The 144,179-nt window shown below is 37.3% G+C and overlaps 11 protein-coding genes, 2 long non-coding RNA genes and 2 pseudogenes across 19 annotated transcripts in view; 6 read left to right on the top strand and 9 right to left on the bottom strand.

The window, feature by feature from the left end:
- Nucleotides 1-5,916: 5,916 nt before the first annotated feature.
- Nucleotides 5,917-6,306, bottom strand: LOC118265975 (piggyBac transposable element-derived protein 4). The gene has a single exon (XM_035579294.2). The coding sequence runs from the start codon at nucleotides 6,304-6,306 to the stop codon at nucleotides 5,917-5,919; it is 390 nt and encodes a 129-aa protein (XP_035435187.2).
- Nucleotides 6,307-10,904: 4,598 nt separating this feature from the next.
- Nucleotides 10,905-17,784, top strand: LOC126912448 (uncharacterized). The gene is made up of 2 exons (XR_007707168.1): nucleotides 10,905-13,733; nucleotides 14,982-17,784. It is a non-coding gene; the product is annotated as an uncharacterized LOC126912448 (long non-coding RNA).
- On the bottom strand, nucleotides 17,785-23,824 carry LOC126912439 (uncharacterized; annotated as a pseudogene).
- Nucleotides 23,825-23,958: 134 nt separating this feature from the next.
- Nucleotides 23,959-35,116, bottom strand: LOC118281402 (uncharacterized). The gene is made up of 2 exons (XM_035601975.2): nucleotides 30,177-35,116; nucleotides 23,959-29,506 (listed from the first exon to the last, which is right to left on the bottom strand). The coding sequence occupies exons 1-2, from the start codon at nucleotides 30,298-30,300 to the stop codon at nucleotides 27,222-27,224; spliced, it is 2,409 nt and encodes an 802-aa protein (XP_035457868.2). The 5' UTR covers nucleotides 30,301-35,116; the 3' UTR covers nucleotides 23,959-27,221.
- Nucleotides 35,117-36,209: 1,093 nt separating this feature from the next.
- LOC118265915 (uncharacterized) lies at nucleotides 36,210-40,853 on the top strand. The gene is made up of 9 exons (XM_050704549.1): nucleotides 36,210-38,764; nucleotides 39,126-39,195; nucleotides 39,310-39,422; nucleotides 39,606-39,667; nucleotides 39,781-39,852; nucleotides 39,940-40,034; nucleotides 40,129-40,319; nucleotides 40,406-40,470; nucleotides 40,695-40,853. Exons 1-8 carry the CDS (start codon nucleotides 38,570-38,572, stop codon nucleotides 40,448-40,450), a joined length of 843 nt encoding a protein of 280 aa, XP_050560506.1. The 5' UTR covers nucleotides 36,210-38,569; the 3' UTR covers nucleotides 40,451-40,470; nucleotides 40,695-40,853.
- LOC118281336 (putative nuclease HARBI1) lies at nucleotides 40,527-45,509 on the bottom strand. Its single transcript, XM_050703902.1, has 8 exons — nucleotides 45,315-45,509; nucleotides 44,983-45,061; nucleotides 43,144-43,249; nucleotides 42,048-42,174; nucleotides 41,808-42,015; nucleotides 41,209-41,581; nucleotides 40,664-40,793; nucleotides 40,527-40,582 (listed from the first exon to the last, which is right to left on the bottom strand). Exons 1-6 carry the CDS (start codon nucleotides 45,507-45,509, stop codon nucleotides 41,430-41,432), a joined length of 867 nt encoding a protein of 288 aa, XP_050559859.1. The 3' UTR covers nucleotides 40,527-40,582; nucleotides 40,664-40,793; nucleotides 41,209-41,429.
- An 11,020-nt stretch (nucleotides 45,510-56,529) lies between these two features.
- On the bottom strand, nucleotides 56,530-58,580 carry LOC118268494 (uncharacterized). The gene has a single exon (XM_035583019.2). The coding sequence runs from the start codon at nucleotides 57,973-57,975 to the stop codon at nucleotides 57,070-57,072; it is 906 nt and encodes a 301-aa protein (XP_035438912.2). The 5' UTR covers nucleotides 57,976-58,580; the 3' UTR covers nucleotides 56,530-57,069.
- Nucleotides 58,581-58,597: 17 nt separating this feature from the next.
- On the bottom strand, nucleotides 58,598-62,789 carry LOC118277812 (uncharacterized). The gene is made up of 2 exons (XM_050703903.1): nucleotides 60,007-62,789; nucleotides 58,598-59,769 (listed from the first exon to the last, which is right to left on the bottom strand). The coding sequence occupies exons 1-2, from the start codon at nucleotides 60,179-60,181 to the stop codon at nucleotides 59,030-59,032; spliced, it is 915 nt and encodes a 304-aa protein (XP_050559860.1). The 5' UTR covers nucleotides 60,182-62,789; the 3' UTR covers nucleotides 58,598-59,029.
- Nucleotides 62,790-67,332: 4,543 nt separating this feature from the next.
- LOC118281480 (myb-related transcription factor, partner of profilin) lies at nucleotides 67,333-71,960 on the top strand. Its single transcript, XM_035602056.2, has 5 exons — nucleotides 67,333-69,798; nucleotides 69,948-70,080; nucleotides 70,223-70,405; nucleotides 70,483-70,588; nucleotides 70,685-71,960. Exons 1-5 carry the CDS (start codon nucleotides 69,737-69,739, stop codon nucleotides 71,236-71,238), a joined length of 1,038 nt encoding a protein of 345 aa, XP_035457949.2. The 5' UTR covers nucleotides 67,333-69,736; the 3' UTR covers nucleotides 71,239-71,960.
- Nucleotides 71,961-72,100: 140 nt separating this feature from the next.
- On the bottom strand, nucleotides 72,101-76,744 carry LOC118281479 (putative nuclease HARBI1). Its single transcript, XM_035602055.2, has 5 exons — nucleotides 73,732-76,744; nucleotides 73,450-73,637; nucleotides 73,238-73,370; nucleotides 72,900-73,041; nucleotides 72,101-72,649 (listed from the first exon to the last, which is right to left on the bottom strand). The coding sequence occupies exons 1-5, from the start codon at nucleotides 73,954-73,956 to the stop codon at nucleotides 72,261-72,263; spliced, it is 1,077 nt and encodes a 358-aa protein (XP_035457948.2). The 5' UTR covers nucleotides 73,957-76,744; the 3' UTR covers nucleotides 72,101-72,260.
- Nucleotides 76,745-79,110: 2,366 nt separating this feature from the next.
- Nucleotides 79,111-82,668, bottom strand: LOC118265684 (uncharacterized). Its single transcript, XM_050703904.1, has 4 exons — nucleotides 82,389-82,668; nucleotides 80,806-81,581; nucleotides 80,121-80,735; nucleotides 79,111-79,167 (listed from the first exon to the last, which is right to left on the bottom strand). Exons 1-4 carry the CDS (start codon nucleotides 82,666-82,668, stop codon nucleotides 79,111-79,113), a joined length of 1,728 nt encoding a protein of 575 aa, XP_050559861.1.
- Nucleotides 82,669-91,874: 9,206 nt separating this feature from the next.
- On the bottom strand, nucleotides 91,875-96,445 carry LOC126912313 (putative nuclease HARBI1; annotated as a pseudogene).
- Nucleotides 96,446-111,510: 15,065 nt separating this feature from the next.
- Nucleotides 111,511-124,176, top strand: LOC126912437 (uncharacterized). 3 transcript variants are annotated; one of them, XM_050704559.1, is made up of 4 exons: nucleotides 111,511-111,688; nucleotides 112,859-112,935; nucleotides 122,609-122,709; nucleotides 122,838-124,176. In XM_050704559.1, the coding sequence occupies exons 2-4, from the start codon at nucleotides 112,915-112,917 to the stop codon at nucleotides 123,364-123,366; spliced, it is 651 nt and encodes a 216-aa protein (XP_050560516.1). In that variant the 5' UTR covers nucleotides 111,511-111,688; nucleotides 112,859-112,914; the 3' UTR covers nucleotides 123,367-124,176. The 3 variants fall into 3 exon arrangements, with proteins under 3 accessions (XP_050560516.1, XP_050560515.1, XP_050560513.1); XM_050704558.1 differs by having other exon boundaries at nucleotides 111,511-111,684; nucleotides 112,680-112,935; XM_050704556.1 differs by having other exon boundaries at nucleotides 111,511-111,684; nucleotides 122,838-124,175.
- LOC126912447 (uncharacterized) lies at nucleotides 113,965-121,928 on the top strand. Its single transcript, XR_007707167.1, has 2 exons — nucleotides 113,965-114,206; nucleotides 119,200-121,928. It is a non-coding gene; the product is annotated as an uncharacterized LOC126912447 (long non-coding RNA).
- Nucleotides 124,177-140,390: 16,214 nt separating the features above from the next.
- LOC118268968 (anion exchange protein 3) overlaps nucleotides 140,391-144,179 on the top strand; it is a 47,274-nt gene continuing 43,485 nt past the window's right edge. For all 5 annotated transcript variants that reach the window (XM_050704522.1, XM_050704523.1, XM_035583890.2 and 2 more), the window contains exon 1: nucleotides 140,391-140,549. In XM_050704522.1, coding sequence (XP_050560479.1) covers nucleotides 140,502-140,549 — 48 coding nt within the window. In that variant the 5' untranslated portion in view covers nucleotides 140,391-140,501. The remainder of the gene's footprint in view (nucleotides 140,550-144,179) is intronic.

Here is a 144,179-nt window from a genome sequence, read left to right on the forward strand (position 1 = left end):
CCGAACTTTTTTATGATATTTCGTAAACGCGGATTTAATAATGACCCATAATTTGGTAATGGCAGTCAAAAAGTATCAAAATATTTATCGTATATAATTTTTTTAAAAGCATTTGGTACAGGAATCGGCATTCTCCTTTAAATAAATGGTGTACATCCTCATCATCTTCCGATGAAGTGTTACTCTCTCTGTAACAATTATAGCACAAAAATAAATCATATTCATCCTTAGGAATATGCATTCTGTGGGATAATCGAATACAATTTTCATGAAAATGTTTTTACACATGCTGCACGAATTAACCCTTTTTGTGATTGCGTTGAGACAAAACTCGCAAAATACTAAACATTGTTTCTTTTCCAACAATTGCATACTCATCTTGAAAATTCTTCGTTTTCCTTTTATCAGTCTTATTGGTTGTCTTCTTTGGTTAATTATTTGGAAGATTTTATTCTTTTGGTTCTTTTTTTTCTTCACTTAATCTTTTCCTTTCCTGTTTTGCAACATCTTCTTCTTGCTTTTTTAATTGTTTCGCTTTTATTTGTTGAACATATTGGTCGGATGTCAACGCAAATGGAAGTTTTTCTATTTGACGTTTTCCCTGTCATTTGGGTACATCAGGCAATCTTTGTTTCAAATTTTCTGATAATGGTACACTTGAGATGACACTTTTTGATTTGCATCTATCTGTATTGAAGTGCTAGGTTGCGGTTCCTCGATTATAGAGTTTAATATTTGCGTATCTAGATTTGGTGTAGTAGATTGGGGATTGCTAGTGTTGCATTGAAGTGTTGAAATATGTAAAATTTTTTAGTTCTTCCTGGAGATTGCACTTTTATTTTCTATCATTTCGTTATCATGTATCTCATATTTATTATCTTCGTTGTTTACTGTCAATTCACCTATGCGTTCATTTAATATAATTCTACGTTCTTCGCTTTGTTCTTTCGAATCAATTGGACAGCTAATATCAGTAAACAAGTCACTTTCATCCATGAGTGGATTTAGATTCCAATCCTGTGTATTCATTAAGTCGTTATTAGTATGTACTTCCGAAACCCCTTTAAACTTCTTCCACAGTTTATAAATAATAGTAAAGTTGTCATCGAAATCTGGTAGCATTAATGGCGTTACTGTCTGACATTTCAGGATGATTGGTTCTCCTACTATCTCACAAAACTCAGAGTATGTCAGTACACATTCATTTCTGTTGTGTTTACTGCAGACTGCAGGTACACTATTTGTGCGTTATTGAGTTGATCAAAGTCTCTTTTTTTGCACATGAATCTACGATTTTTTTAGTAAATGGGCAAAATATTCTTTGGTTAGGCTTTCTTGGTAATTACACGCACTGTACCATGCCCGCAACATTTTTTTCAGATAATCCTTCATCGTCAATGTATTTTTTTATTTCTTTGAACCATTTTCTAATGTCTGAATCCGAAACACATGCACTTGCATTCGTGACCCCCTCTGATGTCCGAACCGAGATGTTAGTCCACACGGGTTGTGCCCAGGCCGCGGCGGCCAGTCCTGATGGGCCGACCGCCTCGACGGAGCAGCCTCCTGCTGCTGCAATGGCCGTAACCACTTCTTTTGTGGAGACGGAATCATCCAGATCCACTACCTCCATGTCGCGGACTTAATTGGTCTGGCGACCTTTGCCACGTCCGCGATGCCCTCTCGCAGATTATCCGCGAAGAGATCCGCGTTTTGCGAACCCGATGGCCGCGGGGAACTCGAATATTCGAGCGCCGGTTTGTGTTCGACGGCATTTAATGGTGCCGATCCTCAATTGGCTGAGGTCAGCGTAGCCACGAGCTCGTGTCAACACGGACTCGTAAGATTCGCCCCTTTCGGCGGCCTCTGGGGTGTTGGTCACCGCTGCCGTCCTGGGAGCCGCTAATTTCACCGCCTTCTTTGAGGGGGTGGCAGGAGCCCTATTGACTGCAGGAGCAACCGGGGTGATTTTAGGGACCTTTTTCCTGTTCCTCCCTCTCTTTACCACCTCTGTCCAAGACTCGGAGGGAAGGATGGTAGAAGATTCCTCTGCGTCATCCTGCTGACTCAGAGGAGCTGTTTCGGTGGTTTCCGGCTCAGCCTGTGCATCTGCACTTGTGCTGGGCGCAAGTGGAGCCGCCGCCTTAGACTTCTTGCTCTTTCGTTTGCCCTTAAAGAGGACTTTGGGGCTTGAGGTTGCCCGCTGGTGGTTGGGGCCGGGACCATTGCCGGTGCCAGCATCGCAGCTGGTGCTCTGTCCGCCGCGAGTGGAGGACGGATGCGCTTTTCGGGCAACAGCCGATCCTCAATGCCTGCAAAGCAGGCTAGTAGTAGAAGTGGCTTCAGCCAGCTTTTGCTTGCAGTCTATCCACCCGCGCCTGCAGCTGCCGCGAATCATCCGTCGCCGTACGCTGCATCAGCTCCGCAATAATGCTGTGCATGCTGGCCGCACGGCATTTAATGGCCTTTTGGAAAGCTCCCTTCAGGTTTGAGGACTTGGAGGCGACCTCCAAAATTTCCTCCTTGACCTCCAGCGTCATTTGCGCTAACTCGGCCACCGAGTGGTCCGCGTACAGAACGTTACGACGCCCCGTTTGGACCTTGCGCGCTCCTTGGCGGCGACCTTCTCCTCCAGGTCCTTTTGTACTTCCGCCCGTTTGGTTTGCGCCAGAGCCCTCAGTTGGCGTTGTGCTTCATCGAGTCCCACATCGTGGAAACTCGATTTGGCCTTTGCCTTCCTGGTCCTACCTATGACCATGAGGCATGACTCTGAAGAATCTTCAGACTCATGCCTCATGTAGGCCCGCTTTAAGTCATGTCGTGTACTGGCGACCGCCTCGGTCACGGACTCGCAGTCCGACGAGTCGTCCGCCCGACAAAACAAACTAGCCTAACTTAAGGTGGTCAGACACGACGTTGCCCGGGGATCACTACGAGGAAGTCAGCACTATGGGGGGATCTCCGAAATCATCAGCCCTGCTCTAACGCCTGTTAACGTAACTAACATAACATAACTTTATCATCGCTTATATTTTTTCTAGTTTTTTTCTTTAAGTTATCATATAAAGCTTGTAAACTGCTTTTCAGTTGTATGTCCTGTTTCAGACACGGCATTTTATTTGTTGGCCAGGGCCATCCAAGCTCGTTTCTTGGCCTCTATCGTAGTCCTATCAGTTTTTTTATTGTCTATTACAGACACGAACTCTGTAGCTACATCTATAAGAAGCATCTTTTATTTTTCTGTAAAGTTTTTGCTCCGTTTCCCGGAGTCAATTTCAAAGATAATTTACTTAAAACACATTGTAAGGAATATTAAAAAATCCCACACATAAAATCGTAAACGGAAACCATGAGTTAGACAGTTTATTTTTAAAAGAACTGTCAGTGATGGAGATCGTTCATGGAGCTGCTTTACTTATAATTATTGTAAATAATAAATAAAACTCTTTGTGACCACATATCTAATAATAATTAAATTATTACAAAATATTTAATAATAATTTACATCTAATTTAATTGATATAATTAATTTTAGTCGATCCTTTTTTATGAGACCCATTTAGTGGCGTAATAAGGAACTAGCTATCGGTTTCATAGTTATCAAACAGCTCTTCGCGCATTCAGAAACACAAGAATAGTTAACCGAGGTTTATCTTTTCCATAACTTTATTGAATCGATAGTTAGTGACAGTCTAATTGGTATCTTCAGAAACCGGGCATAAGCCAGATGTTAGCGCCAGTAACTGTCTTACGTGCCCTTGCAACAAAATCTGCTCTATTTAATAATTGTGTGCACGCTTGCTTGAGGCACTGCGATATTAAAATCATCGAACTACCTATAGTATATTTTTCTCCGCACTTAGAGGCGGTGATCTCCTGAAAGAGCTCTAAAATTTGACACAATTGTACAAATAGTAAATCTTCTACACTAACTATTGGAAGACTGCAATCCGCAAAAACGTTGCCCGAATGGCATTTTCCAATTACACAAATCTCCTAATCTTATTGTAACTTTCGTGAGACATACTAAATGTAATGTTTTGACAAGGAACTCGACTAGCAGCATTTCGCGACACACGACGCTCTGTCGCGAAATGCTGCTCATGAATATGAGCCTCTTGCATGGCTTGAAACTAGTCGAGTTCCTCGTCAAAACATTACGTGAGTAAGCCGATAACATAGTAAATTAATCTCCTAATCGTTAACTATGTGTAGTTCCACCGAATCTCTACTGACTGGCTCAGCTGTTTTGGTCCCTGACCTTGTTGCACCTGATATTTTTGTAGTCATTCCGAAGATAATGCGTTTTTTGACAAGCGCAACGATTCTTTTTACTTTTCTATTGGTAATGTAACTGATAGAAGGGCACGTTCTACAATAAAATTAGAGCTGTGAGCATAGCAGACAAATGCTTAAATTCAAGTTAATCTTTTACAGCTTTTGCAATGTTGGCTACATTACCGGTTATCATAAAATTTACTCAATCATAAATTCAATCAATAACTCTTCACATGGACAATTCATCATAAACTTGATTTTTTTATATAATACATTTGATTCTGGGCAATCACGTAGGCATGCTACAATCAAATTATGCCTGGGATGAAATAATGTCTTTTTATTGTATAATCAACTTCATAATTGAAAGATTTTTATTTTTTTTTATTTTTATTACACTCAAACTTCTGATCTACATAAATCACGCATGCAAGCCTTACACGTTTTGAAAACGTTAGTTTTAATTTTTTTATAATATGGGGTATATCCCTTAATAAGGCGCAAGTCTGTTTAAAAGCCAGAAAGTATGTTACAGTGAAAATAGAGTAAATTGATACTGCAGAATTCAATAAAAATAAAATGAAATGGTCTTTTCATTTCCCACACAAAAAAGGGGGGCAATAACACTTTATTGCCCCCCTTTTTTGTGTGGGAAATATATTCCCCTTGCCTGTTTATGTACGTGAACTATGTCTAAAAGTGGGAAAATAATTCCCGTTGCCTGTTTAGGTTACGAACTTTTGCCATAGTTTTGTTGTTATGTAGATACTAGTATTTCTCTTGGTTCCGCTTGTCATTTTTATAATTTTAATATAAAATTTTAAGTTGATTATGAACTTTTATTTTATTGACATAAATATTATGGCATGTCGTTTTATTGTATCGGTATCTTAATAAAAAACAGTATTACAACCACATTTTTATTATAAGTATAAAATTATTCTTGAGGAGCAGCCTCATGAAACGATTTGAAACATATTTTTGCACATAGTGCGACTTGACATGTGGAGCATAGTATTTTCGTTCTTTTTTCTTCTTTTTTCGTGCTGCAAAATCGGCACCTTTTGTAACTATTGCCTTCCTCTGTAAGATGGATCCCAACATTCAGCAAGCGGATCTCATCTGGCACACCAAAGTTAGAGCCCTTTTTCTTCTTGAAAACAACTTGACGATTTCTCTTGTTTGAGTAATTTAATATCAGCGCGCGAGCCAATCGCAATCTGAAATCTCTATGAGAATGCGTACCTACTACATGCACAGTATTATAGGTGATGTAGCTGTTTATTACTGACGCATCAAACATAAAGAAAAACAGTCTCATCCAGAATTTTCTGCATTTTCTGCTAATCGGATATGACGATCTGAAATGATCAAAATGATCGACGCCTCCCAAGGTGAGTGTATACTAAGCGATAGCTTTAGGGATGAGAACTTCTTTTTTGGTACCATCTTTCTGAGTTCTCTTTACAAATACTGTGTCAGTTGGATGGTGGGCTGTTGTAAAAATAGTAACATCCCTTGTATCAAGCCACTTGATTGCTGTAATTGGTTCAGCAGTTACAGCTGCAAATTGACCTTTTTCAAGTCTTAGATGTTATGGTTGAGACCTTTTCATAATTTCCGGGAGATCTTTTCTGTTTACTCTAACCGTGCCAACAGCAAATATTTTTTTTTGTACAAAGCGTCCATTAAGTTGCAGCTGGTGAAAAAGTTGTCAAACGCTAGCATAGTATTTTCAGGCAGGCCGGTTGATAGCTTTATAACATTGTATTCCAGTCCCTCGTCTTCCATACTGTCGTCCCCTTTGCCTGTATAAATTTCAAACTGGTACAGGTAGCCGGTTTTATAATCGCAACGTGCCCAGATCTTGAAACCACGTTTGATTGGCTTCTTCGGCATATACTGCTTTAAAGTCGATCTTCCTTTAAATTTCACCATGCACTCATCTATTGATTGTTTACTTGAATTATCCATTTCATGCTGAAACACTTTATTAAGCTCTTTTATCATCGGTCTTAATTTGTACATCTTATCATATTCCGGTGAGTCTCGTTTTAGTTAGTTATCATTATTCGTTACATGTAAATTTGCAGTAATTTTTTTAAATCTTTTTATAGGCATAATTTTTGATATTTCAGCATTATTGTAAAAAGGGTCATTAGACCAATATAGGTCCATGTCGGGCAATGGGTTTAACCCCATCATTATTAGTATTCCGAGGTAAGCTCTCATTTCCTCTGAGGAAACTGGTGTATAATTATTGCTCTTTTGTTGAATCGCATATCTATTTGTTTGTTCCACTAGATGTTGTACCAAATATTCTGGAAAAAACTTGTCAAAAACATCAATAGGCTGTGTTTTATGATTATATGTTGATTGTGGTTTAATTGTATTGGTAAATTCTGGAACATGGTGTATCTCTGTCTCAATTTTCCACTTCCTTGGTTGTCTTACTGCATTGACGGTTCTGCTTGGCCTTGAGCGACGATCCGCTACTGTCATAATTATATTATTGTTTGAAGGTCCTGCACTTAAGTCATCTGTAGGATTTGGAGTATAGTGAAAGGGTTCTTCATGGATCTCATCTAAACATGCTTCTATTTCGGCTTCTCGTTGTGTGGAATTCACAACTGGTCTGCTTTCTTCATAAGTCTCAATGTGTTCATTTATTTCCTTTGTTGGAAAAACATCATTTGTCCTGTTCTCTCACCCACACTACAAATGGAACTATGAGTTTCTAAAACATTTGTCAGATACTCTACTGAATATATTTCTTGGCTTTCAATAGTTGCCTCCAAGTTATCAGATATACTAAAAAGCTCTTCCAGACGCCTTTCAATAATAACATCTTGAGGCACATCCAGGTTTTCTGCCGGGCTGCTTACAGGGGCCGTCTGATAATAGGCATCATCGTCTGAGTCAAGATCGGATAAATCAGCCAGGTTGTTTACGACATCTTCTAACTCCCGTTGCCCTAACTTTGTTTTCTTATTTATCGCGTTTGAATTCTAGAAATAAATTATAACATGTTAGTATTACATCTAAAGCCCTTGAGAAGCCTACGGTCAAATTAGAGCGTTTTATCCCTAAGTGTATTTTATCAATGACTGGTATGTCCATTAAAACTTATATATAATGAGAAATAAGTTATAAGACTTAATCGGGCAAAGGGAATTATATTCCCACTTTTTAATTCGAAGATATTGAGGGTATGGATCAATATTATAGACCTAAAAAACAACGCTAAAATAGTTACTTCATATAAGATTTTTTGTAGAACAATCTAAAGGTTTTTCTCAGCAGCCACCGAAAATCGACCGTTATTTTATCACTTTGACATTGACATATCAGCACAAGGTTTAAAATCTTCTACAAAATAGAATATTAAGTGTTACGTTCATGCTATGGGCTATCCTGTCATGAAAAAAAGGTATTTCTGAAAGTAGTCTTGGTGGGAAATTATTTCCCTTGGCCTTATTAAGGGATATTATAAAAAAATTCAATAAAAAAAGTTACATTTCATTCTATATACAGGGTGACTTTGAATTCGACGTATTGCTCTCGGGAGGTGATAGTACAACTAATTTCCTACAAAATTAGCCCTGAGGTCCTTGGGCGGAAAGTGGCTAGTTTCTGAGATATTCAACATTTTTGGGTTTGGACAAAAAATACCGAACAAAAATACAAAAACATCAATAAATAAAAAAATACTGGTTGGATTTTAGTAGTTTTAGTTTTAAACAGTTGTAAATACATCAATTATCATTTATAAATACTAATAAGGGTAGAAATATCACTCGTTTTAAAATAGCAAGTAATTTCCTATCAAATTTTGTTTTGTGTCACTAATTTGGTCGATAGAAAACTGGATTTATTTAAAAAAATATATATGACACTAAGCGTACAAACTATTAGAAAAACTTCCTTGGTTTATTAGCTACCCAGAAACATAAAATTATTTACAACATTCTCAAAAATAAATGAATTAATTGATGATAAGTAGAGTGAAAAGAGAAAAGGGCAATTTCAAAAACATCTTTATTTGCAACAATTTGTTCAAAGTAACCTTCCCTACGACGAATACATGCCCGAACACGCTTTCTTATCTCTATGGCGGTCACTCTTGGACCGAATATGCGTCTAATTTCGTCATTATCTTCAAATATGTTTTGGAGAAGAATTTCGATACACGGCATATTCCGTCTGTATAAACAAGGGACTTCATGTAAAAATCAACCGGCGTTAGGTTCTGGTCATTGTGCATGCCATGTAGTCATGTAGTGGGACCGCCCTGTCAATCCAACGCCTGAAAACCGATGGTTCCAACCACTGCCGCACAGTAGTTCGATAGTACACTAAACTCATAATCTTGTTTCTAAATTCATATTTAAAACAATGATCCTAGCTCATTCCGTAAAAAATAATTTTAATTCTCACCATTTAAATTATTGGTAATAATTTAATTGGTAAAAATTAAAATTGTTAGTAATAATTTAAATGGTGAGAATTAAAATTAATAATAATCCAAACATTTGAATCAAAACCGTATGTGGACCTGTTGGTTTTGCTTTTTTAGATTTCGTTGACTTTTTTGGGGCTAATAATGGATATTGTAATAGTTTGATAAGAGCACTATCGATCTACTGTGCAGCAATGGTAGATGTAGGGCGGTCCCACTACATGACTACAGACTATACAGTGACCAGAACCTAACGCCGGTTGATTTTTACATAAAGTCCCTTGTTTATACAGACGGAATAGGCCGTGTATCGAAATTCTTCTCCAAAACGTATTTGAAGATAATGACGAAATTAACCGCATATTCGGTCCAAAAGTGACCGCCATAGAGATAAGAAAGCGTGTTCGGGCATGTATTCGTCGTAGGGAAGGTTACTTTGAACAAATTGTTGCAAATAAAGATGTTTTTGAAATTGCCCTTTTCTCTTTTCACTCGACTTATCATCAATTAATTCATTTATTTTTGAGAATGTTGTCAATAATTTTATGTTTCTGGGTAGCTTATAAACCAAGGAAGTTTTTCTAATAGTTTGTACGCTTAGTGTCATATATATTTTTTGAAATAAATCCAGTTTCCTATCGACCAAATTAGTGACACAAAACAAAGTTTGATAGGAAATTACTTGCTATTTTAAAACGATTGATATTTGTGCCATTATTAGTATTTATAAATGATAATTGATGTATTTGCAACTGATTAAAACTAAAACTACTAAAATCCAACCAGTATTTTTTTATTTATTGATGTTTTTGTAATCAATTCGGGATTTTTTTACCAAACCCAAAAATGTTGAATATCTCAGAAACTAGCCACTTTCCGCCCAAGGACCTCAGGGCTAATTTTGTAGGAAATTAGTTGTACTATCACCTCCCGAGAGCAATACGTCGAATTCAAAGTCACCCTATATATATCAATGAATCATTTATTTTAATTTCCTTCATAACCATTAATAGTGCATCAATATCACATGCAAAATCATCATTATCTGGCAAATCAGGTTTATTAGCAATCAAATTAAAAAATGAGTGAAATGATTTATTAAAATCGTCCTCACAGTTGGCTCTAACAGAATGAACAGAATTAAAATTATTAATCAGCAATGTTTTATAAGTATTCATAAATTGATTACAATTGAGATTAATATTACGTGCACTATTACTAATACCACTAAAAAGTTTTCCAACGGATTCTGATTAAAGTTTCTAGGGAGCAAATTTTTTATTTTATAATCAACATTCAAATACAACCATATTTCCTTTAAAGTTTTTATATGATGTATCCAATTTTTGATTGAAGGAATCGAGTCATGCTTAATCAATACAGAATCATTTCTTCCAACTACTGATTCAAATCCACTGTTGGAAATAAACATAACTCACCAGAGTTATGTTTTAAGCACTGCTTATATCTCTTAGACGATCCTTCATAAGAATTACTCTTTGAAGGATCAACTTCAGATTCTTCTGACTTCAATAGCGAAACAAATAATAGTCGTCGAGGACGCAAGAGATCACGAAAAATTGAGAAGTGGCAGCAAGTGCGATCGAAGCAACTCCGCAATAGAGGCAAATCGTATGTCTCGATGTCAAAAAGACGTAAAACTATTCCAGCTCGATTTATAAAAGACGCATGTAACGAAAACTGTAAATTAAAGTGTAAAGATAAGATCGATGATGAGGGGAGATACCATTTATTTAGCTCCTTTTGGGACCTAGGGAACTTAGTTGCACAGAGGGCCTATTTACGAACGTGTATGGAAGATATTACCCCTAAATATAAATACACTAATTCTCAAAATCCCACACGTCCAAACAAAGCTTTTTATTTTATTTTAAATGATAATAAAATAAGAGTATGTAAGACTTTTTTTTAAAATACACTGTCTATATCCGAAAGAATGATTTTCACGGTGCAATCTAGAATGAACGATGGTTTTATGCTTGATGACCTAAGAGGGAGACATAATAATCACAACAAACTTAATCCGCAGTTACTAGATGACATTCGAAAACATATAAATACGATTCCAAAGCTAGAATCACATTATGTTCGAGCTTCAACGTCAAAGCAGTACATTGGCGGTGATAAGACTATTAAGGATTTATAGTTTTATACAATGATTTTGCTGCACAGCAAAGTAATAGTAACAGGGAAGTAGGTAATTATATGGCATATTACAAAATTTTTAACACTGAATTCACTTTGACAGAGCTACTAAATGGAGATAAAAAAGCATATGACAATGTTCACTGTTTCTTTTGGACTGAAGTAGACGTTAAACGAGGTGCTAACGAAATTGGCTCTTGCATTTTTGGGAATATTTACAAAATCTGTGTGCAGAAGATGAAGAACCGAAACAAATTATATTTTACTCAGACAACTGCTGTGGGCAGAATAAAAATAAATATATCGCCACATTATATTTGTATGCCGTAACTAATATTAAATATTTTCAGTATAACACATAAATTTATGATAAGGGGACATACACAGAATGAAGCAGACAGTGTGCACAGCCTAATAGAAAGAGAGGTAAAGAAAAACTTAAAAGCAGGTCCAATTTACAGTCCAGACCAGTATGTTACCCTTATTAAAAATGCAAAAAAAGTAAACCTGCAATAAATGTTCATGAAATGACCTTTGAATCTTTTATCAACTTAAAGTCTCTTCAAGAGCAGTGGGGTTACAACTTTACGAGTACTGTAGACATAGATGGGAAAACCGTAAATTGGAATGATGTAAAGGTTTTGCAGATGGTGAAATCAGAACCATTTCATTTTTATTATAAGACTTCCTACAGTGATACTAATTTTAAACAAGTTGATATAAGAAACAAAAGAAAAAAAATGGACCCAATAACTGCAATTACTCTGGATAAAGCATATAGCCAAAGACAACAGTTAAGTAAAAATAAGAAAAAAGATCTAAAAGAACTACTAACAAAGAAATTGATTCCCTCCTTTTATGCAAGTTTTTATAATTCCATTGTTTAGTATTGATTCTACTTATTTTATTTAAGAATGATAAATACTGTTTTTTTAGAAAGTGTAATAATATTACACACAATTATGTGTATTGCCACAAATTAAGTTCCTTTCTGCCAAAGTATGCTTTTTTTTTAATAAGGTTAGATTGTGGGTGATACTTTTAACTAAGTAATTATTAGCATTTAACAAATCATTTAATTATTTTTGTTTTTTGTATAAAACTAGAAACAAATAATATTTGTAGTCGAAAGGTTAAACTGAAAGAAAGAATTATTATATGATAACTGTCAATTTTTTATGTAAAGTTTACTTTTTTTATTACATTATTATTATGTTAGTACTTAGTTAAAAACTAAGTTTTAAGTTTAAAACTTTTGGAAGTAAATTATTAGACTGATTGTTTTTTAAGCTAAGTTTACTTTGACATAATTACTTAATTAATGTGTTACATTTGAATCTCAGCTTGTGATAATGCATAATGCAAGACTGACTTGCTCATAATTTGATAATTATTTAATGATTATAAAGTATTTAACTGTGAGCTATTATTTTGTTGAAATATTGTGTAAAACTTAGGTAGTGATTATTTGTTTTTTTTTTAATTAGATATTTTTAACTATTTCAATTTAAAAATTGAAAATATTTGTACTAGATTGCCTATAATCTAGGTCCAAAAGGGAATCATCAACATTAAAATTTGTGTGGTAATTAATAATAAATATCTAACATTATTTAATAAAAATATAATAATTTTTTGTATTTCTTTTTTTACAAAATGATGCAATAATACATAAGCCAATATTATCATATTTTGATTAATAATAAAACGAAGTATTTTGGAATATATTTTAATATCTCTTGCTAATTTATACAAAAGAGAATTATTTAGAACTGTTGCATGTCTTTTTCGTCTACTAACTAGATTTTTTTTGCATAAACTGATTTAACTCAAAACCTTTTTTTTGCTTCAATTTTTTTAAGGTATAATAGATAATTAAGATAAACGTAATCATTTATATTAAAAGACCATAGTTTTGTCAATTAAAATCAGTAGTTAAATTATCGAAACACTAGTAAGTGGTTACTAGTACTTTTCAAAGACAAGTCGGAATAAGTTGAAAACTTTAATCGCTGATTCCCATAAGTTGTAGTTTTTGAGTTACATCTTTTTATTTTTAAGGGTGCGATATGTACGTGCTTGCTATCATGGCGCAGTGAGACACAGCTGTCAACACTTGACGCAAAAAAATCGAGAGCAGTCACCATTTGCCGTAAATGGCAGGTTTAAAAGAGATTTCAAATTATTTAGGCAATCTTATTTTGTACAGCCTCAGAAAGTTTAATGAAATATTTTAAGGTGACTGCTGCTCTCAAAAATAGATTTTATCCTCCCATAACGGACAGAATAGCCAGGGGCTCTACCATTAATCAAATTAATATAAATATGAATAGATATAGCATATTAGGTCATTTTTTGTTAACAATGTATATAAGGTTGATTTTGAATCAATAACTGTTCAAAATGATAATCTAAATGAATTTCCCCAGTTGTTATAATGATTTATTAATTCTTGTACTTAGGTATCAATTAAATCAGGCACGGTCTTATTTATGTGAACATTATGCGGGGAAATGAATGAAGATGAATAATTTAATAATTATTGAAGATAAATAATTTAATAATTATTCATCTTCAATAATTAGAAGAATGTCATCTAAGAATTGTGCAGGGGGTACGATATTTTCTTGGTATCTTGCCCAACTGAGATACCATATTATGCACATTGTATGCGCACAGCAACCTACGGTCCTTCTACCTACAATGCAATTACAATAATACCCTAATATTGAATCTCGTCCTATTCGACAGCTGTCAACTAAAATGTAAACAAAATAAGTTTTGCGACTTATATGGCGGGATTGTATACGACCCCGCAATAACCATGATAGTCCATTGAAATGTTACAATTTGAGGGCCGAATAATGCATTTTTTAGAGGACGCAATTTTATTTTTTGATCATGTAGGGGGGGTCAATAGAAGCTTAACTTGAAGTTTGTGGGGTCGCCACCCTTGTCCCCCGGCCGCCATCTTGGAAAAAGGGATGGAAACACTTTTTTTGCTATATCTCGGAAATTATGCATCGTAATAAAATTTTTTAAATCATAATTTGTAGAAAATTATTTTGCCTACAAATGTGTTTATATACCTTTTTGCCATAAATTAACAATTAAAGAAGTTTTAAATTCTTAAAAATTCTCTACAACTTTTGTCTAAATTTTTTTTTATATGGTGATCCGTGTGTCTATAAAGTGGACTGTAGTTGTGGCAAATCATATATCGGTCAGACTAAGCGTACTGTGGCTTGTAGAATTTCTGAGCATATCAGAGCGGTGAAAAACAACGACGCACAAAAATCCGCTATAGCTCAACACATCCTGGAGGCTGGATCAAACCACTGGATTGAGTTACATAACCCACAAGTTATCTCGACAGAACGCCACTATATACCTAGACTGGTAAGAGAAGCGATTGAGATAACCAAGTACAAAAACTTCAACCGGGAGGATGGGTTTCAACTGTCGAGGGCTTGGAATCCAGTGGTCCAAATGTGTAAAACCCGCAGAAGTGCCAAGAAAGAAAAAAGTTCGCGAGCGGACACAGTGAGTTTTGTGTGTCGAGAATTAAACCGAGATACAAGTGACAATGGTAGTGGTGTTAGTGACGTCAGCAAGAAACGAACGAGAAAGCGGGTAGACCGATTTGTCTGCTCGTGAACACCCACCCGCATTTACTCCAGTTAGTCCGTGATCATGGCGCTTGCAACAGTGCCGAAATATCGGAAACTCACCAAATTCAATAAACATGGTAAATATCCCGTCATAAGTTCTAATTATACTATTTTACTTATAACTTCTTTAATTGTTAATTTAGGGCAAAAGGGTATATAAACACATTTGTAGTTAAAATAATTTTCTACAAATTATGATTTTAAAATTTTTATTACGATGCATAGTTTCCGAGATATAGCAAAAAAAGTGTTTCCATCCCTTTTTCCAAGATGGCGGCCGGGGGACAAGGGTGGCGACCCCACAAACTTCAAGTTAAGCTTCTATTGACCCCCCTATATGACCAAAAAATAAAATTGCGTCCTCTAAAAAATGTAAAGCTCATGTAACATTTCAATGGACTATGAAGTATTTGAAGCCGACAGCTGTCGAAGAAGGCTGTTGTCTACCTCCCTGCACACTTCTATGATGAACCCATCATTTCCCCGCATATGTTCACCAAAATAGGACCGTGCCTGCTTTAATTGATAAGTACCCAAGAATACAAGAATTAATTCATCATATGACAACTGGGGAAATTCATTTAGATTGTCATTTTGTACAGTTATTGATTCAAAATCAGCCCTACGTCTATTATATTGATTGTTAACAATAAACTCACCTAATAACAAAATATATTATATCTATTCATATTTATATTAATTTGATTAAGGCGCGGTGAATAGACAACTTTTATGTATTTGAGGGGGTGAAGCAGGTGAAGTGGGTCTCGTGTACTGAGGGGTGCACCGTGCAAATGTCATTGATACGCGTATTCCATTTTATTTAGGAGCGTAATTTCGCTACTATAGTTTCATGGACGATTGGCCCAATGCGTTGCTGTCTAGATTCGCGTTCCGTGATCCTTAAGATCGAATCTCATTACTCGTATTAGTTTTTGTTTTTTTATTTTTTCAATATTATGTTGTATACATTTTTATTTTATTTTTATTTATTTTTTTTGGTTTTTTTTATGACTAAAACCGAAATCGAACAATAATTTACACAAACTTACTACTACTATAGTTTTTGCGCTAGTGACAGTTGCCTGTATGACGTTGACGTCTCTCAGTACCACATGATTAGGGATGGACATTAGAAAGGTCTTTTTTTATCGCTATCGATACTCGCAGCATACATTGAATTCTCTTTAATTTTGTTATTAAAGTGTGTTGTTTAGTTGTGCAGTGTATCTGCGTGTATATAATGTCAATATACAGATACAGATTCAGATGATCCTGAATCAGATAATAATATGAGTTTGGACGAATAATAAGTAAATAATTTTGGTTTTAAGCAAGGAGCGTGTGTGACGTGTCGAAGATCTGACACGTTTGGCTCTCCAGTGCCCCGAACAGTCGCTACAGTCGAAGACAAGTTTTTTACATTCAATATTCTGTACTTAGGGCCTATGCACACCACGTCTTATAAACGGCCGGCGACGCGCGTTTTGGAAACGCGCGTCGCCGGACGTTTTTCTCCTACAGTGCAGTTTGTTGTCGTTTGTATCGATACAAACGCGCGGCACCAGTGCGTGCGTATCGATAACACGCGCGTTTGCATCGCTTCCGCATCGCTACACACGCGTGTCTGTATCGCTACACACGCGTGTCTGTATCGCTACACACGCGCGTCAGGTGTGCAAAGGTCTACAGGCCGCGTCTAACTATCGCGTCTGTAGCGATACAGACGCGATACGCACGCAAGTATCGCGTCAGTATCGCTAAAAACGCGCGTCGACGGCGCGTTTAAAAAACGTGGTGCAAACATAGGCACTTAGAAGCAGTAGGCACTAATCTTTTAAAAACTAAAAAACGGACAGGAGGATATATAAATAAAACACCAATTATGTATAAAACATGTATTATTCATCTTCAATAATTAGGAGAATGTCATCTAAGAATTGTGTAGGGGCGGGGTACGTATATTTTCTTGGTATCTTTCCCAACTGAGATACCATATTATACAGGCTGAGATGCACGCCACTGACGAATAACTGATAAAATCGCCTCATCTTCCAAGACTCTTCTGCCAATAGAGTTACTGCGACCAGTCGCAATCGTACAATCTACACAGCGATCCATGTCGTCAATATCCGATTGATAGGCTTAAACAGTTGTCCAAAATAGAGAGTAAGGTAATTTAGAGATGCAAGATCCGTCAAAAGTCCTTTATAAAGCCGAGGTCGTGGGGTTTAACAATAAAACATGGAAAATACGTGCGCATTTAGAACGAAACACAACAAACAAGTGTCATCTGTCAATCGATGACTGACTGATATCAGACAGAAGTGTTGTAAGAAGTTTAAATCACAGAGTACTTATACGCATAAATGATTAAATAATCATTAATGTTTTATAACTTAATTTAAGTTTTCTCGCTTCCCAGATAGAAACAAGGTACCATATTTTGTGATTTCCTTTAGAAAAATATGACGGTTTTTTTAATATACATTTCAACTAGTTAACTGCTGGGCCCAAAAGTCCCCTTCTCCTTTCAAGAATGGTACGGAACGTTACTGAATGTGTCATCTGCACCATGCTACGCGGTAATAGTATATGAAAAAATTAATTGTATTTACATAACTTTAAATCGATTTCGTACAAAAAAATATACTGACAACCCAACTTAGAAAAAGCTAATTACAAAATAAAATATTACAAACAGCAAAAAGATATGTTAGTGAATGATTATTTTCTGAGCGGCGATTGACACAAACTGACATAGGTCCACCAAGCAGCGCGCCTCAGCGGTCACTGCCGGTCCGCGTAGGAATGAAAGAGAAACGAATAGATGTCATGATCGGACGACGTTTTGTTCGATTCGTTCTGAGATATTTATCATGAATTATATTAATTCTTACAAATATCTCATTTCAATCGACAAATAAATAAGGCAGATCCCTTTATTATTTTAAATTACGTCACTGTTATTAATTTTATTAAGATATGTTCATAAATAATATAGTTACAATGGCTAGAATTTCAATTTAAATGGTTAGTTTATGATTTTTTTTTATCGAGAAAATTTATAGAAATCGTGTTTTGAAGAAGGTGGTCCATTCATAAAAATGATCAAGATTAACATATATTTTTTTTGTTGCTCTAACATGTAAACATTGGGCAAAAAAATCTGTTGAATCAATCCTATTTTGACTATGCACAGCGCCTTAATGATAGCCCCACTGTCTATTCTGTCCGTTATCGGAGGATGAAATCTATTTATGAAAGCAGCAGCCACCTTAAAATCTTTCATTAAACTTTTTGAGACTGTATTAAAATAACATTGCCTAAATAATTTGAAATCTCTTTTAAACCTGCCATTTACAACCTCTACCACCCAACGGCAAATGGTGACTGCTCTTGATTTGTTTGCGTCAAATGTTGACAGCTGTGTTTCACCTTGCGCCATGGTAGCAGGCACGTATGTCCTATATCCACATTGATTTAATAATGGTAATGAATCTCGGAAACCCCTATCCAGTACAAATACATCACCATCTTGAAAAAAATCCCGGAGTGGATTTTCAGTTGAAAATTCATATCTCATGATATCCGAGTCTGACGTGGTTGCTGGATAGGGGCCCAAAACATCAATAATATGGCCATCTGTGCACACCATTAAAAAAGGTTTGGTTAGGTTTCGGTATTTATGCAAACTGTATGTTTTTTTTTTATATAAATAATTGGAACTTTTTTCTACATGGCAGTATGTTCCATCAAATATAACAATGGGCCTAGAATCTCCTTCAAATAAAGCACTAGGTATGGCTAAGTTTTTTTCTTTAATTAGTTCCCTAGTGATGTGTCCTAAACCTAAATGCTGTGGCACAAAATGTTCAATGAATATCTCACGGGCTTGACACAGCCACTTGCTTAGAGTTTTCTTTGATGTTTTAAATAATGTTGCTAATCTTTCATTAGAGTCCCCACTTCTTAATTTTATAAGATAAGCTGCTAGCACTGAAGAACTGTTGCGAATTTCTAACAATTGCGGCACCTCATCAAATATTTGACGGAACTGAGCTTTAGTCAACCCAACCCAAGTATGCACAATATGGTCTTCCATATCACCAATATTTCCAAAGTTCAATAAACTTTCTTTACGGGACTCTTTCAATGTCATCATATCTTGGATATGCCTCGCAGTAAATGTTTGTAAATAAATTATTCCTTAAACTATCAAGGAAATCCCATGCCTCAATGACTAAATGCGTATCACAAAGTCGATTATTTTGTGGCACATAATATTTATACTCATTAAGTAACATTTTTCTTGTTGCTAGAGGAACTCTGTAACGTTCAGGTCTCTGACAACCTTCTATGAAGCAATGTCGCTCTGATTCAACTGCCCGCATGTAATCTGGCAATACAATTGTTGGTTCAGGGTTCTGCCTTCCTGGTTCCACAATTGGGATCACTGGTGAATGTAGTTGCACGTCGTTACCGTGATTTTGTTCTGGTTGAATGGAAACATTTGCGAATTCCAACTGATTTTCATCCAATTGTCCAACAGAAACACAAACTGATGATTGGGCTGGTGGCGGGTTACTCTGTGAGGAAGTTGAGGGACCAGTTCTCATATTAACAGCAGCTTTGTCTGCTAATATCCAACAAGAGTGGCATATACGATCCGCCTCACCCACCTATAAAAAAAAAGTAAAATTATATTATAATACTAGCTGTTCCCTGCGGTTTCACCCCCGCTGCTCGTCCCCTATTGGTAACAGCATGATGTTACCAATAGGGTCTAATAATGTCTACAGCCTTCCTTCCTTCTAAAATAACTTACTGTTTGTGGCAGTATCTACTCTCTGATCACATTATATATCGTAGATTCACGAGCAGAATCATTGCGAAGAAGATGGCTGTACCGCTATGCTAACAGTGAACGACCGCAGCGAACACAAACACTGGAATAGCCAACTTGAGGTGCTGCAATCGCACGTCTCCCAAGAACCACATCTTCGGCCAATTTCCAACATGCTTGGCATACATAGTTCTCACTGGTTACCTGAAATAAGTTAACTATTTAAATCTTGTTCAACCATAAACAAGCTTCGTAACATGTCACTAATCCAAGTGCATGTTCAAACAAATCTCTATGTCCCACCTGAGACCAAAATGGTCCCATCGGGACTCGATGGTTACCCACACTTTTTTATTAGTGAAACGGTCAAACGGCACATTACATAGATTCGTATGTATATTTTGTATAAATATGATTATTAACTAGTGCTATCCAATGAAAAGACAGCAAGACGCCGACGTGGCTTGATAGGCTAAAAGCATGATTTGATTATGTTAAAAAATATTAAAATAGGTAAAAACTTACAGGCTGAGATGCACGCCACTGACGAATAATTGATAAAATCGCCTCATCTTCCAAGACTCTTCTGCCTATAGAATCGCAATCGTGCAATTTACACAGCGGTCCATGTCGTCAATATCCGATCGATTAGCGTAAACAGTTGTCCAAAATAGAGAGCCAGGTAATTAAGAAATGCAAGATCCGTCAAAAGTCCTTTATAAAGCCGAGGTCGTGGGGTTAAACAATAAAATATGGAAAATACGTACGCACTCAGAACGAAACACAACGAACGAGTGTCTTCTGTCAATCGGTGACTGACTGATGTCAGACAGAAGTGTTGACGGAAGGTTTAAACCAAAAAGTACGTAATACATAAATTATTATTTAGTTTTACAACTTAATTTAAGTTTTCTCGCTTCCCAGATAGAAACAAGGAACCATATTTTGTGATTTCCCTTAGAAAAAAATGACGGTTTTTTTTAATATACATTTCACTGTTAACTGTTGGGCCCAAAAGTCCCCTTTTCCTTTCTTAATCAATAATGAAATTGCTTCTCTTTTCTTAGAAGTCACTGACAATGTCATTTCCTTTGTGTTTACTATGAAACCTAAAAAAATAGCAATCTTGGTTGGGACAATGACACTCTTTTCCTTATTTATAATAAAACCTAGGCATTCCAGTAAACTTATGGTCATTTGACAATTTTCTAAACACTCTTGGTAAGAATTACCAATACATATAGTATCATCAAGGTAAATAACTGATTTATACCCTTTACTTCGAAGACAATTTATAACTGGTTTCAGTAACTTAGTGAACGTGAAAGGAGCAGTACTTAGACCAAAAGGCAAACAGTTGAACTCATACAATATATTTTGGAACCAAAATCTTAGGTATTATTTATCTGTACCCATTGGAATCAAGAAATAGGATTCTTTTAGATCAATGGTACACATAAAATTATTTTTTGAAATAAATTTACAAAGAGAAAGGACTCAATCCACAATAAGTTACTTTTGAGATAATTGAGTTTGAAGTTTCAGCTGTCATTTCACTAACAAAAAGTAACATTTTTTAATTGTTTTGCTAGTTATTATAAAGAATACTAGTTATATTTTATGTGCCTATAAATAAAATGGTGCAATTTGCAATAGATTTCGAAATAGTAAGCGAAATGTGGGTTGAGTCCTTACAATTAAACTTATGTTTGTATATATAGTGTTTTTTTTATTTCTCAGAATAGACTTTAAGGTACCCATTGATTAGAAAATAAGTTATTAAACAAAATAAAACAATAATTATTGTAAAAAAATATATTTTCTTTTTGCAGATTTTCATGATATTCATATATTCTTCTGCGGTGTAAACACGCTCGTGATGCTTAAGTTCGTATTCTATCTTACTGAAATCAGTATCATTAGGCAAAAAGGAATGGCCAGACTCTAAATACTTGAAAGATATTGTTTTAAGATTTGGGTGGCTGTTAAGTATGGCCCCCACAGCAATCGCTCCATAGGACTAATTCCTCTACGCCATCCCTCACATGGTTTTTAATGAACTTAATCAGCCACGAGCCAACTTCTAGGGCTCCTCGTCCGGCTTCCCCTTCGACCCAGATATTGCAATATCCTTGATCGTTAGAGCCAACGTGTATCCCTGCGTTATACACCCATAACTGACGTTTGTAAAATACTATGTTTGTAGGTATACGGGGCAATGGTAGAGTTTTTTCTAAATCGTAGGTAAGACATGCAAATTTGGGATCGGTTTTAGCACGCGCCATGTCACTAGACATTTGATTTCGAAGATCTTCCGCTCTCATTTGATGAATATCTCTTTGCTGGATCAACAGTTCCTTTTCTTCGGGTACAGAACACGTCTTAATCTTAAGAGCCAAATAATCACATTTCTTGCAGGTAAATCCTTCTTCAAGGATTTACAGCGGAGATCAAAATCTGTATAAAATATGCGCTTCAGAGTAGCAAAAGACACATATTTCTTCTCGCTGCCGTACACTTTTTTTAATTCTGTAAGATAGATATCGTAAATTTTTTGCACAGTCAAACTAGGTATAGTTTTAAATATTGCGTGCCATTGTTTCGTTCTCTTCTATAATGAGATTCGTATTTTGGGAAGGAATTGATGACATTTCTAATAAAAGCGATATCTTCTTCAGAGGTTTTATTCCAACCACCTTGTTTTTGACCCCTCTTATCATTATAAGTATCATCTATTTGCTTTTTGGTCAAACATACGTCAATTTTTTTAGATGATATTTGAAAATTTTTCAGGAACATTTGCTTACAAACGACATTCCCACAAATATAATAATTTCTTCTGTATTGTCTAGGTTTTGTAATTCCGGTTTTACTTTTAGTTAAGGTATATGTTCGAGCTTTTTCAGATTCCTGGACATTATTTAAAATGAATAAAAGCTTAGCTTCGTATGATCCCAATGTTACAAACTTAACAAACTCTTTTTTCGTATTTCCGTTGAAACCAGTAAGTGACAGCGATGTTGGCAAGTGCACGTATAATCGTAGAATTCTTTCGATCTTACTATTTTGTCTTTGATATGATATGGTAAATTCATGTATTTCCTATCCTTCTTCTCAGATAGACAATACTCTGTGTGTTTTCTTTTGCGTCCACGTTTCGAGCGACCCGTAGTTTGTGGTGCGTCATTGCTAGTAATAGGATGAGCAGCTCTAACTTCAGGTTGCACAGCTTCAACAGTAACAGCGCCTTGACACATTGAAATTATTTCATCAACCGTTTTGTCGGTACGAACAGCATTTTCAACAATGGGCGGGCTTTTACTTTGTGGCATTGGTAGGGTTTCACAAGTTCTAGTTTGATTATCTTGCACCGCAGCAACATGACTATTTTGAATTAGACCCTCTGTTATTGTTTCGTTCTCCAAACTGTCGCTCTCGGAAATCACAACATTCTTCCTTCTATTTTGCTTTACCGATGAATGCGAAGCATCAGTTTCTGCTCCACTATCAGGAACATAATCTGAATCTGTATCAGCGTCAAAATCTCCATCTTCTTTAAGGTCACTATAACTACCTCCATTACTTTGGCGTATTTTTGAGTCAGTATACTCTAGTGCAACTGGTGATAAATCATAGCTTAGGGTTTCAAACAGCTCTAATGTACTCGGCGACATTGGTGGTATTGGAGAATAATTGTTATTATCAGCTTCTTTCCGTGTAGCAAGAGGAGTTAGCGGAGAATATGCAGGAGCAGCTGGTGATTTAACACCTGATGACCTGATAACAACCATTATAAGAGAGTATTAGAGTTATAGCAGTCTAAGTATGTTTATTTTCTTACGTGTTTGATTAAAGAAGAATATAAAATAAGAGTCACTCTTTTTTAACTTACTTGTGGCTGTGGGTTTTTGTATAGTCACAAGTGGAGTTAGTGGAGAGTAGGCTGGAGCAGCTGGAGACTCAACATCTGATAGAAAAATAGATAAAGAGGTATAGAAAAGTAAAGGACATGGCCAATTTCTGTATGGGCGTTGGCATTGTTATCAAATACAATGTACATCAATGATTTTTGGTGATTAATATTCGTGAATATTGGCATATTAAATTGCAATAAATAAAACACTCGAGGAACTTGTCATTACAACAGACTAAGCGTAAACAGATTCACAAGACCTTTATTCAAATTGCTGGCAATAAGTGCATAGGATAGTATTTGCTATTGAAAACTATAAGGCGCATTAAAATAGTTACAGCTGTTGTGAATTAGGTACATATAACAGAGCGGCTAGGTGCTGAAGTGATACGTTACGTACAAATTATTAAGCATTCAAAACAAAGTAGGTACCTGATTACTTGAATTAAGATTGTTTTCCTACCTACTTGAAGAATTATTAACATCATATTAATTTCGAATTATGATTAAACTAAACTAGGTAATATTCTAATAAATGTGACAAAAATAACATTTGGGAGTTAATGAACTTAAAGTATATTTTTATAGATTTATTTTGTTCAATGACATAAAGCAAAACACAAAATAAAAAAAGAGTATATTTATTTATTTCAGAAAATAAATTAATACATTTTTATAGATTATTATACTTATATCTATCTAAAATGCTTACCTAGATAACTTAATATACATTACAGCAATGAGCGAGTGTTAATCAAGTTTCAGGTCAACCAGTCAGCTTTAATAAAACAGAACATTAATATTTCATACCTACACTAACCAGCATAAAGTATAAGATATTGTAGATTTGTTGTGCTTCATACATTGTGGAAATAACCACTTTAACATAATCAGACAACTTACAAAACAACAAGCATTTTAGGTTATGGGTTGTGCCGTTATACATGTAATTATATTATTTTAGTTTAATGTTCTTGAATTGTTAATAATATGTTATCTAAAAATCCTGCTGGAGCTTGAATATTGTTTTGGTGTCTTCCCCAACCAAGGTACCAAATTATTGTCATAACATGGCAACAACAACCAACGGTCCTGTTCCCTACCAGGCAATTACAATAATATCCTAAAATAGCATCTAAAACTGAATCACTATTGTGTTCAGTGTCATATAACACATAAGAAAAGTAAACTCTCTGGGAAACATGACGAGACTTAATACGACTTCTTAATAGACGAGGATTATTGCCACCAACCCGTATTATCATTTCATGAGAATGTTCCAGTTCGGAACACACTTCAACAACATATGTACCATTCTCCCTAACATGTTCACCGAAGTAAGAACGCGCTTGTTTCACTTGATATGGGCCAAGTGCAAACAATATCAAATCATTGTATGTAAAAACTGGTAAATTATTAAGTTGAGGTAAATTACCATCAATACGAGTAAACATAACTCGTCTCCTATTTAAATTAAATTCATTAATGAATTGGCCAAGATGATTAGGCTCTTCCATATAACGAAATGCTCTTTGAATAATGTGTTCAGCGTTAGAACTGTCCCTTATAACAGGGTGGAATTTATTTAATAGCGCCCCAGCAATTCTGAAATCAACCATTAAATGTGTTGAAGCATTGTTAAAATATCTTTGTCTGAACAGTTTAAAATCTCTCTTAAACCTTCCGTTCACGACTTCCACAACCCATCTGCATAGTGTCACTTTACGGCTTTTATTAGCTTGTGAAAATGTGAGTTGACTTGCTCCTTCATCTAACGATTCAGGTTTAAATACTCTGTAATTACAATTTTCCAGTAAAGGGATGGCATCTCTAAACCCCCTATCTAAAACAAAAATGTCATTTTCCTTAAAAAGTCTCCGGAACTGTCCATTTTCATTTGCAAACAAACTAGTCATTATGTCAGCATCGGTTTGGGTGGCAGCATAGGGCCCTACAGCATCAATGATGTGACCATCACAAGACACTATCATAAATGGTTTTATCAAATTGTCATATTTGTGCAAACTATATGTCTTTTTTTGAAACATATAGTTTGTACTTTTCTGCAAGTATATGTAAGTCCCATCAAAAATTGCAATTGCAGGCCTATCTCCAGTTATAGGCTCTTCAGTACCACCTAATAATGCTTGCGGAACTCTCAAGTTTCTGTTGGCTATTTCATTATGATTTATATGGTTTACACCAATATTATTGGGTACTAAATCCTCATTTAGACACAACCTAACTTTTTTCATAATTAGTTCCAATGTGGTATATTTCTTTTGAACATTTATTTTCGTTAGAATTTTTCTTTTTGAAATCATTAAATATAAAATTAAGAGTTAATGCTCGTGGTAAATATCGTGCTAATGGAGCGTTACGACGTCTATAATGACTAACAGCTGGATTAAAGCTTAAAATGTGATCCATAATAACGTTTCTATTTAAGCGCTTTTTCTTCCCTCCTCTATTCTCTTTCACATCTTCGTAAAAGGCTTTACGCTTTATGGCTCTACTCAATTCTGTAACTACTGCATCGGTTTTAAGTCCAAGGGTCTTTAAAAAGAAATTTCGACAAACATTGAGAGCTTCATTACCTTAATTGTTAAATAATAATATCGACTTTCTGTTTTAAAAAACTTAAGTACTAAAGTACTTCTTCTATTGTAAATAATTTGCATTTTCTTTTACAGCCACTTCCACACATCTCTTCTATAAATCGACTGCAGCAATTAACAAAGTCGGAATTGAAAAAGTACGTTTTTTCAGTACGGCCAGATTAAGTTTCTAAGATGAATTAAATCAACCTAAAACCGGGGATTATTACAATATTTGGTATGATGAAATAGTTTTAAGTACTCTATAAGATAATTAAGAAAAAAACTCCAATTATGTTCAGGAAACCTGAAAAAAGGCACATGTTACATTATTAACCGCTTGAACATCTTACTAAAATGTCGGAAATGGGACATCCTACATTATTAATTGGAGTTGTATTGATCGATTTTGTCGGATGTGGTATATCCTACAATATTTATTGGAATTTTAATTATCGACTATGTTGGAAGTGGGAAAACATACATTGTTAACCGCACATTCTATTCACTATCATGTAGATACTACATATATGACCAACTATTATCAATTAAAAATCTGCTATAATTTAGGTTTTAAAGCTTACAAAATTTTCAAAATATTTCTTATCTTGTTCGGCACAACTACGTCTGCTACCTACCACAGCAATGCTTTGTCCCGGTCACTTATACCATGTTGTTTTGTATCTGGCAGATATTGCTAACAAAGCTTGAGAGTACATATTTGTTAACATTCACTCCCAGGACATTATTTCATAAACACCTAGGATTATGGTCAAGCAATGAAAACAAATTTTTGTTTTTAATCAAATGGTTACTTTAATAATTGACAAGTAAGTACCACTAAATCTGTATCAGGTACTTAAATAACAATAAAGAATAGGAACTATCAAAACGCATATTAAGACGTGGTAAAAGTTTCATAAACTAAGGCACTTTCTTGGGCATTCTTAGTTATAAAAAAACCAAAACACAACAATAACGTAATTAACTTTTCTTAACTAATCAACACTTAACTTAAACAAAGAACTTCTAAAATTTCTAAAAACAAAAATGATCAAATAAATACTGCAATTCTAATAGGTATTCTGACATAGGTAGGTAATAATGACTAAAATATTGTTTTTTTGCATCTAATAACAATATTAAACTTAAACAGTCTTTTCTCTTAGGAATGAACATAACACAAATTATTCTTCTTAATTCTAACTACCAATCTACTTTCTCAGGAATCACAGTCGAATCATTATAATTATTATGGCACAATCAACTAACCCTATATCTACCTACTAAATTACTCCGAGTCATCATCATCATCTTGAGAATTAACCAAATTTGCAGCATCTGTGTTAGGTAAGTTGAAATAAAATCTATGAAAACGATCGGGTATAATTCCCGTTCTGCAGAGATCTGTCAAATCCTTGTATTTGTCTTTGCTGATAGGTAAATGTCCGTCATAAGCCCGTTTCAAATCAAATTCGTTTGCCAAACGTTGTTGGTTCCGTTTTCCCGCCCTTATTACGATAATTGTCTTTGGCTCATCATCAAAATCGTACTTGTACTCTATACGATCAAACTGTTCAGCATTAACTTTTATTTCTCTTATGGTAGTCCACATAACCTTTTGATTCGCCGTATTTTTAGTCCAGTTTTTATTAGCAAGCAGGGTTTTAAAATCGAAGATTTCCTCTTGTTTTATCTCCTTTACTATGTAAGGGGTGCCTTCGGATTTAGCCCATCGAGCTAAGCAATACCATTCTTCGGGCACCCAAATTGACTTATGGCGGCAAGCTCGCTCGATTGTAGAATGGACACTGTCTCCTTCGTTTTGTGTGTGGCCCTTTTCAAGGAAACGATGAGTGACAGTTACTCCGAATTTTTTAGCCACAAACAAATAGAGCGAAAAAACAATTCTATTGCGGTTCTGTCCAGCGCAGTTGTCAGACCAAAATCGGAATTCTTTAACACCTCTTTCAACGTGATGTTTGATAAAATCTAAAAGACAACTAGACACCTCTACAGATCCTCGCTTAGCAATACCATCATGCCACATGTAGCAAGTACCTACGTTGCTAATCAGATCATAAACGGTGAAATTTAAGGTAGCCAGTCTCCTTTTATAGTATAGTACACTCACTTCACTATAAGGAGTCACTAAAACTTTTTGAAAATCAAATGTAGCTGCAACGATGGTTCTATTGGTTTTCGCTTCTCCTTTGTCTGCTTTCTTCAAATCTCTGGCTTTCTTCTTCCGAACTTGATGTTTAGAAAATACGTGTTTTTCTTCATCAGTAGGTGAAGATTTGTTTTCAAACACATGACATATATCGCACCTATCTTTCTTTGGTCTATGTAATGCTAGATTAAAATTCAAACTAACGATCTCTCGGTATTGCCTTTTGGTTCTTGCTTGTGAAGAATATTTGCTGGAATCAAACCATTCACAATAAAGCTTGTACATACGGGAGATGCTTTCGATGCTTTCTAAGTAAAGCTTACTGGAATTTTTTCGAACATAGTGGGCCTCGACAATAGGTAAACATCTTACATGATCACAGACACTCTTAACCATGTCGTCATTATAAACACGTTTCACATGTTCATAGCGTCCTCGTTTATCTTCTTCTACCACAGACTGTCCGTCATATTTTTTCCATGCTGTGCTTACTACACGCTCACTTAGTGATATGGTGTTAAGAAACATTGTCTTGCAAACAACAACTGCATTTTTATCAGCATCCGGAAGAAAGTATTGAAATGTGTTTTGTCTATCATGCTTTGTAACCTCAGTTGTTTGACGGCGTTTTGGAATTTTATTGGTGTATTTTATGACAAACTCCCAATGTCGTTTCTTCTCACCTAAACGCCAAAAATATTTAAAGATTCGTAAACGTTGTTCATGAGATAGCTTTTGTTTACATTTTAATCTGCATTTATCCGTACACGGTACTTTCAACTGTTTCTCTTCAACCACCTTACCTTTTTTGTTCAAAAACTGTTCCCCGGTGTTTTTCTTCAATTTTCTTTGTACTGTAATCCAATTATTTTTATGAACTAGGCGTTTCTTTCCCCTATCAGTCTTAAGAGTTTTCCTTCTGGAACTGGCTGTAGAAGATGGTGTAGGTACATCTGTAGAAACTTCTGAATAACCCGATGGTGTTCCTATGTTTCCATAATCAACCTGGGGTATTATGCAATCGACACAACAAGTACAAAACGGATTTTCACAATTTTGATCGTGTGGTGGAATAGGTGATGGCATAGGTGTTGTGTTTAAAATCTCGTCTGGGCTATTGTCGTGAATGTCGAGTACCCCATCCTTGTTATAATTAGGATCTGTGATGTTTGATACCTTTAGTGGAGACGTACTGGAAACGATAGGTGTAGGAATGTTTGGAAGATCTAAGTTTTTATCTGACCTCAACATTTCTGGAGCGACTGATGCTGATATTTCTTGATCCATGGCAAGAAGAATGTGTTCTGTCAGGTTCACGGAGCTATCGGTAAACACATCTCCTAGTAGGTCTTGCAGCTGTATAAGATCCTCTTGAAATTCTTCTGGAAGTGGGGATTCTTCTCCTACAATTAATAAAAAATAATGATTAGACTGCTAAGATCGTAGAATGCACATCGTCTTACCTCTCCTACTAATATTAACAATGATCGAGAGAACAGAAGTTCATGAAAATTTGGCATGTTTGAATGTTTGTGTATTTTATTACGCTCAAACAGCTAGAACAGAATCCTGAATAGATTATAGGATAGGTAATTGTTAACCGACTACGACAAAAGAAAGAGTGAAACAGCTAGTAAATCACAACATAAAACAAGGAAAACCCAAAGAAAAAGTTGTAAAACAGGTACCTAGACGTAATAGTATGACAAAGACATATCCGACTCAATTATTACGATATATTATCCGAATAACAAAGTCGGTTTTACCACATCCAACTTAGGAATTATATGATTTACAATAAACAATGTCGGTCGTACCACATACGACAAACGCTATTGCTAACCCAACAAGTAATATTGTAGGATATGGTACATCCGACCCAAAAACTAAAATGAAAATCAGTTAAGATTGTACGATCTGGCACATACGACAGTATTAACCGCACATTTTTATTTTTTTACTTTTGTTAGAATAGTGTGATTAAAAATAATAAAAGTACAAATTTAACTTATTCCCTATTAAAAATAATATATAAATATTTAAAAAATATGGACAAAAATATGTAATACTTACTTTTTCTCTTCTGACCGGACTGTGTTTGAACCTCGGTGTCGTTTAAATTTGTTTTTAATGGATTATCTTGCTCCGGAACATGTTGCCGTACCAAATCTAACATTCGCCGAGACCGAGACATCATTAAAATAAACAATATTGCATTGTAACGGTCGAGTTGATCGGAGAGACAACGAGCGTGCGCTCTCCCCGCTAACTAAGTGGAAACTGCCAGATCCGCGCGGCGCACGAGTCTCCTCAACCCCCGCGCGCCCCGTGAAGAGCGTCGCAACATGACTACCTACATTGTTAATCGAGCGACACAAAAACATCCGACTATTTTCCAATTGAAAAACACAGAAAACGTCCTTTTTGAAATTTTATACTTTGTGAGGTGAAAGATTATAGGTATTCAAGGCTTCTAATGCAATAAAACAAAATTGGCCAAAATGTAGTACCGACCATGTTAATTGCTGCAGTCGAAATGAATGCTTTAGTTTATTTCTCTGTATTTTATTGTTTTCTGTTCGAGTTAAGATATGAGAAAGTTGAGAATTAGTTTCTTCAGAATTTTCACCATTAATTATAATAGGACCTGGATATTTTGCTATAAAATGTATCTTATTAGTCAATTCTTTTAATACTTGTTTGAGGCGAGTTGAAACTCACTGCCTGTTGTTGGTTCTTGAAGATAATAGAATTAGGATAGGTAGCAATAAAAATAGATTCATCAAGTTTTGATTCATTCGATTTTGGCAGTATTGATCGAATCGTAGGTTGTGGAGTTTCTATAAAATTAATGAGTTCTGTCAGATCGTCGTCGGATTCGATGGTAGTGACATATTTATTGTTAAATAAATCACTTACTGAAAAGTCTGAGTCTGCCACGGAATCATCGCTGTCGTACAAATCTGATATCTCAGAGATATTATCGTTGTCAATGTCAGCTGATATTCTTGAGGGACCTGGTATAGGATCATCTGATAAAGCTATGTGTTGTTTTTCAGAAGTGTTGTCGTTTTCAGGTTCGCTTGCGATGCATTTTTGGCTGAAAAGAAAAAATAACAATATTCATAAAGCAAACAGCTCACACTATGCAAAGAGGTTAATATGCAGCTTTGCTTTTGTTACATTATATTACCATTACAAACAAAACATACTTATGTACACACAATAGAGTAGGTAACATAGGTAGTTAGCAATTTTTATAGAACAGTATTTAAATGTTAGTAAGGTATAATATTCATTAAAATAAACAATCAAATCTTTCTACTTTGCCTTGTATATACATTTGATTGTAGAATTAGTTTAGATACATACATACAGCTTACGCTTTAATCCCACAAATTAATTAATTAGTATAGATTTGGCACGTTTTTTCCATAAGATAATACAATACTATCAAAATATTTTAAGTTTTGAGGTTAGAAAATATTTTACTTAAATTATCGCAAATTCCTAATGAAAAAAATACTAAAATCTTTGTACTTACCAATCCTCCTTAGCCGTTAAGGCTTTAAACATCAATGACGAACGATAAAACTGTCTTTGAGCCATTGTAAACAATAAACATTGCAAGAACAAACACGAACGATCCACTCACGTGCGCACTCTGCGACTTACTAAACATGGCGCGAAAGTTATCGCGCTTCGGCCGTTTTTCAAAACCTAGTATGGCACAAGAACAAGTTCAAAGCCTAGGAAGGGACTATTTCTTGCTAGGTTTTAATATTGTCATTGTGCCATAATATGTTTTGAATTTGTTTTGGTACCAAGTTTTTGTGACCTATGTGGACATGCTAGGTTTGTAATTCCATTATTACGCGTATTTTGGAAAAAATGACACTGCAAATTCATGCGTAACGACCTTTTAAGTAGCATGCAGTAAAAACACGTTTTTTTTTAAATATGTCCCTTGCTAGGTTTTGAAATGGGACAGCCGAGCGGGTTCCCATACTAACTGGTAAATTGGTTCGTAAAACTGCTATTGTTGCTCTCAGATGTTGTTCTAGTTCTACAAATCTTGCCGGCATAATATAATAGCTCAAATTCCAAAAAAAAAAAAACCAACAGATTTATGAAAGTTGTTTTCATTTAAATGTTTGTTTAGGTGTTATAAAACAATTACTCGATTGGAACCAAAGGACATTGCTCTGCGTCCATACATTGTTGGCCCTGGAGCCAAAAGCATCTGATAATTATGTTTTGTATTCTCTATCATTAGTTGATTCCTAGAAGATTTTTTTTATAGCGGACTAGCTGCAGAATAGATATATTTTAAAAAAAGTGTCAGATTTTGAGGTTATAATTTAACCGTAACAACGAATATTAAATGTAGGTACCTACCTATGATTTTTCATAACTCTGAGTGATTTTTAAGAAACTGAAAAGTAATATTATAATACCTACCTAGATAATTAGGTACCTATGCAGTTATTTTTCTAAAAAGTGGATGAAAGTGAAAAATTAAAATGCATTTAAACTAATTAACATAAGGTAACTGAATTCTTCAAAACGGTGAAGGAAAACATCGTGAGGAAACCGGCATGTCCAAGAACAAAAAATTCGAAGACATGTGACATCCACCAATCCGCATTGGGGCCCGCGTGGTGGGTTACGGCCCATCCCTCTCCTAGAGAGGAGGTCTGTGTCCCAGCAGTGGGAACATTAAAAGGCTGATGACGATTCTTAGCTTATTATGCTTAGATTTTTTTTAAACCTACAGTCCTACAATATTTATATTTGAATAAGAAATAAAACACGGATTTTAATTTCATATTTATTGTTCTTCGTCTAAATTACGAATTAAAATAGTGTCTAAAAACTGTGCAGGGGGGTTGACATTGTTTTGGTACCTCGCATAACTTAGGTACCAAATAATGGTCATAACATGGGTGCAGCAACCGATAGTTCTGCGCCCAACGATGCAATTTCAAAATTCGACAATTGCTTGTCGACCTACTTGTGATGAGTCAACTAAAATATATACAAAATACATTTTAGTACTAATATAACGCTGTGAATTTTCACTCGTAATAACAAGATGGTTTCAGAATTTAGCACTAATTCTGTAATCAATTGTTGATCAACCTCCCTGCACCAGAGATGGGTCAAACCGTAATTTTTTCAAATCGGTTAAACCGAATCATAATTTTGCTCAAACCGAATTACAAACCGATTCAACCAAACCGAATCATCCAGTACTGTATGACATCATTAATTCGTTCATGAACCCCGTTATAAGTTATAAACCGTATTACGATACGGTTTAATAAATAATAGGGATGGGAAAAAATACCGATGACTGAAAAACATTGTATTAGGCGTTTATTTATTATTAATCATATGAGTATTTTTAAGATATAAGAAAAAAATCAATACCTATTATATAGTAACAGAAATGTATCTAGAACAAAATCAGATGACTTTCCGTAAAACTAATCAAGTAGTTTATTCTGAAAATTATGTTTCAAGATATCACGTCATCAGAAAAATAATCAGCTACAGTAAATAAAAAATGTAATCATACAGGTATTGAGACTAAAAATGTGTTAAAAATTACAATATTTTTATTGCAATTGTAGTCAAGTAAACTTAGAAAATAAACTTCTCTTCAAAAAGTCAAAAATAAGCCTTATAACTTGAATTATCAAATACGTATATTATTATATTCAAGTAACTAGCCACATACAACTATGAAAAAATCAACAGTCTATATATATATATATACATATATACAATGTGATAGGGTTTGGACTTCTAACCCGTTAAGGTTGAGTACTACATCTAATTTTATGAACAAAAGTCGGGGGTCGAAGGGGTCGAATCCCCTCCCCCTTAAAATTATGGCTATTTTAATATTTTTCTTACTTTATGTAATATCAAAGGCTGTATGTGTCGTAGAAAAAAAAAAACGACAAACGGTAGCTAATAACCTTGGCTAACTAATTCATTACTTTTTTCATATGTTTGATAATGTTTTGGTGAGAAAAAAATATTTCTGAATAATCTTTGCCGAAAAAATCACTATTTTTCAATATTTTCAATTGGGGTTTCAAACCCCCATATTACTTTTTTGTCGATAAAATTAGATGTAGTACTCAGCCTTAACGGGTTAGAAGTCCCACACCTATCACATTGTATATATACAGGGTTAAAGGGTAAGTCGACCTAAATCCTTTAAGACGTGATAGTTTACATCATTCCTGACTGATTTGACCATGGGACCCCATATCCCAAACTTAACCGTTTTCAAATTATCGGCATTTTAACTTTTTTGATAAAATTTCCCATTCTTTTGGCTATTTCTCCCTTGTTTTGTCTTTGGTGGCTAAATTTTGTTTTGTTTTTGCTTTTTTGTGTAGTAGATTAGTTGCTTTATTATTTAGAAAACTAAAACTGTAAATAACTGTACCAACTGAGTCGTAGTAGACGATCCAATGTTAAAAAAAGTAAATAAATTTGTGATAAGTTGTTTTTCTTTGTAAGATATTTAAAAAAAAGTCTATGACAACTGTTCTGCAAATGTGCGTTAAAATATCTACAATTCTTCAGCTTTCTGATAAGGTATAACATGATAGGGAATAATTTGAATTCTTTGCCAAAACATCGATGAAGTACTACAAGGTAGTAATAAGAATATCGATATTTAAGCTTCAAATTTAACTTGAGTCAGATAACAAAATAAAACAAACTGGTTCACTTCACTTCAGAAGGAGTGTCAGGGAGTGGCTTTTTTTTGAGTGGAGAAAATCATCCAATTTCTTCTCCCACCTTGGGCGAGGCGAGAGGGAGTGTCAGACTCTTACTGACTAAAAACCACCCTGTTCCTTCTCCTGCTTTTCGAGCCGGAGCCCCGGTAAACCCGCTAGGTAGTCCGCAGCTCTGGATCAGGCATCAGCCCTACTGGGCCCCATCTGTGGTGGTCTGATGGCTCTTTGAGGCGCACACATAAAAATCCATAGGGGTCAGGTCTGAACTTCTAGCTGGCCACGGTACAGATCCACTTATTGGGATAATTAGTGTCCAGTGCGGGCCTGCGGACGGCGAGCAAGGGGAGCTCACCGCCCGAACAGAACCAGACCCGTGCGTGCGACGCGTAGCGTTCCGCGCGCGCCTCAAAGAGCCATCAGACCACCACAGATGGAGCCCAGTAGGGCTGATGCCTGATCCGGAGCTGCGGACTACCTAGCGGGTTTACCGGGGCTCCGGCTCGAAAAGCAGGAGAAGGAACAGGGTGGTTTTTAGTCAGTAAGAGTCTGACACTCCTCTCGCCTCGCCCAAGGCGAGAGAAGTCATTGGATGATTTTCTCCACTCAAAAAAAGCCACTCCCTGACACTCCTTCTGAAGTGAAGTGAACCAGTTTGTTTTATTTTGTTATCTGACTCAAGTTAAATTTGAAGCTTAAATATCGATATTCTTATTACTACCTTGTAGTACTTCATCGATGTTTTGGCAAAGAATTCAAATTATTCCCTATCATGTTATACCTTATCAGAAAGCTGAAGAATTGTAGATATTTTAACGCACATTTGCAGAACAGTTGTCATAGACTTTTTTTAAATATCTTACAAAGAAAAACAACATATCACAAATTTATTTATTTTTTTAACATTGGATCGTCTGCTACGACTCAGTTGGTACAGTTATTTACAGTTTTAGTTTTCTAAATAATAAAGCAACTAATCTACTACACAAAAAAGCAAAAACAAAACAAAATTTAGCCACCAAAGACAAAACAAGGGAGAAATAGCCAAAAAAATGGGAAATTTTATCAAAAAAGTTAAAATGCCTATAATTTGAAAACGGTTAAGTTTGGAATATGGGGTCCCATGGTCAAATCAGTCAGGAATGATGTAAACTATCACGTCTTACGGCGCGTTCCAATAAACTACCGATCGGTAAATTTGCTTACGAGCCGTAGAATTTTGACATAAGCTCCATACAAAATGTGTCAAAATTCTACGGCTCGTAAGCAAATTTACCGATCGGTAGTTTATTGGAACGCGCCGTTAAAGGATTTAGGTCGACTTACCCTTTAACCCTGTATATCAACAGTCTATATAACAGTCTTTCATTTTGTAGTTAGGATAACTAATCTATCCTAACTAATAACTAAACACGATAAATCGTGTAAACATAATTACTATTAAAATCAATAAAAAACAACTAAACAAACCTCTTAGTAAAACAAAATAAATATAAGTACAAACAAAAGCAAACTTCTGGCTAAAATTAAAAGTGTGAACAAAAACAAATTTCTTGGTATAACAAAATAAAATATAAGTTTAAACAAATATAAACGTTTTCTTCTTTTAAAAATAATCTAAAAAATAAACGTAATAATAAATAAATATTTATAACAATGGATTGGAACATTTTAATAGTTATAGCTATTAAGGAATAATATTTGGTCAATCTTCTTTGGCGCTAACCTGTTTCTCCGTTCATTACACAAAAGGCCTGCTTTTGAAAACAATCTTTCTGAAGGTACAGATGTGGCAGGTATGCACAAATATTTTAGTACCATTTTATGCAAGAACGGAAACAAAAGTTTTTTTGTTCGTCCCAATATTTAATTGGATCCCTTTTTCGGTCCAAATATGGTAAGTCGATAAACTGTTTTACCATACTTGCTGCAGAAGTAAATGGCGTCATTTGATGAGAGGCTTCTGTTATTTTTTTGTCTATGGGGCCTCAAATTTCGTCAGATTCGTCATCACTATGTCATTTCATTTATGGTAGTTGTCACTTGCGGCTGAAGAAATAACTGGTCCATCAGTTGTGCATATAGAAATAATTTCCTTCAATTCGTCTATCACCCACATTTGTGCACACATCTCACATCTTTTTCTTGAACCTTGGATCTAAGAGTGTTGCTTTGGCTACCGTCCTGTTGAGTTCGTACACACCGAAACGTTTTTCGACCACATCCATTAATTTTCTTTTCAAAAAGTTCCGGAATCCGTTTTTAAATTTTTTTTTTAGAGATCGCGGTGCGTAATCCTAACACTAAAGGTATTACTGATGATAAAGTCGGATACGCTTCTCCTGATAAAATAGAAGTAATATTTTCAAAGGGCTTTAGCAACAAAACAGCGTCTTCCACCAAAAGCCATTCATTAGAATTTAAATTGTTTGGAGGCGAGTCTAGAAGTCGTATAGTGGCGGATAGAGGAATTTTTAATTTTAAAAGCCGTTCCAGCATATAAAATGTACTGTTCCACCTTGTGCGAACGTCTTGTTTCAGCTTTAACATTTCTAGATTCATTTGTTTCTGCATATCTATTAGAGTGTAACTTGATTTGGTGCTGTGCTTGAAATGGGTAACTATAGTCCGGCATTTATTTAGTAAGTCGAAAAGAGGCTTGTTATGATCTTCTTCTACGTTCTCTATCTTTGGTCTCAATACAATCTTTTACTGAAAGGTTGATGGTATGAGCAACACAGTAATGATTTCTTTTGAATAAAAAATCATTAACCGCTTTTTTCATAGACGCGGCATTGTCCGTGACCACGGTAACAATTTTTGATTCTATTTGCCATTCATTGAAAATATGGCGTAGGGCGCTTGCTATATTCTCCGCAGTGTGCGTTTTATCAATTTCGGCAGTGGCAATAACAAGTGATCTTAAAATGTTTGAATCAATGAAATGTGCGGTTACACTTATAAAACTTTTATTGCTGTCAGAAGTCCAAATGTCGGAGGTAATAGCTATGTATTCGATATTAAGTAATTGTTTTTTGACTTCTCGAGAACAAATTAAATATTTTTCCTCTAACATTTGCACTAAATTCTTACGGCTAGGGATTACATAGTCCGGGTTTAAGGTATGAGTAAATTTCCGGAACCCTTTATTTTCTACTAATTGTAAAGGCTGGTAGTCCATTATTATCATATTTAGCAAAGCATCATCTCCCGATTTTTGCTTTAATTTGGCAGGGACAGCCAATATGGGCCTCAAGTCTATTTTCAAAAATTGTGTCATTCCCACACGATCCCATTGTCATTTTGCTATAAGTTCGTAATCTGTTAATTCACAATGGTCGATCATTGATCAGTCAATGGTCTCGTAATGGAATTGTAGTAGAATGACATTTTCGTATTGCCATTATATAAAACCAGTGTGGTAGAAATTATTTTCGAAAAACTACCACTATATTTGAAAATTTATTCATGCCAGATTTTACATATATTAATATAAGTAATCTGAAGTAGTAAAAAGTTTGAATATACCAAAAAACATTAAATATACATGTACATAAAAAGACTTAGTATTATTTTCTCTTTGTCAGCTTGGCTGACAAAGTCAAATGTGACATTTACCTATACCTACTTACTCTTTGATGTGACATTATTTACAAACATTGTTAAATTTGTTAATAACAAGTAGTAATAACAAAGACAAACTGAATGAAAATGGTGCTGATTGAACAAATTTCGGCCCTTATTGATTTTTTGGAAAACCACCAAGACCTGGCGCTTGGCCACTGCAGCCGCACCAATGAAGGGCGAAGTCTTATGAGACGGTACTGGATGGAGTGTGCCCAAATTTTAAATGCGGTGTCGGTGGACTGCCCTAATAAAACGCCGGCAGAGTGGCGCTCAGTGAGTACCTAACGGTATAATTAGTGATGCATTATAAAGGTCGATTTACATCAAACGAACATAGAGCTAGAGCTAGAACACTAAAACGCTTTGATGAGACCGCTCAGTGGCGCGAGCACGTCCGAACACGCTAGAACGCTCTAAGCAACTGTTCGCGCGCTCTTGCGCCGTTTACATCAAGCGAGCGAGCATTCTTAGAATATTCCATAGAATCTTTGCGAACGCACTAAGAACAACGAAGGAATGCTCTACGCCTGTTTACACTAGAAAAATTAGCTGTAGTGGGGATAGAATGAGCATTCGCTCGTTTGATGTAAATCGACCTTAAGATGATAATTGTACCATTATTATATTTTTTTAGTTCTACAACGAATATAAATACAAGCTTTTAAAAAAAATTAAATCACAGAAAAGTGAATTGAGTGCTACAGGTAAGCTATTCTTTATTTAAATTCATTATACCCCAAGCGGTTACCGGGGTTCGCTCTGCTATTGCAATATTCTAGTGTGAAGCATTAGTAATCATTTTATAACATTTATTTAAGGTGGTGGTCCTGCAAAAAAAATTATATTGACCCCGCTCCAAGAGCGCTTATATAATATCTTAGGGCGAGATGTAGGAGAGCCACTTCAAGGTGTCCGACATAACCCACTCAGTGTAAGCATTAACATTCATTTTTTTGCACATTTGAAAGTTATTCTAACTTGTGTAACTAATATGTGACAGTTGTTTATTATGTTACAATGTTTTTATTTGCTTGCTTGTCTGTATTATTTTTTCACTATCACATATTGTTGACTCACTTGCATATTAACTGCATGTTTTTTTTTTGTTAATTAGCCAATTATCACAATTCCTTTGGTGGAAGCTAGTCCTAGCAACCATTTGAACAACTCCTGCTCGTAAGTTTTGCTAGCTTGGTACTCTGTGCTTAATTTGCTTAGCTTTTATACTTGAATAAAATAACCTTGTTTCTTTTTTAACTATTATGATAATATTGCATTTATTTTAACAGCCTATTACAAAATTATGAACACGAGCTTGTGGAAACTGTGGAACTTGTGGAAACTGTACAACAAGAAATAAGGTATGCATACTACAACTTTTTACAGATGAGTTGAAATAATTAGGATAATTGAAAAACTAGTGTGATTGTAATTATTTTATTTTTCAGCTTGGATCAGGAAAGTGTTGCTGAGCCTTCCACCAGCAACCAGCCTCCGAAGCGACGCAAACGCCAAAAATCAACACGGCGTAACGCAGCAGAAGGTAAAGATCTTGCAATTATTTGTTATGAGCATTAACTCCCTACTCTAGGGTAAAGTATATAGCTTGATGTAACAAAATATTATTCTTTTTATAGATACAGCAGACCATGCAGCTCTTGAAGCTGCTCAATCGAGGCTGGAGGCTATAGAAGCGAGGAACGCCGAAGCCACTTTAAAAACTGCGGAGGCAATCAATAATTTAGCTGCGGCCATCAGCAGACAAAGCTCCACCACTGAAAAAGTGGTGGAACTTTTGGACCGCTTTGTGACGTCTGTGTCAAAAAAGGTTATTACTTACTGTTAATTTATAGGTAATTAAATTGTATGAAATGGTTTCACTCAAAATCTAAACTTTTACTTTTGTTTTCATAGAAACTCCGGAGGTTGTTAGCATCATCCGATTCTGAGTCAGACTAGTTTCCAGAACTATGCAAGAGGTAATTTGGTCAGATTATTAAGACTATTAAGATTGTAAAGATAAATGAAACAAGTGTTTATAAAAATAGTATTACTTAATTTATTTTTAACCTTTGTTTTGTTCCTGGGGATCTGTAACAAAGTTAAATCATTGTAATAATAATTAGAGCATTTTCATACTTCACTAGAATATTGAGGTGGTGCATTACTTACATGCTAATTTAATTTATGCATCTCTCCACAGTCTGTCAACAAGAGCTTGCTGTAGTGCCCGACCTTCAAGAAGGTCCCGGTTCACCCTTCGATGATCTTGGTCATTTGGTGCTGCATAATTATTTTCCTCCTTAAATTAAAAGACTGATTTGTTATTTTAATTATATTATTAAAAATGTTTGATTTGTTATATCTTTTTATACTCATTATTTTACATATATTTATTCAAAATCCCTACTAAGTACTGCCGTCTGCATCAGACCCTTGATCCATCCGCCCAACCCCAGCCTCCCAAGGTGGTTTTCGAGGCTGTTGGGTATTAATCCGTTGGCCGTGACGACTAACGGCACAAGGATAGCCGAATCCACATTCCACATATCGACAACCTCGTGAGCCAAGTCAATATCTTTTTATTACTATTATGAAGACTGATTATGTAACTACTTAAATGTTGATTTTTTAACATAGTAGTACTATTTATATTAACTAATACAATTCCAACTTCATTATACATTTTAGAAAATAATGGAATAGAAATCACATACTTGTTGCAAGCGAAGTACTTCTTCATAAACTTCATCAGAAGGCAATGGTTCTCTTGCCGTGTTTGCAATATTGTGTAATACGCAACATGCATTCACAATCTTGCCCGCAGTTGTTGGGCTATAATGTAAAGTACGTGCTACAAGCAAACACATGCAAAAAAAATAATACTTTAACACAACCCCATTTAAATATGTATGTAACCATTGCCTAGAAATGCTCCTTACCTGAAACGTGCTTTTAATACCCCGATGCAACGCTCCACTGTATTGCGTGCAGTCACATGTTTTACATAATAGTGATGTTGTGGTGTCCCTTCTATAGTATTGAGGATTGGGGTCATCATGGTTTTTCTTAGTGGATAGCCACTGTCACCTGAACATTATAATCATTTTTTAACCAACTCCAACATGTGAATATGATAAAAGTTTTTTACTTAATAACGTCAACCTTTAATTTAAAATTCACGCCAAATATACTTCACCCGGCCCGGGAATCGAACCCAAGACCCCTTGCAGACGCACTTGCAACCACTCGGCCAATGAGGCAGTCCGTATGATAAAAGTCTTAGGATACTATTCATCAAAAAATATTATAATACCTAATAAAAATACTTGTTCATTAGTATTTTCTGTAATTTGTTTTAAGTGTAGACTGAGTGGATGACTCTGCCATACAGTGGAATCATGAGCAGAGCCTGGGGTACTTAAAATACATAAAATATTTAAATCTGAATCGCAAATCTGTAAATGAATTAAATGTTTTTTTTTACATTTATAATTTAACAGTAAAAAGGGCAGTAAGTAGACATTTATACTTTCAACCTAATACTTACTATCATAACATTAAGAGAATGGAAGCCCTTCCTATTATAATACCGTTCCTCATGTATGTGCGGCCTCAGTATTGCTACATGGGTACCATCAATACAACCCAGGATACCAGGAAATCCAAATTTTTGATAGAACCTAAAAAGTTTTAAATAATATCTAAATAATTCTGCTTAGGTACAACAAGCAATGCAAACAAAGCAATCAGGGTATATTTCACTTCTCACTTCGCCTTTATAATATTTCTTTCATCAGATTGTGTAGGCCATTTAATATATTTATGGTAAATTTTATTGAGTGCCACTGTTACTTCCTTTATAGATCTCGACACAGTTATTTGAGACACATTATGAAGGGCACTCTGTCCAATCAAATTTTGGTAGGACCCCGATGCGTAAAACACAAGTGCTATTAGAATCTGCAACAAAACATATAACATGAATCGCCCTTTTGTGTTTAAATAATATAATAAACAATAATAAACCAATGTTAAATTCAGTTTTCTCACCTTCATTTCTGCCGATATGCTATCATTTCGACGCGGTTTAGTCATCAGAGGAGTGAGTTCGTCAATTAACCCCCTGACTGAGTCTTTTCCAAGGCGAAACGTTTTTACAAATTCCGCCTCAGGAACATCAGTGAAGGGGTTCATGTCGATTCTCATCAACCGACGGGCTAAACGGCGTTTTCTGGCTTCCCTGCGTCTTTTTTCACTAGCATCCACTGCGTTGGCTAGTATTAGAATATTTGTTCGCAGTGAATACATTCTTCGATGCACGATTTAAAACAAAGTTTTTGATTTCGATACAGAACAATAGCTAATTAGGCAATGTTTGCACAATGACGTTCCAATGGTAGGTCACTGATAAAAGGAACTGTCAAAATTTTAGCAGATTACCGCATAAGTCAGACTATCATCTGTCATTGTGTACGAGATTACCATTCTGTGCCACTTCTTTCAATGGAGTGTCAGTGGTTGACCATTGGAAAGTCATAATGACGCCATTATATTAGTAGACTACCAAACTTGTCAAAATCGACAATTTTGAAACCAATGATCGATCATTCTGACACAATTGTAATAGCAGACTAAGGCCCCTGGTTTGCCTTAGCCTCTTAACTGGGGGCTCGTCGTTAGTTGGTACCGAAGCAGATATGGTTTGTGATTCTGGGTTTGCTATACTGGTAGAGGCGAGGGATGATGAAACAGGTTCTGAAGACGTCGAAGGCAAAATGTCAGATGTGATGTCAAGGTGCCTTTTTCTAATGTGTAACATCATTGTGCTAGTGTTTCCTGAATATTTGTAAGATAAGCTACACTTTTTACAAGTTACCTTCCCATCGATTGGTGAGTCGAAGACTTCCCAAACAATAGATGTTCTTTTTGGGGCCATTGTTCTAAAAAATAAAACATAACAAACATTATTATTTTATTTTAATAAATAAATTTACATACACAAATAATATATTAAATAGTAACAAATTACGCCATAATTAAATTACAAAACGCGCCGCTTCTTAATCTATAAACAGTTTATTCCCTCATAAACAGTAAAAAGTAGAATGTACCTACTTGCTCAAAATGTCATAAAATTATATCATTAATATTCAAATTTATCGATATTGATAAGTAACATCGGTATATTATATTCGCTCATCTCTACACTACGAACCATAGACAATATTAATTGTTTCTTTCTACAAGTACAACAATGAGTTTGGTTATGTTTTTATAAATACTATAGGTATTTACAAGAACAAATCTTATTAAAATTTTAATTACCAATAATTAAAATATTTAGTATATTTAACAATTTTTTCTATGTTTTAAGTGTTAAAACAAAATATGTAAACATTTCATAAATATCATCAAACAACTAATACAGCGCTCGAGACCTGAATTGAGCTCACTGTCTGTATTTATTATATTTAACAACTAATTAAGTTATTCTGTCCATCCAATCTAATTTGTAACCCCTAACTTTTGATGTAAAAAGTTTATCATCGTACATCGTATTTGCACACCAAAGTTTCAATAAAAACATTCAATCAACGTATAAGAATTTTCTTACCTTTTTATGATTAAAACACTCACTTGTTACATTTAGTAGTTCAAATAATACAACTTAATATTAACTGAAAACAAAACGGAATGAAAATTTGGCGCCACCATTTGACATGCAACTCGTCGCGTCGCGTCACCGGTCGGCGTCAGCAACTTCATTCGTTTTCGGGATAACTCGGATCCGTTCGTTATTCATTCGGGCGGAGCGTTCAGCCCGCATCAGCTTATTCGCATTGCACGTCTGGTTTAAGATCGCATTCGTACTCACTCGAACTGGACACGAGTTGACGCGATTGCGGTTTCAAACTTAAACCGGGTTGGATAGACTATAGCTCGGTTTGATGCGAGTTGCCCTCAACCAGAATTGATTCGGTTTGGCAAACCGGGTTGACACATCGCTACCCTGCACACCTCAACAACATAGGATCCATCTTGCCTAACATGTTCACCATAATATGAGCGGGTTTGTTAAATTTGATACACACCCAACGGTATTAAAATCAAATCATTTAACTCCATCTGTGAAAAATCATGGAGATTTTCAGGATTAATAGTTATACTTTCAAACTGGGCCCGCCTTCTATTTAAATTGTTATGTTCTACAAAATCCGCCAATAAATTATTCCTAAACATATTTTCTTGGATTATGGAGATTATTATTCTAGAATCTTCTCTGTCTTCTAGAACCGGGTGAAACTTATTAATTAATGCTGCTGCCACCTTAAAATCCTGCATCAAATGTCTAGACGCTCTATTAAAATATTCTTGGCGCAGCAGCTTAAAATCTCGTTTAAAGCGTCCATTGACCACTTCTACTACCCATCGACATAAGGTCACTTTACGGGATTCGTTAGCATTTGCTGTATTTAATTGGTGTTCACCTGGTTCTAATGACAGAGGATAATGAACCGAGTAGTTCAAAGCTTTGCAGTAGCGCAATGCTGTCACGAAAGCCTCGGTCTAAAATCATTACATCACCTCTAAAATTACGCATAGGTTTTGTAGAATCATAAAATTCATCTTTTAAAATGTCAGCGTCTGATTTTGTGGCTGCATAAGGGCCCAGTACATAAAGTATATAGCCATCACAACATACTACTAGGAACGGTTTGACCAGATTCCTATATTTGTGGAGGGAATATGTATTTTTTTGGTATGCATAATTGCTACTCTTTTGAACATAAATATAGGTTCCATCCATAATCACAATTGCCTTTCTATCTTCCAAGTTAGCCTCAGGGTTTCCAATCAAAGACTCAGGAATATAAAGATTTCTTGCAACAACTTCTTCTCTATTCAAATGTTCTAATCCTAAATGTGCTGGCACGAAGCTTTCTGTCATAACCTCTCGTGCTTTAGCGACAAGTCTGGAGAGAGTACTTCTTCCAATTTTTAATAATGAAGACATTCTTTCGTCTGAATCTCCTGTTCTGAGCTTCATTAAATAAGCAGCCAGTGAAGTAGCACGTTTTTGAAAAATGGGAAGTTGTGCTTCAAGTTCTCTGAATTGCTCTTTCGTGCGTCCCAGCCAATACCACACTAGATGATTTGCTCAATATTTTCAAAATCTAATGTGTTGTTTTCATCATTCAATAACTCATAAAAGTCTTCTATTTGAGCGGCCGTGAAACTTCTGATAACATTTTCAGTATCTAAGAGATCTGACCATGACTGCCTTGCTAAATGCAATTCACATATACGACAACGTGGTGGTATATAAAACTTGTGATCTTTAAGGAGCCTCACCCTTAACACAAAAGGAACTAGTCGCTGTGTAGAACTATCACATTGCAGAAATATACATCTGTTATGTGTATCTGCTGCTCTTGAGAAGTTAGGTAAGGTTATTCTTTCCGTAGGCTGTGCAACTGGATTTACTTCTGATCCAGGTAAAATATCATTGACAGACGAGCTGTTTGCTCTTTGAAAGCATCTATTGCAAAGCATATCTGATGGCTGAACCTAAAACAATAAAAAAATATTGGTTACACATATCATTCATATTACAATAAATAAAACAATTTACACTTCAAATGTTGTAGTAATTTTATTCATAACAATAATATTGATTGGTAATAATTAAATTATATTCTACTTTAAATCTAGATTCATTTAAAATTCCAATAATAAAACAATCATTACATCACAAAAAAACAAGTAGTAATTACCAAACGAGGTGCAGTCCATTGTTGTATACAGTGACGAATCTGTTCATCTTCCAATAACATGGAACCACCCGCAGAGCCACAATTTACACAAAATACACATTCCATTGCGTATGCGTATCTAAGTCCGTTTTAGAGTGCCAAGTTGTCGTTCGAGCGGTACACAGTTCCGAAAATCACAGCCAGGTAAATCGTTTTTTAAAGCAATCCAAGTCCGTTAAAATAGCCAAGTCGTAAAAAAGTCCCGAAAGTCACCAAAACACCGAACACAAGAAAAGAACACAGGAAGAGTACAGCACAGGAACTGTAACTCTGCCAAAGTGACAATAATGGCGACCACCGACCAGCAAAACTAGGGATGTAGTACGACACCACACAATAATCTTTTTTTTTCGATTAAGATTTAGTGTGGTCTTATATTATTACAAACTGTCTGTTACGTCAATTTAGTCATATAAACATTACAAGTATGTATGACAATGGTTTATTTTACGCCAAAAAAGAAATGTTATTTTTGTATTAATTGACGTAAAAAATGAATTAGATGTTTGAATGATTGTATAGAAATAAAAAAGTTTTGATTACTGTATAATATTATTCTTACTACCTACTTAAATTGGACTACGACTGCTTTAATAAAGTATTCTTATTTGGTTTTTAAAAATACACTTTAGAAAAGAAAACACAATCTATCGATTAATAATTCAATCGATCGATTATAATTGAATGGACATCCCTATTTCACTTCCGATACGAAATGACATATTGACATTAGGCGAAGATGGCGATCTAATGTTATTAGTCGCGTTAAATTCTATTAAAAGTACATTTTGGAATACAGCTAGTCCGTGATACAGAAGTATTTGCAACTTATATAATAAAATAGGCGATTAATTATCGTATATTCTGATACTCTTTATTGCACAGGGCCATTTTGGACATTGTCCTTTTCTTCAACAATTGAAATGCTGAGAATCTTGTTTAAAGTGACGTCCCCTAAGATAAATGCCCGCACACGCTTCCTTATCTCGGAGACGGTCACTCTTGAACTAAATGTTCGTCTCATTTCTTCAGGCGATTCAGCGAAGGATTTCAATATTAGGTATTGGCATTGCATAAACAAGGGACTTCATGTGGCCTCACACGTAAAAGTCAACCGGTGTTAGGTCTGGACACCGTGCAGGCCAAGGAATTGGACCCCCCCTGCCAATCCAACGCCTTGGGAACGTGGTATCCAGCCACTGTCGCACAGTAGAAGTTCGATAATGCGCTGGACAGCCATCGTGTTGGAATATCATACGTCTCCTTGTTTGTAAATCCACATTCTCAAGCAATGGCCCTAAATCATTTCTTAAAAATTCTTCATAATTCTCCCCATTTAAGTTGCTGGGTAAAAAGTACGGTCCAATTAGGTGATTATTTATGACACCCATCCAAACATTTAATGAAAACCGTCTTTGTGAACCTGTTGAATGCCAATCTGTACTTCATGAAACCCAAATTTCCTGTCTTTTCTTAACAAATCTGTGAGAGGTTTTGCTATAGTGGCAAAGTTTTGAATATACTTCCTAAAATATGAACAAAGTCCCAAGAAACTGAGCAGTTGCTTCTAATTCCAGGGCTCAGATCATCTCATATATTTTTAACTTCTTTAACTCTGAGTATGTGGTAATTCCGTACAGCATTATTTTGTTTATTTCGTGACATGATGGTATACGGGACCGTATACCATTAATAACACTGCTATACAAAAAAAAAAAAAAAATTCTGCGGCAGGGATTTTGTTAATGGTTTTTGTTAATACTCATATTAGACGTTCACGCTGCATGCTTATTTATTTTTGATTCACTCTGGTTATTGAGATAAACGGAACTAAGAAATAATTGAAAATTTCAAACATTATGGTTCATTGATTTGTTTTCACTTACGTTTGTTATCTTTTCACGGGTTTATTTGCAACAACTTAACTTTATAGCTATCAGACCCTGAAGTTATCAGTTATAAATCGGTTGTTTTGTGTTAAAGTGAATTTTTCGTTTTAAAAACATGAGTTTTCCATGTAAACCTTGTTTAAACGATCCTAACAGTTTTTGCTTTATTTGTGGCAAGTTTAGTTTACAAAAGCAAAAAAAAATTATTATTTTTTTTTTAATTTTAAAAAAAGTTTTTCATGATCTTCATTTATTTATTCTAATTAAAGGTACCCCAAACTATAATTTTTTGTGTATTTTTGTAAAGATAAACAATGAAAATAGATTTTAAATACATCTTTTGGCCCATTTATTGAAGCATTTTATGGAAAATATTAGAAGCGTTTATCTCAAAAACTGGAGTCAATTTGACCATTCTGGTATTTTTCCCGTTATCAGCACACTCGTCTTATACAAAATCGACTTCAAGTATGCCTTCCGCAAAATGACTGTATAGCAGTGTAATGTGTTTTTAATTTTTTCCAAGGTCCTTCATGGCGAACATATGACATGACTCATTCGACCTCTTCTTTCTAGCGCTCATCATCTCATGGATAGTTTTTGCATCGATCGCGTCTGGAAATTCCTTAGAAGTCGCTAGCTTAAGAGATTCCCAGCATTTGAAAGCCTTTTCAGAGCTCAGCCATAAAGCCGCTGTTCCAGTCAATGAACGCCGCGCGACCAACAATCCTTGCCGTCTGCGTCCATTCAAAGATATCACCGTTGTCGTCGATATCTTGAATCCACTTTGTAACGGGATATATTTTGTTCCTGCCATCGAACTTTCTTATAACGTCTTTTGCGTAGTGAAAAGTACGCGTTGGCCGGTCGAGTACGCCGCCATCTATATCGTTGCACGATTGACTCTTACTTCGTCTTCTAGCCATCTTACTCGTAGAATGGAACTCCCGGCAACGTATTTTCCACGTTCACCACGCAACTCGTTTTCATACCTAAAAGCTAGCATACCTAAAAGTTTTTAATGAACTAGCTAGTTTGTTTATTAAATATAAATAATAAAAAAACAAAACATTCATTAAAATATAAATATGTAACTTTTTTTTTTCAAAGAAATACCAATAACTCAAGTATTTCTTTCGACTTACAAAAATACCAATTACCTTTTATTTGTAATATTAATAACTGGCAACAATGCAGTTTTTACTTACAAAGGCATAAGAATTGTTTTGATTTCCTCTTTGATTGACTTTTTATTAGTTAAAACATGTTCCTGACTTGTTTGTATTAACAAGGGTACTGATTATATTCATTTAAAATTACAATGCTATTTTTGGTGATAAAAATATTGTTGGGACTTTCGTGGCCAAATTTGGGCATCCCCTTTTACTTTTTCTTTCAATTTATATTTTTCTACCAGTGTCCTGATTTCGTTAGCAATCCGCAAAAATTCAACACACACAACATCCTAGCAATATTTTAAATTCTAAATCATCTGTTAAATAATGACCAGTGAATAATCAAATGTTTTTAACGAGGTCCACATATCTGCAGTTAAACAAATCGATTTAACTTCATTCTTCATTTGATTTTGTATAGTATCAAAGGTCTTAGTGTAAGCCTGTTGCATTATTGAGTTTGATAGTTTTCCTGGTTGGAAGTTCATATCCTGGGATCCAGCGACTATATTTTCTGAACGCTCTAGCTTCCACTATACTAAATGGATGGAAAGAGTAAGTGACTGCCCAGTCTAATAAGTCCAGGTTTATTAGGTTTTTCTTACTCCGCGGTATTTTTTTTATTAGTAAATTCAGCCATCAAACGCTGACGTTTAATTCTACCGGTTCCACTTTCTTCAGTGCTCTCAAGTGGTCTGGAGTAGAAGGTACAGTACTTACAGTAGCAGGTATATTGATTGGTCCTGGCAAGGATAAAAACAATCAATAACGTGTTTTCTTTGAAAAAAACCTGTGTTTTGTTGGTTTTTGTTTATGACTTTTCACTTCATCTCTACATATCATCCAACAATAGTCCGCCATCATATTAACGTCCCAACGACCTTGATATCTTCTTTCAATCTCTTTTATATCTTGATGGAACCTTTCGCCTTGCTCCTCACTGTAAACGCCTACATTTTTTGGAAAAAAATCTATGTGAGATTTCAAAAAATGGACTTACTTTTATAATTAGGATCATTGTTATTACCTAAAATTTCGAAACCACATTTTTAAAGCCATTCCAAGCATTTTGTTGTAAGGCTGTCATATTTTTTTTTCAAATTCTGCGTCTTTTAACAGTATTCTGATGCTAGGTCCCGTGAATATTCCTTCTTTCAACTTAGCATCAGATAAGGTAGGGAAACTTAAACATAAGTACTTAAAAGTATTGCCATCTTTTGGTAATGCCTTAACAAACTGTTTCATTAGACCAAGTTTGATGTGTAGTGGTGGAAGCAATACTTTCTTGGGGTCTATCAAAGCCGGGTTGATGACGTTTTTTACATATTATATTATACATACATACATACATATTATATTTTATTATAAATATAATATGCCATTAAAAAAAATGTGACGTGTTACAATAAAAAAAGTTTATATTTGCGTTGTGTATATGTACATGTATAATATTATTTTATAGTGGCTTGATATACGGCACCGTCAATTAAACACATTGAGTTTCTCTGTAAATCAAAGTTTTATTTCAGTTAATCTAAGAAACAAATCATGAAACAAATCAAACAAACATTAACTTACATACCTGTAAATCAAAGAAACGACATTAAATGTTATTATTCCGGTGTCGATTTCTTATTTTATTTAAAATTAGATATTAACTTATTCTTTGTAAAGAGAAATTTTTCTTATTTGACATTAACAAAAGGCGTGCGTCATGACCGTCACAGTTTACTCTTTCTTAAAAACTCTAAACTACCAAAGAGTTGCTATATGCGCGCGTAAATTCAAATAAAGGAAACTATAGTTTTCTTTACACATGTACAAGTTATATTTAAAATTTTTAAAAAAACATTTTCATCGCAGACCTGCGCTATTAGTGAAACCAAATCTCTTTAACACAGAATCAAATTTCTGGTTCCAGCACCTAGGTGCTTTCTTCAAACCATATAGGGATTTTTTAAGTTTACAAACTAAGTTTTCTTTAATACATAAACCTTCAGGTGGAATCATATAAATATCCTCATTTATACTGCCGCGCTAACAAAAAATACAATAACTCGATTTTGGCGCTTTCGAGAAAAACACTCTCAAAGTTTTGAACTTTATTTTTCCTGTATCTCATGAACTAGTCAAGGCATCTACATGAAAATTGTACCAAATGAAAGGGAAATAAATACAGAATGGATTCAAATACATATTTTATGAAAAATATAAAGCTTATGCCCTGAAATCGTGAATATAATGCTCATAATTAGGATTTTTTAAATGATCAACCTATCATCACTAGTCATTAATACAACAACTACAATACTTATTGTATTTATCTTTAGCAAACCTACATGTTGCAGTTCTAACTAAACACTTACCTAAATAATTTTGATAATTTCTAACGATAAATACAACAACTGAAATAGTTATTGTATTAATGTTTAGAAACACCTATGTACAATAGGAAATCCCAATGAAATAAAACACCATTCTACGTTTAATAAAGTGTATTTAAAATCAAACCAAAAATGATATAAATCTTTTAAACTAAGTAGCTAACTTTCTCAAAGTTTTTTTTTAAACAAACGTTTTACTTCTTATAATTAAATTGAATTAAACTTGTGTTTTAGACACTTAGACATTATTACAGCAATATTCTTGGACAATATTTACCTATTGATATACTTATAAGATTAAGATAAAATCAGACTATTTGTCGCGCGCAGAGGCCAAATGTAATAAAAGTTATTATTATAATTATAAACTTTTAACATTAAAACATAACAAATAACATTAATTGTTCACAAAAATCTTCATAAAGTTTTTCATTAACTAGTTATTCAGAGATCACTTGTAAAATCTTCTGAAAAGTATAGTTGTTTTAGGCTTATATTTTTACTTACTAATTAGGTATTATTGTTAATAATCACAGCATATTTGAATAACTTTAAGAATAACTTTAACATACTTAAAAAATTATATAATTGAAAAGGCACTATGAGTAAATGAGATCGTTAAAACAATTATAAAACTTAGTTTACCAGTCTCTGTACCCACTTAAAAGACTTACTTAACTATAAAAGCATTGGTAAAAAGAGATCAATGTTAATCCTTATTCCTATTAGTTTTAATTCTCCGTTGCTAAATCCGAATGGGCCTTTGTAGATTCCGGCAGTGTTGTCCAAAAATTTCTCCGGTTTTCAGGCATTAGAGGGACTAACTTAGCAAGTATCTCCTCTTTTCGTTCTTTAGTGATCCCTCTTGGGGTAGACTTCGAGAAGCATTTGGAAAGGCTTTATTTTTTTTAACTTTCACTTGAAGAAAATCTAGCTCCTTCCACTCTGATTTAGAAAGAAATCTGAAAGAAAATCTGGATTTTCTTTGAATTTAATTGTGTAATGCCCTTTTTCGGCTTTCACAGACATTATGTCTCTCAAGTAAACCCTTGGTTCGATATTTCTGATTTTATGCTGTGAGGAAGAGTCTTCAAACGTGAAAAAATCAGACACAGACATAACGTGCACTGTGTTTTTTCCTGAATTTGAAATCCGCACTGCATCGACAAAGTCGTCGAAATCGTAGACTTTGTTTTTTTCTTTAAAGACATTTCCACCTGATGGTGGAAATGATCGGCAGACATAAAAGTGTGTCCGGGCTCAAAATATTCGACTGTGATGACTTCAGTTCATGTAAGTTCGCTGTTGACCATGTTAACTAAGAAACACATGAACGCCCAATTTTTATTTTGAGCTGCGCAGTTGTCAGCCCATAAAACAACATGTTTTGCGTCTCTTTTATGTAACAGAAAACTTCTGAAAGCTGATAAGATATCTTCCAAATTTCTTCCGGATATTGTTTCGTTCCATAGAACAGCAAAAGGTACTTTATCATCTTTGGTTTTTCCAAGAGGTACGAAGCTTTCGTCAAAAGCTATTATACGAGGACAAAAAATAGCTATTTTATACTGGTCCATCCTAGGAATCATAATCACTTTCTGCAAATCGAAGATACAGAATAGTAAACGGTGTCTTTATCGGTTAAAGCTGCGTTTACATCGGTTTTGTAGGCTTCTCTAGTTGTTTTATACTTAAAATTGTGTGTATGGTAGAGAAGGCACTTTTCGCACGACGACGGATCTTAGATGCACTCATTGCTGTCTTCGTGAGATTTAAAGAGAGCAAATTGCTTACACTCCTCATTTCCCAAACGAGCAAACGATATGGAGTTCTCTCAATACTCTGCGGTAGGTCTCAAATGATTTTTTTTTATTAGGATAGGTCTCAGTAAAATTTTGATGCATTGAAGTTATCGTAATATCGCTTGGCAAGTATAATTTAAGAGGAGCATGTTCACGTCAATAATGTGAGACGACTGGATTGTAACTTTTGATGTGTGCTATAATCTCATCTTTGTCAATAACGTTTTTACGCTTATAACTTCATCTCTTGTCCATCTGTTCATCGACTGGTTTTTGGAGCCCTTTATGAGGTGTGTATTATTCTGTGGGTTATAACCAAGTGTTGTTAAAAAATATGTTTTGCAAACTTCAACTTTTTCATTGTTGACAAAAACTTGTATTTATATGAAATATTCCTCTTTGGTGACAAAGCTTCTTTTACTGTCCATGTTTTCACGTTCTCCGGTTCTACTAATCCTTTTATAAATAGGCCTCTTGACTCAAAATTCAAATTAACAAAACGATTATGTATATTTTTTCCCTCTTCCTGTGAAATCTTAGTAGTGCACTTTTTAAGGTTTAATTTTTCGTTATCTCTCTGTTTTTTTTTTTTCTTGCACTCGCTGTGATAATGGTGTTTTAAATTTTCGCCTCTTTCTAAGAGCACCCAATTTAGTGTAGTTTTCTTCTATTTCAGGTAATGCGTCAGTATTAGAATTACTTTTTAGTACATCCTCAACTTGTTCTTCAACTACTTCAATTTCATCACTAGGTGTTTCTGGAAACACTGTTTTCTGAACTCGAGGTAAATCAATCCCAAGTGATGAGTCAACGGGTATTTCATGAACTCCGGCTAACACTACGACAGACCTTGGAGCAGAGTCTTCTTGGGATGATTGTAAAACTGTATCGGAGATATTGTATTTCTTTTTTTTTTCTCTGTGTAGGTGGTTCGTAATTTTGGTCTTTAACGCTGTCGTCAGAATCTTCATAAATATCAACATCGGCAGACTCATTATTTTCTTCATCATATGATAGCATGGTTTCATAACACATTAAAGAAACACGGGTATCATGGAAAGGTGGTATTTGCGTATCGGGTTCACTGTTATCTGGGCAAGAAGGCACGTTCACAGGCTCTGGCGAAGAAAGTTTGTATGCAGTGCAGTCATTAGTGAAGAACGTTCGTGTGCAGTATCCGTTGGAGGTGGTTCATGTACAGTCTCTGGGATAGCAGGTTTAATTGCAGTCTTTAGTGGAGAAGATTTGTGTGCGGTCTCTGGTGGAGGAGATATTGTCACCTTATTTTGTTTAGGCAACGCCAAGGCCAAAATTCGATCTCTCCGATTCATTTTGACTGAAACAAAACAAAAATAGTGTAGATACTTAACGTGATGATTTCCAATGAAGACCGAAGAGAAATAAGCTATTGGAAAAAGTACTGTCTGGATTCTTTGAGATCTAACAGACAAAGCTCACGTTAAAGAATTTCGACACTTTACCGTACACGAAACCCAAAAAACTTTTTTTTAAATTATTATGTTATCGGCTTACCCACGTAATGTTTTGACGAGGAACTCGACTAGTTACAAGCCATGCTAGAGGCTCACATTCATGAGCAGCATTCCGCGATACACGACGCGGCGATTGTCGCGCTGCTACCACCAGCGATTCGAGGATCGCGCCCATCGCGCCCTCTGTCTGGAATCGCGCGCACTATCCGGCGCGCGCGACGATGTTGGCTCGTTAGACTCGTTCGCCGGCGGCTGCGTAGGTGTTGGATTCGATTCTCGGGTCGACGCAAAGACGGTGTTACATACCGCACACACTGTGTCACACTCCAGACCCGCAACATTGTAGGTTGAACATTGTAGGGTGCGATGGGCGCGAAACTCGAGTCGCCGGTAGCAGCGCGACAATCGCCGCGTCGTGTGTCGCGGAATGCTGCTCATGAATATGAGCCTCTAGCATGGCTTGTAACTAGTCGAGTTCCTCGTCAAAACATTACGCGAGTAAGCCGATAACATAATAATTAATTTAGTATATCTCACGAAAGTTACAATAAAATCTAAATTTTTTTTATACTCATTCACTTTTAACACAATTACACAACAGCCATACAAAATTGCGCGCGCGTTCCTGTAACTTCTTAGAATATAAAATGGCGCCACGTGGCTAACCACGCGACGCCACTTTGTATAACTAAGAATATGTTTCTTTGGAATAAAAATTGTACGATCACGTGTTTAAGTATCAGCTACTAATTACCAGTCACCTCAATATGCAATTATGCAGTGTTTTCATTATAAAATTATGTATGTTAAAAGAAAGCTTACTTACCGCATAAATCACGTCCGCGACAAGCACAAAAAGCGACGTGGACCTGGCCCGGTGCTAGCGACGCGACTGGCCAAACTGTCGTATTTTACTTCCCCCTCGCACTCTGTATCACGCCCGCTGAGCCCCGCCTTGCATAGTCTTACTAATAATAAACACAACAACTCTTTATATATATTTTAGTTTTCAGGGCAGACTTAAGCTTATTTTGAATTACATTGCTAATTATAAATACAACAACTGTATTTATTTGTGAAGTCTCAGTATTACCTCCGTAAATCGTTTAATTAAACTAATAATAAGCACGACAACTCAAAGATATTGTATTTATGACTAGGAAATAAAATATTAGAATTCCGAGTCCTACACAACATAAGTGAAACAACTAATAGTGATTGTACTTATGATTAGTAATTTAATAATAGTTCAAACCTGATGTCACCACAACCATGAGTGTTGTATTTATGATTAATGTATTTGTTTTGAAGTTTTAGTTATTGCATTCTTGCTTAACTGTAAAACCACTTTCCTGAAGGATTCATAAAAAGTTAGTTAGAGAGATTTATAGATCTCGATTCGCTGATTCCGAATATATAAATAACTCAAAATCGTCAAAAATCGAGTTATTGTACTCTTCGTTAGTGCGGCATTATATTTCCATAAAGGAATGCCGTTTTAATACCAAACTGAATAATTTTTAAATCATCTTGACAAACTTTAGAAAGCATTACTCTTAGAGCATAGAGAATGACGCCAAAATGGAGGGAAAATATTAAGTGTCAAAAGTGACATCTATAGGAGAACGCGGGAATTTCAAATTACTTCAACAGAATTTAAGATTGCAAAAGTTATAAATGGTCATATCTGGTTTGAAATTTGGTAACTTAATTTAAAAAGTACAATATATGTCTAAATGTAAATTTTGTTCGAAAAGGTTTGGGGTTTTGTTTTATCACACACTGGTGACCCGCCCCTGCTTCGCATGGGTGCAATGATGATATATTATGCATGTATTCTACATATAAACCTTTATTTTGAATTACTCTACCTATTACAAAAAACCGCATCAAAATCATACAGATTTAAGCATATAGACAAACAAACAGACAAAAATATTTATTCAATGCTACTGAATATTGTTTAATTGTGTTAACAGATAAAGAAGATATCATAACCTCTATGGTATCCTCAGGTATCATTTGTTTCTTGAATGCTTCCCTGATAATATGCAGGCCCCCAGGGAAAGGCTGTTGTGCAGAGGATGAAGATTTCTGGAAGGTGATAACAATAATTGTTTTGAAGGCTTGAACACTTTAATAGCTGAAATGGCCATTGATTTAACAAATGGGTACCAAGGTTGTGCCGGCCACATAGAAAAAACTAAAATGCCTATAGCATTATCATCTTTTATTTTTTGAACCGTCTTAGAGATCAAAGCAAATGGTGGAAATGCATAAAATAAGGTATAATTATGCCAACATACTGTAAAAGCGTCAATATTTTCTGCATATGGATCCCTAGGCCAGGACAGATATCTATTGCACTTAGTATTGGCTCTAGTAGCAAATAGATCAATGGAAGGATTTCCAAATGACCTCACTATATCTAGAAATGCTGCAGGTGACAGCTCCCACTCACAATCAATATTGTCATTTCTAGATTCAAAATCAGCTTCTTTATTGTCCTTAGATTTTATATAAGATGCAAAGATCCATATTTTATGGGCTTCACACCATTGCCATATTTCTCGTGCAAGCTGATTTAAATTATTAAATTGAATACCACCCATTCTATTAATATAAGCTATGGCAGTTGTATTATCTATACGTAGTAAAATTTGACAGTCGCTTAAGTCCTTTGCAAAACATTGTAATCCAAGAAAAGCTGCTAGTAGTTCCAAATAATTTATGTGACTTTTCTTGTCTTCTTCTGTCCAAAATCCATTTGCTACCTGACCATCACAAAATATTCCCCATCCAGTGCGAGATGCATCTGAATAAATTTCTAACTTAAATTGACAATTTTTAATAGGGTTAACGGCTGATTCTATACAATTATACCACCACTGTAAATCTTCTTTACATTCATTATTTATAATCATAACTGAATCAAAGTCATTATTATGATTAAATAACTCTACACATTTTTGTTTTTCTAAAACTTTTGTGTACAGAAAACCATAGCTAACAGCTGGACAGCAAGCTGTTAAAGTTCCAATGAGTTATGCAAAATCCCTAATAGTATAGGAATCTTTGTTTAAATACGTTTTAAGTAATAAAAGGATTGAACATCTTTTCTTATCAGAGACTGATAAGGTCATAGTCCTTGTATTTATTATAAATCCTAAATACTCAACTATTTGTTTAGGGTGCAAACTACTTTTGTCCCTATTTATGTAAAATCCAAGACATTCTAGTAGTGACACTGTCTTACTACAATTTTCTACACACTCATTAAAAGATTCTCCAATACATATGATATCATCAAGATAAATCACAGATTTAAATCCCACACTGCGTAGATAAGATATAACTGGTTTTAACAATTTTGTAAACGTAAGTGGAGCAGTACACAAACCAAAGCACAAACAATTAAACTCATAAATATTATTTTTAAAATAAAACCGTAAATATTTTTTATCATCATTATCTACTGGGACTAAAAAATAAGCATCTTTTAAGTCAATTGTACACATGTAATTATTTTTAGAAACAAGTTTACAAACAGTTCTCATGTCTTCCATTTTAAAATGTTCCGTCTGGATGAACTTATTTAGGCATTTTAAATTCAAGATAAGTCTGGTACTACCATTAGGCTTTGTAATAGAGAATATTTTTGAACAAAATTGTCCACTAATTGATGTACACTTACTAACGACACCCAATTTTAATAATCTATCAATTTCCTTTAATAAAACTATATTTTCAGACTCTGAAAATGTACAGTTTTTAGGATATATCTGTTGGTATGGAGTTTTTACAAAAGGAATTTTGTAACCTTTTACCCAAGATAAAATAACATTATCTTGAGTGACCCTTCGCCAACAAGGATAAAAAAATTTAAGACGACCTGCAAAGGTCTTTACCTTTATGTCCGACGTACAGACTTGTGTCGATATGCCTTCTTCTGATGCGGTTGTTGCTACTGCTGCTGCATCAAACTGTTCCTGGGTTGATACCTGCCCCCCTCCCTTGTTTGGCTCGATTTACTTGTGGAGGGGCATTGAAGTTTTCCTTATTTTTAAATTGGGTATAATTTGACTGCCTGGTCTGCCCCATCTTTCGGGTGAAATTGGACTTTTTCAGTATGTTTGGTGCTGCCTTCTTTATGGCATTAGCAGTCTTTACATCTTCGTTAAATCTTTCTCCAAACAGGAAGCTGTCCCGTTTAGCGCTTTCTGTTGTTTTAACTATGTTTTTATCCAGATTAACCGCCACCAACTTTCTACGTGTACAAGTGTCGTTATAATGTAAATCACTTAGTAGCCTGGCTACATCTGTCAGGACTTCAATTTTTGCTGGGTTTGGGTCAACTTTAACAAAATTATCTAAACAAGATAATACAGCAGACAACGCAACCCCCAATTGCTGCTGTCGCTCTTCGATCCTTTTGTCCTTTTCTTTAATTGGGTCGCTCAATAGGCCTTCTAGCTCCATGTCTAATTTTGGAGCCTCTAGCAAGGCAAAATTATTGGGAATCAGATATTTTTTTAATAATTCATTCTTGCGATCCTTTTCCAATCCACTTGTTAACACATTCTCTACTCTCCATATTATCTCAGGGTGAATACTTTCACTATAAGATTTGTCAGAGCAGGACGGATTTCCCAGAGCAATCAGCACATCGTCTTGTAGTTGTTGGGTACCTACAAGGTACAACGTAATCATTAGACTAACTTAGTCTGATTACACATGAAATAACTGACTCAGTTATTGTAAAAATGATATTGTATTAAAGAAACAATATTACGCGCATAACATAGAACTTCTATTTATGCTTTTTCTCAACTTGAGATTTTGAAATCAAGTCTCGACAAGAATTGACAAGATGGCGGGTGATTATACTTTTATACCTAAAAGACAAAAGAAACTTGTCGCTTTGGCAATCAAGTCAAGGCATTCAATAAACTAACACATACCTGTGTCCTCGATTACTTCAGGTCTCTCATTTGGATCAGGATCGTCTACCGACTCCCGCTCCGACGAACTTAAAGATCTAATTCGTCTACGACGACTTTGACTTTCCTTAATTTTTTCTTCCAGTTTCTTCAGCTTCTTCCATAATTTTTCTTCTCTACTCTTAGGCATTTTACTTTAATCAACTTGAACTCACTAAATACAGTAATCACTTAACAGATAATATTTCTACGAAAAATTCCGTGCGAGCACACAACGCGAAAAATAGTGAATGACATTAGATGAATAGGGTTGCCCGTGTATATATATATTTTTTTTTTGCAGGATTCTCTAAATATTCGCGTTCACACAATAGATGATAGTGGGACTACATGGTAAACAAAATAATTATCGAGGACTAAGCACTTCATATAATTATATATCTACATAGTATAAAACAAAGTCACTTCCTGTAATATGTCTGTCTGTCCCTATGAATGCTTAGATCTTTAAAACTATTCAATAGATTTAGATGAGTTTGTTAAATAAATCAAGTGATTCAAGAGGGAGATTTATTTATTTATTTAAAGTATGTACAAATTTATATGTACAATTTCCTAAAGTATTGTGGGTGAACTCGCAGGCAAAAGCAAAGCTTTCATGTGGCATTTCTGTTAATTAGAAAACATGTTATTAAATAATTTCCTAATTTCTTTCCCTTCTTAAATCTATAATTAAATTATGTTCATACCATTGTTTCATTATTGATTCTGACTTCATATAATAATATTTGAAATTCCATTTCCTTAGATGGTAGATAAATGTGTAACCCCTAAAGGTCCTATAACTACGCGAAGAGAAAAGTAGAAGTTACCATTTAAAGTAAGTTTTATTTACTAAGTTCTGCTAAAGTTAATTCTCATAACTATATTTTTTTAATTACTATCATTTGTTTCAGCATAAGGATGAGCAGACAATGCGAAACCAAGTTCTCATTGATGCTATAAAGGCTGAAAATGATGTGAAAATAAAACATATGTTAGAAGCCCATGAGTGCCGCACGAGCTAAACATGAGCTTCGCTTAAAAATTTAAAACTACAAAATATTTTATTACAACCCAAATTAATAAAATAAATTCTCAGTAAAAACTTGTTCTTTTATTTTAAAGTCAAAGTTATTTATTTCAAATAGACCAGGAAGGCACTTTTGAACGTCAAAGCAAATATAATAATATAAATAACGTCTGTCTGTCGGTCAGTCCTCTAGTGAAGCTATTTGCTCTTTCCAAAGTGTAGATTCCTATAGAGAAGAACGAGCAAGAAACTCCATAGGTTACTCTTTTTCAATCAGATTCACAATACAATTCTTGGTTACATTGTTTTGATTGCTTCAACTATGTGCGAACAATATAAAACCAATATTCAGTCAAAGCTATAGAAAAATAATAGAAAAAAATAGATATACTTGTTAAAAATAAGTTCTTATAAACAACTGCCTTGCTATTTGTCCAGTTGTATTGTCAGCTGCCTGTCTCTGTTCTTGATGAAGTGGTGGTGGTTGATTACCAGTTTCAAAAATTTCAATTTCCGCATTTTCACCCATTTTCATCGCAATGTTGTGCAGTACAGCAAGTGCAACTAAATAAGTTTTTGCATTCTCCAAAGAAACACTAAATCCATGCAATAAACACCGGAACCTCTGCTTCCATACTCCGAAGCACCTCTCTATAGGGTTCCTGGTAAGGATATGGGCTTTGTTGTAGCTTTCTTCCTTTATATTGTTAGGATTTTGGACAGGTGTAAATAAATAATTAGTTAGCCCATAACCTGCATCTCCGAGTAAACGACCATGGAATTCTCCATTTTCGAACCTTTGTCGAATACGAGCTTCTCTAAATATTCGAGAGTCATGTGTCCTACTTCTCCAGTGTGCTACAATATCTCTAATTTGCAATTTAGAGTCACAGACAACTTGAACGTTAATGGAGGATACTCCTTTCCTATTAATGTAATATTGTGCATTGTCACCGCCAACTTTTTTATTTTTATGTGAGTGCAATCAATTGCACCTACCACATGTCTAAACCCACAAATACTGCGGAATCCAGCCATCACTACTTCCTCTTCCTCAAGAGTTCGTGGCATATAAATGAATTGCGCTGCTCTTTTTGCTAGAGCGACGGCAACGCGGCGACAAACAACAGTGATCGATTGTTGACTCATGCCATGAATGTCAGCTGCATCGTCTTGAACTTCTTGCCGCGCCCATACCCTGAGAGCTGTACAAACTTGAAGTTCCACAGAGATGCCGCCACCCTTCTTCGTTTGTTTTATGTCTTCGCGGATCAAATCTACCACATATTTGACATACTTCTTAGTAAATCTATATTTACTTCTAAATTCATCTTCTTCCAAAGAAAAGGGATCAAACCGTGTTTTATAAACTTTTTTCTTTCGAGGTGGTTCCTCATCTTCCATCTCAAGAGTATCAAAATGACGCAGATAATCAAAATAATGCAAATAATCCATAATATTTTCTAATCCGTGATAAAAACCATTAAATGAAAGAAAATACGTCACGAGATGAGACGTGACAATCAGAAATTTGTAGGTTATTCACACGTTAAACAAGCTGATACGACTGAATAAGGATTGTGTAAAATGACATAAACTTATACAACTGTTATAACGAGTGTATAAGATGACAATCCCTATTCATTGTTTATTAGTAATGAATAAGTTATAACGCGTGTATACAGCGTGTATAAATGTTTATTAGTAAGACCGATAGCGTACAAGACAACGTACTAAAGTAACACACACCTGAGAAGTGCGCGGCGACGGCGCCGCTTACGTCCTAGAGATTATCCGGGTGATCTGTGAATATACAGGGTGTCACTGAAGTCGACGTCCAACAGGCACCAGTTGATCCGCAAGGTTCCAAATGTTATCAGAAAAATATAAAAAAAATTCTAAGTCCTACAGTTTTAAAATGACAGTGACTTATGTGTTATCCATGAAAAAGCACACCCTGTGCCAGTCTTTTGACTCTAGTTGCTACAAATCTTTATTTTTTCGTCTGTAGTTCACCTTACATTATCCTGAATAGTGGTTCAGTAAACTGCTTTAGTTTGGAAATGGATGTCATTTTTAGACGAATCTAGTACTGTAGATAAAATTTTCATAGAACATTAAGTGACTGTACTGAAAAAAAAAATGTACTGTACTACTAGTGGCTCACCAAAGTTGGCGTATTTATTAGGGATTCTAAAAAGGTATACCACTTCCCACATTATTTCTTAAATTGGACACCAAATAAATTTTTTCTACGTAACTCCGTTTCTACCGTTTTCTTTAAACTTGCTAAAAGGAGATTGACCAATTTGTATGGGACTTTGGCTATTTTTAAACAAGCAGTTCAGCTAATAATATATGTTTGATTCAATAGTTAATATCAGTAAGAATGAAGATACAAACTTAGTTTTGTATCCAGATTTATATTTAGATTTTTTTTTATTGAAATTCTTTATTAGTCTGATTTAAATGTAATTAAAATATGGTCTAGCAACTGGGCAGGTGGATTAATATTTTCCTGGTACCTTGCCCAGCTCAAAAACCAAATAATAGTCATTATATGTGCACAGCAACCTACTGTTCTACGGTCCACCATGCAGTTGCAGCAATATTGTTTTATAGCTGCCCTCCTTTCAGTGTTTTTCTCATATAATATACAGGGTAACTTTGAATTCGACGTATTCTTCTCGGGAGGTGATAATACAACTAATTTCCTACAAAATTAGCCCTGAGGTCCTGAGGGCGGAAAGTTGCTAGTTTCTGAGATAGTCAACATTTTTGGTTTTGATAAAAAAATCCCGAATTGATTACAAAAACATCAATAAATAAAAAAATACTGGTTGGATTTTAGTAGTTTTAGTTTTAATCAGTTGCCAATACATCAGTTATCATTTATAAATATGATTTATTCCATTCTAATACCAAAAACTAATACCACTGGTATTTGTTTCAACTCATATTTTTTTCTATTCCGAACCGATACCATTGTTTAAACTAATACCAAAACAAGTTCAAAGATATGAGGTACAGTCAGTAAAAATGCTTTGTATGTAAATAAGACCTTTAATTGAAAAAAAAAACAGATAACTCCAAAAAAAAACAAATTTTGTTAGCAAACGTCTTGTTCAATGATAAAATATCACTTAAATAATCAACTTTAATATAATTTTAGTTCCTCTTTATACTTGTATAATATTTTTTTTTGCAAAAACATCAAACATATTTACTTACAATCTAAAAATTACAAAATATCTCAAAAAATTAACTCAAACTCAAACTCAAACTCAAATCATTTATTGCATTCATGTGTACATTAAGATGATACATAATTAGGAGCATTTGTCTCAACATGAAACCCGGTTAGGGTACGGCAACATACATTTTGACACATTTAGTATCTAGTCACTTAGTACTTATTATATCTTAACAATAATGTGATATTATAACAAAAACTAACATAAATATTATTATTATTGTAATTAATATCTATCAATATGTTATCACCATTTTATATATTAATATCTTTTTTTATTATTGTAATATCAGTATACATCAATTAATAATATCTTTTTCTTTAATGAATATATATATTGTTAGACTAATTATTTACTTCTATTAGTCTTTGCAATTATAACTCTTAATTTATATTGAAATTTATCTAACATAGTTATTATTAGATAGGTACGTAATTATTCACGTCTACCTATCTCATAACAACTATGTCAGGTAAATTTTTAACAAAAATAAATCACTTTTTATCTAACAATTGTAAAATATCACAGAAAATCAACTTTTTGTATAATCTAATCAGTCATTCATCACCTACATAGCAATGAAACAGCATTTTTTTTTTTGCAATAATATCTAATATGAAAAATTCACTTTAAATCTAACAATTATAAAATATCACAGAATCAACTTTTTGTATAAATCAAATCAGTCATTCATCACTTACATAGCAATGAAACAGCATTTTTTTTTGCAATAATATCTAATATGAAAAATTCACTTTAAATCTAACAATTATAAAATATCACAGAATCAACTTTTTGTATAAATCAAATCAGTCATTCATCACTTACATAGCAATGAAACAGCATTTTTTTTGCAATAATATCTAATATGAAAAATTCACTTTAAATCTAACAATTATAAAATATCACAGAATCAACTTTTTGTATAAATCAAATCAGTCATTCATCACTTACATAGCAATGAATCAGCAATTTTTTTACAATGAATTCTAACCTTACCTAAACAATTGTAAAATTTCACAGAAAATCAACTTGTTGTTTAATCAAATCAGTCATTCTTCACCTATATAGCAATGAATCAGCAATTTTTTTTTTTGCAAAAATGTCATATGTGAATAATTCACTTATAATCTAAGAATTATAAAATATCACAGAAAATAAACTATTAGTATAATCAGCTAAATGACGTGTAAATAATTTCTTATATTTCAACAATTAGTAGCTAAACCCTTAATTTTTCTAAGCAGTGACCTACGGAGATTTTGTTTTTGAGGAGTTGGTCAGTTACGTATGTGATCCACGAATTTTTCATAATAGTTGTCTGTGCACATCGTTTTGCGGGGGTGCGTTTGATTTATATTGAGTAACAACCACTGTTTGTAAATGTGCGTCCTCTTTCAGCACGTTCAGAAGCTGATACAAATTAGCATTCTTTGGCACAGCCGAGTTTAATTTCTTATGCCAAGATTCTACGGCATTTGTGATTCGATGGCGTTCACCATGAACGCACCAAATGTCTACAAAACTCTCGTTCTCTAGCCATTGTGACACCATGTGGTCATTAAATGTTTGAATGGCGTCAGTATCAGGACAGGCTTCCATTATGTAGCACCATCCTTCTGATATGAATTTACGAGGAAGTAAAGGCAGTAAAGCTGAAAGTCTTACATGTCTTTGGGTGATAGCATCTTTTGTCAGATCCAACTGTTTTGGTTTTTTTCCATACATTTTTGGAATAATGAAAGTAGCATCCGTTAATCACAACTGACGGAAAAACAATTGTAATGGCGTTCATTGCGGCTAGTTCAAAATCTGTTAAAAATTTTACGGGTTCCCACCCAGGAATGTTTTGTTTCAAAATTTCAAATATTTTTTTGTATGTTTCTTCTGTTTTTTTGTTAAGTAAAACATAAATAAGAGGAACTATACGAGTGTGATCTTCGTCACTTCCCAGATCTCCGTGGATAGTATATGACTGCACAAAAGGCTCAGGGGTGCAATCGAATGTTCCGTCGCTTTCAAAAAATTTAATGCTCGGAATTTTCTCTAGTTGATTTGGACTGACCAAGATTATTATTCGGGTATTGGAAGACTCATCTTTATAATCGTAAAACAAAAAATCTCTAAATTGTAATGGAACTTCTACTTCATCAATTGATTTACATTAATTTTTTTACACCAGCTGCGTTGTTTCTTGCATAATACAATTTTGATTTGATGTTTGCAAACGATGGGATATTTCTCACCAAATCTGATTCAGTAGCGCAGAATTGTGATTTGAATTTGTTATATATGTTTGGTATTGGGGCGAAATCAGACTTCATCACTTTATCTCTTAAATCATCCAGCTTTTTTGCTATTACATTTTTGAATTCATCGGGCTCGCAGCTATGATTTTTCTCATTGGAAATATTGCCATCCTGTGAGGACAACAAAATAGCTTTAGCAAAAATAGATTTCGGATAAAAAAATTTTTTTAAAGATGGAACACTAACTGTCTTATTCATAATATAACGCTTACCGAAGGTATAAACCTTCATTAGTTAAAACCTGTTTTAAGGTGGATGCTCCAGGGTGGCCCGAAAAATTCAAATTATCGTAAATTTTTTGCAATTTGCAGCTCAGTATGGGATAGTATAGTAATAGAAATTAAATTCGCGGTACTGGCATGTATGTATTTATATCATTATATTAGTTAAATCTATCAATGTAACCCACTAAGTTAAAATTTATATTAAACGTAAAGTTATTATTAAAATGGCACATTTTCTCTTTTCTCTAAGTTAGACAATTATATTGAAGGTTTTAATAAGTATAATTGTGTAAATACATACATGCCAGTACCGCGAATTTAGTTTCTATTATAAAATATCCGATACTCAGCTGCAAATTGCAAAAAACGTACGGTAATTTGAATTTCGCGGCTACCCTGGAGCATTCACCTTAAGCCTACCGAACGTTCGATAAAAATTCTTATTCATAATCGTTTCTTTAATGGAGATTTTGTGCAATAAAGAGTGTTTTTACCTCTAAAATACGATTATGAATACCATTTTTTTAACAAGCTTCCTACAAAGGCCTTATAAAGCTCCACTAATCCATTATAAATAAGCCAGTTAAACTCTATGTAAGAAGTTGGTAACATACCTTTATCTGTAAAAATCCACTGCACTCTTTAACATTCACACATCTCCAATGGGTCCATCCATTTTTATTTTCACTTTTTTTTGTGTACTGGTAACCAGCTCTCATTAAAACCAAGCCACCATTTCTTGTTATGAAAGTCAAGCTTCCCGTTTTTCCCGAAGATGTTGAGGGCTGATTATCAGCTTCCTCAGACATATCTAAAAAAATATATATATTGTATGTAACTTTTATATTTGATTGGATTATGATAAAAAAATCAAATAATAGGTATTTTAAAGAACACTAATTTTAATAAAGAGAAGTAAATTATACAAAAGAACAAATTAATATACTCGCTTAATAAATAAAAATCACTGTCACTCTGATTTATGTAGGAATTTATGTAGATAAAATTTCTTTCCGAGTCAAAGCACAACATTCCAGTCACACTTGACTCTGATTGGTTGTTTCGAATTTTGGAACAATAGAGCAAACTCACCCTTCCTCGCAGGTAAAAAAAATAGCAAGATGATTCACTAAAACCACTCTTACCTATGCTAACCTTTGTAAAAAATATTGGAGTGAAGTGAATTTGGAAAGTTTTAAGCATTATATTACGATTACATAAAAATATTGAAAAACAAATTTACTTTGATTAGGTTTGACTGCACTGACTGTACCAAATTCAAGTTGTTGGTATTCGTTCGTACATTAAATTAAATTATTTAAAAAGTGGTATCCGTTCGGAATAGAAAAAAAATAAGAGTTGAATCAAATACCAGTGGTATTAGTTTTTGGTATTAGAATGGAATAAATCATAAATATTAATAATGGCAGAAATATCATTCGTTTTAAAATGACAAGTAATTTCTTATCAAATTTAGTTTTGTGGCACCAATTTGTATTCCACCACGTCATAGTGATAAAGAATTGTATTCGTCGTAAGATCACTTTGAACAAAATTTTGCAAATTAAGATGTTTTTGAAATTGCCCTTTTCTCTTTACACTCTAGTTATCATCAATTAATTCATTTGTTTTTGAGAATTTTGTAAATAATTTAAAATTAGCCCTGAGGCACTTTCCGCACAAGGGCCTCAGGGCTAATTTTGTAGGAAATTAGTTGTATTATCACCTCCCGAGAGGAATACGTCGAATTCAAAGTCACCTTGTATATACATATATGTTTTTCTACTAATGTGTCTACTATGTATTTTCCCACGCAATAAACTGCAGTTGACTGAAGGGAGCGGGAAATCTTCCAGTAGGCTGCTGGCAGTATTTCTGCATAATTCAATCGTATAAGAAACGTCGCCTCTTATGTGTTCGCCATAGTAGGAACGTGCTTGTTTTAATTGGTACGTTCCACACGCAATTAAAATTAATTCATTATATTCCAGCCTCGGAAATGATACATTATCTATATTTACATTTATGGATAGAAAATTTGTGCGCCGTCTATTTAAATTATTTTGATTAACAAAATCACTAAGAGAATTATTTATGTACATATTTTCATTTATTATCTCCAGTATTTGCCCTGCATCCGCTCTGTCTCTAATTCTTTGGTAAAACCTATTTATTAGAGCTGCTGCTATGCGAAAGTCTGTCACAGGATGTTTTGATGCTCGATTAAAAAAATCGTGCCTAAGCAATTTGAATGATTGCTTAAATATGCCATTTACTGCTTCAACAACCCACCTACAAACCGTGACAGCTCTCGACTTATTAGCAGCAAGAGTCGACAATTGATTTTCACCTTGTTGTAAGGATGCAAGCATATGAGTTCTGTAATTACATTCTCTCAGCAGCGGCACAGAATCTCTAAAACCCCTATCCAGGATAAATACATCACCAGCTTGGAAATATATTCTAAGTGGTTTTGTTTCTTCATTAAATTCATTTATTATTATATTTGCATCAGAGGGCCTAGACAAATGGCAAACGCTCCGAATCTATTCCATTTCTACAAACGTTTACGCCTTGGCGTTGTCGATCGCTAAGTGTGAGCCAAATGTACAAAGCGTAGTCGAACGCTCATTCTAAGCGAATGCTACAAAAAAATAAAAAATATTGTCTATGGTTTCGTTTTTCTAAACGTCAGTTTGACATTCAGTGAGCGCTTGTTTTCAAATAATTGGTAAGTGAAACATTATAATATTACTGATTATATTAATAAATATAGCACTAAATTAATATTCTTCTAAAACATAGCAGTTTAAAATAGAATTTTAGGAACTTAAAAACTACCTAAAGCTAAAGTTTATTGAATGGTATATCTTTCTTGTTTTAGTCATGGAACCAAGAACACGAGCAAGTCCAGAACAATTCTCAATTCTCCTAGATTTTATGGAAAGGTACAAATAATATTACGTACATTTATTTAAAAACCACATTCCTTTCATTTAGAATCAACGAGTCAACCTTAATATAAACAATGAAATCACCCAGTCACACAGCACTTCACTGTTCTTATCACTTGAGTTTTTTTTTGTGTACGTTGCAGGCATGGCGATCTCTCGAGACCTCAGTCAGGTCCTCAAGGACGAAGTAAAAGTGAGCGATTATGGGTCGAACTCACTAATACTTTAAATTCTCTTGGTGGTGGTGTTCAAAAATCATCAGATAAATGGAAAAAAGTAGATATTCAATAATGTTATTACTCATTTTACACTAACTACACACTAATTTATATAAAAATAATATTATATGTTAGACATTATTATATTATAATAATATAATATAAATAGACATTATTTTCAAAAGCTGTATGTTTTTTAGGTTTGGGCTGATTGGAAAACAAAAACAAAAAAAAAATATTTGAATATAAGAAAACATGCTAGTGGTACTGGTGGTGGTCCAAGCAACCGAATAGCTTTGAGTGTTTTAGAAGAAAGGGTAGTAGCAATCATAGGTATATCTGCTGTGGTTGGACAAGCTGGTATCGAGGAGCAAGGTTTCAATGTTAGTATCATAATACTTAAATAATTTTACAACACTGCACAGCTAATTACCAATAATTGTTTTATATCTGTCTACAGACAACATCAAATGAACCGGCTTTGGTGGGCAGTGGGATTCAACTTCCTGTGGAACAAAACAGTGCATTGGGAGATAATAGCCAAAATCTGTTAAATATTTCAAATTGTAAGTATAATAATTATAATAAGTGGTTACTCAAAAAACAAAACATCTATAGTTGAAACGAAATAGTAACTTATGAAACAAATATGTTTATTTCAGTTGCAGATGGCACGCCAGGGACGTCAGGCATTTGTCGTACAGTCACAAATGCATGTACACCAATAATTCCGTCATCACCGCCCCCTCTAACATCTTCACCGCCTCCACTTACAACTCCATCGCCCCCACGAATACGGCCACCTCCACGTGAACAAAGGCACCCAAGAACACCTCCACTGCGTCGCAATCGGCAGCAAGCTGGAGATTCTCCATTGTCGACAGCTACAACTCCACGCCGTGCCCTATTGAGCGCGCGAAGAAATAGGGGGTTGACTCCTTTTGAACGAGCTGCACAGGAATTTGCAGCCGTCGAGCAACGCCGTCTTGCACGGGAAGAGGCAAGAGAAATGCGCCGCCTTGAACTTGAAGAGGAGCGAGACAAGCGCCTTCATGAACGGGAGATGGAACGACTACGATTGGAGGCGCAGAAGATAGAAGTGGCTCAACAACACAACCAGTTATTGCATAAATTAGGCATTCTTGTTCAAAGCCTAATTGATGTAATATCACAGCAACGACAGGTAGGAAGTTTGCCCTCAACAGACCCTTTATAGCTAAATTTTTAGTTTTGTTGTTGTTAACCATTGTATTAAGTAAGTATTATGTTTAATTTGATTATTTTGATTTTTAGGGTTCCGTAGTCAAATGGCAAAAAACGGAACCCTTATAGATTCGTCATGTCTGTCTGTCCGTCCGTCCGTATGTCACAGCCATTTATTTCCGAAACTGTTGGGCCTACATAGTTGAAACTTTGCAGGTTGATGTATTTTGGTAACCGCTATTCGAATGTTGTATAAAAATTAATAAATTTAAATTTATTTTATAACTTTTATATTATGTCATCTACTTGTTGTTACGGAACCCTTCATGGGCGAGTCCGACTCGCACTTGGCCGGTTTTTTTTAAATGTTTGATTTAATTGATAAATTGAATGTTTTATTATGTTTATGCCTAATTGTTTGTCTGATTATTTTGAAAATTGATTTGATTAATTTATTGGATTATTGACGGGGTTTAATTACTATTTGAGTTTTTTGAGTTATCCTATTATAATAATATCCTGTTATAATATTTCGGTTGTCTGTGTGTGTGTGTGTATTATGCAGGATATGTTAAATCTCATTGCATGATTTTTGTTAAGACTGATTAATTGTTGTGTTTATTTAGTTTCTAAGGAAAAACAGATTTCTTAGTTAATTAATATAACTAATAAAAACTTTTACTGTAGAAAAATATTGCGTTTTATTGTTAATGTTGGATCTATCCCCCAATTCCTTGATTCCCATCCCTGTCCGTGGCAGCTTGTTGGCTGCATTAGTGCTTAGCTTATATAATTATTTTATTATTTTCAGGTTGTAGTTCATAGTACAAAAATCTAAAACAAAGATAAGAAGACAAGATAAATGAGATCAAGAAATACACATTATAATTTTTTTATTAAGTACAATGAAAATAAAATTAAATAAAAACGAGATTAAAAATTAGAATTTATACATATTCGAAATTAAAAACTAAAATTTGTACATTTTAATATAACTGGCATAGCTTATTAAATATACTTTATGATAAAGGTAACCTATAGTCTATTTATTAAGCAATCTCGTATTGTCCTGCCTTGCATCAGCTCTTCTTGGCTGCTGGGAAATGCAGGACCAGCTTGCCATGCTTCATTGTCAGCAGAATCATGTTGCTCCTCTGTATCAACTGGTGGTGGTAAACGAGCTTTTAACGCAATGTTATGCAAGACACAACACGCCATTACAATCTTGCTTGCAACGTGAGGATGATAATGGAGAACCCGATCCTTGAGCACGCACCTCCAACGTGCTTTGAGTACACCAAAACAACGTTCAATGCAATTTCTTGCTTGAACATGTCGTGTGGTGTATACCTCTGCTCGAGAACCAGGTGCGGCGTTTAATACTGGCGTCATTAGCCAGCTTCTTTGAGGGTATCCAGAGTCACCTAAAAATATGTAATATTTTTATATTTAAGAAAGATTACAGAAAACTTGCTTTCGCCCGCGGCTTCGCTAACCCTAATATGTAATTACCAATATGTAATTTCATATCATAAACTATCTGTGTACCAATTTTCATCCTATTTGGATTATATTGTTCAGCCATTCTTGCATGAAAGAGTAACAAGTAGCAACTCACATACATCCATCCGCACAAACTTTCGCATTTATTATAGAGTTATATGTCTTGTTTACCTAATAGCCAAGTCTGTTCACCACGTTGATGAAGTTCACGCATGTATCTTTCCACTTGACTGGATGCCCATATAAAGGAGTCATGTGTTGCTCCACCATATTTTGCATTAACATTGAGTATTTTCAAATTGTTGTCACAAATCTGTAAACACATAAAAAGTAGGTACTTATTATACAAACTAATAAATTATACTTTCCTTAAAATGAAAAAAAAAATACATGTCTACTTATATTTTATTCCTTTTACAAAATAAATAGAACAAACAATTATCCAAAACAAATCATGTTTTAGCATTCAGTAAGAAGCCTAGAACTTGTTATTATGCTGTAAAACTTACCATTTGAACATTTAAAGAATGGTATCCTTTCCTGTTAAAAAATTGGTGTTCATCGTGATGTGGTTTAACTATAGCTATATGGGTACAGTCAATACAGCCAATTACACCAGGTAAATTAAATTTTCTCTGGAACCTGGAAGTAATAGGCCAAAAATATTAAAGCTATGTTACAGGGCTAAGTGTTTAGAATATTCATCTTTTATGTTACTTACTCTTGTCTTATCCTTGACCTTTCTTGTTGTGTTTGAGGAAACTGAATATTCTTCAACATATAGTTGCTATTCAGTGCCTCTACAACCTGTCGTATACAACGACTTGCTGTACGCTGAGGCAAATGCTGGATGACACCCTCGGGCCTCTGGTACGACCCATTAGCTAGGTAGCTTAGCGTACATAGCACCTACATACAACAAAACAGATAATATTAGTTTTATAACCTTAGAATTTATCTTTTGAATATTGTTTCTATGTAACATTTAGATGTATTTACTTACCTTTATTTCCAAAGGAATCGCTCTGGTTCCTCGTAATGAGGTATGACGACGCAAATCACGACAAAGCATTCTAAAAGTAAGTTTGTCTAAACGAAACCTTTCTATAAATAACACCTCCGGCATTTCACTAATTTTTTCTAAATTACTTCTGCAAACATTTCTTCGATGTTGCCTGAGCCATAATTCTTCGTTATGCGCTGCCCAAAATAATCTTAAGTGATGCATTTTAATAGAAAATATTTTTTTACTTTAGAAACAAACAGTAACATCATACACTTCCACCAGCTGATCAAAAATCCGCCATTTTGTAGCGTTTTCTACAAGCAATCTACAAGTGTTTGGTGTACGCCTAGTTGACGTTCGCTAACAGTCAAATCTACTGTCAAAACTGCCATTTGGCTTGGTTTTTGTTCGCTAACTATGTACTTCTCCGGCGTTTCGTTTGAAGGAATAGATTATAATGACATTTGGCTCAACTTCTATTCGTAGATCAAATTACAAAGCGTACGCTATCTTAATCCCATACATTGAGGTTTCTATTCTATTCTATTCTAATATCGTTTGTGCCACTTGTCTAGGCCCACTGATGTTGTAGCTGGATAGGGGCCTAATACATCTATAATGTATCCATCACAACAAACCATAAGTAAAGGCTTCATCAAGTTCCTATACTTGTGTAATGAATATGTATCTTTTTGGTACATATAATTTGAGGCCTTTTGTACACATATGTCCCATCACTAATTATAATAGGTTGCCTATTTTCACCTCCAAATAAACCATTAGGTATTATCAAATTCCTTTCTGATATTTGTGCTCTAGTAATATGGTTTGATTCCTAAGTTGTTAGGAACTAATACACGGTTTATTATTTGTCTAGCTTGACCCATTAACCTCATTAATGTAGTCCGAGGTATATTCAAAAGTGTTGAGATCCTTTGATCACTATCACCTGTTCGTAATTTAATGAGATAGGCACCAAGTACCACTTTATTTTAGCGAATATTTTGCATTCCTGGCAATTTTAAAAACAGTTGTCTAAATTGCTCTTTGCTCAATCCAATCCAATCCAATCCAATAATGGCAAAGTTCATCTGACATTGAATCTATGTATATTATTGAAATCCAGGATAAGTTGACACTCTTCTGCAAACGATGCAAAATCCTGGATGTGATCTGCATTAAAACTATGAATGGGTGGCTGGATTTCAGTGAGAACTTCCCAATCATTACTGTACAAATGTACTGAGCATATTCTACAACTTTGTGGCACATAGAATTTAAAGTCTATGAATAACATTATCCTTAGCCATTTAGGAACAGCTAGCCTTTCGGCAGCAGCTTTGATTGCTTGATTCTCTAGTGTACAAAGGCAAGAAGATAGTTGATCTATCCGATGCACGACTTTCAGCCTCTGTGGAACGTACAGCAGCTCGATCTACTCGTTGCCAGCAGATATGACAGATCTGGTCAGATCCATGCAACTAAAACAAAATAAATAATAAATACATACTGTTGTGTCCATTAAAACACCATATTTTTGTAAATAAGTTTATTGTGCTATGTACCAGGATCAGTACAAAAGTGAACTGAGAAAGTCTTCTTATGAGGTCAATGAGATTTGACATTAACTACACAATACATACAATAAATAATTATTTAAAATACTTACTTGACGAGGAGCTATCTGTTCAATCACCATATTCCTAATACGAGATTCTCTCTCCGTCTCAGTATGCAGCCTATGTGATCTCGTCCGTAGCAAAGAGCATCCACAGCAGACACAGGTGATTCGTTGATGACCACTGCTAGTTGTCGTTTATTATTTGCGTCCTCGAATAATGAATAGCCACAGTCCAACAAGGATGGCAAACTAAACTATCGTCGTCAATCTAAACAAATCAAAACATTGATATCAAAACATAGAACATACATATTATAAGCGTACATATTGTAAATGATATTGAAATGGTAATAAAACTTACCAAACGAGGAGCAACCCAATGTTGTACAATTAACCGCACATCCGTTCGTGTAAGAATATGTCGCCTCCTTTGACATAAATCGCTTCCACAATTAACGCAGCGCTGCGTTGTCTCTTCACTAGTCAACATATCACCGTGAGTAAACACGGGATCCAAGTTCACGAGGTCCACATTAATGCCGGGGTTATCGTTAGGGCGAGGTACAGTGTCCGTAGATGTGCCAGGTTCGTCATAAATACAAGATTCAGGGTCCAAGAAACTGCCAGGGTCGTGAATAGTGAAGAATCAGAATCCATTGCGGAAAACCGAAGTAATTGCAATAAGACTTAGAAAAACAACACTCACAATGCAAAAGAACAAAGCGAATAATATCTGTCATTTTGACGAAAAACACAACAGATTGACAGCACTGAAGTCAAATTCAAAGCCAACTGACTTGGTTATCATAACAAATACTAAAATAAATGTGCATGTTATAGTGCTAATTGATACAAAGTTATTAGCATCAGACATTTACTAAAATATAAATAAAGTTATTGGTAAATTACATTTTTGTTGAGCAACCTGTTTAAAAATAGCCAGCTAAAGGAGATTGTCCAAAATCTCCTTTATTCTAGTATGCTTTAGGTGTACCTTAAAGGCTCGCACCCACCAGGCAATTATTTGGTGCACGTCATATCGCACATTATGCAGGTTTTATTCGTTTTTTAACGTCAGTGTTGATTTTGAGAAAGTGGTTAATTAAGATGAAAAAAGTCATAATAATGCGTTTTTTTTTTACAAAAGGTGTTCAAATTGCCGTCCTTCAGCCGCTATACAGGCACGACATCTCTTTATAAAAGTTCGTGATACGTCTCGCGCAATTCTTCCGTTGTTAAAAAATTCGACTGCCTCTGTAATTCTCTCTCGGAGTTGATTTATGTTTTCTACCGGTTTTAGGTAAACATTTTCCTTGACTGCCCCCCAATAAAAAAAATCTAATGGATTCAAATCCGGTGAGCGGGCTGGCCACGAGATAACACCAGACCGCCCTATCCATCTACCCGGGTATGGTATAATACATTCCCCCTTCCCAATCTTCCCCATCCCCATTCCCGAACAACAACCCTTAAATTCCTAACTCCCAAAAAGCCGGTAACGCACTTGTAAAGCCTCTGGTGTTTCAAGTGTCCATGGGCGGCGGCGATTGCTTACCATCAGGTAATACGTCTGCTCGATTACCGGCATGTCCCATAAAAAAAAAAAAAAAAAAAATTCTTCATTAAGAAATTGTCTCACCGAGCGGCTGTAATATGCTGGACAGCCATCTTGCTGAAACCACATATCTCTTAAAATGCTCAGCAATAAATTGGGCAATTGATTTTGTAAAAAATTCAAATAAATTTCAGCATTCAAAACATCTGGCAACTCAAAAGGCCCAATTATCTTTCCGTTCAAAATTCCCGTCCACATGTTAATTTTGAATCGATATTGTGATCTATCTTGTCGCATTAAATTGGGATTCTCTGCGTGCCATTCGTGGAAATTATGTAAATTCATGTATCCGTCTTTTTTAAACGTAGATTCATCCGACCAAAGAACCTTTTGTAGAAATAATGGGTCTTCTTGGTGTTTCTGAATCATGGTTCGACAAAATTCAATTCGAGGTTCATAATCCCGGGGTAACAAAGTTTGCACCCGTTGAACATGATATGGGTGAAGATTTTTTTTTTTTTAGTAACAGGAGTATCCAAAACTGTAGTTTTGGATACTCCTGTGCTTGTCGCAATTGCACGTACTGAAGTACTTGAGTCTGCATTAACTGCTTCAAACACCACAGTATCGTCAAGAATCGACGTTCTTCCTTCACCATACATTTGGTTCGGAAGCCGGCCCTCAGAGAAGAGTAAGCGATGCACATTGACAAATACTCTATGATAAGGGAAACGATTCACGTTGGGGTATCTTTGGCGATAAAGCCGAGAGGCAGCCCTAGCGTTGCACCTGCATTCTCCATAAATTAGGTGCATGTTCACATATTCCTGTGTGGTATACGCAGCCATTTGCAATAAGATATCAGTCCAAGAAAAAGCTAGAGTCGTTGTAAAGAGATTATTTAATGCCTGAACGCAATTCACAAGCAAGCAAGTCAAAAGTCACAAAGCCAAAAGTCGTTAGTACACAAAATAACTTGATCGAATACGAAAGAATACGTGGTTAACGAAGAAATGGAGCGTACTGATTTGTATCGCAAATGACAATAAAGGTTCACAGGTTCCAGATTTGGTTACAATTCTGCAGACAAATTTGCCTGTAAATGTACAGGGTACCTGTCCACAGGACGGGCGGATGTACCTATTCGTAGGATAACCTATCCATTAGATAGGTACATCCATCCGCGGGCCTCGTCACAGGCGACAAGTTAGCCACCTAGTGTAGACAAATCTGCACGCTCAAATCGACGACCACGTCGCATTCGAACGGTACCAGACAAAAAGTGTGCTGTCATGTAGTGAATGTATTACAGCCAAAGTAATAAATCTTGATATTATATATACTGTCTAGCAATTATATATAACGACTACTCAATATAGATAAAGTGATAAATGACACAAAATTAATCACATTAACTAGCAATTTTATATACTATCTTCGAAGACTTGGATAATGTAATAAAACGAGCAGCATGCAAGCAAACATGCAGCATGTAGCAGGCAGGGTTTCTGTCATGGCTCCGGCGCTGCGGGCCTCCGGCGGCCCCACGCGCCTACGCGATTTTAAATTACACTCTAAGGGTAGGACAAACAAGACTACGTGGAGTCGGTTTTGTAGCAATTCGGTTCTGTCACTAACTTTTGTTGCACAGCATATTAAATTTTTAACCGACATTATTATTTAATTGTTACAGAAACTATAGCAAATTAGTTTGATCGGAATTATGTATAGGGCACTACAAGTTCACCACCACCATTTCCTACATAAGTCATTAGGCCTACTAACGTTATGCGACTCAAATTTATGCCAAAACAAATTAGTCTTTAATCTTAAAGACTAATTTTTATTCTTACAAGTAAGAGTCTTGTGACATTTTGAGTTACACATGTATTATTACTTTGACTAACTTGGACTTCCTATTATGAATAATGTCCAGATAAAGTGATTAATTTATTACATTATCTAGTGATTTGGTATTTATATACAATTATTCATAATGACCAGTTATTATGAATAATTGCTATTTAATAACTCTGACTGTAACATATGCACGAATTAATCGACGAACTTGTCAGTAATTTTTCATATCTCTCTTAGTGCAAGTATTAGTTATGTGCATAAATAATTAACTTCAAATTCTCAAAACAAGCGACTGAACAGTAACTCTGCGCTTATGTAGTTTGTGGGAGATTGTTGAATTTTACACAATTGGGTACAGCGCGTGATTCTGTTGGCTGTCCGTGTGGTGCATGGTGGGCTTAATAGAAAATGGTGTCATTAACTGTCTAACTGACACTCTATGGAATCGTTTCTTAATTCAGCCAGACTCTGGAAATCGATCTTTAAGCTTTGTATCTACTTGGCAAAAATTGATACTCAACATGCGTGATACTAAACATGCGTTGCGTATGTCCTCGTAAATCACATACAAAAAACATACATTTTTATCAATTTATTTTCCATTACGTTACTCTTTGGACGAAATCAGTCAAATACTTTTTGGTATATTACTCAATTAGGAAACAATATAGGAAGTTTTTTTTAAATTTATATACATCAAATTATTACCCTTTAAATTGTTAAAATTTGATGACGATCAGATGGAATTTCGGTCTAAAAATAATATTTAAATCAAAATATAAAATAGGACAGTCACGGAATTGACTGTACCAGTAACGGAATAGAATTCTTAAGACTAGTGTACATTAACAAAAAGACTTGAACATCATATTCAAAATATTGCAAATTATATATAGTATGAACAGCTACGAAAACAATTCAACGCTGTTATTAATAAAAAACATATGAAAACATTAAATATTATTTATCTTCCCCAAAGCTTTAATTGGACATTCTCAAGAAAATTAAATAAAATTATTAAAATTAGTATAAAAACGTTTTTAACATGAAAAAAACATTGGCTTTGCGAGCGTTTACGCTTTACGGCATTTCATATAAACTTTCAAGTCCTTTTTTTCGAAATGACAGAACCGATTTTAACGAAAAACCATTTCGAAAATGTCTTAAAAAAAATTGAATTTTGTTTTTACGGAAAATTTAAAATCGGTACAATTTAGCTGTTTAAACACTATTTTCCGAAAATATTCTCCGATACGTTTTTAGACCTATGTATTTCTTTTATTATGCGTACGAATTTTATTTATTTATTTTATTTTATTAAAAAAGGTACAACAAACGCGAAATATATACGTCGGCACTTTCACTTGTTTGTTCTGTCGCGAATATGTCGCGTAAGACCCTGTGGGCTGGGCGCGCCGCGCCGTACATGAAGCGCAGCCGGCGTAACGCGTCGTCCCAGCTCTCCACAGTAGGTCGCACTCCTCGCCACCACACGGCGTTACTCCGCAGCACCTTCATCACATGTGTCAGCTCCTCCTGTAAATGTTCCTCGTCGCATAAATCATATGCGCGGTTGGTGAGTGAGGTGACTACAGAGTTTAGTTGTCTGGGATGGTGGTGAGAATCAGCTTGTAAATATCGGTCAGTGTGAGTCGATTTCCTGTAAACCGAGTGTCCCAGAGAGCCGTCAGCACGAACCAAAATCTTCACGTCCAGAAATGGCAATGTCCTCTCATTTTCCAACTCGTAGGTGAAGTTAATTTTCGCGTGCATGTTGTTTAGATGTGCCAAGCATACTTTCACCTCTTGTTCGCCCCCCTCTATGATGCAGAAAACGTCATCGACATACCTCTTCCATAGTTTTATAGATGTGGTGGCAGTGGAGATAGCCAACTGTTCGAAATGTTCCATCCAAATGTTGGCCACCACCGGAGCCACTGGACTGCCCATTGCCACACCATCAATCTGTAGATAGTACTGACCCTGGTATACAAAGTAACTGGTACACAAGCAATGATGAAACAGCTTAACATACTCGAGCCCTCTCGTTGTTGTTCTCTTGCAATCTCAACTTCACCACTTCCATGCAGTCTGCCATCGGAACATTTGTGAACAACGACTCAACATCAAAACTAACCATTAGATCGTTAGGTCGGAGTTTGATGGACTGCAGTATGTCAATAAAATGCCTCGAGTCCATCACATATGATGTCGAACGTGCAACTAAAGGTTGCAGTATACTAGCCACATGCTTCGCCAGGTGGTAAGTAGGCGAATCTATCTGGCTGACTATGGGCCGCAGTGGAACATTCGGCTTGTGCACCTTCGGCAGACCAAATATTTTAGGAGGTTGTACATTTCTTGGACGGAGCAAGTACTTAAATGTGTCATCTGTAAGTATTTGTTGACATTCTTTTATGATTTTGTGTGTACTGCGATTCGTCCGCGCTGTCGGGTTGTAGTTCACTCTCTTATAGGTATTTACATCACTTAATAAGTGGCGAATCTTTTTATCATACTCCGTGACGTTCATAACCACTGTAGCATTACCTTTGTCCGCTTTAAGTACTAACACGTCCTCATCTTGGCGGAGATTACGTAGTGCGGCCTTTTCTTCAGCTGTGATGTTTGGTGTTGGAAGTTTGGCGTGACGCAAAGCTACGGCTGTGTCCTGTCTCAACACATCGGCATCACTCGCCGGTATCTGATTCCGTCTTATTACTTCCTCCACACTTCCTATCACTTCTTCATAAGGGATGTGGTTTGGAGTAGGAGCGAAATTCAACCCTCTATCAAGTACTCTAAGTGCACCTAAGTGGATAAATTAACAACCGTTCGAGTTTCTGGTGAGTTTTTATCGTTGTCCCTTACCGGTTTTTGCGTTCGAATCAGTGACTCATACTTTTGTTGCTTTACCGCTGCACTCATTTCTTGAGAGCGGTAACCACGGTGCTTTGTTTTTCTTTTGTTAATGTTAAAATATTTTTCTCTAAATCAATAGTAGAATTGAAATTGTTTAAAAAGTCTAAACCTATTTTATTCCGTCTGATTTACAAGGTAAATTTTCAAACAAATAAAATTTATGTTCATAAAAGCTTTCATCGAATGCTTGCAAAGTTAAATAAATATATCCTTCTGAGTACGTCTGACCACCTATACCGTTTATAACAATAGGGTCTTTATGTACAGGTATCCGTTCCGATAAGAAATTACTGCGAATTGCTGATATTGAGGCGCGTGTACCTAGTAACCATGAACATTTTTGATTGCCTAAATGCAAGTATATATATTTTACATTATTATCGCAATTAAACATATAATGTTTATGTCCGAAAAAACTGATTCGATTCAATAGTTTCTGGTTCTTGTGAATTTTCGACTTGTGCTGAACAAACAGTTCGATTATTACCCCTACTACAGTAACCTCGATTACGACTCGAATTCACAAAATTACCACGATACTGTCGTGCTGGTCGGGAATGATTATATCTCCAGTTATAATTATTTAAGTACTTACCTCTCGGATTATAGTTGTAATTATTTTGTCCTCGATTCGAGTTGTAATGTCCTTTGTCCCTTGGCTTATCCGTGAAGACCTATAGTAATTAAATTGGTTACCTCTCCTTTGCGTTGCATTAAAAATGTTGTTGGAGGACGAAGGCTGACCCAGCTCTTCATCCTCGGCCGCACGCACCGCGTCCTTCAGCTGCGAGTAGTCCCTGGCTGATATGATTGTGCTTAGCCGCCTGTTACGCAAGCCATCTGCAAACCTTTTAATTGCAAGTTTTTCATTTATAGGTCTCAAAATCTCACTTGCTTTTGGGTTTTCGTCGCTTTGTGCGATAGTGAGACCTACAAATAAATCTGTCAATTTATCACCAAACTCACTTATTGACATATTGTTTTGCGATAAATTATTCATTTGGCTAAGTATTGAATTTGCCGATTTTTTAGTTAGTAAGAACTTCTTAAATCTTGTATTAAATTTGTCACATTGTCATATTCGCTTTTTTATTTTTATTTAGCAGATTTCGATAACCTAGTTTTCAATACAAATGTTATTAATAACTTTTTCTGTGTAGTATCTACTAAATATTCATTATACATCTCAATTCCATCTATAATTTTTTCAATAGTTTGTTCTGAATTATCCATTACTGGTATTAAGGAAGTAGCCGTTTTTATATCGAATTTCTCCATGTTTGTTACAGTTATATTTTCCTCGAAATTACTAATTTTGTAAGTCAAAATCTTTTTATATGTTAATTCTATACGTTCTCTTAATATATCATGCACATACTCAGCAAGTTCTACTGTAGTTTCTTTAGTTTTAAAACTACTAATGACATCTTTATACGCTAGAAATAACTTCTCAGCTTGTAAATTTTTTTCACTTACATTACCTGCATATTGTACTCGTCTAGTAGGGCCCAACTTTCTTAACTTAATTTGAATATCATTCAACTTACTTAAAATAATTTCCAAATTTTGTTCCATATAACTATGTCACTAAAAAAAAATATATAGTTCATTTTTCCATTTGTTCAAAGCCGTATTTCCATAAATTCACGCATTTTTCTTATGTACGCAGAGAGCACCGTAGCTTAATTCCCCCTTCAGACTGGTTCAGCTTCTTCATCTGGTCTGCCAAATCTTCCTGAGAGCCTCTGTCGCATACGCCTTATAAATTCAAAGTGCATCTTCCTTTCCATCCATTTGCGTTCATTTTTCCTCCATTTCTGACATCCGAATTATATAATAGCCGTAATACCAATAGTCAAAGCCGCTGCCAAGAGTATGTTGGTCGTCATCATGTGGTTCTGAACCTCAATATCTTCGTAAATCGTCGCTTTATTTGAACAAGGGGTCTCGGGTTCGATTCCCGGGTCGGGCAAAGTATTGCTGGGGCTTTTTTCGGATTTTCGAAAATTTCTCAGTAGTAGCACGGAGTCTGGAATTGTGTCCAGGATATGGCAATAGGCTCACCCCTATTACATGGGACTTATAACACAAATGGTGAAAAGTGGGTGTACATTGTATAGCGGCATTACGTGCCGTAATGTGCACCTCTGCCTACCCCTTCGGGGATAAAAAGGCGTGAAGTTATGTAAGTCATAGGTAAAATTGACTAATATAATCCTATTAAACGGCTTTTTAATTCTTATCTACTTATTTAGCTCGACTTCGTAAAGTCTACCAGCAAATCGTCGTCGACGGGTAACATATACCCAGCTAGAAGTGTTGTGGGACTTCCTAAACACTAATAGGGTGGCGTTGGGATATAATAAAAGCGCTCATGCTCGGGAACATTCAAGGAGGATGTGGGAAAATGTTTCCGAGCATTTGAACGCGCAAGGTGAAGGCGCTGTGAAAAGCGGCAAGGAATGGTGTACTGTGAGTAATTATTATTATATTTTCATTTAATTCTAATTATATATTGATTGAAACTTCTTAATTGATTAATGAAAGACTTTTAATACCTACAAATTAACAAAATAATATGTAGTATATGTAATATGTAATAATATTTTTTCTTGAAGTATTGGGTGGAGTATAAGTCGAAATTAAAAAGAAAGGCGTCAACAGTCAGACTTTCGCAGACTCATACTGGTGGCGGGCCTCCAAGTCTCAGCGACATTGGAAAAAAAAATCAATAATGATGATATGTTTTGCAATTTTATTAAAATGCATAGTTAATTTAAAAATATATTACATTTCAGGCTCCACAAGCCACCACTAGCTCTGCTGCAGCAACAGAAGGGGCTTTGGTTGTCTGGCCTGCGGACTCACCTAATTTAATTGAGAATATATCACGTCAGGAAGAGGTACCATCGCCGGCAGCGGTGCCACCAGTAATACCACAGCAGCAGGAGTTACCAACACAGCCTCCTCTGTTGGAGGCTGTGTTGGTAGCTCCTCCTGCTGTGCCACCTCTGGTACAACCTCTTCAAAGGGAAATACCACTCCCTCCTTTAGTGCCCCGTGTACGTTCACGCCGGCGACGTGGCATGAGCAAGGAGGAGGCTCGCCGGCAACTCGTACAATTAAGCCAAGAAAGATTGGCAGTAGAAAGAGAAAATGCAGACTCATTAAAAGTATTAAAACAAATACTTATAGGAATTAATAAAATAGCGGATAAAATGGACAGGTAATATATACATTTATTATACAGTGAAACCTCGTTAAGTGAGACATCTCAAATAAACATTTGTCTCATTTACAGAGGGTTTCATTTGTAAGGCGAGTGCCAGGAGATGAGTAAAACGATCGGCTGTTGATACAAGACTGACTTTATTATAATAACACATTGGGCTATATAGGTTAGCATTACACGTGTATGTATACTTATATGTATATATTTATCTTACTACTACTACACCTTCCATCCGAAAGAAAAAAAAAATGTGACAATATAAGGAAACATTTTTTTTATAGGTTATTATTATACTTAAGTACCTAGAGTACAATATAAGTATGTAAAAGTAATTATAATCTAATGCAAAGTTTTATGTTTACATAAGGTTAATCTTATAAGTATAAAGATTGAATAAAATGAATTGTATCTTAAATAAAATATAAAATAAAATGTTAATAATAAATGTACTCACTGTACATACCACGTAAATGTGGGGGGCGAGGCTTTTTAAATGCCAAAACCCTACACAATAGTGAAGTGTGCAGTCTCCGAAAATATTTTTTCAAAATGGAGGTTAGGGGATACATCGAGATGTTGTCTCAGTGGACAAAGGACTTACTCCGCTCTCCTTGGCTAATAAGGACTGGAGAGAACCTATAATACTAAGCACTAAGGATCGCAAGAATGTATGGCAAAGTAAGGAGTTGCACGGACGCTACTATCGGGCCCTACATGGGCCAGATACAGATTTCTTAGCGTCCGTATCCTGGCTACGTTTTGGTAACTTATTTGGAGAAACGGAAGGTTTTGTCTGTGCAATTATGGACGAAGTTATGTTGACGAACAACTACCGAAAGTATATTATAAAGGATGGAACGGCTGACATTTGTCGGGCATGTCATCACCCTGGGGAATCCATTCGACATATAATTTCGGGTTGTTCTCACTTAGCTAACGGAGAGTACTAACTTGCATAGACACAATCTTGTAGCCAGGATTATTCATCAACAACTTGCTTTAAAATACAAACTTGTTGAATCTGATGTGCCGTATTATAAGTATCTGCCTGACCCAGTTCTTGAAAATGGAGATGTCACACTGTATTGGGATCGAACTATCATCACAGACAGGACAATTGTTGCTAACAAACCTGACATTGTGGTGATAGATCGACCAAGCCGTCGCACAATGATAATTGATATAACAATCCCACATGACGAGAATCTTGTGAAAGCTGAAAAAGATAAAGCTAGTAAATATCTTGATTTAGCTCATGAGGTTGTCGACATGTGGGATGTAGATTCAGCAATCATTGTGCCGATAGTCGTATCTGCCAATGGCCTTATAGCCAAAAGCCTCGACCAACACCTAAGTAGGCTAACGTTAGACGGTTGGATCAAGAGCCTGATGCAGAAGGCAGTACTTCTGAACACGGCGCGTATTGTCCGGAAATTCCTCTCTCTTGAGCCCTGACCACCGGTAGCTTGGATTTATCCCGTTACTGGTGGGCTACTGCTTTTTATATTTTTAAATGTTTTTTTTTCTTTTTAATTTAATATTTAAAAATATAATAATCAAGTATAAGAAATAAATAAATGATCGAAAATGTACTCAGACAAAACATAGCATTTTATTTACTATTGGATATACAATTTTGTGCGATTCTTATGCACTAATTCGTTCTTTCCATTTTTAATTATTTCTACATTTGGTAGCCTATCTTTTACTACAGTAGAACTCCAATTATCCGAATTAATGGGGACTGGGACCCATTCGGATAATCAAATATTCGGATAATCGGATTTTTTAAAAAAACTTGCCATTGAAGAGAATAAAAGCTACGTTTTGATATTGCACTATTTTTTTATTGAATTAAATTGAGGGGGGAAGTCAGTGTAGGCACAACGGCAAGTTAAGACAAGTCAAGTCAAGACTTGACGCGCAAACACTGGCTTCGCGAGGGGGAGAATAATAGCGCACTTAGATTTTTTGGACAATTTTTGTGATTCGGATAATCGGCGATTCGGATAGTCGGAGTTCGGATAATTGGAGTTCTACTGTACTTAATATGGACCAGAGTACAAATCACTTAGCTTATTGCCTGTCTCATTTTTTAAGAGTACTAAATCATTCACATTATAGTGTATAGGCTTAGTATATTTATCACATATAATTTTTCTATTTTCTTTAGACTGTATTAAATTATTTCTTGCTTCTTTTTGTGATAGTTGCAACCTGTATTTGAGCTCACATGGATAGTGATCGTAGTTATAGAGTGGTTCTAAATCAAGAGTCAAATTACTAGGAAGTGAACATTTTTTACCAAAGACAAGTTCGTACGGAGTAAATTTTGTCTCTGCATGGACTGTTGTATTATATGCAAACGACCAAAAAGGTAACCAACTACTCCAAGTTTCAGGGTGACTATCAATTTGAATGCGAAGAAAAGCATTTAAATTTTTATATGACACATCTAACGCACCTAATGACTGGTGGTGGAACGCAGTCGAGTTTAACTGATTTATGTTAAGTAATTTACATACCTCTTGGAACGTAGATGCGATGAACTCTTTCCCTCAGTCTGTAGTTATTACTTTCGGTACTCCATACCTAATAATAAAGTTAACAACAAAACTTTTAGCTACCTCGTCCGCTGTTTTAGAAATTAAGGGATAGGCTTCTATATATTTAGTTAGTTCGCATTGTAGCGTTAAAGCATAAGAGTAATTATTATTATCAACTTCAAATGGACCCACTAGATCTAGATATATCTTTTCGAAGGCTGTGTTAGCTGTCGTTGTTATTTTTAATGACTCTTTTATGGGTAACGAATATTTTTGACGCTGACATTTGTCACAACGCCTAACAAAGTTCTTAACATCATTATCTAACCCTGGCCAATAATAGTACCTTTTAATGTTATTGACCATCCTTCTCATACCTGCATGGCCACTGCTAGGTAGGAGATGGAAGTCGTTTAATATGACTTTTCTGTCATATTCATTATAAATTGTCTTCACATTATTTATTATATGTATAGGTGGACCGGTCCTATCTTTCATAGATTTTATCTCTACTAGTATTTTAATAAATAGCTTATTATCATCCTTTTTTATTATACATATTTCATTGACATTTATTATTTTACAAAAATCGTCTAACTCTCTCACAAAGTCGCGTCGCGTCATTCGTGAGTCAGAGGTTAGGTATTTAATGTAAATTATCTTTTTCTTTTCAACATAACAAAACGTTTTATTTTCTTTACTAATAGCTCTTAATTTCCTCAATTTATTCAATTCTTCCTTATTAATCATACGTAATTCTACTGATTCTGCCGGTTTGACATGATTACTTACGATCTTAGGCTGATCAGACCTTAAATTAGTATGTACCATATCCAACGAGGAGGAATCAGGTTTATTCATTTTTCGCGATTGAGCACGTGTCATGACATCAACGATGTTCTCATTCAATTCTTTTAATTCTTTCGAACTTAAGCAGATTCTAGATAATGCATCTGCAGCTGCGTTATCTGAACCTCTTACATATTCTACGTCAAAGTTGTATTCTTCTAATATCAAACGAAACTTCATAAGCCTGCTCGACGGATCTTTCAAGCCAAACAAGTACACTAGGGGCTTATGATCAGTTCTAATTTTAAAATATTGACCGTACAAGTAAGCTCTAAAATGTTTGATAGCCCAAACTATCGCTAACAACTCTTTTTCAATAACTGGGTAGTTTGATTCGGCCTTATTCAGAGTTCTGCTAGTAAAAGCCTGCCAAGTTCTGCTAGTAAAGGTCTGCCATTTTTATTGGATAAAACTGCTCCAATGGCTTTATTAGATGCATCGGTTTGCAAAATAAAATAATTTTCTTTTGAGAAATCTGGGTAATCTGAAACTGGAGGTGACATGATAAAGTTTTTGAGTGTTTCAAAAGACTTTTGACATTTTTTATCCCAAACAAAATCAATATTTTTTCTACAAAGTTGATTCAGAGGTTGTGCAATTTCAGAAAACTTAGGTATAAATTTTCTGTAGTAATTTGTGAATGCCACGATACTTTTAACTTCATCGGCATTTTTCGGATGTGGATAATTTTTTACTGCATTTACTTTATCGGGATCTGGTAATATTCCTTCGTTAGATATAAAACAAATATCATATTTGGGACACTAAGAAAATTACATTTTGAAGGATTTAATTTTAAGTTTACGGATCTGAGTCTTTCAAAAACATCCTGCAAGTTTTTATTATGGTGCTCTAATGTCCTTCCAAATACAATTAAATCATCAAGATAAAGTAGGCATTTTTCATTATTAAGTCCTGACATCGCCAAATTCATCATCCGCGAGAATACACTGGGACTTGTTTTTTTTTTACATTTACTTGTTTCATGGCATTCATGGGCATTCTCGTCATCTGGTACTGACCAGAATTGAAAGCAGTGAATTTTCGACAATTTTTATCCAAATTAACATTATAGTATCCTTGATATAAATCTAAATGCGTAAAATATACACTTCCAGACAAAGATTTTAAAATTTCGGTTATATCGGGGAGAGGATACTTATCATCTTCTATATAGTTGTTAAGTTTCCGATAATCGACGACTAGTCGCCATTTTTTATTACCCGATTCATCTGATTTTTTAGGGACTAATAGAATTGGGCTAGACCAGTCACTTTTACTAGGTTCTATTATAACTTCTTTCAGCAATTTACTAATTTGTCGATTTACTTCTTCTTTCTGACTAACTGGTAACCTATAAGGTTTAGAAAATACTGGACTAACATTTGGTTAAAAAAAAATATTGTGAGTGTAAACATCAGTGGTTGTCAATCTGTCACCTTCTAAATAAAAAATATCTGCATATTTTGCACAAATGTTCTTAATACTCTGAAATTCTAAGTCATTTAAATCATTTAATTTCAATAAGGAAAATAATCTTTTTACTCGGTCTGAGTTTTTCTCATTTTTCTCGAAACTGCAAATATTATAATCGCTAAGATCATAAATAGTAGGTTCTATTCCTGAGAATGTTACAGATTTTTCAGTCACGTTCAAAATTTTTATAGGTATCTTTCCATTTTTGGAGTCGCTACCGAACTGGCTAAATAAACGCCGTCTTGTAATTCTTGTGAGCAAATTATGCAATCGGATTGAAATTCAGTTTGAATGTAATGTATGGACTCGCATCGTGGCGGTATTTCTAAAACATTAATATTATTATTAGTCAAAGGCAAATAAATTGTTTGGTTCAACCCTAAGTTTAAAGATAAAATATTTTTCTCGAAATCTAAACACGCTCCAAACTATTCAAGAAGTCTCTACCTAGAATTCCATTCGACGAAACTGGTAACGAATTAAAAACAAAGAACTTGTAATTAAAAACATATCCATTAATGCTTAATGGAACATAAACATATCCAATGGTCTGCACTTGGCCACCCAAACCGTTTATTATTACATTCTCTTTATGTAGCGGAATGCTGAATTCGATCGCATGTTTATAAGTTACGGCTGATAATGGAGCGCCCGAGTCAACTAAGAACGAATAAGTTTTATTGCATGAAGAAACTAATAAATGAATAAAACAATTGCTATTACTACTGGCTAAAATCGAATGACTTTGTTTATTCACGAAAAAACTTGTCAAGTCGGGGTTCATCTGAAATTGATTTCGAATCTTCATCGATTACATTAACCGTATTTCTTTTTATCCCTCGATTTCCGCGATAATTATTATTACGAAACGTACCTCGATTATAACGTCCTCGGTGTCCTTGGCTACGCGAGTTCGACTGGCTCCATGAACTCGATCGCTGTGAGTTTCCATAGTAGTGTCCTCGACTCGATCGCTGCGAGTTTCCATAGTAGTGTCCTCGTTGAGCAAACGTTTGCCGATTACGTCCATTGCCACGTACGAATAATTCGACATACCCATCACCTCTCCTGCGGCCGAAGATGAAGTTTCCTCATCTTGAGCAGCTTGTATAGCATCTTTCAGGGAACTGTAATTTCGAGCGGAAATTATTGTACCGATTCGGCGATTTCGTAAACCGTCGGAAAACTGTTTAATCGCTTGTTTTTCATTAATAGATTTCAAGATATTATAACATTCAGTGTTTCCGTCGGCTTGCGATATCGTGAGATCGACAAATAACTCTGTTATTAATTTCCCATAGTCAACAATTGGCATTTCATTTTGGCGTGTTTTTTGCAATTTGTTTTGAATTGCAGCGGCACCTTTTTTGGCAATAACTCCATTTGCATGTCTCTAATCAATGCCTCAACACTTGTATAATCATCCTTAAGGCGTAATTTAGCAGACTGAGACAGTCTACTTTTCAATATGAATTTAATTAAATTCTTTTTGCATTCCGGTTTGGTTAACAAAGAATTATAATACTGAATATTGTCTATCAATTGCTTTACGCTTGTCTTATCATCTGAAATTACAGGTAATAAATGTAGAGCTGTTTTTAACTCGAAATTATCCATATTGCTCGAATTTTGAGGTTTTACCACAGGCTGACACAATATTTTAATTTACTGATATAACAAATCAAAATTTTTATGACAGTTTTCATACAATGGAAAATCGTCAGATTTAATCGTACCTTCCTTTACTTTATTTTCAAAGTCTAATAACCATTTAGAATATTCACAAAAAATATCATTTGCCTCTTTCAACTTAATTTCTAAAATTCTACTTTCACGTCTACTTGGTCCAATTTTAATTAGATATGTTCTAACTTGTTTCAATGTCTCATATATCTGTTCTAAAGAAATATTCATAACTTACCTCCAAACGTAGTACATACCGACGAAACTACTTACGTAGTATAAAATATGCATGTATAATAATAATTATTATTAGATTAAATGACGATTACGCATAGTAAACTGAATACATGACATAAAATATAAAGTCCAATAACGTAGAAAAAAAAAGTCTTTTGATTATTACTTTTTATTATAATTATACGATTATAGACGCGCACTTTTAACGCATTTCATACGCACGTAAAACACTGATTAATCGTTTACACTTTATAATACGCCCTGTGTTGGCTCGCCTCTTCCACATTAGTAGCTGTAGGGAGTTGTGGCTGCCGGAAGAACGATCTTCGCAAGGTATTCCTATTGATCTCCGTGGTAATCCACTTTACATGACAGGCCTGTACGTCCCGGTATACACAGTACAGAGTTCCCAGCAGTAGTACAAGCACGATGATGCATAGCAAAATGTTACTGAGGCTGAGGTGATATTGCAATTGTTCAGCTCCTGCCTTGTTACTTCCCAATGCGGTCTGCACGATCATAGTCTCCTCTTAAGTCTGAGAATTGCCCATCTTCACCAATAATACTCTTTCTTAACTTTTCGTAAATCACGAACACGAATGCACAGTCACGCAGCTCAAGATAGAACGCCATAGCTTGAGTCAGTTCATTAATTGTTCTTAGAAATATTCTACACCACACATGGAGAGTGTCATATTCGTCGCGCGGACCTCACAGGCAGGGTCGCCATGTAAGGCGAGTGCCAGGACATGAGTAAAACGATCGGCTGTTGATACAAGACTGACTTTATTATAATAACACATTGGGTTATATAGGTTAGCATTACACGTGTATGTATACTTATATGTATATATTTTCTTATTACTACTACACATTAATGGAGGACATAACATAACATTGTGGAGGTTTCTCACTTATCCAGGTCCCACTTAACCAAGTTTCACTGTATTTACATTGTATTTATTTATCATTAATAAATCTATATAAAAATTACTGTCTAGAAGTACGGGAGGCAGAGCGACGAGGGTGCTCCTAGCAGCTAAGCCATCTCTCAACTCACTGGCGCTGCCTGTTGCACCCTGTGCATGGTGAGGCTGTGACTGCTGCATGGATGCTTCATACTCTAACTCCTCCTCTGACAATTGAGGTATTTCCTCTACATTGCCTCTTACACAAATATTGTGCAACACTGCAAGCGTTGACTATTGAGGCTGCTACTAAGGGTGAATAATGTAAGACCCGGTGTACTAATAGACACCGGAATCTTGCATTTAGCAACCCTATAGTTCTTTCAACTATAATTCTTGTTTTTGTGTGGAGGTAAGTGTAAGAGGCTTCTGGAGAGCCTGGAGAGGTGTTGACAATTGGAGTCATCATGTACCTCCTCCTCAGGGCGTAACCAGAATCACCTAAAAATAAATTAATATCAATGAAAATCCAATTTGTAAACTGTTCATAATTACATTCATTTATATTTATTATTTTTACATACCCAGTAACCATAAAGACTCATTTCTATTAATGACTTCCATATATGGTTTAAGTGGATGTCTCTCCCATATAAATGAGTCATGCGATGCACCTCCATGACTTGCATCCACACTGATTATCTCCATGTCAGCATTGCTAATCTAAAATATTTTGTTTCAGATTATTAGAGTGATTTAATTATAGTTATTAAGTTTCTTGTTTTATTATAAATATAACTTTAATTTTTGTTACTTTTAATTCAAATAAATCCTAATAATTATTTATGAGTTTTTTTTACCAATTGTACATTAAGAGAGTGGTATTGTTTTCTGCAGTAATATCTCTCTTCATGTTCCTGCGGGCGAATAATTGCAACATGGGTGCAATCAATACAGCCCAACACATGCCAAATTTATTATAGAATCTAAAAAACAAAATTTATCTTAAATAAGAACTTGGTTAGTACATTTAAAGACTTGAGTCACAGACATCCCCCCAAAAGAATTGATTTTTCATTGTGTCTTGTTTCAGTTGCTTGAGAGGTTATGTGATATTAAATAAAGATTACAAATTGTTAAAACAAATTATTATCATTAAAAGTCTGTAATGTCCCACTGCTGGGCAAAAGCCTCCCTACTCTTATTCTTTTTCTTGCAGTTTTTTGCCACACTTAGGCAGTTTTAGTTAAGGCCTATATGGTCACTATATTGTAAACATGCTATGAATATGCCTGGTGGTAGTAGAGGAGTACATGATAAAATATGATGTTTTTTTAAAGTTACTTTACAACATTAGCACGGCGTTCTGCTGATGATTGTGGCCACTTAATATATTTTGCCCTTATTTGAGGCAAATTCAATAAAGTTGTAATTTCTTTAATCACAACTGAAACTGTTGGCTGGGAGCGAGTGTGAGCCAATATCTCCAATGGGACGTTGGTAAGACCCAGTCGCATAGAAATATAATGCAACTAAAACCTAAAATGACAAAACAGTTAGTTATGCCTGGATTTGTTTGAATTGGTGTGTAATTGTTTAAATATGAATGTTCAACCAAAGATATTAATTAAACATTATTTTATTAATGTAAAATAATACCATATATGTATAGCAATCTTCGCGTCTTATTGATTTTTTAATTTTTTTTACTACACATCCACCAATGTATGGAATGATCTCTTGAGTGAACATGGTCAATCTACATGGATCAGGTAAATAATCATGATCATCATCATCCTGTTGATGAAGGTTTGGATCTTCGGTTTCCACAATCCTTCGGTTAGCATATTTATCAATTTTTTTCTCGTACCTAACATCGGTGTGTGTTAGAATTTTAATTTCCTCGAGTGGAATACAATTTCCAGATTCAATGCTTTTGATTTCACCATGTACTATTAATCTTCTATACGCGCTTTGGAACTGGAAGGCAGTTGGATTATTATTAAAACCACCTTTCGCTCTTATAGAACTAAAGAAACATTCCAAGTGATCTTGACTTAGTTTGTAAAATGGGAGAAATTTTAATTTGTTGGTCACAATAAGATCGTTATACATTTTCTTTAGACTCTTTATGCATATAAGCAAGCCAAAAAATCCAACTTTCCTGTTAGTTTCGAGTATAGATTTTCCCATTAGTTTTATTTCTTTAATATAAGTTTCAATTTCTGTTAGGTATTCTATAATGTCCTTTGCATTTCTTTCACAAATTGGTTTTTTAAACCCGTAAGCATTTAAAGTCCGACTATTAAGGATATCAAATAAGTTATTAATTTTAATTATAAATTCGACTGTGGCATCTGATCCTGAAAACTCTGGCAATTTCATGGTTTCATCACAAAACTTTATAGCAATGGCAACAGAATTGCTGAAAGTTTGCGCGGCTAATTTTACTTTCATAACCTGCTTTGTAAAGTTAACATGCTGATTTTTGAGACGGTTAGCTAAATGAACACCTTCTCTTTCTTGCAATTCATTTAATTTTTCAATATACTGCCACGAAATGGTTCGACCCTCTGCATCTAATAATTCTTTTTTTTGACCAAGTGTATTTCTAACTAATTTCAACATGTGCGCGGGGTCTGGAATTATAACATATGATCCTCCACATATGACAAGGGTCTCGAATTGAGGCATGCCTCAATTTAAGACAATACTGTTGCCATCTCCTCAAAGGTCAGCGTAGAGTTACCAATTACCCTTTTAAGATGATATTTTGTGGATTTTATCCCTGCTTCCCAAAGACCTCCAAAATTGGGGGACTGAGGGGGAATAAAATGCCACTCCGTGCTATTATTAGCTAACTCCTCTGCTAATTCGGGATTGATTCCTGACCTTTCTTCATTAAACAAATGAAGTAACTCTCGTGCTGCCCCTACAAAATTGGTTCCGTTGTCGCTAAACAGTTGCGCACATCGACCCCTCCTAGCAACAAACCGCTTGAACGCAGCCAAGAAACCCTTCGTGCTCATTTCGCTTACCGCTTCTAGATGCATCGCTCTAGTGGCCATGCAAATAAACAACGCGATGTAGCCCTTGTAAGCCTTATTACCGCGACCCTTTGACACTCAAATAGTTATGGGACCTGCATAATCTACACCGCTATTTAAAAATGGTTTATTCGGTGTAACCCGTGCGGTTGGCAACTGACCCATCAGCTGCGACTTAGGGGTGGACGCATAACGAATGCATCGGGCGCAATTCCTAACATACTTCTTTGCGAGCAACTTAATTCCGATTATCCAATATTTTGAACGCAAGTATGTCACCATCAGCTGCGGACCACCATGCATTGTTTTACTATGCGCATCAGCTACTAAAAGGCTTGTTAAAAACGACTCCTTTGGAATAAGAATGGGATGCACGCGATCGTAAGCCAGCTGAGACATCTCCAATCTGCCTCCAACTCTTATTATCCCATTGGAATCAAGGAATACATTTAATTGTTTTAAATTAACTTTCTTGTTCGCTAAGGGCTCTTCTTCTTGACATCTCTTTATACTGTTGCGACGATAGATCAGCAGGTGGAATAAATAATAAAGGTGGACTGTATAATATGTTATAATGTAAAATAAGAAAGAACTGTTACAATACGGAACGATATAAGAATACGAAAAGTATATAAGATTGTAAGTGCGAGCGCGGGGTCGTTGTCGCGGCTCACAGCAGACTGTCGAAGCGCGGGGCGGGCGGCACTCGCCGCGCGCGTCGTCGCCGGTGGCGTCCTCCCGCACGCCGCACGTAGTTGAGTGTGTGCGTCAACATCCTCCCCCCGTTGAAGAGTCTTCAACAGAGACAGGTAGAGGGCAGATGGTGTTAAAGGCTCGCCGAATGACACCCCTTCGCGTGTGGATGTCGGCGACTCTGGCTACGCCATCTCTGCCAGGAAGCACCCGTGTGATGCGCCCTAAAAGCCAGAGTAAAGGCGGTAAGCTTTTATCTTTAATGACAACGAGTGTCCCTTCTTCAGCTCTCCTGACGATCGGTGCCATTTCGTCTTCTCCTGCAGCCACAGAATGTATTCCTGAGAGAAACGATGCCAAAAATGTTGTTTCAAGTATTCAACCCGTCGAAACCGTTGCAGATTGGTGATGTTCGTACTCTCGATCTGTGGATGAGGCAACAAAACGAGTGAGCGTCCAATAAGGAAATGTGCCGGAGTTAAAGGTGTAAGGTCGGAAGGATCGTTGGAAAGCGGAGTTAAAGGCCTGGAGTTCAAGATAACCTCCACTTGAATTAGACATGTTGCTATCTGCATCTCTTCAAAAGTAAGATTTGTTAAACCTAGAACTCTTCTGAGGTGGTGCTTCGTAGATTTAACTGCGGACTCCCATAATCCGCCGAAGTGAGGAGTGTACGCAGGGATAAAGGAGAAGTTAATACCCGGATCAATGACGCTTAAGTTCAGGTCCTGTGATAACAAGTTAGCCAACTCATTGAAAGCCCCGACAAACGTTGTACCATTATCGGAAAAGATGTTACGTGGCTTCCCCCTTCGAGCAATAAAGCGGTTCATGGCAGCCAAGAAAGCCTCCTTCGTGAGGTCCGATACAAGTTCGAGGTGGACGGCTCTGGTAGCCAGACACACAAAAACACAAATGAAAGCTTTAATGTTCCATTACACACGTTCCTGACAGTATCCAACCTAACTTAGTATCTTGCGCTAAAAGGGTGCCACCAAGATTCCGTTTAATGTCCTCCTGAATTACTTGGCTGTAAACTTCAGCGCCTAATAAAACATCTATTTTATTAGGCCTGTCGTATTCCGGATCAGCTAAGTCATCATCGCCCAAATCTAACCAGTCTACCCGTGTTACTTTCGTAGCTGGGAGAAGCGCCGTGACTGATTTCAGTACAAACGCTTTCACATTTATTTGGACCGTCGGATCTATTCTAGATCTCAGTTGAAGTATAACGGTTGACTTAGCCGTCGCACTTTTTTCGCCGCCTACGCCTATCACCGTCTGCCTGGATGGCGTTTTACGTAATCCCAAAAATTGGACCGTGGACTCCGTAACAAACGTCCCTTGCGATCCTTGGTCAAGTAAAGCCCTTACTAATTGATAGCTCCCATCTCTCGACTTCGCTTTGACTAACGCTGTAGTCAATAAAACCGTTTTACGACCAGTTCCCGATGAGAAACATGCGATTAGTGGCTTACTTGACCCCTCCGCTTGCGCGGCTATTTCCCTATTATTAATTTTACTATTTTCCTTCACCAACGTTGCAACGACTGATGAAGTTTCCGCGTGAGCCGCCCTATTACCCTCACCAACTTCCGACCCTGAAACACCTGTCGGGTGTAGTAAAGTGTGGTGGCGACGTTTGCACAATTGGCATCGGAGAGTGTTTTTACAGTGTCTGGCAGAGTGGTTGTTATAAAGGCATACAAAACACAAATTATGTTCAATAGCAAAACTACGCCTAACTTCGGTTGTCTCCTTACAAAATTTTGGACAGGACGTAATCTTGTGGTCGGCTGAGCAAAAATCACATGATACTGACTTTTTGTCTTTCAAAACATGGAATGATTGAGTTCCCCTTTGATGTGCAGGTCTTTCCCTGTTTTCTGATTTGTCTAAGTTTTCCAAACCTCTAAAGCGACTAGTTAAAAAATCTGAAAACTGTATAAATGTTGGTAACTCATTACTTGAATCTGAAGCTACTTTGAGTTCCCAGTGTTTCCTAGTCTCTTTGTCTAATTTACCGCTAATAATATTATGTATTATAATCAGATCCCAGGAAGAAACCTGCACTCCTAAATTACTTAACGATTCCAAACATTCAGAGGTAGTTGTAATAAGCCTCTTTATTTCGTTTGACGATTCACAGGACAACGTCTTTTGACTAAGCAATCTTTTCATAATATTGTTTGCGAGGAACTTTTTATTATTATACATCTTATCTAATTTAGACCATGCAATTTTATAGTTATCCGATGTTACCGTTATATTTCTTAATAGTTGCTCAGCCTCCCCACATAAATGAGACTTGAAATAAAAAAATCGCTGTGCATCCTCAAGAGATGTATTTTCATGTACTAATCCGACAAACAAATCTCTAAAGGTTTGCCATTCCGAATATTTCCCCGAAAATTAAGGAATTTTAATTTCTGGCAACTTGACTCTACTCTTTTGTTCCTGATAAATAGACTTAGAATCGACGTTTAGCGTAGTTGAATGACCTTTATCCAATAAATACTTTAACTCACTTTTAAATTCTACATAAAATTCATCAACTTCATCATAAATACAATCTTTAATATAATTCGAGTTAGCCAATTCAACCTTTTTAACTTTGCTTAAAATTTCAGTGTGTGTGTTGGTGAACGTTTTCCACAATAGTTCTAAATTCTCAAGACGTGTCTCTAAATATGCGCGGGTTAATCTCTCTTTAGGAGACTTCTTTAAATTAGTCTTAGCCTTACACATTTTTCAGTTAATGTCATCTTGTATGTTAAACAAATATTCCATTTTGGCACAAATATTTTAAAATACACAAACAAACGCATGCAAATATCAACAAGTTATAAAATAAATGGTGGTAGATAATCGAAAATTTTACAAGTGTTTTTTGCACTAATTATTTGGTCCGAAATCGGGCATGGATTCCCCGTCGGAGCCAATTTTTACTAAAATTAGTACAAGTCCAAATTATTGTTACAACAGACAGAGTTTATATTCTACTGGAATTAAAGTTCAATTTCCCAATTCACTTTCTTGAAAACTTGCAGTTGCATTCTTCCAAATAAATAAAGTGGTAAATGTCCTCACGGTTTTTTCACCCACACTTCACTCACACACACTGCTGCACCGTATCGGCGCGCTGTACTGCACCACAAGTGGCGCCCTCTGCCGCTCGTCACCTCCCTCGCGTTGTTCCTCTGGCTGTAGCTGCCAGTAGCGCTGCACCACGCTCCACTGACTACTCCTTGCGCTCCAGGCTGCTAACCTAACCTAACCCAACCTAACCTAACCTAACCTAACCTAACCTAACCTAACCTAACCTAACCTAACCTAACCTAACCTAACCTAACCTAACCTAACCTAACCTAACCTAACCTAACCTAACCTAACCTAACCTAACCTAACCTAACCTAACCTAACCTAACCTAACCTAACCTAACCTAACCTAACCTAACCTAACCTAACCTAACCTAACCTAACCTAACCTAACCTAACCTAACCTAACCTAACCTAACCTAACCTAACCTAACCTAACCTAACCTAACCTAACCTAACCTAACCTAACCTAACCTAACCTAACCTAACCTAACCTAACCTAACCTAACCTAACCTAACCTAACCTAACCTAACCTAACCTAACCTAACCTAACCTAACCTAACCTAACCTAACCTAACCTAACCTAACCTAACCTAACCTAACCTAACCTAACCTAACCTAACCTAACCTAACCTAACCTAACCTAACCTAACCTAACCTAACCTAACCTAACCTAACCTAACCTAACCTAACCTAACCTAACCTAACCTAACCTAACCTAACCTAACCTAACCTAACCTAACCTAACCTAACCTAACCTAACCTAACCTAACCTAACCTAACCTAACCTAACCTAACCTAACCTAACCTAACCTAACCTAACCTAACCTAACCTAACCTAACCTAACCTAACCTAACCTAACCTAACCTAACCTAACCTAACCTAACCTAACCTAACCTAACCTAACCTAACCTAACCTAACCTAACCTAACCTAACCTAACCTAACCTAACCTAACCTAACCTAACCTAACCTAACCTAACCTAACCTAACCTAACCTAACCTAACCTAACCTAACCTAACCTAACCTAACCTAACCTAACCTAACCTAACCTAACCTAACCTAACCTAACCTAACCTAACCTAACCTAACCTAACCTAACCTAACCTAACCTAACCTAACCTAACCTAACCTAACCTAACCTAACCTAACCTAACCTAACCTAACCTAACCTAACCTAACCTAACCTAACCTAACCTAACCTAACCTAACCTAACCTAACCTAACCTAACCTAACCTAACCTAACCTAACCTAACCTAACCTAACCTAACCTAACCTAACCTAACCTAACCTAACCTAACCTAACCTAACCTAACCTAACCTAACCTAACCTAACCTAACCTAACCTAACCTAACCTAACCTAACCTAACCTAACCTAACCTAACCTAACCTAACCTAACCTAACCTAACCTAACCTAACCTAACCTAACCTAACCTAACCTAACCTAACCTAACCTAACCTAACCTAACCTAACCTAACCTAACCTAACCTAACCTAACCTAACCTAACCTAACCTAACCTAACCTAACCTAACCTAACCTAACCTAACCTAACCTAACCTAACCTAACCTAACCTAACCTAACCTAACCTAACCTAACCTAACCTAACCTAACCTAACCTAACCTAACCTAACCTAACCTAACCTAACCTAACCTAACCTAACCTAACCTAACCTAACCTAACCTAACCTAACCTAACCTAACCTAACCTAACCTAACCTAACCTAACCTAACCTAACCTAACCTAACCTAACCTAACCTAACCTAACCTAACCTAACCTAACCTAACCTAACCTAACCTAACCTAACCTAACCTAACCTAACCTAACCTAACCTAACCTAACCTAACCTAACCTAACCTAACCTAACCTAACCTAACCTAACCTAACCTAACCTAACCTAACCTAACCTAACCTAACCTAACCTAACCTAACCTAACCTAACCTAACCTAACCTAACCTAACCTAACCTAACCTAACCTAACCTAACCTAACCTAACCTAACCTAACCTAACCTAACCTAACCTAACCTAACCTAACCTAACCTAACCTAACCTAACCTAACCTAACCTAACCTAACCTAACCTAACCTAACCTAACCTAACCTAACCTAACCTAACCTAACCTAACCTAACCTAACCTAACCTAACCTAACCTAACCTAACCTAACCTAACCTAACCTAACCTAACCTAACCTAACCTAACCTAACCTAACCTAACCTAACCTAACCTAACCTAACCTAACCTAACCTAACCTAACCTAACCTAACCTAACCTAACCTAACCTAACCTAACCTAACCTAACCTAACCTAACCTAACCTAACCTAACCTAACCTAACCTAACCTAACCTAACCTAACCTAACCTAACCTAACCTAACCTAACCTAACCTAACCTAACCTAACCTAACCTAACCTAACCTAACCTAACCTAACCTAACCTAACCTAACCTAACCTAACCTAACCTAACCTAACCTAACCTAACCTAACCTAACCTAACCTAACCTAACCTAACCTAACCTAACCTAACCTAACCTAACCTAACCTAACCTAACCTAACCTAACCTAACCTAACCTAACCTAACCTAACCTAACCTAACCTAACCTAACCTAACCTAACCTAACCTAACCTAACCTAACCTAACCTAACCTAACCTAACCTAACCTAACCTAACCTAACCTAACCTAACCTAACCTAACCTAACCTAACCTAACCTAACCTAACCTAACCTAACCTAACCTAACCTAACCTAACCTAACCTAACCTAACCTAACCTAACCTAACCTAACCTAACCTAACCTAACCTAACCTAACCTAACCTAACCTAACCTAACCTAACCTAACCTAACCTAACCTAACCTAACCTAACCTAACCTAACCTAACCTAACCTAACCTAACCTAACCTAACCTAACCTAACCTAACCTAACCTAACCTAACCTAACCTAACCTAACCTAACCTAACCTAACCTAACCTAACCTAACCTAACCTAACCTAACCTAACCTAACCTAACCTAACCTAACCTAACCTAACCTAACCTAACCTAACCTAACCTAACCTAACCTAACCTAACCTAACCTAACCTAACCTAACCTAACCTAACCTAACCTAACCTAACCTAACCTAACCTAACCTAACCTAACCTAACCTAACCTAACCTAACCTAACCTAACCTAACCTAACCTAACCTAACCTAACCTAACCTAACCTAACCTAACCTAACCTAACCTAACCTAACCTAACCTAACCTAACCTAACCTAACCTAACCTAACCTAACCTAACCTAACCTAACCTAACCTAACCTAACCTAACCTAACCTAACCTAACCTAACCTAACCTAACCTAACCTAACCTAACCTAACCTAACCTAACCTAACCTAACCTAACCTAACCTAACCTAACCTAACCTAACCTAACCTAACCTAACCTAACCTAACCTAACCTAACCTAACCTAACCTAACCTAACCTAACCTAACCTAACCTAACCTAACCTAACCTAACCTAACCTAACCTAACCTAACCTAACCTAACCTAACCTAACCTAACCTAACCTAACCTAACCTAACCTAACCTAACCTAACCTAACCTAACCTAACCTAACCTAACCTAACCTAACCTAACCTAACCTAACCTAACCTAACCTAACCTAACCTAACCTAACCTAACCTAACCTAACCTAACCTAACCTAACCTAACCTAACCTAACCTAACCTAACCTAACCTAACCTAACCTAACCTAACCTAACCTAACCTAACCTAACCTAACCTAACCTAACCTAACCTAACCTAACCTAACCTAACCTAACCTAACCTAACCTAACCTAACCTAACCTAACCTAACCTAACCTAACCTAACCTAACCTAACCTAACCTAACCTAACCTAACCTAACCTAACCTAACCTAACCTAACCTAACCTAACCTAACCTAACCTAACCTAACCTAACCTAACCTAACCTAACCTAACCTAACCTAACCTAACCTAACCTAACCTAACCTAACCTAACCTAACCTAACCTAACCTAACCTAACCTAACCTAACCTAACCTAACCTAACCTAACCTAACCTAACCTAACCTAACCTAACCTAACCTAACCTAACCTAACCTAACCTAACCTAACCTAACCTAACCTAACCTAACCTAACCTAACCTAACCTAACCTAACCTAACCTAACCTAACCTAACCTAACCTAACCTAACCTAACCTAACCTAACCTAACCTAACCTAACCTAACCTAACCTAACCTAACCTAACCTAACCTAACCTAACCTAACCTAACCTAACCTAACCTAACCTAACCTAACCTAACCTAACCTAACCTAACCTAACCTAACCTAACCTAACCTAACCTAACCTAACCTAACCTAACCTAACCTAACCTAACCTAACCTAACCTAACCTAACCTAACCTAACCTAACCTAACCTAACCTAACCTAACCTAACCTAACCTAACCTAACCTAACCTAACCTAACCTAACCTAACCTAACCTAACCTAACCTAACCTAACCTAACCTAACCTAACCTAACCTAACCTAACCTAACCTAACCTAACCTAACCTAACCTAACCTAACCTAACCTAACCTAACCTAACCTAACCTAACCTAACCTAACCTAACCTAACCTAACCTAACCTAACCTAACCTAACCTAACCTAACCTAACCTAACCTAACCTAACCTAACCTAACCTAACCTAACCTAACCTAACCTAACCTAACCTAACCTAACCTAACCTAACCTAACCTAACCTAACCTAACCTAACCTAACCTAACCTAACCTAACCTAACCTAACCTAACCTAACCTAACCTAACCCAACCTAACCTAATCACCTAACCTAACCTAACCTAACCTAACCTAACCTAACCTAACCTAACCTAACCTAACCTAACCTAACCTAACCTAACCTAACCTAACCTAACCTAACCTAACCTAACCTAACCTAACCTAACCTAACCTAACCTAACCTAACCTAACCTAACCTAACCTAACCTAACCTAACCTAACCTAACCTAACCTAACCTAACCTAACCTAACCTAACCTAACCTAACCTAACCTAACCTAACCTAACCTAACCTAACCTAACCTAACCTAACCTAACCTAACCTAACCTAACCTAACCTAACCTAACCTAACCTAACCTAACCTAACCTAACCTAACCTAACCTAACCTAACCTAACCTAACCTAACCTAACCTAACCTAACCTAACCTAACCTAACCTAACCTAACCTAACCTAACCTAACCTAACCTAACCTAACCTAACCTAACCTAACCTAACCTAACCTAACCTAACCTAACCTAACCTAACCTAACCTAACCTAACCTAACCTAACCTAACCTAACCTAACCTAACCTAACCTAACCTAACCTAACCTAACCTAACCTAACCTAACCTAACCTAACCTAACCTAACCTAACCTAACCTAACCTAACCTAACCTAACCTAACCTAACCTAACCTAACCTAACCTAACCTAACCTAACCTAACCTAACCTAACCTAACCTAACCTAACCTAACCTAACCTAACCTAACCTAACCTAACCTAACCTAACCTAACCTAACCTAACCTAACCTAACCTAACCTAACCTAACCTAACCTAACCTAACCTAACCTAACCTAACCTAACCTAACCTAACCTAACCTAACCTAACCTAACCTAACCTAACCTAACCTAACCTAACCTAACCTAACCTAACCTAACCTAACCTAACCTAACCTAACCTAACCTAACCTAACCTAACCTAACCTAACCTAACCTAACCTAACCTAACCTAACCTAACCTAACCTAACCTAACCTAACCTAACCTAACCTAACCTAACCTAACCTAACCTAACCTAACCTAACCTAACCTAACCTAACCTAACCTAACCTAACCTAACCTAACCTAACCTAACCTAACCTAACCTAACCTAACCTAACCTAACCTAACCTAACCTAACCTAACCTAACCTAACCTAACCTAACCTAACCTAACCTAACCTAACCTAACCTAACCTAACCTAACCTAACCTAACCTAACCTAACCTAACCTAACCTAACCTAACCTAACCTAACCTAACCTAACCTAACCTAACCTAACCTAACCTAACCTAACCTAACCTAACCTAACCTAACCTAACCTAACCTAACCTAACCTAACCTAACCTAACCTAACCTAACCTAACCTAACCTAACCTAACCTAACCTAACCTAACCTAACCTAACCTAACCTAACCTAACCTAACCTAACCTAACCTAACCTAACCTAACCTAACCTAACCTAACCTAACCTAACCTAACCTAACCTAACCTAACCTAACCTAACCTAACCTAACCTAACCTAACCTAACCTAACCTAACCTAACCTAACCTAACCTAACCTAACCTAACCTAACCTAACCTAACCTAACCTAACCTAACCTAACCTAACCTAACCTAACCTAACCTAACCTAACCTAACCTAACCTAACCTAACCTAACCTAACCTAACCTAACCTAACCTAACCTAACCTAACCTAACCTAACCTAACCTAACCTAACCTAACCTAACCTAACCTAACCTAACCTAACCTAACCTAACCTAACCTAACCTAACCTAACCTAACCTAACCTAACCTAACCTAACCTAACCTAACCTAACCTAACCTAACCTAACCTAACCTAACCTAACCTAACCTAACCTAACCTAACCTAACCTAACCTAACCTAACCTAACCTAACCTAACCTAACCTAACCTAACCTAACCTAACCTAACCTAACCTAACCTAACCTAACCTAACCTAACCTAACCTAACCTAACCTAACCTAACCTAACCTAACCTAACCTAACCTAACCTAACCTAACCTAACCTAACCTAACCTAACCTAACCTAACCTAACCTAACCTAACCTAACCTAACCTAACCTAACCTAACCTAACCTAACCTAACCTAACCTAACCTAACCTAACCTAACCTAACCTAACCTAACCTAACCTAACCTAACCTAACCTAACCTAACCTAACCTAACCTAACCTAACCTAACCTAACCTAACCTAACCTAACCTAACCTAACCTAACCTAACCTAACCTAACCTAACCTAACCTAACCTAACCTAACCTAACCTAACCTAACCTAACCTAACCTAACCTAACCTAACCTAACCTAACCTAACCTAACCTAACCTAACCTAACCTAACCTAACCTAACCTAACCTAACCTAACCTAACCTAACCTAACCTAACCTAACCTAACCTAACCTAACCTAACCTAACCTAACCTAACCTAACCTAACCTAACCTAACCTAACCTAACCTAACCTAACCTAACCTAACCTAACCTAACCTAACCTAACCTAACCTAACCTAACCTAACCTAACCTAACCTAACCTAACCTAACCTAACCTAACCTAACCTAACCTAACCTAACCTAACCTAACCTAACCTAACCTAACCTAACCTAACCTAACCTAACCTAACCTAACCTAACCTAACCTAACCTAACCTAACCTAACCTAACCTAACCTAACCTAACCTAACCTAACCTAACCTAACCTAACCTAACCTAACCTAACCTAACCTAACCTAACCTAACCTAACCTAACCTAACCTAACCTAACCTAACCTAACCTAACCTAACCTAACCTAACCTAACCTAACCTAACCTAACCTAACCTAACCTAACCTAACCTAACCTAACCTAACCTAACCTAACCTAACCTAACCTAACCTAACCTAACCTAACCTAACCTAACCTAACCTAACCTAACCTAACCTAACCTAACCTAACCTAACCTAACCTAACCTAACCTAACCTAACCTAACCTAACCTAACCTAACCTAACCTAACCTAACCTAACCTAACCTAACCTAACCTAACCTAACCTAACCTAACCTAACCTAACCTAACCTAACCTAACCTAACCTAACCTAACCTAACCTAACCTAACCTAACCTAACCTAACCTAACCTAACCTAACCTAACCTAACCTAACCTAACCTAACCTAACCTAACCTAACCTAACCTAACCTAACCTAACCTAACCTAACCTAACCTAACCTAACCTAACCTAACCTAACCTAACCTAACCTAACCTAACCTAACCTAACCTAACCTAACCTAACCTAACCTAACCTAACCTAACCTAACCTAACCTAACCTAACCTAACCTAACCTAACCTAACCTAACCTAACCTAACCTAACCTAACCTAACCTAACCTAACCTAACCTAACCTAACCTAACCTAACCTAACCTAACCTAACCTAACCTAACCTAACCTAACCTAACCTAACCTAACCTAACCTAACCTAACCTAACCTAACCTAACCTAACCTAACCTAACCTAACCTAACCTAACCTAACCTAACCTAACCTAACCTAACCTAACCTAACCTAACCTAACCTAACCTAACCTAACCTAACCTAACCTAACCTAACCTAACCTAACCTAACCTAACCTAACCTAACCTAACCTAACCTAACCTAACCTAACCTAACCTAACCTAACCTAACCTAACCTAACCTAACCTAACCTAACCTAACCTAACCTAACCTAACCTAACCTAACCTAACCTAACCTAACCTAACCTAACCTAACCTAACCTAACCTAACCTAACCTAACCTAACCTAACCTAACCTAACCTAACCTAACCTAACCTAACCTAACCTAACCTAACCTAACCTAACCTAACCTAACCTAACCTAACCTAACCTAACCTAACCTAACCTAACCTAACCTAACCTAACCTAACCTAACCTAACCTAACCTAACCTAACCTAACCTAACCTAACCTAACCTAACCTAACCTAACCTAACCTAACCTAACCTAACCTAACCTAACCTAACCTAACCTAACCTAACCTAACCTAACCTAACCTAACCTAACCTAACCTAACCTAACCTAACCTAACCTAACCTAACCTAACCTAACCTAACCTAACCTAACCTAACCTAACCTAACCTAACCTAACCTAACCTAACCTAACCTAACCTAACCTAACCTAACCTAACCTAACCTAACCTAACCTAACCTAACCTAACCTAACCTAACCTAACCTAACCTAACCTAACCTAACCTAACCTAACCTAACCTAACCTAACCTAACCTAACCTAACCTAACCTAACCTAACCTAACCTAACCTAACCTAACCTAACCTAACCTAACCTAACCTAACCTAACCTAACCTAACCTAACCTAACCTAACCTAACCTAACCTAACCTAACCTAACCTAACCTAACCTAACCTAACCTAACCTAACCTAACCTAACCTAACCTAACCTAACCTAACCTAACCTAACCTAACCTAACCTAACCTAACCTAACCTAACCTAACCTAACCTAACCTAACCTAACCTAACCTAACCTAACCTAACCTAACCTAACCTAACCTAACCTAACCTAACCTAACCTAACCTAACCTAACCTAACCTAACCTAACCTAACCTAACCTAACCTAACCTAACCTAACCTAACCTAACCTAACCTAACCTAACCTAACCTAACCTAACCTAACCTAACCTAACCTAACCTAACCTAACCTAACCTAACCTAACCTAACCTAACCTAACCTAACCTAACCTAACCTAACCTAACCTAACCTAACCTAACCTAACCTAACCTAACCTAACCTAACCTAACCTAACCTAACCTAACCTAACCTAACCTAACCTAACCTAACCTAACCTAACCTAACCTAACCTAACCTAACCTAACCTAACCTAACCTAACCTAACCTAACCTAACCTAACCTAACCTAACCTAACCTAACCTAACCTAACCTAACCTAACCTAACCTAACCTAACCTAACCTAACCTAACCTAACCTAACCTAACCTAACCTAACCTAACCTAACCTAAACTAACCTGACCCAAACCTAACCTGACCCAAACCTAACCTGACCCAAACCTAACCTGACCCAAACCTAACCTGACCCAAACCTAACCTGACCCAAACCTAACCTGACCCAAACCTAACCTGACCCAAACCTAACCTGACCCAAACCTAACCTGACCCAAACCTAACCTGACCCAAACCTAACCTGACCCAAACCTAACCTGACCCAAACCTAACCTGACCCAAACCTAACCTGACCCAAACCTAACCTGACCCAAACCTAACCTGACCCAAACCTAACCTGACCCAAACCTAACCTGACCCAAACCTAACCTGACCCAAACCTAACCTGACCCAAACCTAACCTGACCCAAACCTAACCTGACCCAAACCTAACCTGACCCAAACCTAACCTAACCCAAACCTGATCTGTCGCACCGTGTCCGCTGTCGCGCCACAATGCAGTTCTCCTCCCGCCCGATGCGGTGTAGTATGAGCCATGGCCTGTCATCACCCGTACCAGGCGGAAGGGGAGAAAACCAAACGGCCGATTAAGGCAAGATTGAAGGACTGGCCCGATGGCGTCCAGCGTATGTCTGCCAAAGGCAGCAGCGGCTAGCTCGTCCGCCCAATGGACGACGATGGCCTCCTTGCTTGTAAATACATCCAAACCCCCTCTTTATTTTCAATGCCTAAACACTACTTTACTATAAATATTCGCTTATATACAATGTGATAGGCGTGGGACTTCTAACCCGTTAAGGCTGAGTACTACATCTAATTTTATCGACAAAAAATAATATGGGGGTTGAACCCCTAATTGAAAATATAGGAAAATAGTGATTTTTTCGGTAAGAATAATTCACAAATTATTTTTTTTCTCACCAAAACATTATCAAACATATGAAAAAAGTAATGAATTAGTTAGCCAAGGTTATTAGCTACCGTTTGTCGTCTTTTTTTTGTTTCTACGACGCATACAACCTTTGATATAAAAAAGTAAAAAAAATATTAAAATGGCCATAATTTTTAGGGGGAGGGGATTCGACCCTTCGACCCAGGACTTTTGTCGTTAAAATTAGATGTAGTATTCAGCCTTAACGGGTTAGAAGTCTCGCCCCTATCACATTGTATATTCAATAGAATATTCAATTGTTGACCTACGACTTTAAATCATTTTAATTCATTGAGTATCGGAGTACAATTTGGATATTTGCCGAATTCTGCCAAAGTTTGGTGAAAATCTGGGTTTTCACTGAAATGATCTGGGCCAATAACAAAAAAAAAAATCCTTTGGCGGTTTGCGTAGAATGGCGAGATTTTGGCCGTCCTGTCCAGTTTACCTAACCTAACGGAACTGACAAACAGACAGACATAAAAAAGGTATCAATACAAATTATACAAGTTCAATCACAAGGTAGTTTCTGTAAACCGTTGAGGAGTTCCTTTAACAATTAGGCTTTTCCATCATCAGGCCCTCAATGGTAGTACCACTCCGTCTGCATGTAAAGTGCTCATCGACAAAATTATTCAAGACACAAGGTAGTTACTGTTAACCGCTGAGGAGTTCTCTCGCCTGTCTGTTGGTTACATCATCAGATCCATTTCACACCCTCATCAAATTTTAGTGTTTCAAAATCTTTATTAATGTCTATAAAGATTATGAAATCTAAACATACTTATTTTTATGCATTACTCGCTTCTCCAATTACCGAAAGTTCCTGTTGTTTTCCGTGGGATTCCATCATCATATCCTGACTTGGACGTGGAAATGAGACCCTTTCAGAAGTATAAACTCTTGAACAAAAAATTAAACTCTTGAATAATATTTTTGAAAATCTTTTCTATAAGTTGGTAAAAGTAAATGTATTTGTGCCACAACCTTCCAAAACCGCTACAACTCCTGTAAGCCAGGATCTACAGTAGACACAACCAGGAAAACACCGGAACACTGAAGTCCGGCGCGTCTCTGGGACGAATCATTGTCTGTGCCCCGCAACAAAATAAATCAGAAGACACTGTTGTGATAGTTCCCACTGCGCTCGGTGTCCGTTTGCACATTCTATCTCCGGAACTAACGGACGGAATAGAATGAAATCATCTGCGTTAAGTCGATGCTGTACGCGACCGAAGTTGCAGACACAAGCGACTAGCTAGTCAAGTATAAATGCACCGCGACATCGCTCTATAAACAGTAATCGTAAAAACGCGATAAAGTTTTATAGCTACACACAACAAGTATTATAAGTGTAGCACGTTGTGATAAGTCGCGCGGCCCTGACGTACCGTGTACTCGGCGCCCATACATTTGGCAAATAATACAGGCACAGGGTGAGCACGTCCCGTGTCCCCGGGAGCTGGCCGCGTACAGACGCTGCGTCCCGGCTGTGCGCCGTGCGGTGGAGTGGGTATCCTCGTTTGATTATAATATGTCTAGCTGGAGCTTCACCAGACAAAAAGAATAAAAATTGCATTTTAAAATTAATTAGGTACCAGCTACAGCGAAAATGTTACTGTCCCATAAAATTTATATCTTTGAAATAAAGTAAATAAAACAAGTAACCATCATTTAGAATTAGCTTTTAAAATATATTTTATTGAACACTGCATTTATATAATTCATATTGTTTCGTGGAGTAATTTATTTTCCACCTGGAAACAATATTTAAACATTCATATAAAGACCGTATTGACATAATTTCTACAAAACCAATTAAATATTTTCACTTTCCCTTTCCACCAAAAATATAACTAAAAATAAACTAAACTAAATCGATTAAATAGTTTCAAAGTAAGTGTCGGGACCCGAAACGAACCGTCTCTTTATTTGACTCATTACAATAAACATTCGCGAATGGGGTAACATTTGGGTTTTTGAATTAGTCTTTTCCGAGTTATACTACTCTATAGCTATAGGAAACGGCATCAGAAACGATTCAGTACCGCGTCTGTGTTCTTGTACCTTGGGGTTCTCGGGGAGTGAAGCATAGTTGTGCCGAATTTCAATCAAATGGGTATAGTTGTTTAAAGGAATCTCGAGGTTACAGTATTTATTTATTTGTTTCTCTATTTATTTTGTCGTTGTGGTGAAGTTATAAGTTTAGGGCCGGGCGGTCCAAGCGCACATCTCCTTTACAAGGATATTGTAAAGAGGATGGTTGACACTTCTGGGGACCTAAGGCTGGCTTCAACGTTGCCATCCAACGTGGTAATGCTGCCAATATTTGGGGCTCCCTACCTCACGACTCCGACGAGTACATATTTTAGTCATACTTTATAAATTTACTTTATATACCTATATATTTAAGTTACATTATTTTAGTTTATTTTTTATTTATTTATTGGTATGTTTTTCGGTTCCCTCACGTAACGTAACTATTCGATGAGGAACTCGACTAGTTTCCAGCTGTGCTCATGGGCTCGGGCGGTAGACGCTCATATTCATGAGCAGCATTCCGACGACTCGCGACTGTCGTGTCGCGCCGCCGTCGCCTCGCAGTTACAGCACTGAATGTGCGCGTACGTCGCGTGTTGTTAACATGGTGTACATGAGGTGTTCTAATGAAGTACTTCCGCAGCTACTCCGGAGTGCGATACACACATACACAGGCACTGAGACTACTACCTGACCAGTATGAGAGGAAGCATTCTTCAAGTAAGTTGTGAATTGACTTTTATTATTCTTTGTACAAATTCCGATAAAAAATATTTGTAATTTTAAATAAACATGAAAACACATACAGTAACATTACGTTTACTTTTGATATCACAAACTCATTCCTTTTAATCCACATCGGACTTTAGATACTTAAGGCGAAGAAACAAAGAAGTATATGTCGGAGATAGGAGATCTCTCACTTTCGATATGTCGGTGAAAGGAGAATCTCACTACTCATGTCAGGAATACTTGTGGGCGTTATGACGAAGGTAGCAGTAAAATAATAAAGTCTTCGATATGGAACTATTGTTTAATTCTGTACATTGCACTGTTACTTTACTTAAGCTACTGATGGGGCCGGCATTTCCTACCGACTACTCTGAGAAGAAATGCCGAAACAAACTCAGAGGTCTCAGTCACTCTCAAAGTGCAAACATGGTTACAAAGTACATGAAAGATAATTAACTGTTACAATATCAAACTAACAGGTTACAGACTAGGTATACAGTTGAAACACACGACGGTTCAATATTCGACCGCACTGGTCGGCTGCTGCACGAGAAGTGATCGACACGCCGCTCAGCCGATGAATCCTTGACTCCGTCGAGCGCCGAGGGTGGACGCCTGTGTTTCAATTCTACCCTCGATCCCGACACGGCCATCCTGCTTGCACACGTCCTCGTGTGACAGCTCATCTGTGACAGAAAATTACACGCAAAGTATCATATAGCTCGGTCATTCCTGACCACATTCCACACACAATTAAAAAAAGCATCATACTGTTAGGTTCACGCATCACAGCCGTTCTTTTCTATAAAAATTACAAACTACTCAGTACAACTCTAGAAACTCCCGAGTAAGACATCTAGTGCGCCCCGGCTCTCTAGCCGACCAGCAATCACATTGCTGACTTCCATCACATGGCCCCTAGCATGCCCTTACTCGAGTCCACGAGCAAGTCACCTAGTGCCCCGGCTCTCAAGCCGACCAGCAATCACATTGCTGACATCCATCACATGGATCTCCCGTGCGTCACCACCTGGTAACCACGCAACTACCAACAATGGCCCCTGGCATGCCCTTACTCGAGTCCACGAGCAATGCACCCAGTGCCCCGGCTCCGGCCCCGGCCGGCGAACACAAAACGAACACATACAACCGCCGACCCCCGTCAGAGCCAAACTCGTACCGCGCACCGAACGGACTCTCGAGGCGACACTCGGAGATTCCGTTTGCGACCGGGTTGCGAATACGTGACCGCTACTGAGGTGATCGAACACAAACATACCGAACACAGACAACCGCCGACCCCCGTCAGAGCCAAACTCGTACCGCGCACCGAACGGACTCTCGAGGCGACACTCGGAGATTCCGTTTGTTAAAGACCAAATCCTAACAAGAAGTAACGAAACCATATTATTTATATTAATTTATTTTAGTTCAAAATTCATAACTAGAGGGCGTTGCCGCAATTAAATTCGAGCTATGGTTTCGTTACAAGCATTTACATAAGAGGGCAATTTTTTAATCCGTCAATGTCGTCGTCGTCGTATTGTCATAGTCGTCGTCGTTGACGTCTTGTGGCGACCAAACAGGTCAATCCAATGAGGTCGTGTGACCATGTTGAGATAAATAGTTCAAATATACGAACCAGCAGTTCAAGCCTAAATAGTGGTTTAATTTCAACCCTATTAGCTACATTAGGTCAACAATTACTTCGGTAATTAACATTGGTCCTTCGAGCCGGATCTTAACACTGGTCCGTCGACCCTGGTTCAGACGCAGTACTGTCTGAATTTTTGAGTTCAACCGTGCCAGTGGCACACGCTCGAGTACTTGCAGTGGATTGCTGCAGCAAGAGTACCGGGCACCCCGCAGAAGCATCGTCAAGCAAGTTGACGAGCTCAGTTCCTGTGGAGTTCATCGAGTGGCCGCTGAGGGCGCCACCTTTATCATCGAAGCCCATTCTTCGAGAGTTCATCAAAGCAGCTGAAGTTCCAAGTGACGCCGCAGAGGGCGCCACCTGTACCATCCGTGATCAGTGAGTGAAGTGAAAAACTGTGAGTACAATTTCCTTAGAACATAGAACAATATTTGCCAAACTAAATTGAACTGTATTTCAAAGACAATTTTAACTTTAACAATTTTAATGTAGTAATCTTAGACTTAGAATAATTTGTGTATATTAGTTTAGGACTTAGAATAATTTCAATAAAAACGGGGGAACGGGGAACCTATGCCCGAAATCCGCCAGAGTTCAAGTCCAAAAAACACTTGTAAAATTTTATGATTTATTTTGGACTTAGAAAAAATTTAGATTTATTTTAGACTTAGAAAATTTCGATTGTAAAAATGGAAGGTCAAATAAATGTTTTGAAGGATCTTCAGAGTGTGATGACAAAGGCATTGACTAATTATAAGAAGAGTCCTAAAGATCGTTTAACTGTTGAGTACATAGAAACAAGACTCGAATTATTAGAAAATGATTGGTCATTGTTCAAAGATACCAAATCTCAACTTTATAAAACATATAAATTAGAAGATGTTAGTCAAAAGGTTGTGGATATATACGACACTACTGAAGATACCTACATAACATATAAATGTGCTATGAAATCAGCTTTAAATAAATTAAAGGCCAAGGAAGCTATAGTACAACAGGGTAGCAAATCAAATAAAATGTCTAGCTCAACAAGTTCATTGGTTAAACTGCCAAAAATCTCCATTCCTACCTTTTCGGGGAAATATAGTGAATGGACCACATTTTATGATTTATTCACCTCTTTAGTGCATAACAATCCTTCATTAGATAATGTACAAAAGCTTCATTATCTGAAAGGACATCTTACTGGTGAAGCTGAACAATTAATTAGGCATACACCTATCACAGATGCAAATTATACTCAATGTTGGTTGCAACTGGAAAGGCGTTATGCTAATAAAAAGTATCTCACTAATTGTATTCTAAAAAGGTTATTCAGTCAAAAACGGTTACTCGTAGAATCAGCGTCAGGTTTGAAAGAGTTGTTGGATACAACAACTGATTGTTTGAGTGCTCTAACAAACTTAAAAATTGACGTTACCACATGGGATGTCATAATAATTCATATTGTCACTTTCAAACTTGATAATGAAACACGCAAACAGTGGGAACTTAGCATTTCTAATGACTCTAGCAACGAGTTGCCCACCTTTGATCAATTTAAGAAATTCATAGAAAGTCGGTTCCGTGCGTTAGAGTTCATAGAGCCAAATAAAGTTCACCAGGGCAGTAATATTACACACGCGCATACTCGTAGTCCAAAGGCAATGTTAGCGACAAAGACATTCAGCATACTTTGTGAGTATTGCTCTGAGTCGCATAAACTTTGCTTTTGCAAGAAATTCGCGAAACAATCAGTGGATCATAGGCGTGAATTTGTTGCAAAAAATAAAATCTGCTTTAATTGTTTGGGCAGTAACCATACAATTTTCAATTGCAAGAAGCAAATGTCATGTAGAATTTGTAAAAAACGGCATCATTCCTTGTTACATTTCAACAGAGATGCCAACACAAGGAAGGATAGCCAAATTCAAGACACTGCAACTAAGTCTACTGTCGATAATAATTCAACTGACGATAGTCAGATTGTTGCTTGTTTATCTACTGGCAAAATCGCTAAGCCAAGCCAAGTTTGTTGGCTACTGCTCTAATCAAAGCAGAGTCCAAGACGGGTCAGTTTATGACCGTCCGAGCCCTACTCGATCAGGGGTCTCAGGCTTGTTTTATTACTGAGGCCACGGTGCAATTGCTAAGACTGAAAAAGAGTCTTGGAAGTGGTGTTATTACTGGTCTAGGAAACAATAGTTCAACCGCAGCAAAGTATATGGTTACTTTGACAATTAAATCTCAGACAGATGACAGTTTTCAATTAAAAATAAACGCCTACGTTGTATCTAAGATCACGTCATACTTACCAGAAAAGAGTATGGATACAAGCTCTTTTGACTGGATTGATAGGTATGGCTTATCTCTCGCAGATCCAAATTTCAATACTCCCAACAGAATTGATATTCTTTTGGGAGCCGATGCCTACGCTTCCATTGTTAAGGAAGGCATCGTAAAAAGTCCAACTAGTACTCTCATCGCTCAGAACACTGCTTTAGGGTGGATCCTTTCTGGATTAGCCAGTTCAAACGATAAGGAAATTCAGCATCGTTCAAGAAATATAAGTGTCAATTGTGCACATTTTAACGAGGACAATCTTCTAAGAAAATTTTGGGAGATAGAAGAGCAAAAAAGTTCAAAGAAAATATTAAATCTTGAGGAGCAAAGGTGTCAAGAGCTGTATACCAAAACTATAGTAAGATATGACACTGGGAGATATATAGTACGCTTACCATTTCGCGATGACGATCCTGCTTGCAAGGGTGGCGATTCGCGTTACATTGCTGAAATGAGACTCAAGTCATTAGAAAAAAGGTTAAGTAGAGACACATGCTTAAAGGACAAATACATAGGAGTAATAAACGAGTACTTACAGTTAGGACATCTTCGACCTGTAAAAGAAGGCGATGATAAAAAAGATCAAGCGGTATACTTACCTCACCACGCCGTAGTAAGGGATGGTGAAAAATGGAACAGCAACAATCAGGAAATTATGAAAATAATAGATCAAATGAAGGAAACGGAAGAAGAAGTAGAACAAACAGGTCCTATAAAGAAAGAGAACAAGAATTTCGAGATCAAACTAGATAGTACAATTAAAATACTAGGACTTACCTGGAACCGGAACGATGATAGCTTCCAATACACAGCAAATCTTGCTCCGCTGAAGACCGCACCTGTAACAAAAAGAAAAGTTATATCTGACATAGCCAGATTGTTCTACCCTCTAGGCTGGTTAGCACCAAGTGTGGGGTTAGCAAACACTTTTACTCAAAGGTTATGGCTTGCAGGAGTAAGCTGGGATGAAGCATTAAATAAACAACTAGTACAAAAATGGAATACTTACCGTGAAGAGTTGACACTTCTTACCAAGGTTCGAATTCCTCGATGGCTTCGGAGTAAGTTTAAGGATAAGTTGGAGCTTCATGGTTTTAGTGACACTTCCAAGATCGCGTATTCAGCAGTTGTTTACTTGCGAGTAGTAAATGACGTAGACGGAGTACACGTTTCGTTGCTGGTAGCACGAAATAGAGTAGCTCCTGTCAAGCAGGTCAGCATACCACGCCTTAAATTGTGTGGAGCAGTTTTGTTGTCTAGATCATTGATTGAGGCAGCAGATGTTCTCGGTATTTCTAGAGAACGAGTAAAAGCCTAGACTGATTCCACCGTTGTATTGTCGTGGTTAAATAGTCATCCTAGTAGGTGGAAAACATTTGCCACAAGTTCGTTGGTTATTAGGTAGAATTTTAAAATCATCCACAATCAAACGACCGACTTCCAAACTGTGCATTCTACCAGTAACCGATTGATTGAGATCAACTTAGTACAACTTGTTTTGTGATTACAAGTGTCAATTTTGATTTTACATAATTTTAAGTTCAGTTTAAGTTCAATCCTTTTAAGAATGTTAATTTTACTTTTATATTATAATTTTATAAGTTCTATTCTTGAAAAGGATGTTAATTTTAATTTTACATAACTTTAAGTTCAATCCTTAAAAGGATATCAATTTTAATTTTACATAGTTTTAAGTTCAATTCTTAAAAGAATGTCAAATTTACGTTTATATAATTTTAAGTTCAATTCTTGAAATGGAGGTCAATTTTACTTTTACATCATTTTATAAGTTCAATTTTTTGTAAAGGATGTTAATTTTACTTTTACATAGTTTTAAGTTCATTCTTGTAAAGGACATTCCGTCAGTAATGTCCTTGGTGGGCGGTATGTTGAAGACCAAATCCTAACAAGAAGTAACGAAACCATATTATTTATATTAATTTATTTTAGTTCAAATTTCATAACTAGATGGCGTTGCCGCAATTAAATTCGAGCTATGGTTTCGTTACATCGATTCACATAAGAGGCAATTTTTTTGATGTATATGTCGTATTGTTGTCATAGTCGTCGTCGCTGACGTCGTGTGGCGACCAAACAGGTCAATCCAATGAGGTCGTGTGACCATGTTGAAATAAATAGTTCAAATATACGAACCAGCAGTTCGAGCCTAAATAGTGGTTTAATTTCAACCCTATTAACAGCTACAATAGGTCAACAATTACTTCGGTAATTAACACCGTTTGTGACCGGGTTGCGAATACGCGACCGCTACTGAGGTGATCGGACACAAACATACAACAAACGAATAGAGACAGCACAAACACATAATGGCTTCTAGAGTCCCCTTACCCGAGTTTCTACCGAACTTCATTAACTTCATCAAAACCAATCTCGGCTGATGCGTGACCTTCTAAAACTTCTTCATAAAAATGTGACTTAACTCGATACTATGAATCGAAACAAACCAATAATATCAAAATTATTGTTTAACTACAACTTTCCAGTATCAAAACCAGTAAAACTGACATTTCACAAACATAGTTACTCACAAAATAATTATTCTAACAAGAAACTTAATGCATTCAAGCTTTACAAGTGATCACGGCTACGCACAGTTCAGTAACACACAGTTAGTCATTTTCTCTCGCGTAAACCCCACATGGGAATACCGAGTCTCTCCTAGACTACATGGTTTCCACTGAAACCCTCATTAACAAACATCTTTTTAACTATAATCAAACACAGGTTCTACTACCTTCAACTACTCTAATAATCTACCCTCTAAGGTATCTGCTATTTGAACTACTTTATCTGAATTATGTCAGTTGAACTTTGATTCGTCGGCATATTTTTCTAAGTACCTACGTGTACGTGAGTGTGTGTACATGATGTAAGTGTGAGTATGTACTTGTGAGTAAAGACCCAACAGCCATGTTCCTCACGGGTGCGGTCTCAATGCGAGTTTGTGCAGACCCATCACCACACGGTTCTCATGTGTGCGGTCCGAGTGTGAGTGCGTGCATAGACCCATCGCCTCATGTTCCTCATGAGTGCGGTCCGGTGTGTACACTGACCATCGCCTCATGCTCCTCATGAGCGCGGTCCATTGTGCCAGACCCAGCGCCACATGTTACTCATGCGGTGCGGTCCACAGTGTCGAGTGTTAAGGGCATGAGTGTGAATGATGAGTGTTGAGTACAAGTAGTAACGATGTGTATAGGAAATTCTACCACTTACATTTCACAAAATTCTCGAGGAACCTGGTGATCAGATATCCTCCTCATCCTTATTCGTCAGAACTGTACTGTAACTATTCAAAACTATTCAATTTAGATGCACAGTCAAAATAAAATGCCGAACCAGCGCTTAAACAACCAGTTACCCACAGCTACAACTACAATACTCATAATGGTAAAAAGGTAACAAATGTCGGTAACACCTTTTAAAATAATTTTCAATGTACCTACATCTTGCATACAGAATTAAAGTAATCCATGTTCTTACTATGAAATCAATTCTCAAAACATGAAATGTTTAATATCATCGTACCGTCACTATAAAATATAGACGCACTATGAAATTGAAATACTGAGTTATCTCGTAACTCCGCGGTTTTCTTTACTTGGCAAAACTCGACTTGATCGATTACATCTGGACTAGACGTCTAACATTATCTACGTACTAAAATGTAAACTAAAATGGAAACATTTCTCATGTCTAGGTACCCTCAATCAAAATTAAATTAAATTATTAGTAATCAACATCGAATGTTTTGCGGTTACCACATGATAGTCACTCGCAAGGACTCCCAAGTCAGCTACGACTGTAGTTTCATGTTATAGACTCGAGCCTCTGTCACTGTAATGCATTCACGGTGCAGTAAAATAAATCAGAATCTTTGTTCCCTAGACTTACTACCTACAATTAAGACTAAATATAACACACTAATCCCAAAAATTAGATCACGGTAAACCAATCATCAGTTTGCTCAGGACTTTAGAAGACGTTTCGCATCTAACTTCAATCACGAATAGCAACTTAGCAACTGTTGACCCTGCTTTATTAAAAACTATCTTTCTCAATGTTCTGTACGACGATAGATCGCAGGCGCATAATTATTTAAATCTACCTCAACGTTGTGGAAATCGAATTCCCAACTAAACAAAATCAAAGATTATTTGAGATATCACGTATCCTAACAATACACAACCCGAAACAACATAATCAGATGTCATTCTAATGAATTTTCATAATCTCGGATCTAAAACATCACGACTTAGTTTTTATTATGACTACCCGACAAAAGTAAAATAATACTTCTGATCGCAAAATCAACAATCCTAAACAGGAAACGCTGACTCATTTTCATCCAATAAAGTATTTGGTATCAGAATCATAATAAAAGGAACAAGGTCACCTGAATATTCCCGATGATGCAGTGTCCAACTGCAGACATCAATACGCTTCTCACCATACGCCGCGCTTACGCTGCGTCACCTGGCCTGCTGCCGCTGCCACCGCGCGCCCTGGTCCGCTGCCGCTGTCGCCGCGTCCCCAGGTCTGCTGCCGTCGCCGCGTTCCCTGGTCCGCTACCGTCGCCGCGTCCCCTGGTCCGCTGCCGTCGCCGCGTCCCCTGGTCCACTGTCGTCGCCGCGTCCCCTGGTCCACTGTCGTTGCCGCGTCCCCTGGTCCGCTGCCGCTGTCACCGTTGCTCGTGTACCAGATGACGATGTGCTGTGCTGGGGTTGGATTTGAATGCACTCCAAGCTGAGCCTTGCATCGCAGTCTTCTTTGTTGGGGTCGAATGCAAGTAGTTCTCGATGAATCAGCTCCGATGATTTCAACATCTTCAATCGTCCGGGTCCATCTCACTTCTGATGTCGGAGATAGGAGATCTCTCACTTTCGATATGTCGGTGAAAGGAGAATCTCACTACTCATGTCAGGAATACTTGTGGGCGTTATGACGAAGGTAGCAGTAAAATAATAAAGTCTTCGATATGGAACTATTGTTTAATTCTGTACATTGCACTGTTACTTTACTTAAGCTACTGATGGGGCCGGCATTTCCTACCGACTACTCTGAGAAGAAATGCCGAAACAAACTCAGAGGTCTCAGTCACTCTCAAAGTGCAAACATGGTTACAAAGTACATGAAAGATAATTAACTGTTACAATATCAAACTAACAGGTTACAGACTAGGTATACAGTTGAAACACACGACGGTTCAATATTCGACCGCACTGGTCGGCTGCTGCACGAGAAGTGATCGACACGCCGCTCAGCCGATGAATCCTTGACTCCGTCGAGCGCCGAGGGTGGACGCCTGTGTTTCAATTCTACCCTCGATCCCGACATATACAAGAGATATAACTGGTCGTAGTTAATGGAACACCCCAACAGTCCAACATTAGGCAAATGACACAATCTCAATAACTCCCGGCTTCCCGCCATATCGTTTCCAATCTGTCGAACCACAGGTTAAGCATTCCCGCCACACGATGATGTTTGTTTTCTTTTGTCTATGCTTCTAACAATGTACCTAATATGTATAGTATTTCATTCTGTATCAACTTTATTCTCTGTCTACTGTGTAATGGTCGCGCGATGAGACCGGCCGGTGACCACTCAGGGTCGGGTCGCCGACGCGCGGACCGCGGAGCGCTGCAGCGGAGCATGTTTCAGATCATGGCGGCGGTGTGGCTGGGGGCGCGGCTGGGGGCGCGGCTGGGGGCGCGGCCCGCTGCAGCCGGCAGCCAGGCGCCGGCCGCGGGCTACTTCCACAGGTACGCAGGCCGCGAGCTCCCGCCGCGCGCCGCTCTCACTATGTCAACGTCACGTGTCCCGGCGCGAGTACTGTGGCGTTGGCATAGTGGGCGTGGCACGCAGCATGCATTATTGTTTCAGGCGACAGATTGTTGTTCAACGCGCGAGTCGCCAACAACATCAGCGCGGCGCGCGCCGAGCACATGCTGCGCGAGAGCGCGCGCTGCCGGCGCTGGCGAGCCGCCGCGCCTGCGCCGCTGCGCCGGGACGTCATCCTCAACAACCCTTACCACATCATGGACCACATCCTGGACACTAGCCAACAGCTGCGCTCCAGCGGGGAAGACAAGCTGCGCCGCCACTACAACTACATCAAGCTGTCGGGCGAGACGGTGGAGCCCGAGCCACCCACTCTCACGGCCGCGGTCGCCACGAGTCCGCCACCGACGGCGGCCCGCCAGCCGGCCGGCGAGGATGCCTACCTGATGCCGCTGCTGGACATCGTGAGCGGCCGGCGCGCCGCCCCGGCCGACCTGGCCGACTCCACGGCCGCGACCGCTGCGACCCCTACCGGTATCGAGAAGGACTTCGCAGACTTGGAGAACTTCCAGAAGAGGAAGACCGCCAAACAAGATCTCACGTTCCCGCTCACATTGCCGTTACAGCCGCCACACTAGTATTCCAAATGACCTCTGTCTTTCTGATTTAATTGATATCTATGTATTTAAATTAAACCCTTTGCCACATTTACGATGGCCCACAATGGCGAGAAGTTGCCGAGTTGGTCTAAATACTAGAGGAGAAGTAATACACATATATTACTATACTAACCGGAGCCGGTCCGATGGCCCTGGCCTATTTTAAACACATATTATCAAATATATTCTTATTTTATTTCAGCCATGGTCGTCCCACTGCACGGCAATGGCTCCCTACCCTCCTTCCACTCCTCTCCATGTGGAGCATCAGTTGTAAATCCAAACCTTTATATAAAACGTATCCACCCGTAATATAATGTGTGTCTGCTAGCCAAGTGACATTGTATCATGTTCGCGACCCGCGCGGCCACTGGAAGTAAAGGTGCGAGGACACTGCAACACTAAGCGTGTATAGGAGAATGTGTTATCGCGGGTGTCAGTCATTGTAATCGTGTTTGGCGTGACGGTTGCCATTGCTTCATCCGTACGAGCTGAAGGGTTACGTCCTACCAAGTACTAGCTAGTGCTGGAGTACGTGACCTATATTTATTGTCACTAGGACGTTCAATAAAAATTCCACCCTCTTAGCTATCAGTAGTACTACGACAGCGCTACGAGTTACCTACGACGCTACGAAAACACCGGACTGCTACGAGTGTGGCTACGAATTGTCTAGCTACTACGGTCTACGGAGAGGTTCAAGATCGCTCGCTACTCCGCAAGCTGCGTGTCGGCGGCGGGGCGCGCTGGCCGCGTGCTCCGGTACAATGTGATGGTGTGCCATTGAGATACTGACGAGCGGACTCATTCATGTCGGGTCCTTAGAGCGACCACTGTAAGCAATCGACGCCGCGCCGCTCCGCGACGGTTGTCCAAAGCTCACGTGTGACTCGTCTTGATGAGGGACATAGGGTTTATTTTTTGTATATTTCCAATTCAATGTTGAAATAACAAAAGGTCGACAATATACTACGATTCGTAAAACGTTAGTAGGCCTAATGACTTATGTAGGAAATGGTGGTGGTGAACTTGTAGTGCCCTATACATAATTCTGATCAAACTATATTATATCATCAAACTATATCAAACTATATACTTAATTTGCTATAGTTTCTGTAACAATTAAATAATAATGTTGGTTAAGAAATTAATATGCTGTGCAACAGAAGTTAGTGGCAGGACTGAATTGCTACAAAAGCGACTCCACGTAGTCTTGTTTGTCCTACTCCTAGAGTGTAATATAAAATCGCGTAGGCGCGTAGGAGCGAGGCGGCCCGCGGGCTGAGGAGCAAGCGGCTGCTAACGAGCCACCGTGGCTGAAGCCGGCCAACAAGCCGAAGCTGCGGTGGTGAGCGGAAGCCGTCTGCGACGATTAGCACGCGTGGGGCCGCCGGGGGCCCGCAGTGCCGGAGCCGTGACAGAAACCCTGTCAGCTGCATGCTGCGTGTTTCCTTGCAGGCTGTTCGTTTTATTACATTATCCAAGTCTTTGAAGATAGTATATAAAATTGCTAGTTAATGTGATTAATTTTGTGTCATTTATCACTTTATCTAAATTGAGAAGACATTATATATAATTGCTAGACAGTATATATAATATCAAGATTTATTACTTTGGCTGTAACATATACAGGGTGTAACAAAATACCCATATACATCAAGAAGCCCTGATGAATACAGGTTGAATAGAACATCTACACAAAGTTTCAGCTAAAAATACGTTTTAAAAAAAAAAATAGTACCAAATAGTTGGTTTTGCATAGTTCTTGATTTCAAATCATATAAACGTGTCACAACACTACAGGGATCACTCGGTAATATTACAAAACATGTCTTCTGGCAATCTGATCGCCTAGGACCCTTCTAACAAATTTTGATACGCGCGCCTTCGCGATTTGAAAAATTCATAACTTGGTACCATGAAAACATGAGTTTAAAATACCCTTCCCGTATAGTTTGTTATGTTATCTAGAAACCGTGCAATTGATTTGTATACCCCCTTTTTGTTACACGTTGTATACAGGGTTAAAGGTTAAGTCGACCTAAATCCTTTAAGTCGTGATAGTTTACATCATTCCTGACTGATTTGACCATGGGACCCCATATCCCAAACTTAACCGTTTTCAAATTATCGGCATTTTAACATTTTTGATAAAATTTCCCATTTTTTTGGCTATTTCTCCTTTGTTTTGTCTTTGGTGGCTAAATTTTGTTTTGTTTTTGCTTTTTTATGTAGTAGATTAGTTGCTTTATTATTTTAAAAACTAAAACTGTAAATAACTGTACCAACAGAGTAGTAGCAGACGATCGAATGTTAAAAAAAATATATAAATTTGTGATAAGTTGTTTTTCTTTGTGGGATATTTAAAAAAAAGTCTATGACAACTGTTCTGCAAATGTGCGTTAAAATATCTACAATTCTTCAGCTTTCTGATAAGGTATAACATGATAGGGAATAATTTGTATTCTTTGCCAAAACATCGATGAAGTACTACAAGGTAGTAATAAGAATATCGATATTTAAGCTTCAAATTTAACTTGAGTCATATAACAAATGGACACACAAGGAGTGTCAGGGAGTGGATTTTTTTTTGAGTGGAGAAAATCATCCAATTACTTCTCCCACCTTGGGCGAGGCGAGAGGGAGTGTCAGACTCTTACTGACTAAAAACCACCCTGTTCCTTCTCCTGCTTTTCGAGCCGGAGCCCCGGTAAACCCGCTAGGTAGTCCGCAGCTCCGGATCAGGCATCAGCCCTACTGGGCCCTATCTGTGGTGGTCTGATGGCTCTTTGAGGCGCGCGCGGAACGCTACGCGCCGCACGCACGGGTCTGGTTCTGTTCGGGCGGTGAGCTACCCTTGCTCGCCGTCCGCAGGCCCGCACTGGGCACTAATTATCCCAATAAGTGGATCGGGAGAGGCGGACCTGTATCGTGGCCAGCTAGAAGTCCAGACCTGACCCCTATGGATTTTTATGTGTGAGGGCACATGAAAAGTTTGGTGTATAATTAACCGAACCCAATACAAAATATTGATGTTTTGAGACAAAAAATAATTGATGCCGCTAATGAAATAAGAAGAGGTTTAACGACTGGTGTGGTAAAAAGTGGCCTACGACACAGAATGCATGTATGTGTGCGAAACAGGGGCGGACTTGTGGAACATGTACTGTAAAAATAAATAATAAACCTCATGTTACCTATTTCGATTGTTTTATTTTGTTATCTGACTCAAGTTAAATTTGAAGCTTAAATATCGATATTCTTATTACTACCTTGTAGTACTTCATCGATGTTTTGGCAAAGAATTCAAATTATTCCCTATCATGTTATACCTTATCAGAAAGCTGAAGAATTGTAGATATTTTAACGCACATTTGCAGAACAGTTGTCATAGACTTTTTTTTAAATATCTTACAAAGAAAAACAACTTATCACAAATTTATTTACTTTTTTTAACATTCGATCGTCTGCTACGACTCAGTTGGTACAGTTATTTACAGTTTTAGTTTTCTAAATAATAAAGCAACTAATCTACTACACAAAAAAGCAAAAACAAAACAAAATTTAGCCACCAAATACAAAACAAGGGAGAAATAGCCAAAAATATGGGAAATTTTATCAAAAAAGTTAAAATGCCGATAATTTGAAAACGGTTAAGTTTGGGATATGGGGTCCCATGGTCAAATCAGTCAGGAATGATGTAAACTATCACGTCTTAAAGGATTTAGGTCGACTTACCCTTTAACCCTGTATAATAATGTAATGTACACAACTACACATGTGTGTAATGTGGATAATAATATGTATGCACCTCTCATAAGTGTTTCTTATATCCATTCATCATCATCATCATCATCATCATCAGCAGCCTGTAAGTGACCACGGCTGACCAAATGCCTCTTCTTCAATTATTCATACACCGTTTTGTAATTACATTTATGCTCACTTTATTTATTTTATAATTTATCGTAACGTGACCTCCAAAGCTGGTCTGCACCATGACCGAAAGAAGGACATGAACACTAAACTGTACCTCACCGCGTGTACGTATTGTATTCATTAATTACTTAACTCTATCTTATCTCCCACGCGCCAACACACCACAATGTTACCGATTGAAGTGCTTGCTTGGCAAGTTGCTGTCCTGCGGCGGTCAGCCTCCTGTCATGCGCCAAATCTAGTGTACCAACAACCAGAGTAGTTCCCAACTACCTGGAACGGAACTAACATACTTACACAAACAATGAACACATTCCAAAGCCCGGCTGATATCAAAGACAAACCAAAGTATTGTTACTCTTCCTCGAGTAACGAGAGTCGTCCGATACAATCTGACACTGTATATCATGTATATCGTGTGTGGCATCATTCACCTACATGGGCATGGGAACATGCCTTAAATTCCTATTACTCATGCGATGCATACTTTATAATTACAAAATTTTACATAATTTGACAAAAAAAAAGGTTGATCTAGAAAATATGTTTTTAAAAATAACGATGAAAATTACGTACGTAGATATAGCAGCGCGACAGTCGCCGCGTCGTGTGTCGCGGAGTGTGCCAGTTTACAATACCTATCTCATCTGAACATTATGCTCGTATACTCTTGTTAGGCTTTATTAATTGATGTGAAAGTAAACTTTTATTTTCAAACTTATGTATAAACATGACACACCTACTTTTCTAGGCTCGAGAGTAGGAACAGTCCGACCGAAGTAGAAAATCGAAATAATATAGAAAATTCCAAAAAGCTAGTCGTCCTTTGTCCCAAGTAACTTTCGACGCGTTCTGCTATTTATGGAGACTTTTGACGTTTTATTCCTAATAGTGACCGCAAGGTCTGCACCACACTACTAGTCAAATTCAATATGTACTTTTATCGAAATGTCAAAAACGTTACTTTTCTATGAATTTTGTAGGAGATCGCGACTTATGACGTCATAATTTTTTTTGCGTCAAATAGCATACTTACTTCTCTAAAAGAGGTATTCCTCGAAGCGCAACTGTTTTGAAGCGCACCTCTCCAAGCGCACCTATTTTATTCCTCGAAGCGCACCCGTTAGTTGCGCTTCAAGGAACTATTAAAGATATTAATTTTTATTTCCTCGAAGCGCACCTATGTTTTATTTTCGACTAGAGAGGGGATGCTAACTGAAACTATCGATAATAAGATATCGATAATCTGATATACGTAGCGCTATCTATGAGCAAATAAGGTTAAACCTTTAAAAATAGTTTACTTGTCGATGTACGTGACATCGCAAAATGAAATGTATCCGCTTGAAACAGCCAATCATACGAAACTTTTATTAGTTATTGTATACAATATTCAAGAACTCTTGTACTCGTACGACCATAGGATTGTACATTTTTTTACCCGACTAGCGCCAGAAGTTTCGAGGGTTATGTTTTTCGAGAGTATGTATGTATGTTTTATGTATGTATGTATCAATTGTTTAAGGCACGCTCTGCAGCCTTGACGCCTTGATGGATGCCGGTGGCTGATAAGAGGTCTTCGTTATGTTTTGTTATTTACTGTGAGAGTCATTTACTTGGACTATATCAAAATAATAAAAACAACTAAAATGGTGGATTTTTGGCGCCAAATTCACATATTACGCACTCTCTAGCCTGTAACGACTCGATGGATTTCAGCTTATAGGAGTCGTTTGATTTTATTTTTATATGTGAAGTGACACTAGTATACTTCAAAGTTTAAAAAAATATACAAAGTAGCGGATTTTTGGCGCCAAATTCGAAAATTGATTTACTTTAGTAGCCTGAACGTATTACTACATGGATTTCAAAAACTTGATAGAAGTACGTTTGATTTGTATTACAGTGAGAGTGACACTAGATATTCAAAATATAAAAATAATAAAACTAAAAGACCTTGAAAATAAAAAAGGTAATTTAAACCCCGGAGGAATTCTAGAAAGTAGCAGTATGTGCCCAGATGCACTAAGTTTTCAGATACGAGAATGGGTCCCGACTGCTTCAGTTTTACAATGACTTTCTTGTTTTAGGAGTTTTTTCATTTTTATATTATAAAGAAACGCAGTCGGGTTTTTTAAAAATTTTTTCATTTGATCCTAATAGAGTGGACAAAGACCTCGAGACCGAAAGTAATTAGTATAATACGTATAATTATTAGTCATCTCAACTTGAACATACTGTTGGACTGAGGGTCCCAAACAAACGTTGAGGTCCAAGACTTTTATTCCGTTTATTATACAGTCCAGTTTCAATATTTTTAAATTGAATATTGTATAAAATAACTAATAAAAGTCGTTGATTGGCGGTTTCAAGCGGAACATTTCATTTTGCGATGTCATACATCGACAAGAAACTATTTTTAAAGGTTTAACCTTATTTGCTCATAGATAGCGCTACGTATATCAGATTATCGATATCTTATTATCGATAGTTTCAGTTAACGGCACCCCGTCTCTAGTCAAAAATAAAAGGGCGGAGGTGCGCGGTTCGCATCTCTTGAAATAAAAATTAATATTTTCGTAATAGTTCCTTGAAGGCGTAAAACTATACGTCATGCGCTTCGAGGACCATCAAAATAGGTGCGCTTGGAGAGGTGCGCTTCAAAACAGTTGCGCTTCGAGGAATACCTCCTCTAAAATTAGCTAGAAAAACTAAAAAAATAAGTATATCGTCAAATAATGAATGAAAGTACGATTATTATATTGAAATGTAAAAATCATTTATTTTTGACCTAGTAAACTACCCTATTAGTTGTAGCTTAATTTGTATTGTTTCAATAGTGTATTTTGTCTTGGCTGTTGCATCTTACGAGCTTAGCAAAGTAGGCTAAGTAAGTAGGTATTTATATCACATTTATATCAATTGATTTAAGTTCGATGTATGGACACTCTTGACACTGCATACGGGTGCCGGTGGTGAAGCGTCTATTTCTTCAAATGTTTTGTTATTTGTCTGAAAAATGTGTTTAGGTACCATTACATATTGACTAGATGTCGTATGCATAGACAACCATCACGGATAGGCAAGACAACTACAATTTTGTTGCAAGGCGCGCGTCACATCGACGCTCTCGCGGATGTGTATCTCGATGACGGTTCACCGTTTAAAAAAAACGTTCACTACAAAAGTTGTAGAGAATTTTGTATGCTACAATATTGCTATTGAATACAACTACCAAAAACCCATAGGAAATGAGATATTTCGAAAAAATGTATACAGAACGATTTTTGGGCCCTTTGAACCGAATTTTAAGGGTTGCTTACACCCTATCATATGTACGTATTGACTACAAGTTTTAGGGGGTCAATATACAATATACAAAATTACAGCTGGGTATCTCGAATGTACAGGACGATGCTTACCTAATTTCACCTTAGAAGAGTGGACTAATTAGTCTTGTATGTACGGTACCTTACTCCTCGAAATGACAGGCGTAGCACCTTGATACAATATGACTGTCGAATGGCTTCAGCCCGAGAGGAAGTGTCAGTCAAGAGTAGCCCTAGCTGGCCCTAAATGCCCTAGCTGGGCAATAAACGAGACTATGACCCCTGTTTGTTTTATTCTTAAAAACTAATTATGATATCTCGTTCAAACCAATTTTCATTGAAAGTTTCCATTAAAATCTACAGAATATATTTTTTTTAGTTTTTTTATTCACTTATTTTAAAAGTTAGACGGCAGGACACATTCTATAGACCTCATTTTTCCACTTTGGAAGCGTCTATTTTTCAAACGATTGATTTTGACGAAAAATGGGTTTAGGAACCATGACATATTTTTTAAGTCAGTCAACTCAGTCCATTTTGAAAGTAAAACAAGCCAAGTCACGTGTTTAGGTTATTGACGCAAATCAAACAATGGTTTAAAGTTGAGGACGATGCAGTGCCCGCGCCCTCTCCGCCCTCTATCTCGAAAACGGTTCACCGTTTAAAAAAAAAGTTTATACAAAAGTATCCTAGAGAATCCTTTCCCGGGTATGCTACAATATTGCTATTGAATACAACTACCAAAAACCCATAGGAAATGAGATATTTCGAAAAAACCGATTTTTGGGCCCTTTGACCCAGAATTTTAAGGGTTGCTTACACCCTACCATATGTAGGTTTTGAGACAAGTTTTAGGGGGTCAATATACAAGTATATACAAAATTACAGCTGGGTATCTCGCATTCCGGGATTCTTACCTAATTTAACCTTATTTGACTGGACTAATTAGTCTTGTTTGTACTGTACCTTACATCACCCGGTGCATAGACACAGCCTCGGCGTTCGTCCTCATTTCATCATTAAAATACTATTGTCGCACATGACAACGTCACTTGTCACATCAAGCTATGCAATATTATTTCATTTTAACGGCCACTCTGTGCAGCGTCGTACGAGTCATATATTAAGCTGGGAGAACCTGTGACTAGTGAGGAAGTAGCGAGCAAGAATAGAGACATCGCATGTAAGAGGTGCAGCCAGCAGGTGCAGCGGCTGCGAGCAGTGCCGCGGATGGTGCGCGCCGGCCGGAGCGGGGCTGCCGGTGGCCCGCGGACCCGGTGAGCCACTGTATACACGCCCAGCAACTATGTTCACCACTGGCGTGGGGGACACAGTAACAACAATATATGTCCTGACTGAGTGACTCATTCATCTTCGCCGAGCGCAAACTATCAATGCTATAAACATGATGAACTAACAAGGGATTTTAAAAAAGTGTCTAAAGGAGTAAAATGGGAGATGGTAGTTAGATTGGAAGTCAGTCAACTCAGTCATTTTGAAAGTAAAATAAGCCAAGTTTTGTGTTTCGGTTATTGACGCAAATCAAACAATGGTTTAAAGTTAGTACGAAGGGTGCGCCGGGTGTACACGCAACCTACTAGTTGAAGGCACACTACATACTTGCACATTTCTACTTACACCAGCCGGTTCAGGACGAGGCCATTTCGGATAGTCACGGGTAATAACCGGAGTTGAAAAATAGGGCCTCCCCCAGGAGTCAGGTCCGTGGGTCGCCACTGGCTAACTGCTCGCCACTAGCCGCCTTGCGGACATAGTATTTGTAGACAGGCAGGCAGTTGCAACTACTGATAACGACCGCATTCTGTTAAATTTCACTAGTTCATTTGCAATTGAATAAATATTTCTCAAGTCGATTTTTAAATTGGTTCACATTTAGACGCCTCGCCGATTGTCTTTTGGGTGTGATGATGGAAAGGACTAGGGGGAATCAAGTTGTGCAATTCCTCCGCACACTCTCGGAAATGTATAATTCGGTAAAAAACGGAAAGGCTTGCAACCTTGCGCCTGTGTTCGAGGCTTTGAAGCCGGGCCTCCACAAGCGCATCATCATTGATGAGTTTCTTGACACGCCTTTCCATGTGTTTTAGCGCATCGAGCTGGCATTTAGCCGAGCCGTCCCAAAAGTGAGAACAGTACTCCATACATGACCGAACCTGCGCTTGGTACAGTCTGAACATTTATGAGGCCTACCCAAATGTTCTTTTGGTTGGTATTATTCGTCGGATCATTCAGCAACAGCCGTTAGCTGAGCTGATTTTTAACTGACACATGCGTACTGCCATCTGAACAGGTCCGCTCATACTGTTGTGGTTCTTTCCTCTAAAGACCACTACAGAATCAATTTGCACGGTTCTCTCGCGTTATCCTTTATTTGATTGTCTGGACTCTAAAAGAGACTATGACCTCTGAGTTTGTTTCGGCATTTCTTCTCAGAGTAGTCCGATAGGAAATGCCGGGGCCTCATCTAGTTATTTCGAAGATTGACGTGTAAAAGTGTTATTTTGTAACCAATTTGCAGAAATAAATATCATTTATGCTGCTGCATCCTCTCTAGAGCCTGTATGTTCTTGATAAAGTACGGATTCCACACCTGAAAAGCATACTCTAAGATTGGTCTATTAAAAGTTTTGTAGATTTTAATCATCACTTCCGTTGTCGTACATATTACGAAATGCTTTCCTGCTAAGGTAGATAAGGCCTCTAGCTTTCTTGCAGACTGTACTCATATACTGTTCCCATTGTTGGTAATCGTCTGGTCTTCTGTAATCTTTACCCTCAAGTCGGTTTGTTCCTTTACATTTTTCAAGTTGGTTCCATTTAGCGTATAAGTAAGTCGGGGATTGCGTGTTGTCTATATGTAAAACCGTGCACTTTGAAGAATTCAATTTTATAAGCCATTTCTTAGACTACCGAGTACTTTATTGAGGTCGTCCTGCAGGCGGTCATGGTCGATGAACGGTGTTAAATATACTGACATTACACTGTAGGCAGCGGGAAGGTCGAATGTATAAACTATGTACAGCACTGGGCCCAGGACGGAGCCGACACCGCTATGAGTTTCCCGGTGGTCTGACATGACATCGCCCACTCCTACTTGAAAGGTTGTTTGCCCCAGGAAAGCCTCAATCCAACCCAGCAGTTTTCCACGTATTTCTATAAATGCAAATTTTTGTAGAAGCCTACTTATAGGGACTTTGTCGAAGGCTTTTTCAAAGTCTAGATAAATGACATCAACATTTTTATTAAAATGCCCCGTCCAAACCGACAAACATGACAATGGGTGAGATACCATGGAACGATGCGGGTAAGAGCCATGTTAGTGTTCAGGAAGGATATGTTTGGTTGCCAAGAAATGTCTAATATGTTTGACTATAATGTTTTCCATTACTTTACATACTACACTGGTTAAGCTTATGGGCCTGTAATTAGATGGTTCTAATTTACTTCCTTTCTTGAAGATTGGGGGTCACCCGTCCTTTTTTTCCGTAACTTTGGTAGTACTCCAGTTTCATATTATGATGTCTGCATTATTGTTGACAGATAATCTCCTGGGCCACAGTTGTTTAGTATTGAGACGGGTGTGTCATCTGGCGCTGGCGAGGAATCGGTTTTCATTTCATTTATAACTTGCTTGATTTCGTTAGATGAGAACTGTATATCTTCGATAGAATCTGTTCCACGTCGTTATGGATCTAAAATTAGTAACTGATCCTGCGGTACGAGGCAAACTTCTTCGGTTCCTTGCGTAAAATGTTTTCTTCGTACGTTACGCGCCTTCCGGGTTTGGTTTATCAATTTGTTATTTATTTTTCTATAGAGCTTGTAGTGATTTTCATGTCCAGTAAGTATGTATCTACTCCATAGCTCAATTTTGTTATCAATACTATGAGTAGCTCTTGTTCGAGGTACATATAAATCAATAGCTTCATACGTGTTTTGAGAAGTACTTCAAATTATGCTCTTGTGCAGTTTAATTTCTCATAAGTGCAGGTAATGTGTTTATTAATTTTGCCATAGTTTACTTTATTGAAGACAAGCCTGGGCTGGTTGTTTGTTTGTGTATTTATTTTTTTTTATTTATTTATTATAAAAATCTTCCTACACTCTCATTACAGGATTTTCCCAATGCGACAGTGAGGCTTAACCTAGTGTACATAATAAACTTAAGAAAATAAATAAATTATACAAAAAATAAGGAGAAAAAAAAAGAAACAAAACTCAATCATAATGAAGAAACCCTTACCTAACCTATGTATTACAAAACTACTAAATAACCTTACATAATAACATAATTATACAATAACAGTAACAAAACAACTAACCTAAAATAACAAAAAATAAATATAAAATAAGTACATAAGGAACTATTCACCATCGTAACTTAAAATAAACAATAATACCTTTGTGAATTCACTCGAAACTTATTGATGGTACGGATTGCGCGAGTCAGTGGTGCTTTAGCGAGAAGATTGGTTCGCCGTTACTGCCAAATTGGCGGGCGCCGCCGTCTCCACACGTAGCGGTCTGGTACAGAAAGACTCAGGTGACGCAGAACTCCCGGGTTATGTTCCCTCGGAGCAACCTCACCAAGTAGGCAACTAAGGCAAATTTCCGCCGTACACCGAGCTGATTGCCCCACCATGCCGAGCACAAACAAAGTGGGATACATCAGCGGGTAATACGGATATACCCCATACAGCTTCCAGTACAAATGTCTGGTGAACTTATTCTGTACGCGTTCCAACATTAACGTGTACTTTGTCTCGTGCGGATCCCATATGACAGCACTATGTTCCAGATGACTCCTGACTAATGCGTCATACAGGACCCAACTGTTGCAATGTTGGTGAAGTTCCTCGTCTGCCTCAAAACAAAACCTAGGTTCCTAAATGTGCAGATCTTCGTAATATGGTCGCGAAACGACATCTCCCGAGACACAATAACCCCCAAATCACCTCCGTGACACGTTGCATAGGCACCGCGTCCAGCACGTATTCATGCATGAGGGGCACTCGAGCACGGGTTATACTCATCACCGAGCACTTTGCTATGAAGTACAGCCTGTTCTCCTTACTCATTCAGTACTCGGTCTATGTCCTCCTAAGTCGGATTTACCTTGTACTTCCATCAGCAACTTCAAGTCTACAGTCATGTCATAGTCATTTATCATTATTATAAATTCAAGGGGACCCAATTACTGCCTTGACTCACTCCTATCGGGTGTAATATGGAATACTATGAGTAGCTCTTGTTCGAGGTACATATAAATCAATAGCTTCATACGTGTTTTGAGAAGTACTTCAAATTATGCTCTTGTGCAGTTTAATTTCTCATAAGTGCAGGTAATGTGTTTATTAATTTTGCCATAGTTTACTTTATTGAAGACAAGCCTGGGCTGGTTGTTTGTTTGTGTAGTTTTGTGATTGGATTTGTATGGTTGCCAACAAACTTGTGTGATCACTGTTACCTATGGGGGCTATGTGTTCGTTCCCGGCTACAAGCGACTCATCATTTGTTAGAACCAGATCTAAGAAGGATGGTTGATGTCCTTGTCTAAATGTTGTGTGCTTGTGTGTACGTGGTAATTCCTACTACTACAACTAAAGTGCCGCATGTAACAGTGAACGTCATAGTGTCTATAGCCAGTGCAAGTGATATCAGATCTCCTGATAAGTGGATATGGATACGGTCGACGGTACAATAGTACGAATACAAATTTCACTAAGATCATAATAGATCCAGAACGAAGTGAACCAACAGTGAGTAAACAACCATTCAAATTACAAACACATAACTAATCACGTGTTGATAGTTTTATACCATAACAAACAGGCAAAGTCGAAGTCAAAGCATTTATTTCAATAATCCTTAATTAGACAATTTTGAAACGTGAAATTGAATTTTTCGTCAGTCTGTCTGTCAGTGAAGCTAGGTGCTCGATCCAAAGTGTAGCTTCAAATGTAATAGAACAAGCAAGAAATTCCATCATACATTTTTTTTTTCTTATAATCTTTGATACATTATTTGATCCTTTACCTGTTGTAATAAGTACATGTGAGAACAATGTAACGACAACACAGCGTCAAAATTAATGGGACTGCAAAACCAATTGGCGAAGAAAACAAAAACTAAAGCATTAATACTACTACTTCAAACATACTGCCCACACACTTACAATTTGAAATAATGCTTCTGTACAAATAAAAATCTTTGTTTAATTTCATCTCTCAAGTTGAAAAAGAATTGCTTGATGCTGCAGGATACCCAGACTACATTGGAATTAGATAATCAACGAATTGTTGAAGTTTACGTAACTAGTGATCGTGTTTGAGTATCGTCTCGTGAGTGAGAGTCCAGTGGAGCCGGACCAACATGCTGCCACGGCAACAATACATGCTGCCACGCATTCTTATCTTCAATAAAACCTGACAGTTTATAATATAGGAAAGTCTTTAGCAAGACAGCTGATGGAAACAGCGCATTAAATAACAGACACCAAACAGCCAGCAGTCAACCAAATACTTCCCCGGCAGTACCCGAGACCCCTCGCACCACTCAGCCGATCGTAATCAATGAGACGCAAATACTCCGACACGGAGACGCGGCACCAACGGAATACGGTTGCGTGGTGTAGCCTATTCATGAACACCAGCAGCGAAAGGCTGGGGATAGCCTTCTGCGAAAAGAGAAACAACAAATGGCTGACTATTTGACCGCGCCTGGCCTCCCTGATCAATGGCAGCACATCCAGAACAAGCATGCGACGCAAAGTCTATGATGCACTACCAGACATGAAACTGTTGGGTCGAAGCTGTCGGTTGTCGCGAACACGTTATGAAACAATCGCAATGTTTCCAGCGTCGACTCGATGACTTGTTTTGAACAAGTGTGTGTGGTGCTGTCAGGCATCGGTGGGTGGGGAGAAGTAGTGTAATGTACAGGGGGGGGGCAAAAAGTCAGGGATCACACGAAGCAAGCTTTCTACATGTCCATAATATACTGACTTAGATTTTTTAATATATTTTACTTGGAACCTTGCCGATCATCTGGTGCCATTTGGACGTCGACCTACGCGACACCCTGCGTTTTCTAGACGTCTCAGAAATATATGTTTCTGTATAGCTAGATGTGTGGCCACTCAAACATTTGTATTGAAAATATGTGATAATATAATACACAGGGTGTCCCTGAAGTCGACGTCCAAATGGCACCGGGTGGTCGGCAAGGTTCCAACAGTTATCAGAAAAATATAAAAAAATCTAAATATTATAGTTTTTAAATTACAGTGACTTATGTGTTATCCACAAAAAAGTACACTCTGTGCCAGATTTTTGACTCTTGTTGCTACAAATCTTTATTTTTTCGTTTCGCTCCTCTCTTTTCAGCCAAGCTTCCAAATGCATCAAAATGGCTTCGACCACGCGCTTGCTTGAGATCTCTGGCTGTTGTAGCCGTTGTTGTAGTTTTGTGTTTCGCCAACATAAGAATAAAGGTATCCAACAGGGGAAAATCAGGTTTTACAGCACAATGGCATAACTGGGGAAAATAAAACAAAGTTACAAATTACTTAAATATCTAACGGCGTATGCTTCAATAAAAAAATCTAACAAACAGTTTATGAGTCACTCAAAAAGCGCAGCGTGACGGCAGCATGGCAACTGATGAAATGAGAAACGATGTCTCGCGGAGACAGTCGGGGCGCCGCGCGCCGGGGAATGAAGCACCAGCGGCGTTACAAGTGCGTTGCCAGCCTTTTGGGGGTTAGGATTGGGAAGCTTGGGAAGCGGGGAATTGGGCCTCCGGTAACTTCGGTCACACAACGTGACGTTGTTTCACGTCGGTGACATCGTGGTATCACTCCGGTCGAGCCGGCCCATTCGTGCCGAAGCATGGCTCTTCCACACTTGGTGCTGATCTATCTGAACTCATATAGCTAGACGTGTCCAAGAATAAAAATACTACGTTTACTAAATCGACTTGAAACACTAAAAACAAACAAAAAGTAAAAACCAAGGAACAAAACATGACTGTTACAAGTACTGATGTCGCATCATCATTTCACATGCCGTGGATATGTACTATTGCCATCTTTACACCTACAATGTAGCAACACTTTCGCAAATAAAATTATTTAAATTTGAACTTGTGTCTCGAGATTGTACAGCATAATTCCAGTTCCCGTGACATTTCTGGGATGAATTCTCTGTTACGCCCTCTCCCGCGTCTCCAACTATTGTTGTGCCGAATGTTCTCAAACACTAACAGTGGCGTAAAGGCCCGTCCCGGGATTCTAGAGCCATGTTCCCGATTCCGTGGGAATTCTAGGATAAAAACTTAAAAAGTATTCCTATACTTTTATCGAGTCAAACTATATTTGTACAAAATACACCCAAATTGATTTAGTGGTTTAACAAATTCCAAAAGAACCTTTCCCGTCCGGAATAATAACTATTTTATGTCCTTATTCGTGTTTTCTAGAAGAACATTTTCAAAAGTCCTCTCTTACACACGAACACACATCCAAATTTCAGCTTACTACGACCGGTAGTTTCGGTTGTGCGGTGTCACACAACCGAAACTACCGGTGTGTGATAGTCAGTCAGTCAGTCATTAACGGAAGCGTTTTATATGTTTATACAGATTTGTTATTAGAACAGAATCTCGTCGGGTTATAGAACACATCATTTTCAACATTTTTGTCAAACAAAGAAATAGGCGGAAGTGAATAGTTAATAAAATATTTAAATAATTAAATAAAATAATTAATTAATAGTTTCCGTCCGAACATCTATCGGTTTGTTCGACACAAATATTGCAAATGATCATTATCGGTCAAATGATAATTTGCCCAAAATTAGTTTGAACCTTTAGATCTTAGCAAGTGAAGACACTCGCTGTACGTTAGAGTGCGCCTCTGGTCGAGTGGTGATAAAGTGAGCGAGTCGAGTAAGTGGGCTGCACTCGGCGTGACGTCACTCGCCGCCGTGTAGGCTGCGCACTCCATTCACTACTCCACGGAACTGTTGTTTGGTAACTGCGAGAAGTTCATGATTGTTATTGACCACGTCCACTGCCCCAGTGGCCTTGTACAGTTGTATGCAGGTGCTCACACAGACAGCAGACAGACGAGAAATATTTAATTTGTCTAGTGACCAGACTATGCTATCGGCTTCACTCACGCTGGTACCACTATCATTATGTTATATTACGTTATACTACATTGTTTATTCGGTGTCCGTACTTTTAATTTAGGTATGTGTCTATTCTGTAGTTATTTCAGTGAAAGTGTAACAAACATACATACATTTACAAACCTTCGCATCTACATCTATTAAAATGAATCGCAGTTTGTCGGTTCCGTTCAAATTCGTAAAAGGTTCGAATTGAACCGATTTGTCTTATTAACAAGGAACAGAAACATGTCATTGATGTCATTATTGCATGTTTATATCATAAGTTAATTTTGAGGCGGCTCGGAGTTGCCATAGTTTATGATATTAATAAACGTAGGAATCGAACGTCTGGCTAATAAAAACACGGGATGAAAAATATTCCGACAGGACATGAGACAACCCCAGGCACAGAAGGAGCGCCAGAGACAGCGGCCGGCCGGCGCCGCCGGTGGCGCGGTGTGGGCGGCGTGCTGAGTGCTGCGTGTTGCAGGAGGAGCGCGCGCGCCGGCCGCGCCCCTCCCGCGGCGGCTGCGCCAGCGCCGGGCAGCGCGCGCGCCGCGCCTGCCACAGTCGGTGCGCCGCCGGCTACCCAAACAGACGCGCGCGCCGCCGCTCGCTCCGCAGCTGAGTTCCGCGCGCCCGCGCTCTCGATATGAGCTCCGGCAAGAGGAAGCTCTCGTTCCTGGGCTTCGCCCCGCAGGTGAGTGCTGTGTACTTGCTACTCCTCATGTGCTGTGTATTGCCGCCGGCCCGCACCGCTCGTTGCTGATTCGTAAATAGTTGCATGTTGCACATTACAGCAACAGGCGGAAAGTTAACAACAAAATACGTTCGTGACGTCAGGTGACAAAAATGTGCTCTAGCGTGATACGAAGTGTCCGACCTAGACACTGGACAGGCTTACGATATATACTATAAGTAATATGTTGTATGAACCGCAGCCACACACCGCTGCGCGCTGAGCTTTACCGCGCGCGTACTGTGTCCGCCGGGTGTACCACGGCGCTGCGCCCCGAGCCGCTGCCGGCGCTCGACGCCCGCTTTCATAGTGTTTGCTAAGTCACTAAAACACTTTCCAATGCATGTTTATTCTTTGTTACCATATTAAAAGCGGTCGTTAATGGAGACAACAATCACAATGTATTATCGCCATAAACGGAAGCGCACACTACCGCTATATCAATGAAATGTCGTATGACAGCTGCATACTTTTGCGTAAAACTTATATTTTTTTATATCGTGCAAGGCCACTGCATACGCATGACACGAGCGACTGCGGCTCCGAGTCGCACGGCCGTGTCATGTCGTGTCGTGTCGTGTCGTGCCGCGCGACTCGCTGCTGGCTCGCATTGTGGTTGCTCACCGGGAGACGAATCTGGCGAATCCTGTCCCAGAGCTCGTCACTCGGCCATCCTGTGAACTGATGAGACAGCACTGGTTAGGCTCCGCGGTTTGGCTGATCCACAACCTGGTCTCGTGTAGGTGTTGGTGTAGACTGCTAGAGTATAAGTTGGAGCGTTTATTTAATAGCGAATGTGATTGCAAAGTGTGCGGCAGTGCGACTTGGATTCGAGTTGAGTTTGTTTAGGTGCAGCGAGATGTGGCGCGCCATTGAGCTCCGCGCCGCGCCGCGTTAGTTCCGCTCTGTAGGTGCAGCCGCTCAGGCGGCCCCATCGACAGTCGATACCTTTTTATTTGTACTTGTTTATATACAAATATGCTCACATTTATAATTTGAACTCATTGCAAATATAGCTTACATATATCCACTGCTGATGCCCACCACCCACCACGCAGCATTCGAAACAAATAAACTTAATGCCCAATTTCGAATGAAGCAACATTCGCGGCTTGATACTGTTATGAGAAATGTGGTTTATAGTTACCCAAATGTAGTATACATATAAATGACCGGTAGTCGGGTATTGAATCTCTAAAACCTAACCTAACCCAACCCTAAGCTCCTAACTCTGAAACCTAACCTACCCCAACCCGCTCGTTGGACATATTAAACCCGTGCGACGTAGAGGACGGCGTCCTTGCTGCCGCGAGTGCGCGACTACTTGAAGCCATTTAACTGTAAATGACATCGAGTCTATAGACATATCAACGTCGCCTCATTAATATTGGCACTCACTTATTGATCTCTGGCGCAGGCGCAATAAGCAGTCGACTGGTAACGTCCACGCACACACCCATACAGCCAATGACGAGGCGACGTGTGCCCTAACTTCCCTTGTAGCTCGTTTAGGAATAGTATATAGTTATAATTATGCTATAGATACTAATTATATTAGATTTGCCTAACTGCTAGCTATGTAGTTAGCTGTTCTATACGCATACGTGCCTAGAGCCCTAACCGAAGACGTACAAGCGAGCCGGTGCCAGTGCAGCCACACTTTACGATATTTGCGAAAAGCATCGCTTGCAGAAATATTGAAAAAGTGTAAATTCTAATAATAGCTAGTTACATGTGCCAGCTGCCAACGCGGATACTAGACAAACGCAATGACATAAGTAGCCGCGTACTGCCGAGTACTTGGAGTACGTGCGAAGTGCGAAGGCCGCGCGCCGCTCTCACTGTTAGCGAGTGTCCAGATTTGATTCCGAACATTATCTGCAGCCCGCGCCGTGATAATACGACTCGGTTATTTTCCATGGCGAATAATAACGTAATTAGCTGATACCGGGAGCGCGACAGATTAGATACAACATGGTACGCGCGGCCGCCGGCGGGCCCGTAGCCGCGGGCGCGTAGCTCGCCCGGCGCGCGTCTGGAGCCCGTAGCGGACGTAGCACGCTCCCGCTACGCGCTACGCGGCAGGCCGCACGTGGAGGTCGCGGACTCGCGGCCGCGTTATTATTATTAGCAGCGCGCCGCACTCTGTTACTTACGACCAGGTGTCGAGTCGAGCGACGCGACGACTCTAAGGTCACTTTTTTCTGTAATCATTAGTCGATTATGTGTTTTTGTGAGCCATCCATAATCTGGTAAGGTTATTATCGGCGGCCAGTGATCGTGGTGCCGCGGCCGGCAGAAAGGGGGGGGGGGCTCCCCTCTCATCCTCTAAGGTGCTGATCGAAACATGACCAGGTGCAGCCACTGGCCAGCAGTCTGCCCGGGCGATGGTGGCGATATCTGTGCCCAGCCTATGAGTTTGGTCGACGTGGTACTGCAATCTCCGAGTAGGCAGCGGGCGGCTACTGGGGCTGGTGGCCGTGGCGCTTACTGCGCTCTGATTGCGATAAGCGCTCCGGATCACGGAAACGTACCGACACACTTAGCTCAGGGACGCTGTTATCTGCACCTCGCTACCTGCGCCTGCGATACCGTACATTTTCTTTACGCCTGATACGGAATAGCGTTATTTTACGCGAATTTTATCGGCTCGTAATCGGCTCAGGATAAGATACATCATATCGCGGCGAGACTCGCGCCTCACGTGGCCACCGACCATCGCACCGGGACCGCACCCAGGTCCGTGCGGAGCAGCTCCACGTCACGCACTCTCTCTGAAATAAGTAATTAGTAGGCACGTACCTCGCGCCTACCGTACGTGCGGCTCGATATATTGAACACAAACATTTTACGAGTTTGCAGAAACAGGTATTGCCAACAGCCAGGTCGCTCGATCTATCAATCTAACACAAGAGCCTGCGCACGTGTCGGCGGCGCACGTACGCACCGCGCAGGCGCACGCCGCGCGCTCTCCGGCTGATGAAGCGCTTCCACTTATTATTATTTAATTCGAATGCGTTGCAAATCGATGTGACGCCGGTGAGTCACAGCGCGCCAACTAGCGGCACATGTGGCGTACTACTGCCACAGCTACTGCTCTCACGCGCCCTCTCCTCGAGCGAGCGAGGTGCGCCGGTGGCTGCCGTCCCGGAGACCATAGCACGGGGCAGGATGGCTGGAGGAATACCGGGACTGGCCGTGTTGCAGTAACACCAGTACAGCGGCGAGTATCGCCGTCTTCTCGCTCTTACATCGCGAGTCACTCGAGGAGACTAGGTGGCACTGTGTCTGCTGGAAATTGGAAATAACTAACTACCTTGCTGTATATGTATGCCTGAATTAGGCTGGTTTTATATTACAAAATATTAGGAATTCTATCTCATGTTTTTTCTATTTCAAGTAAAAACTCGTGTGACTTTTCACAGCTAGTGGGAATATTTTCACAAAAGAGTTGACATATTTGTTGCTAATTTTCTTTTTACGCACAAATCATTCGCCATGTGAGTGATGTGAGTGATGTGACTGAGGTTACCGTACGCCCATTCCGCTCCCCCACAAGGTGGAGTGGCACGACACTTGTATTCCTCGGGT

This window comes from Spodoptera frugiperda, chromosome 25 (genome assembly GCF_023101765.2).
Source record: "Spodoptera frugiperda isolate SF20-4 chromosome 25, AGI-APGP_CSIRO_Sfru_2.0, whole genome shotgun sequence".
Classification (NCBI taxonomy): domain Eukaryota; kingdom Metazoa; phylum Arthropoda; class Insecta; order Lepidoptera; family Noctuidae; genus Spodoptera; species Spodoptera frugiperda.

Bases quoted from the DNA above. Each gene is read 5' to 3' on its own strand.
- LOC118265975 (XM_035579294.2), bottom strand. From the start codon at position 6,306: ATGTACAAATTAAGACCGATGATAAAAGAGCTTAATAAAGTGTTTCAG.
- LOC118281402 (XM_035601975.2), bottom strand. From the start codon at position 30,300: ATGATGTCTCGGTCTCGGCGAATGTTAGATTTGGTACGGCAACATGTT. The intron at 29,507-30,176 runs GTAAGTATTACA...TATTAATTGTAG, and splicing joins GTCCGGTCAGAAGAGAAAAA to GAGAAGAATCCCCACTTCCA.
- LOC118265915 (XM_050704549.1), top strand. From the start codon at position 38,570: ATGAAAATGGTGCTGATTGAACAAATTTCGGCCCTTATTGATTTTTTG. The intron at 39,196-39,309 runs GTAAGCTATTCT...CATTTATTTAAG, and splicing joins AAGTGAATTGAGTGCTACAG to GTGGTGGTCCTGCAAAAAAA. The intron at 39,853-39,939 runs GTATGCATACTA...TTTATTTTTCAG, and splicing joins ACTGTACAACAAGAAATAAG to CTTGGATCAGGAAAGTGTTG.
- LOC118281336 (XM_050703902.1), bottom strand. From the start codon at position 45,509: ATGTCTTCATTATTAAAAATTGGAAGAAGTACTCTCTCCAGACTTGTC. The intron at 45,062-45,314 runs GCAATTGTGATT...TAATGATTTTAG, and splicing joins CTAACTTGGAAGATAGAAAG to ACCGAGGCTTTCGTGACAGC. The intron at 42,016-42,047 runs ATGATAGTAAGT...GAAAGTATAAAT, and splicing joins GCTTCCATTCTCTTAATGTT to GTCTACTTACTGCCCTTTTT.
- LOC118268494 (XM_035583019.2), bottom strand. From the start codon at position 57,975: ATGATTATAAATAATGAATGTAAAGAAGATTTACAGTGGTGGTATAAT.
- LOC118277812 (XM_050703903.1), bottom strand. From the start codon at position 60,181: ATGCCTAAGAGTAGAGAAGAAAAATTATGGAAGAAGCTGAAGAAACTG. The intron at 59,770-60,006 runs GTTAGTTTATTG...AATCAGACTAAG, and splicing joins AATCGAGGACACAGGTATGT to TTAGTCTAATGATTACGTTG.
- LOC118281480 (XM_035602056.2), top strand. From the start codon at position 69,737: ATGGAACCAAGAACACGAGCAAGTCCAGAACAATTCTCAATTCTCCTA. The intron at 69,799-69,947 runs GTACAAATAATA...TGTACGTTGCAG, and splicing joins CTCCTAGATTTTATGGAAAG to GCATGGCGATCTCTCGAGAC. The intron at 70,406-70,482 runs GTTAGTATCATA...ATCTGTCTACAG, and splicing joins TCGAGGAGCAAGGTTTCAAT to ACAACATCAAATGAACCGGC.
- LOC118281479 (XM_035602055.2), bottom strand. From the start codon at position 73,956: ATGCATCACTTAAGATTATTTTGGGCAGCGCATAACGAAGAATTATGG. The intron at 73,371-73,449 runs GTAAGTAACATA...TATTACTTCCAG, and splicing joins AGGTCAAGGATAAGACAAGA to GTTCCAGAGAAAATTTAATT. The intron at 73,042-73,237 runs GTAAGTTTTACA...ATGTGTTTACAG, and splicing joins ATTCTTTAAATGTTCAAATG to ATTTGTGACAACAATTTGAA.
- LOC118265684 (XM_050703904.1), bottom strand. From the start codon at position 82,668: ATGTCAATAAGTGAGTTTGGTGATAAATTGACAGATTTATTTGTAGGT. The intron at 81,582-82,388 runs GTAACCAATTTA...TTATCCACTTAG, and splicing joins TAATGCAACGCAAAGGAGAG to GTGCACTTAGAGTACTTGAT. The intron at 80,736-80,805 runs GTATGTTAAGCT...TACTATCTACAG, and splicing joins ACAACAACGAGAGGGCTCGA to ATTGATGGTGTGGCAATGGG.
- LOC126912437 (XM_050704559.1), top strand. From the start codon at position 112,915: ATGAGAGGAAGCATTCTTCAA. The intron at 112,936-122,608 runs GTAAGTTGTGAA...AGCATGTTTCAG, and splicing joins TGAGAGGAAGCATTCTTCAA to ATCATGGCGGCGGTGTGGCT. The intron at 122,710-122,837 runs GTACGCAGGCCG...TTCAGGCGACAG, and splicing joins GCCGCGGGCTACTTCCACAG to ATTGTTGTTCAACGCGCGAG.